We start from the raw sequence: 141537 nt of genomic DNA, 5'->3' as shown, positions 1-141537 counted from the left end.
TACTTTACAGCAATGAAAATGGAACTATTGCTGTAAGCAACAAATAGATGAATAGCATAAGTATAATGATGGACAGAGGAAGGCAGACATGTAAGAATACCCACCATGTGATTTCTCTTAAATTCAGGAACAGACAAAATTAATCTTCAGCATTAAAAGTTACGATAGTGCCTAATTTTAGAGACAAAAAAGGGAAGAGCAGAGGAATTCTGGATGATGGTATCATTTTTCCTCGTCTGCATAGTAGTTTACGTGGAGTGCTTAGTCTTTAAAAATGTATTCAGCTCTATATTTTGGTTTTATTCAATTTTCTGTTAAAATATTATATTTAAATATGTTACTTTTTCCTGATCTATGAACACGGCCATGTAGTCTGCAAGTAGTGGTCATTTTGATTATTTTCTGAGTCCTATTTTTGCTATCCCTGGGCCTTTAATTTACATTTTAGTTAGTTTTTAAGTTAGTGCATGTGGAATCTCCAACACAACGTTTCATTTAAGCGGCAATAGAAGGTGCAGCATCCTTGACTTGTTTTACATTTTAAGGAAAATACTTTTAATATTTCAGAGTACAAGTTTTGGGAAACTCCTATTCCTGGTTTGCTAAGAGTTGTTTAAAAAAGGAATGTTGAATTTCCACAGGTGCTTTTACTGCAGCTATTGAGATGATCGTATATATTTCCTGTCAAATTCTGTTCATAACTCACATCAGCCTCCCAAAGCATAAGGTATTGTTTTTGTTTGTTTGAAAAATTTTCTATCTACATTCACAAGAAAGGAGGGCCTGCCATTCAAGGATGTCTTGGTCAGACTCAGAAATCGAGATAATGCTGGCCTTACAAAATGAATTCATTAGTGTTCTTTCTATTTCTAATCTCAGACATCTCACGGTCATGTTCTTTCTTAAAAGTTTGGGGAAACTCACTGGCAGAGTTTTCTGGGTGCAGAACTAATACACATGCTAAATTTGTAATTTTGAATTCAGCGTCTTTGATTTCTGTGTAATCACCCAGCTTTTTAATGCCATTTTATGTTGCCTTTGTTAAGATTGCATTGCTGTAGAATTATTTGTCCTTTGCATCTAAGTTTTCAGTTGATGTGATGTTGTTCACAACATCCTCTCACCACTATTTTAATGTCTGTAGACTCTGTGTGGTGTCCTCTTTTATTCCTGGCATTGGTCATTGATGCTCTTTTCTTTTTGCCTAATCCACCTGGCCATGTGTTTATCACTCTCATTAATCTTTACAAAGAACAAATTTTAACTTGGTTGATCTTCTATATTGGGTGTTTATTTCTTGTTTTATTGATTTATGCGCATCATTACTTCTTCCTTTCTACAATCTTGGGTTACATTTACCCTTTTACTTATTTCTTGAGATGGAATGTCATTGAAAGAGACAGCTGTCTTTCATAAGAAGATATGAGTTTTTCAGTTGCTGCTTTCAGATTTTCCATAAAAATGTGGTTTTTATAATCTTAACTGACATGCCCAACTATCATTTTTTTGGTAATAAATATTTTACTTGAGGTTTCATCAATTTTGGAAAACTCTCACCTATTTTTTTTTTCAAACATCACTTCCAGCTCATTCCCTCACTCCTGCACTCAAGGACTCCACTCTTATATATGTGAAGCCTATTGCTATGTTCTCTATGTCTTTTCTACTTTTTCAGCATTTTAAAATTATTTTGTCTCTTCATGCTTATGTGTGGATATTTTCTTTTGATCTATATTCCAGTTTACTAATTCTCTCTACAGCTACATCTAATCTGTTGTTAAACTGATTCATTGAGTTCTTAATTACAGTTATTTCATTTTTTACATGTCTGATGGATTCTGTGGATCTGCTTCTCATGGCTATGATTTCTCCTTGTATTTTTGCCATTTTCCCATATGACTGGTTACTTTTGATGACATACCAAATGTTATTTCTTAAAATGTGTGGATAATTTTAGGCTCTGGATGATGTCTGAGGGAATTTGCTCATGCTTCTTTAGTTAGAAGCAAGGCAAGCAATCTCTGGCCACGCTAATTCAGTCAGAAATGGTAAGCTGTGAATCTGGGAGACAGTGTGAGACCTTGTGAAAGCTAGTCGACTTTCAGTTCACTGCTGCTTCTAGGACGTTGCTCTTCAAACGCTCTTCTCTTAGGTGCCAATTTAAACCTTTAAATGCCAGTTGCTTTTCAGCATCTCAGTAGCAACTTTAGCAGTTGCCAATTTTCTCAAAGGAAAAAGCCCCAACGCATTCTATTCTCACCTATCTTGGTGTCATCCACATTTCTATCTCAGTCTCCTCATCCTTGATATCCTAGTCACTGTCTGATTATTTTAAACAATGTAAAAATGTTTTTAAATATTTCATATTTCAGAGAGAGGATTTGTGTAAAGTGGTTTTCCTTTTCCATTGCCAGGATCAGAATTCCTGTTGTATCATTCTCCATTCTTTCTTTTTGAACTATCCGTGTCATTTTTTTTAGATATATCTCATGTATAAAGCATCAGAAAACATGTAGTTATTTGTTTGTTTGACCATTCTGGGAGCCAGTTCCTCTGAATAGGTTGATTTACTACCTTTATCTTTGTTGGGCTTTTTGATATTTTTAAACTTATAATTCAGGTATTTTCTCATATTTTGTGTTGACCATTTTGTTACCTCTTTTCTTACTAATTTATGTACAAATCATTGCGTTTTTTCTTCCATTTTTTTATTCTCAGTATTTGTATATTACACATTTATTTCTATTTCTCCAGAGCTATTCTCACATGTTTAATATACATGTTAATTGTATTCTTTGTATTGATGTCTGGAGTGAGTCAGAATCTCCATTCCTCAAGAAACTCAGAACATTAACATGATCATCCCCCTACACCAACACCCTCATATGAACATCCTTCAGCATCTTAGAACCAGCTTTTATTTAAAAATATAAACACTATGTTACCTTCTGTATCAAAGTCATGAGTCTTAAAATATATCGTACTTTCTTGGTTTTCACCATGATTTCTTTTATCTGTCTGTCTTCCTTGAAAACATTTACTTTTCTGGAATACACTATGTATGTACAGCTGTCTCACTGTTTCTTTGATAAAGGGGATGGGCCAGAATCTCGTCTTGTGACGTCTGTGCCACCCATCTGGGGATACACCTCTCTCTGCCTCCAGTTTCCACAAAGCATCACTCTTTAAACCTGTAGACAGGCACCTTCCTATATGCTACGAGAAAACTGGGGAGGAGCTGGCTGATCTAGACTGGTCCAAAAGTAGCTCCCGAGAACGTCACCTGGTGGATGCCCCGAGTCTCTTTCCGTGTCCTGCATCTGCTGGTACAGCCCATCCATGCCCAGCCCTTAGCAATATTCTGTATATATTTGGGGCTTTGTACTGTACTGCTTACTCCACAGATTGCTGTTTCCTTTCTGAAGAATTCTTCAAAATACCTTCTTGCTAATGACATTCTTTCCTGATTTTCCAAATTATGAATTTATTACATTCAGAAACTATCTTTTACATTATTTACTGGGATCTGATATAAGAAAGAGAGAAGAAAATGTGTGTATTCAGCCACCTCGGCACAATATAGCTTTAATTGGTATAATGACATAATCAATGACACTTATGTCAGCCAGCGTCCACCAAGAATTTTTTTTCTTTTTTTTGAGACGGAGTTTCGTTGTTTTTACCCAGGCTGGAGTGCAATCACGTGATCTCAGCTCAGCGCAACCTCCGCCTTCTGGGTTCAAGCAATTCTCCTGCCTCAGCCTCCCAAGTAGCTGGGATTACAGGCATGTGCCACCACGCCCAGCTAATTTTTGTATTTTTAGTAGAGACAGGGTTTCATCTTGTTGACCAGGATGGTCTTGATCTCTTGACCTCGTGATCCACCGGCCTCGGCCTCCCAAAGTGCTGGGATTATAGGCTTGAGCCACCGTACCCCGCCAAGAATTTTTATTTTTAAGATGATTTTTTATTACGTTTTAAATTAATCAAAGCTGTCCTTTGCTGTCTGGTCTCTATTCTAGCCCAGTTGGAAGTGAGTCAGTCATCACTTTGAACTGTTCGCTAATAATCCCAGAGCTTGTTTTTTGCAACCCAAAAGTAACATATTCCCACAGGGTTCTATCTTCAAACTAACTCTGCTGCTAACAGGCTTGAAACTCTTGCCTCATTAAAGAGTTTCTAATGAGCTAATCAATTGGATAGAGCTTGGCCAAAGAAAGGCCCTTGGAGAATCTGGATGCTGAGATGGAAAGAAGAGGGAAGTGAACTCTGGAGAGCTCAGCCTAGACAACATGAAGACCCTAATGAGCTGGGTCTGGGTGGCAGCCAGCTCAGGGAGCACGTGCAGTCAGACCGCAGATGGTAATGAGCCTGGGCTTTTGGCCCCAGCCTCCAGTGAGCTAGCTTGGCCAGCCGCATCTTCTAAGGGATTCGAGTTACCAAACCACCAACATCTGCAAAGGCAGGCCTCACCATCCATGGGCCCAGATGAGCAACCCATCCCCACACAAGGCTCCTCCTTTGTCTAGACCATCAAAACACTGGTGTCCATATGGCTCAATATCTCGTGGGACTAGAATCAGAGAACTGGAAATACTCAAAAGTCCACTGAGCGCAATCCCATCATAAAATGAAGCCCAGACCAACTAAAATTTTACAGGCTGTATGCATTTTACAAGCCACACACATTCCAGTGTCAATCATAAAGAGAAAAGGTGCAAAAAATGACAAAAGTCTGACAGAGAACAATGAGGAGGGATATTTTCCCACCAGATGTGAACATGTATTATGAGAGTAATGGCTTCTGGTGCTGTCGGCTGCCTTCAAAGTCAGCCGTCTCCTCTGTTTTCAGGCGATGAGCATCACCACCCTTCCACGACAGAGACCAGACATGCCGATGCTAGCGCTCGTCCCCCTTAGAGCTGGAAAGAAAGAAAGAAAAGAAAGAAGAAGGAAAGAGAAAGAGAGAGAAAGAAGGAAGGAAAGAAAGAAAAGAAAGAGTGAAAACAATAACACAAGTTTTAACATATGTAGGATAACTTCATTCATGTTAGAAATACTACATACCCATGTGAAAATCAGTGTATACAAATGCACAGGCAAAGAACCCGGTGACGTAAGTGTGTTTACATCACTTACATCTAACAAGGGTAGTGGGGAAGGAGAAGGAAGGTTGGAAAGTAAGAAGGGACGTCAGTGTCTCATTTCTTATTCTTTTTTTTTTTTTTTTTTTTTTTGAGAAGGAGTTTCGCTCTTGTTACCCAGACTGGAGTGCAATGGCGCGATCTCAGCTCACCGCAACTTCCGCCTCCTGGGTTCAGGCAATTCTCCTGCCTCAGCCTCCTTAGTAGCTGGGATTACAGGCACGCGCCACCATGCCCAGCTAATTTTTTGTACTTTTAGTAGAGACGGGGTTTCACCATGTTGACCAGGATGGTCTCGATCTCTTGACCTCATGATCCACCCGCCTCGGCCTCCCAAAGTGCGGGGATTACAGGCGTGAGCCACTGCGCCCGGCCCCATTTTTTATTCTTCTTTCCACATGACTGTGTCCCCAAGAAATAAGGCAGCTGAATCAATAAACTGTTATTGTTTTTAAAAATATGAACTACACAGAAGGCTATAGATAGTATGGCAATTTCCCACGAATACCCAAACCCATTTTTCATTTTTCCTTATCTGCCGTAAACACTTTGTTGCCTATCTCTGTGTCTATCTGTTACTTCCTCCTTCTTTCTCTGATGGCTTCACAGGTTTCCTCTATATGGGTGGACTGCAGTTTATGTGTTTTATTTAACCAATATCCTATTGAAAGGTTTTCTGACACAGGGCCTCACTCTGTCGCCCAGGCTGGAGTGCAGTGGTGTGATCTCAGCTCACTGCAACCTTCGCCTCCCAGGTTCAAGTGATTCTCCTGCCTCAGCCTCCCGAGTAGCTGGAATTATGGGTACACACCACCATGCCCGGCTAATTTTTGTATTTTTAGTAGACATGGGGTTTCACCATGTTGGCCAGGCTGGTCTCAAACTCCTGACCTCAGGTGACCTAAGTGCCTCAGTTCAGAAAGTGCTGGGATTCCCAGTGTGAGCCTGTGTGCCTGGCCCCTGCTGAAAGATTTATAGGCTGTTTCTTGTATTTCTGTTGTTTCCTAAGGCACTGCAGCAAGAGTCTGTCTGTAGAACAATGATTTTGGGGGGAGAGATTCGTAAAAATGGATGAAAAGTGTCAGAAGATGGTTCCTTTCACGTGGACTCATAAATTACCCTCCAACCACGAAACGCTAATTAACACTACAAAGTGCTGACTTGGCCTATCTCCCCACAACCCGTGATGATTAAATTTAATTAGCATGTTTGAATTTCAGCTGCTCTGACCGGCCTGAAGAAAAAAACGGTATTTCAATGTTGTTTTCAAAGCACATTCGCTTAATTTTAAGTGATGTCAAACATATTTTCCTACATGTATTGGTTGCTGATAATCCTTTTGAAGTTTTAATTCATATTCATTGTTTATATTGGACTATAGAAGCTGTTGGAAAGTTCACCTCTCATGAATTCATTTTTAAAAATTCCTAGAAATAGAAATTTGAGCAAATGAGACTTGACTTGGAATAAAACATCAATTTAAGGAAAATAAATGTTCAAGAAACACAGCAATGAATAATGAAACCAGAGGCAGGACGTCCAAATGGCAGCATGAGGGTTTCTATAAATCTGATTCTCCAGGCCAGGTGCAGTGGCTCATGCCTGTAATCCTAGCACTTTGGGAGGCTGAGGCGGGACGATCACTTGAGGTCAGGAGTCTGAGACCAGACTGTCCAACATGGCGAAACCCCTATGTTTACAAAACATACAAAAACTTATCTGGGCATGCTGACAAATGCCTGTAATCCCAGCTACTTGGGACGCTGAGGCAGGAGAATCACTTGAACCCGGGAGGTGGAGGTTGCAGAGAGCTGAGATTGCACCACTGCACTGCAGTCTGGGGGACACAGAGAGACTCAGTCTCAAAAAAAAAAAAAAGATCTTCCTTTAAAGTAACAAGCATACTGGCAAAATTATCAATTATCAAAGTCAACTTTTTTTCCACAAATTTGCCAAAGCGTATGACATTCTGAGGGGTGTTTACTCAAAACAAAATGACTGGAACTGGGTTAGAACCACAAGGGCTACGGGGTTTTAACCTGGTGCCTCTCACCTCATCTTTCCCACCACCAGGCTGTGGTCGCCTTGAAAACCAGCAGCCTTGCAGCCACCGAAAGGGGAAAGCATGTTCTGAAACTTCCCAAGACGCCCGAACCCTACAGCAGCGTCTCTATGATCTGCAGTTCCCCGAGAAAGCCATGTTCTTGTCATGGCTGCTGGATCTGACCCAGAGAGCGCAGTGGTACCCCAGGGCATTGCTGGAGAGTCAGCAAGTGTTTACCTTTGCAATGGCCTGATGCTGCAATGTCATTATTTCCGGGGCAAATAAGAACTCAGCTGAAATTTTAAAAGAAAGATAGGGGGTATAAGATATCCAGAGGCTTTGAAAAGCTTCTGTGTATTCCTGGGGACCCAGAAGTCTGCTTACAAGTCTGTCTGCACACATGCCCAGGAGAGACTGGAGGAGCCCAGTCACTCGCCTCTGGCTGACTCTGAGGCCCTGTGCAAGCAGAAAGTAAAGGCTAAGACGGATTTGAAGGCGTGACCCCCAAACACACACGGATATCCTTGGGACAGGGTGGAAGCCTTACTTGCTGATGGCATTTAGGAAAATCTAAATGAATGTTGACTGACAAATAAGTCAAGGTGAGTCAAGGGTGATGCTGAGAAAGCCAGGCTTTAAAATAAAAACCAGAATTTAAAAAATACCCAGAGGCTTTGGGGGCCACAAACTATAGAGAAAACAGACTCTACAGAATAATCTGAGGAAGGTCATGAAGCAAACAGCTACAAAACCACCTACAATAAACCAAGGCTTGGCTTATTCCAGAGTGGTCACATTATATTGTCTAAAATGTCGATGCATGAACGAAAAATAATGAGACACAAAGAAGCAGGATAGTACGTCTCACATAGAAAAATAAAGCAGTCAGTTAAAACTGTTATTAATGGGACCTTGCTAGTGTTTTGTCTAAAACTTATTAGACAAACACATGAATTCAGCCACTGCTAACATGTTCAAATAACTGAGGAAAATCATGTTTAAAGAGTCCAAGGAAAGCATGGCATTTGTGCCTTATCAAATAGAAAATACCAATACAGAGATAGAAATTACACATCATATTACTATAATATATATAATATATATTATATATAAAGATATATATGCATATGTATATCCCCAAACAGAAATTTTGGGGACAAAAAGTACAATAACTGAAACAAAAGAATTTACTAGAAGTGCTCAACTATAGAAAAAAGAACCAGCAGGCTCGAAGATAGGTCAATAGAGACTATTCAGATTAAGAAACAGAAAGACAAGAGAATAATTAGAAGTAATCAGAGCTTCAGAGACTTCTGGGACACCATCAAGTGTACCAACCCATACATACTAGGAGTCCCAGAAGGAGAGGAGTAAATTAAGCATAAAGAGAATTTCAAGAAATAATGGTGGAAAACATCCCAAAGTTGATGAAAAATGTTATTCTATAAATAGAAGAAGCTTAATGAATTTCACTTACAATGAATCCAATGGGATCCATTCCTAAACGTATCATAGTCAAACTTCCAAAAGCCCAAGATAATGAGAGAAATCAGCAAGGCAAAAACGACTCCTCACATACCTAATGATCAGATTCATGCCTAACATCATCAGAAATAATGAAGCCAGAAAGTAGTGGAGTAACATATTCAAACTGCTAAAAGCAAACTTATGTAACACTGGAATAATGTAAGAAACACTGGGGTAACATTAAAAATGGCGTCTGACTTTTCCTTTTACACAATGGAGGCTAGAAAACAATGAAACAACATTTTTAAGGTATTGAAAAGAAAACACTGTCAGTGTAGAATTCTATGTCCAGCAAAACTGTTTTTCAGAATGCATGCTAATTGAAGACATTATCGGGCACAGAGAAGCTCAGATTGTTTGGAACCTTCAGACCTGTGCTGAGAGAAATTCTAAAGGAAGATCTCCCAGCAAAAATAAAATGGAGCCCTGAATCTTCAATGAAGTATTAGAGGACATGAAAAGGTAAGAGTGAACATATGAGCAAAGACGAAGATAAAAGAATTTTTTTTAGAAAGCATAAGACAAAAAAAAAGCGAAAAGTTCAGGAGGGGAGTAAACGAAATTATAGAAATGTAACATTTCCCAACAGTTCATCTTATAGTATAATATTAATTGAAGATAGACTGTAATATGTTAAAGGTGCATACTTCAACTTCTAGAATAACCCCCGAAACTAAGTGTATTAATTTTCTATTGTTGCTATAACAAATTCTATTATCTTACAATTCTAGAGGTCATAAGTCCAAAATGGATCTTATGGAGCTAAAATCAGTGTGGAAAGAGCCGCACTTCATCTGAAGTCAATTCAGGAGAGTGTGCATTTTCCAGCATCGAGAGGCTGGCCACGCACCCTGGCTCTCAGCTGCACCACGGTGACTTGGATTTCCACCATTACATCTCCTTCTGTGACTCTCGCCTCCCTCTGCCATGTGTTAAGGACCTGTGATCACATTGAACCTACCAAAATCACACCGGGTAATCTTCCTAACTGAAGATCCTTGTCTTAATCACATCTGCAAAGTCTTCTTGCCATGTAGGCTAACGTTAGCAGATTCTGGAGATTAAAATGTGGACATCATTAGGGGTTTGTTATCCTGCCTACCACACGAACACAAGAAACGTAGCTAAAATATCAATACGGAAAATGAAGCAGAACATTTAAAAATGCATAACTTATCCAAAAGAGGACAGTAAAAAAAGAAACAGTGAACAAAGGAAATAGACAGACATTAAAATGGGAGACTCAAACATATCTTTTATTGTATTAAGTGTAAACTGGGTAAATACTCTAAATGGAAGGGTTAACTTTATTTTTAAAAAGGATTTTATAATTCTAAAATATGTAATTTTGCTCTAAAGAGACATGTTGTTTTGAAGCAGTGAAGCTGAGTGCTGCTGACTCGACCCAGTGCTGAATTCAGAGGCCTGTCTCATTTCTTCAGTGGTTTCCTGAGCTCTAATAGATACGAACAAGCATCTTTCCCCTCAAATATCCACTGCAAAGGCTGAAGAGTATTAAATTAGCATTTTCCCTTTCCCAGGAAGAATGGGGGATGCAGACCAAGCAAAGCAGAAGAGTTTTCCAAAAATGCTTGACTGTGAAGTTCTCAGCCCGACACAGGTTGAGCAGTCAAAATAATTTTCATCCTATGATTAGCCAACAAATTCAACAACTTATTATTTTTAAAATAGAGACAGTGCCTCCCTCCATGACCTAGGCTGCCGTGGCGCAATCATTGCTCACTGCCACCTTGACCTGCTGGGCTCAAGCCATCCTCTCGCATCAGCCTCCTGAGTCGCTGGGACTGCTGGAGTGTCACGACAGACCCGGTGAAAATTCAGTGCGTTGGTGGTGAAGTGGTGAGCATAGCTGCCTGCCAGTGAAAATTCAAAAACCTTGGTAAGAAGTCCAGATATTTTCAAAATTCACCTGATCAAAACTGAAACAAGCACAACAGAAAAACCTAAAAAGCCACATATCTATTGAATAAATGAAATTTGTAAACAAAACCTTCCGGCCAAGAAAATGCCAGGACCAGGTAGTTTCATTGAAATTGCTAACAAAAATTTAATGAGCAATAGCGCCAAGCTTACAGAAACTCTTTAGGAAAACAAACGAGGTGCTGTTTTCCAACTTATGGTCAAAGCTAGTGAAAACCCTGCTACAAAAATACGAAGAAGACACAGCAGGGGAAGGAGACTTCAGATCAAGCCTTCGTTAACAGAGGCAAAGACACTAGAGTCTCTGAAAATGTCAGCAGACAAATCCAGGAACACAAACAGAGCATCTCGTCATGACCAAGTAGCGTTTCTTCCATGAATTCACAATTGAATACCTGCAAAAGTAATCATTGTGATTACCATATCAACAGAATAGAAGAGAAACACCGTATGATCATCTCCAGAAATTCAGAAGAAAAAAGACCTTTGACAAAAATTCAACGTCCATTCAAAGTCATATTTCAGAAAGTAGGGACAGAAGAATTGAAGAAAACTGTCTCAAGCTGACATCGTGTAGGATGCTGAGAAACTGAGTGTTTTTCCTCTAAGACCGGGAATAAGGCAATGATATCTGCTTTTGTGCTCTCATCTAACATTGTGCTGAAGGTTTCAGCACATGCATAAGGCAAGGGAAAAAACACATAGAGATTGGACAAAAAAAAAAGAATTTAAATGTCACAATTCTCTACATATAAAATACTCAAGAATCTATAATTCAACTATTAAATCTAGTAAGTAAATTTGCCAAGGCCACAGGACATAATTGATTATACAAAAATGAACTGTTTTTCTGTAAAATAACAATGAACAAATAGAAAAAATAAAAAATTTTAAATGTATTTCTATTATTATCAATAAAATGATGAGGAATGCATCTAATAAAAGGCGTGGAAGATGCCTGCACTAAGAACTGCAAAACTTTGGTGGGAGAAATTAAAGAAGTTCTAAATAGAGAAATGTACGATGTCCACGTTATTTAAATGTGAATTCCCCGTCGTGACCGCAGAGGGAACCATCAAAATATAAGAATTAATAGAGTAATTGAATTATTAATAAGTAGATAAACAACTGTCAGTTGTATGAACAATAAGAGTAAGGACACATACTTTAAGATTTATGTAGAATTTTGCAAAAGTTGAGAAAGATAAAATGAAATTAAACTCTTTTAAAGTTCCAACATTATCTTAGTGGTTATAATCATTCTCAATAGATTGTAATAAGAGAATAATTAAGGCATGTAGTCTTTTGTAGGATAGCCAGAAAATAATAAAGAATATATAAAAACTTAATAAAGGAAAAACTGAAATACCAAAAAAAAAGTTAAGTCAATTGAAAATAGATAAAAGTAAAAGTGGGTGGATCACAAGGTCAAGAGATCGAGACCATCCTGGTCAACATGGTGAAACCCCGTCTCTACTCAAAATACAAAAAATTAGCTGGGCATGGTGGCGCGTGCCTGTAATCCCAGCTACTCAGGAGGCTGAGGCAGGAGAGTTGCCTGAACCCAGGAGGCGGAGGTTGCGGTGAGCCGAGATCGCACCATTGCACTCCAGCCTGGGTAACGACCGAAACTCCGTCTCAAAAAAAAAAAAAAAAGTTAAAAGTTTGTGTCATAAAGTTAACCAAAAGAAATCTCGTACAGCTATACCAATATCAGATGATTCTACCTTAAAGTGAGAAGCCATTCAATAAATGAACAGAAATGCTACCATGACAGAGGCAGGTTTGTAAGCTGTGCCACGTAGGCAACTTCTCTTACAACCCTGCATGAGCTCAGAATGTCTTGGCAGTAATGGAAACTCACCTCATGCGGTGTCCACCTGAACCTCTCAATGTCATCCTCATGGTTGATGGGAATAGGCAAGGGGGAATGGTGCAAGCATGAACTTTACGCTTTCTTCCATGTCACGAGTCGTGAACTCTGCTGTCTCTGATACAGGAGACTCGTGCTTTCTATCAACATCCATGAAAGTGTGGCAGACTTAATTGGTGGCCCATAATTAGGTAAAATCTCAAATTCTTCACAATTCCCGACATACATGGATGGCCAATAAACCCATGAAAACATGCTCAACATTGTTAGTTATTAGATAAATGGAAATTAAAACCGCAATAAAATACCTGGCACATTCACTTGAAGAGCTAAGAATGGCATTACTAAATCTAGGTTAGGATGCAAAGCAACTAAAACCCCATATATTGTTGGTTAGAATGTAAAATGGTACAACCCAGCCCATGAAAAATTGTTTGTAAGGTTCTATATAGCTCAAAATACAATATCTGGGTAACCCAGAAATTGCATACATTATTTATTTATCCAACAGAAATAAATCTCTGTATACACAGACCCATACACAAATATTCAAAACAGCTTTATTCATAATAGCTAAAATGTAGAAACAACTCAAACACCAATCAACAGGCAAGTAGATTAAAAGGTATGGTTTATCCATATGCTGGGGATACTATTCAACAATAAAAAAGGAAGAAATCGTGCACCCAACAATATGGATGAATCTCAAAAACATGTTGAGCAAACGAAGCCATGCTGTATGATTCCACTTACACACAGTTCGAGAAAAGGCAAACATAATCTATAGTGACCAAAAGCATACAATACTTCCCTGAGACAGTGGGTAGAGGTAATTTGCTGCAAATGGACATAAATGAATTTTTTGGGAATTACTGAATGTTCTATCTTGATTGTCATAGTATTACACAATTGTATACATTCAACAAAGTTCATAAAACTTTACACTAAAAATGGAGTATTTTAATACACTATAGCTCACAATGTTGTGTCAGAAAGAACATTCCAATAAGAAAAACCTGCAGCAATTCAATACTTGCTAAAATATTAAAAGTTATTCACCATACAAATACACACACACACACACACACCCCACATGCAAAAACATTCAAGTTAATGTATTCTTATTTCCCTTGTTTCGAGATAATTTGTTAAAGAGGCTGTCTTTCCCCATCAAACTACCTTAGTGCTTTTATCAAAAATCAATGTACCGTTTATATATGGTTAATTTCTGAATCACGGTATATTCCATTCCACTGGGCTACATACCTGTCATCACACCGATCTTACACTAAATTTACTGTAACTTTATAGTAGGTCTTGAAATCAGGCAGCAGATTTCCTCCAATGCTGGTTGTCTTTTTTTTTTTTTTTAATGGTTTGAACTCTTCAAGGTCCTTTCCTTTCTATACAAATCTAGAGTCAGATTTTCAATTTGTAAAGCCTGTTAGTACTTTTATTGTGAGTGCATTAATCTATAGATCCATTTGGGAAGAATTAATATCTTAATATTGAAATTTTTAATCCATGAACATGGTATATCTGTCTTTGTCATTTCCTTTCAGCAGTTTGTTTTAGGTTGTGGTGTTTCCCTTATGAATATTTTGCAGTACTCAGGCTGAGAATTGATAAAGCAGGAGGGTCTTCTGGTCCAACAAGTGGTGGGAGACCCAGAGTCATATGCACGTGTGTGGGTAAAATGGCTGAGAAGGAAGACCAATTTTCCTGGGACCGCTTGACACAGAAATCCGGTGCACTGTGGCTTCAACGCTGTTGGTAAAGTCCAGGTGGGGATTTACAGTTAGAGTAAACTGGACATACTGAATGAGAATCCATGGATTGCCAGAGCTCATAGAGGTTATTAATTGGAAACAATGTAGAACACCAGGTAGACAAAAAGAGATGAACACTTTAATGAACAATAGAAGCTAGAATGGTTATAAACACATTGTTCAATAGCTTTGTGTGGCCTGTGAAGATAAGTAGATGGATCATGGACACTGTCAGCAGATAATTCAAGCCTTCAATAAAGTGGTGCAACTAACAGCTTCAGCAGTTCTTAATATGGTTCTAATAATTCAAAAAAATACAGACAGCAAAGGGAGATCATACTCAGCGACTGTTCTCGCAGGTGCCTTGTTCTCAATCTCAGAAAACAGCCAACTGCATTATCCTTCATGTAGAAAGGGTCTCAGTTTACATTTACTGTACTGCTACGGGGTTTGAATTTACTAGCTTGCTGTCATAATTTAGTTAGAAGAGATTTCAAATTGATACAGGTCTTGAGTGTAATAAAACATAAAAAATGGATATCACAATAATGTCAGAAACTGAAAAGCAAGCTGGAGCTGACCTGAAGAGGCTGCTGATGCACGTGACTGACAGAGGCTGGTTGATAAATCCAGCAACAATAGAAGGGCCTGTCCACAGGGTGAAATTTTTAGGAATAACAATGGCAGAAACCACCCTTGACACTCCACGGGCAACTAAAAATTAATTGGTGTCATTGCCTACACCTGGAACTAAGGAAGAAACAGTGCGTGATTGGGGCATCTGGATTTTCAAGGTTGTGTATTCCACGGCTGGGAATATTGGCAGTTCCTATCCATGAGACTACCGGAAGGAGGCCATCTGAACAGTGACAAAAAGCAGTATCTCTATCGATGTTGTTGAGACCTAATGAGACACACTCAGATATAATTCCGGAATCATCTGCAACTCACACTGCATGCAGACTGGAGCTCCTGGCTGAAGCCTATGAGTGCCACCCAGTGGCAAACGTTGAGATTTTGAACCAGAGTATTTCCAGATGCACCAACAGGACACAGACTCTTTGAGAGATAATAACCAGCTTGCTATTGGGCATCCGGTGACACCGCGTCTGTGATTGAATGACAGGAAACAGTCATGAAACCTGATAACGCCCATAATGTCTTTGATGATGTCAGAGAACACTCTCATAAGGAGAGCAGTTCCCAGAAGAGTTCCAGAATAAAATGGAAACGGTAACACGGGAGCATGCTGCAAGGGGATGCCTGGTAAGTGTCCACTGTATGCACAGAACCGCAGCCTCTCTTCCTCCATGGCTGATCTCAGGAGCACCGGAGGGATGGCTACATCCCACTGCCACCCGGGAGGTGTCCTATGAGCAGCTCTGGCTTGACCAAGGATACGCTGCTTGGTTTAGGGACAGTGATCCCAAGGAGGATGGGTAGCATCCTGTTTGGGAGGCTGCCAAGCTATGACCACCTGATGAAACCACTGACTAAAGGTTAGAATAAATCAGCTCAGTGGGTGGAAGTAGATGCTTTGTCCTTGTGGGATTGGAAGAATCGAACAACAGTAAGAGCCCCTGTGCTCGGGTGTTTCCTGACTTATGGGCAGTGGCCAATGACCTGGCTATGTGGCCAGGCAGGTGGGCAATGGAAACTGGACTATTAAAGCATGGGGCAAGGCCCAGTGGAAATCGCTGTGGGAATTTCAGGGGGTGCATTAAAGGACATGCCAATGTCTGTCAGAAGAACCCCCTTCCAGCTTCAGAAAGTGATTGGAACCAGCAAATGGAAATCCTGGTGCAGGCACTCACTTGAGGTGGCCACCAGGGCCCATGGAATGAGTGGATGTGGGGGTTGCAGCTGTACCCGATATGTGCCCCCTGTAGCCTCTCAGGCACAAGGTGCCAACTGTCCTGTCTTCAGATAAGAGGGACAGAGACTACAGATGTCTATGAAGTGGACTCCCTGGGGAGAGCGCGCCATGCATAGCTGGGCAGTAGACTGTCACACCACTGCCGGTCACTCCAGGAGGTCACAGATGGGTGCTGCAGGAAGAGATGCTTGCTCCGGAGTGGGCATTGCACGGCCACAGATCGACGCAAACGCTCAAGATACTATAAAAGGACCTGAACGGAAGATGCTGCAGTTTGTCCATGGAGTTGCATTTCCTCAAGCCAGAGAACACGCTTCACAGCTCATAGTGTCCCATGATGAAACAGGTGTCACATTGAAAGGTGTATGAGTCAGGGTTCTCTAGAGGGACAGAACTAATGAAACCGTTAGATATATAGTTTATTAAGTATTAACTTACACGATCACAAGGCCCCACAACAGGCCATCTGCAGGCTGAGGAGTGAGGAGAGGCCGTCTGAGCCCCAAAACTGAAGAACTTGGAGTTCGATGTTCGAGGGCAGGAAGCATCCGGTACAGGAGGAAGATGTGGGCTGGGAGGCTGGGCCAGTCTCTGTTTTCACATTTTTCTGCCTGCTCATATTCTAGCCGTGCTGGCAGCTGGTTGGATGGTGCCCACACCGATTAAGGGTGGGTCTGCCTTTCCCAGACTCAAATGTTAATCTCCCCTGGCAACACCCTCACAGACACAGCCAGGATCAATACTTTGTATCCTTCCGTCCAATCAAGTTGACACTCAGTATTTACCATCTCAGATGGATAGATTGCTGCATATCGTCCTCAGAGCCGTGCTTTGGAAGAGAATTGAAACGAGCAGTTAAATAATTTGTTTAAACTGGTAATAAAGGCATGGAGGGCCAGCTTCATGACCTCATGAGTGTGTGCCTACATCAACATGGGGGCTGCAAACGATTCCTCCTTTGCAGGACACGTAGGCAAGGGGTCGGGGAGATACCGTACAACTGTACTGCTCCTCCCCACATCATGGCGTCTCTCCCGTTCCCTGTGCGGTGCGGTGGTCCTGGGACCAGAGCTGCAACTGCAGATGTTGGAGGCAGGGATGATGCCAAGTGGGAAACTGTAGCTACACTTTAAAACTTTATGGCAGAATTTATATGGGTCGATGGGGTGGATTGTGCCTTTACATGTCTGAAAATCTAGAGCTGACAGGAAAGGCAGCCATACTGCTGTGTGGTTTAGCTAGCCCACTGGTTGGGTGGCCGGTGCCCCTGCCCCCTGTGAATAGCTGGTGGCTGCGGGGAGGCACACACTGAACTAGACTTGCTGCAAGAAATGTGGACCCACATGGTGGCTGAAACTAACATCCCTTTCAAAGATGGACAAGTTTGTGTTAAAATCAATGACAAGGCCAGGCGTGGTGGCTCATGCTGATAATCCCAGCATTTTGGTGGCTGAGGTGGGTGGATCACTTGAGGTCAGGAGTTCGAGACCAACCTGGCCAACACACTGAAACCCCATCTCTACTAAAAATACAGAAATCAGCCGAGCATGGTGGTGTGTGCCTGTAATCCCAGATACTCGGGAGGCTGAGGCAGGAGAATTGTTTGAACCCAGGAGGCGGAGGTTTCCGTAAGCCAAGCACTGCAACCCGGATGGCAGATTGCACCATTGTGCTCCAGCCTGGGTGGCAGAGCAAGACTCTGTCTCCAGAAAAAAAAATCAATGACAAATGGGGAAAAGGAAAAACAACGCCTTGAGGATACAGGAGTCTATAAATGGGTTTTCTACAAGATGAGTCCGAGCAGCTTTTAGAACGGAGCATGGGAAAAACCTTTATGACTTTTCAGAAAGCAAATATTTCTTAAACAGAATATGACGAAGTGCTAACCTGAAGGAAAAGACTAACCAATGAGACCATCAGGAGAGAGGGTACCTCTCCATTAACCGAGGAATAACATCAGTACGACGGGGTCAGCTTAGGTCACGTGTCTACCCGAAACCATTAACTGCTTCCAGGACAATTCCATGAGCTGATTTTCTTCACCCTGGGTTTCCGTGAACCACGGCGAGCTTAAGGGCTAGATGGGCCGGTCCTCTGCCCCGGAGCTGGGGACGGGCCTCTTGTTTGGAACTCTATGGACGCCTCAGAAGAACCTGGCAGGAGGATAAGCAGGCAAGACAGTGAGAGAACAGACGTGTGATGCGCACAGTTGCGAAAGCATACCTGAGGACGCGAATGGAGAATCCCTACACATCCGCGAGAGGACTTCAGTGAGCCTGCTGGGGAAGCAAGAGCCCAGGAGAGCAACGACACCATTTTAAAATCAGCTCCATGTGAAAACTAGCCGGGGACACTTCCTGCCAGTCACGACCCGTGGTCCTGAGATGTTTACAGCGAGGGAGGCAGCTTGGTAATGCCTGCAAAAGCACACTCCTCCCACAACAGAAGGTCCAGATGTGCCGACGCCCATAACTCCGTAGGCTTTCTAGATAATTCTGGTTATGCTTTGATGGACTCACACACGAAAATGTCAAGGGCAGTTTCCTTTAAATCAGTGGAATAATGCATTTCGTCATGCTGTCAGCTCACCTGCACACAGACACAGCTTAGCTTGGTCTTTGCATAGATGAGACCCTTATATAGTAAATACTTAAAGCTGGGGTGCTCCCCATCTTTCTTGCTTTCCTTTTTTTATTTTGTGACAGAGTCTTGCTCTGTCGCCCGGGCTGGACTGCAGTGGCGTGATCTTGGCTCACTGCAACCTCTACCTCCCGGGTTCGAGCAATTCTGGCTCAGCTCCCCAGTAACTGGTACTACAGGTACACACCACCACACCCGCCTACTTTTTGTATTTTTAGTAGAGACAGGGTTTCACTATGTTGGTCAGGCAGGTCTTGAACTCCTAACTTCAGGTGATCCACCCGCCTCGGCCTCCCAAATTGCTGGGATTACAGGTGTGAGCCATCGTGCCTGGCCCCATTCTTGGTTTCTGAGGACACCCTGCTCTGTAACAGAGCAGCTTTCAATGAAGTCTCTTCTCACTGCACTCTGGGACTGTCCTCGAATTCCTTCCTTCTTAAGATCCAAGAACCCTCTCTTGGGCTCTGGATCAAGACCCTTCTATTTCCAGTAACAGACCCAACTAAAGGCAGGTGAAAGGCTTGAGCAGCCACATCAGGGGAGGAACCAACTGGCCAGGAAGCATGTGAACAGGTGCCAGCGTGATTAGCAACGAGGCAAACGCACACTGGAAACACGAGATGTCCAGATGGACAATGAAGATAAAACGTGAGCTCGCCCGTATCTGGGTCAACGCTCTGATTGCTGAACGCGACCCCAGCATACAGATGCCCACCAGTGCGCTTCTCCAGTGACCTGCTGAAGGGCAGCGAGGCCATTGCCAGCTTTGGGAGATTGTGGATGGGGCTGCTATAAACGTTGGTAAGCAGGTTTTTGGCTCGATAACTGTGAGAAGCTGTGAGACGGTTTTCCAGAGCAGCAGTAGCACCCCTGCAGCGTGCGAGGCCCCGGGCTCCCTGCCTCCCAGGTGTGGGTGACACGTGCTCTGCCCTCCCAGGCGGCACGTAGAGCTGTCCTTGTGTTTAATTTCAGCCACTCTGACGGGTGTGCAGGGGTGTCTCGTGGTGGTTTGTATCTGCATTTCCCCTGTGGCTAATGGTGATTCACATCTTCTCAAGGGCTCATCTGCCATTTTTAATCCTTTTTGATGAAGTGTCTGTTCCAGTCACCTGCCCATTTCTTTTATTCTTCTCTCTGTCTCTCTCTCTCTCTCTCTCTCTCTCTCTCTCTCTCTCTCTCTCTCTCTCTCTCTCTCTCTCCAAGGTCTTGCTCTGTCACTGGGGCTGGAGTGCACTGGCAGAGTCACAGCTCACTGCAGCCCCTACCTGCCCGCTCAAGTGATCCTCCCACCTAAGCCTCCAAGTAAGCTGGGACTACAGGTGCATGCCACCAAACCTTTTTTTTCTGTAGAGGTGGGGTCTTACTATGTTTCCAAGGCTTCTGATTCTTAGTCCAGCCCCATCTGCCCTGTCTGCTAGCCTTCCTGAGCGCAGAAAGACACTGGATGCTGGAGAATTTCTTCACAGGAATGGGGGCCCTCACCCTGCATTCTCCTGTCTTGGGCTGGTCTTCAGTGACTCTCCAGTGTGGCTTCCAGGCCTCCTAATCAGGGACGGGTCTCTGCGTGCTCCTGTTTCTTCTGCCACCAGAAAACTGTCTTTTGGAAATATTTGCAAGACAAGCCCGTTTGGGCTAAGACTGATACAATGTTCTTGTTCATGAGAAAAAAGGAGTTATTAGCTTATGTCAGAAACTCAAATTTCCCTGTCCCTGGAGAGCGCAGCTTTCCTGGACCCTGGACTAGAGTAGGGCCCCTCACTGTCCATGCTCCCCAGGCCAGGCCACTAAGTCTAGAAAATGCTTCTATCCCCAAGCAGAAGTCACACTCCTCTCTGACCCCAAAGAGAGGGTGGGGGCAGGGCTGTGCGGGTGGACTCTGAATAGACAGGGGAGGAAGGTTGGTCAAATGGCCTCAATGCCTGGACGGGGCACCAGGGAGGGTCAGCAGTAAAGGGGGCGAGTTTCTTACCATCCAGGGTTGGGGCCGCTCCTCAGCCAGGTGCCACCCCACACATGAGACTCCAGGCTAACAGGCAGTGTAGAGCAGTGACTTCTCCGTGGCATGATAGTTGGACCCTGGAGTCCCCACATCTGTGCACGACAGGGAAGGAAGACACAGCCCCTTCTTCCCTGGTGCCACCTGCAAACCAGCAGGCTCTCAGGACTGGCTGGGCTGCATCCAAGGCCGATGGGTCAGAGGTGCCAGTGGGCAGGACAGAGGGCAGCGCTGGGCTGTGCCAGGCTGAGGACAACCAGGGTGGGTTCCTTCTGCCAGCGAAGTGACTAGGTTGGTGGGGGCAGCCTTGGGATCTGATCCCTCAGGGACAGCGGTTGAGGTTGAGACCCTTGCCCCACTACTGGCCCGGGACGTGACTGCATAGCGTGGGACTCCCCTCCCAGGGCCCCGCCTTCCACCCCCGCATCCTCTCCCTCTGCAGTCTGAAATCCTCACCCAGAGGCACAGGCATGATTCCCATTCCCATATGTCCACGGGGAGAGGCCATCGCAGGTCTGCTCACTCCGCATCTGTGCCAAGCGTGGCGTACGGGTGACCCTGCTCTGCCCTCAGGCCCGCCCTGCCTGTCCATGGCACCCCACCTCTCCTTCTCTCCTGCTGCAGCCTGCTGACAGGATGCTGGCAGGCACGTTTCCGAAAGGCCATGTTCCCTGGGTCTCATGATAGTGACCGGCTCCCCGCTGGCTGCAGGGCCTGAGCAGGCAGGGCTGTGCTGGGGGCAGGCACGGGAGGCGGCAGCTGGGGCTGCTCCGCACACACACCTGGCATATGGATGGTATATTTCACATGGGAATTTGATCTTATTTACATTTATTTAACTCACTCGTTTTTAACATGCTTGGATTGCTTATGAAACTAAGACATTAGGCAGCGACCCATTTTCTCTCCCCCTTTCAGGACACGGAGGGCCCTGGACTCCGGGGAGGACTGCCCCTTGCCCGTGGCAGCTCCTCCTCTCTACTCTTGCTGCTTACTCTCTGCCTTCCTCTCTCCTGCTTTTGACCCTGTCATTCAAATTTCCTCTTATCCCATCTCTGATGAGGCTGAGAGTGACAGGGGGTTTTCCTCGCAATTGGGAGGTTTGAGGGCTGCGACGAAGGCAAACGGACTCTGAAGAGCCCTGAGCATCGCTTCCTGCACATGCACCCCTCCGGCCAAGCAGACCAAGGGTGCCAGGGAGGCGTCCGTTCAGAAGCAGGACAGTTCCTGTGACCCTGATCCAGCTCCTGACCAGTCCCCCCGCCTGACTCCCACAGGGAGCGATGTCCCTGGATCACCCACCGCAAGGCCCCAAACTCAAGCCTGTATCAGATCCCAGATCAACCCCAAACACCATCGCTGACTAGCATCTGGGGCGCTCCCCCCACCCCCTCACCTTGGGCCTGGGCCAGACTTTGCCGCCTTGGTGCTTTGGGGACAGGTGTGGCGAGGGATGGGCAGGGAGATGTAGGTTTCTAAGCCCTTCTGCCCCCGGGTCCTTGCTGCCGCGTCCCCTCCAGCCAGCAAGCTCAGCACTGCGGCTCAGACCTTGCACTGGGCATGTGTTCCAGGCACCATCCCTGGGGATGGATCTTCCCCAAAAACACATTCCGGAGGGCTCTTGTGTAGTGTGCCATGAACTCCACAGTTCACTGTGACATGTCCACTGCGACATGAACTCCACAGAACTGGGTTCAGAAAAGCTTTCAAATAAAATACCTACTTACACTCCAAGACACCAGAAATAGAAGGATGAAGGGTTTTGGGAAATGGTAAATTGCCAGAGTGCACCGGACGCTATCACTGTTTTCCTTCCCCCAGAGTCGGTGGCTCCTGCTGGCTCCGTGCCGCCTCCGAACTAATTCCGCCTGCTCCGGTAACGTTGAGTGTCTGTCCCCAGACCTCCCTCTGAGGTTACTAATGGCCTCCTACCGGCCAGTCAGGCCCCTCCTCTCAGAGGATCCCCAGTGTCCTGGCTTGGACCACGCGTCCCCAGACGTTGCCCGCCTCTCCCACCACCTTCGCCAGCACCTCTGCCTCTTCCTGCCTCCAGAGCGGAGGCTTCTCAACCTTCATTCCTGTCCTTAGTCTTCACACTTTCCTTGGTCCATGTCATCCCATCCCGGCTGTCAACACAGGTTGACTTGGTGTCCTTTTTGATCCTCAGGGACTCAGCCCAGAAGCCTGTTTACAGCTGCTCTTCCTGCCTCCTGCCCTGGCCTGCGCTCTGGCAGCCTCTTGCCCTGATGCCCTCTGGGCTCTGCACCAGTTCCCCCCACCTTGCCTCCTCCCTCCAGCCTGATCTCCATGCAGTAGTCAGAGTCAGCCATTTACAGGGTGGGTTGTGCCATGTCACTGCCGTCAGAGGGAAAGCCACGTCCTCACCACGGCCAGGAAGCTCTGCGTGGTGCCTCCCACTCTCGTCGACACTGTCTGCTGCCACTCTCCCTATCACCCTGCTGCAGCCAGCCTTGCCTCGGCCCCTCCACCCGCTTCTTGCACTCCCCAGCTCACAGCCTTTGTACCTTCTCTTCCCTCCACCTGGGTGTGTCCAACAGACAGCCACAGGCTAAGTAACATGTTCTTAAGACTCAGGCCGGGCGCGGTGGCTCACACCTGTAATCCCAGCACTTTGGGAGGCCGAGGCGGGTGGATCCCGAGCTCAAGAGATCGAGACCATCCTGGTCAACATAGTGAAACCCCGTCTCTACTAAAAATACAAAAATTAGCTGGGCATGGTGGCGCGTGCCTGTGATCCCAGCTACTCAGGAGGCTGAGGCGGGAGAATTGCCTGAACCCAGGAGGCGGAGGTTGCGGTGAGCCGAGATGGCGCCATTGTGCTCCAGCCTGGGTAACAAGAGCGAAACTCCGTCTCAAAAAAAAAAAGACTCAGTCCTGGTGTCACCTCCTCTCCTGCACGTCCCCCCATCCTCCCGGTTGCCCAGTCATACCCACCCGACCTCCTCTTCCCACCCGCTCACCACCTTTTCACTCTAAATAATTCCCTTCATATCGTGGGTATTATTTATTTTTCGACTTTTTTCCTGCCTTCACTAGAACTTGCGTTTCATGAGGGCAGGGGTTTGGGGCTGTTTTTTCTCCTGATCTGTCTCAATTGCCTGAAACAGTGACTGCCCTGGACAGAAGATTAAACAGTAACCCACCCACCCCCATGTTGACTTCTGGTCTTAGTCTCCCGTGGGTGTTCTGGGTGTCTGGGGTAGTCCTGGAGCTCTCGACAGGGTGTCCCATAGGCGCTGCAAACCCAGCATCCCCCAAACGAAGCCCCTCATCTTGCCCCTCACCTTCCTCTCTCTCCACAAATGCACTTTTTTCCTCTACTGGGAAACTCCCATGAAAGCAGAAGCCTGGGGGTGCCCTGAAATCCCCCATCTCTGGGACCATCTAACGATAGCGCTGGGAGCTCAGGTGAGCCTGTCAGGAGGAAGGGCTTGTCTGAGGCAAGGGAGCAGCGGGGACCAGGTCAGCACGGTGCTCTCATGGGGCTGGAGGGGCGCCTCCTGCAGCAGCCAGGGGTTCCAGGAGGGGCAGGAGCAAGAGAGGGAGCGAGGCCACAGAGGGGCTGACTCAGGAGCACAGGGCTTATGCGGAGAACATGTGATGGACATGGCTGGGATGGGCATCTGCGTGTCATTCCCTGACACATGGATGTTGGATTAGAGAGAGTTAGGAGAGACTGGAGGATCACCAGTGAGAGTGTGGTGACAATAATACAGCCTGGGGGGGTCGGAACCTGAACAAGGATAGGGTAGACAGCAGAGAGACAGCAGACCTGACTCTGGAGGCATCTAAGATGTGAGTCAGAGGAACTTAGCGCTTGCTCAGATGTGGAGGGAGGAGAGGGGAAGAGTCCACGCTGGAGCTCGGGGGGTGTCCGGGTGGAGTGGACGACCCCACCACTCCTGGCAAGGAAGAGCACAGTGGGCAGGGGCTCCACAGCCAGGGGAGGTCTCAGGTAATTGGCTGGACACAGGAGCTGGTTCTGCAGAGGGGTTGGGGGAGGCCTGGGGGTCATCAGCTGGAGGTGACCATAGGAACCATGGAGGTGGGTACGTTGCTCTCAGTGTGGACAGTGGGGACGGAAGTCTGGGGCCACAGCGCCAGGCACTAAAGGGAAGAGGAGCAGAACAAGAATTGAAATGTCAGCCCAGAAATGAGCAAAACAGCAAAACGTCGTTGGCATCTGGGGACAGCCAGTCCCTGAGGTACTGGGCAACAGCAGCTGCATGCCAGTGGGAGGAGGGAGTATGACTGCCAGTGAGCCTTTATGTATCGGAGGGGAGAGGAGCTCATCAGAGGCATTCCCGGGAATGTGCACCCCAAGAAGACAGGGGACACGGGGACCCAGAGGTATCTGGGCAGAGACACATCATTGCCTGCCTGGCGCTCTGCTCCGCAGCTGCAATCAGGTAACCAGTGGGGAGACCTCACGGGCAGGTGCTACCAGTGAGACGGGCCATGCTGGGAGCAGGGTCCACCTTGCTGTCCACAGGGTGCGTTGTGAGTGCAGGACCGTGAACAGTGTTGTCTCACATCTTCCAACTTTTCAAAAGAAGCCAGATGTCCATGCTTCTATGTGAAATGTTCTGATTTTCAAAAACAAAGGTCAAAGGGAAAGTTTTAGAGGATTGTCCTTCTGAAACGTGCAGGATAAATGATGACCCAATATGCCCAATATATAGGCGTGTCAGGAGTGGGCTCAGAAGCCACTGGAATTCTCGCTCTGCCCACCGTAAAATCTGTCTCCCTATTTATGTTTAAGAAGCAGTGGCTCATGCCTGTAATCCCAGCACTTTGGGAGGCCGAGGAGGGCGGATCACCTGAAGTCAGGAGTTCGAGACCAGCCTGACCAAATGGCAAAACCCCATCTCTACTCAAACAAATAAAAAAATTAGCCGGATGCCTGTAATCGCAGCTACTCGGGAAGCTGAGGTGGGAGAATCGCTTGAACCCGGCAGGTGGAGGTTGCAGTGAGCCGAGATTGTGCCACTGCACTCCAGCCTGGGGGACAGAGTGAGAACCCCGTCTGAAAAAAAAAAAAAAAAAAGATGTCACTAATAATCTTTAATTGTATTATTCTTTAACAATCAATGCTGAAAGGAAATCAATGAGAAGGCTATGCCTGTCGGGCCCCCAGGCTTCCAGCTGGGGCTCTTCCCTGTCGCACCCACAGAGCAGCAGCTTAGGAGAGGCTGGGGGACCTACAGGCATGGTGGGCTCTGTGCATCTGAAATGCATTTTCTGATGTGACTTATGAAGAACGGGCTCAGTTGTTTTTTAGCATGGGTTCGGTGAGCTATCTTGACACCAAGCATGACGCAATCCAGCCCTTCCTTGCCGGTGGCATCACAGAAACCGTCAGCTCTGACTCAGGGCTTGCCAATGCTGTTCCTTTCACTTCATGGTGGCGCTCATTATCTTCAATATTTATTTTATTACATTATTATTTTCATTTTTATTGTCGTTTTTCTACCCAACATAGAAACTCCTCTTCACTAATCTGCTTCTCTTTTCTTCTTCCTGAATGATTTTAGCTATTCTCTTCTGTTTATACTTCCAGATTATTTCAATAATTATTTCATCCTATTTTAAGAAGAGTATAATTTGGTGAGATTCCAAATAGAATTAAATTCCAAAACCGATTTGGAGATATCGACATCTTTACAATATACTTTTTAAAATCTAAGAATATTCTAATTAGTAATTGTTGGTATAGAGGTAGACTACATATTTAATATTCATTTTGAAATCCCTTAATTATAGTAGTGTACTAGATTTTTCATGTTAAAAGTCATGTCACCTGGAAATAACGATGATGTCGTCTTCCTTATCCTGTTTTTCGGTGGGCAGTGCAATGGCAAATTGTTACACAGCCGTGTTACCACAAAGAGCACGGCCTTCATCCTGGCCCTGGTGGAGCCGGCATGACCCTGCTATTCAGCTACAGGGATGCTGTAGGCTATTGGGGAGACTCGCATTACTCATCGTATTAAGACAAGTCACTTCTTTGGGGATGACAAATGCATGGAAGTTTGGGGAGAGTTTTAAATCGAAGCCTTTTCGGCATCAGCTGCACTTGAAATGTGAGCCTTTCAGCAGATTTGCTGACCTCGAAGTCTCCGCGTGGCTCCAATACTCTGCCAGTGCCGCACGAGCTCTTTCAACGTGCCGCTGGGTCCTAACTGCTGACATTTTATTTGAGTTTTGTAACTATAGTAAAAAAAAAAAATCACGGATACATAGTTTTCTTCCCTGCAATTTTCATCAGCTTTTGTATCAGGAATTTGTCATTTTGTGAAGTGAAGCTGGAGTTTCCCATGCTCTGCAAGGGTTGACCTCACATAGGAAAGAGCTACTCCCGGCAGAGCTAGAAGCTGGGTACATGCAAAGTATCTGGGTTTTCTCCAAAGCAATTTTAACACGATGATGCTGTGGAGCTTTCTGTTTTCACTTCACTCAGTTTTCCCAGCAAATAGACGTTTTTTTCTGACTTTAACATTCACTCTCACATACTGCTTTTAATGATCTTCTACGCTTTCAGTCTTTCTCGTCATCTGTAAACAAGCTGTAAGAGGACCACTGAACAGAACACGTTATTAGGGGCTTGGCAAACGTCGCCCACTCCTACCCTGCCATTTGGTGGATCTCTGGCTGCTGTTGACGCTTTCCAGTCTCCAAAATTGCTTTGCATGTTCATATTTTCCTGTTAGTCAAAACAGCTAGAGTTTCATCTGTTTTACTGTACTCAACTCTGAGCCTACTTCAGAACACGTTTCTGCTGCTATTGATCAATTCTATTATTTTTTCTCATTCATAAAAAATGATTTTTATGCTATTGTTTTTAGGGAAATGTGTTATCTGTGATTCCACTTTGGAGATGGAACATTTTTTGATGCTATTGCAGATGATTTCTCCATATTTTCTAAGCAAAGGTGTATATTTTCTCAGGCTCATGAGTTTATTATCCCTGAAATCAACATCTCAAAAATTATACTGTTCTAATACTTGGCATCCTTATTTGTTTTTACCTTTGAGACCTGTCAGGTAGTGAGAGGCCTGTATTACAGGTCTGCTGCTGCTACACGCTTTCTATCTATTTCTTCTTCTTCTTCTTTTCCTTTTTGAGACAGAGTCTTGCTCTGTCACCCAGGCTGGAGTGCAGTGGTGCCACCTCTGCCCACTGCAACCTCCCCCTCCCAGGTTCAAGTGATTCTCATGCCTTAGCCTCTGGAGTGCCTGCCGTGATGCCTGGCTAAGCTCTGTATTTTTAGTAGAGATGGGGTTTCACCATGTTGGCCCGGCTGGTCTCGAACTCCTGACCTCAAGTAATCTGCCTGCCTCAGCCTCCCAAAGTGCTGGGGTTACAGATGTGAGCCCCCACGCCTGGCCCCTGTCTATTTCTGTTTTTAAAGTCAGGTTTTTGCTGACTGTGTTGAGGATATATTATTCACCAAAAGGTTTATACATAAAACAGGGGGTCTGAAATTTTACTTGGTCAAATGTTAATTCTGCAATGATGCTTTGTTTTGTTTGACTCTACATCTGAACCTACCATTTCAACCTGAGCCGAGTCTTTTGTTGTGCATCTTGTAGATGGAATATTACCGCAATTACTTTTGCACCAACCTAGTATAGTGGATTCTTCTTCCACGACATGAAAGTCTTTTCCTTTTCCCAGGTGAGTTTATCCTATTTACATTTATTGTCACAGCTCACTTCTTTCCTACCCCAGTCATTGTTGTAGTTAGTTTTAGGTGCTTTCTTATGATTTCCTTTGTTTCTATATTTTGTGTTCTTTCAAGATTTATGGAATCTACATCCTTTAAAAACCATGATTTACTATTAAAATGTTTAAGAACTCATACTGCTCTAACTATAAACTCCAGGAATGAAACATTGCCTTTTGATTTTCTCACCTGAAAATGAGGCACAATACACTTTTTTTCTTATTGCTGTCTTATCCTCTCCCAAGCTTTTCCTCATGGAAAAACATTTAAATAATCAGTAATTGCTTGGAAAAAGAAGAGAAACTGGTTTAAATACAGTTACTGGGTTTAACTGTATTTAAAGCCAGTTTCTCTTTTTTTCCCCGAAACAATGACTATATTTCATCATCTATGATCTCATCACAGGGAGGGACATTTGCATGTTGTTTTGTCGCTATCTGGACATTTGCTGGGATCGAATATTTCGTGCTTAGATGTGTTTCTCTTCACCGCCAGTCTTTCTATGCTGTGACAGTCTTGGTTGGGGATTATTATTTTATCTCGGGTTAATGGCCGTGACATTTTGAGTTTCATATTGAGGAAGAGTTTAACACCCTCAGGCATGAGTCATTTCAGGTCTGGACATGACATTCAATTCTCATTCCCTCCAGCCTCTCCAGAGGTTTCTCTGCTGTTTTCTGGACTTTTATTTTTTTTTTAATGAAAACTAAGGTTAACCCAGCTGATCTTCTATTTGATAAAAAAAATACGTTCCGTTTTGGCTGGATGCCTTTAGTATTTTCTGAGTTTCATACCCTCTAGCTCTCTCTAGAGGTTTCTCCGCTGTTTTCTGAACTCTTAAGTGTTTGACGAAAAACTAAAGTGAACCCTACTGATTTCATTTTTATATATAAAAAATGTTTTATTCTGGCTGGATGCCTTTTAGGGTATTTTCCCTTGAAGTTCCAAAATGAGCCATGGTCTCCCAGGTACGCGGCGATGCTGAGATCCTGACTCTGTTTACCCTTGAAGTTCCAAAATGAGCCATGGTCTCCCAGGTACGCGGCGATGCTGAGATCCTGACTCTGTTTACCCTTGAAGTTCCAAAATGAGCCGTGGTCTCCCAGGTACGCGGCGATGCTGAGATCCTGACTCTGTTTACCCTTGAAGTTCCAAAATGAGCCGTGGTCTCCCAGGTACGCGGCGATGCTGAGATCCTGACTCTGTTTACCCTTGAAGTTCCAAAATGAGCCATGGTCTCCCAGGTATGTGGCGATGCTGAGATCCTGACTCTGTTTACAGCTGTCAAGCTCCCCTGCCAGCGGCCTCCGCCCTTCTTGAATTTTGCTGATCTGTAGTGACAAAAGGACTTCCAAATAGAGCTTCCGTCAGCCACACAGCCCACTCACACCCAGCCGTCAACCCACCTCCCTGCTGACCCAGAGGACGGTGAGATCCACGTTCCCACCATCCGTGTCCCCTGGGCCGCAGAGCTCTCTGGGCACTTTCCTCCCTCCCATGGGCAGGAATGTGGTGACATCCCCAAAGACTCTTGGCTCTGGGCTGCCTTTCTTCACCAGCTTTTTGTATCAAGAAGGTCACCTTCTAGTTTTATATTTTATATGTAATTTCTTTTTCTCTTTAACGATCTGGGATTTGAGGATGAAGAGGAGAGAAGAGGGAGCAGGTGGTTGTGGGGGTGAAACAAGCGCGTGCCCTCGCCCCGTCGGCCAGCTTTTGCTGTACCGTGTTATTTTGGGCAGACCCTTGTCACTCCTTAAGTTTCCCATCGCCGTTCATTCCCCTACGGCTTGTCGAGTTTCTACTGCGTGGTGGGAAGTGGTCCTGGTGCCTTGGTCAGTGGTGAGAGGGGCACAGCTCCCATCCTCAGAAGCATGCAGCCCAGGTGGTCGGCAGCAAGAGGTGCTTCACGGGCACCTTCCAAATAGAGAGCTTCCATCAGCCATCCAGCCCACTCGTAGCCAGCACCCATCCCTCTTCCCTCATGAGCACAGCACGGGCAACCAGGAGAGAGGGAGGAGATGCCGGTGAGTGTGGGGTGATGGGAGCCTAGAGGGTGGTCACGGCAGAAGCAGCCAGAGTGGGGGTGGGGCTGGGGGACATTCCAGGTGCAAGAAAGGATGTGAGCGAAGGGCCAGGGACTGCACTTTATGCAGTTCTATGACATGCACTACGGTGGTTTAAACTCGTTTTCTGTTTCATCAGCGTATTTAAAAGAAAGCTGTTTTATTAGATCTCACTAATGTAGCTCCCGTGCACCACATTGCTACCGTTATGGAGCCAGTGCTGCCCGCCAACACGAACCAGGTGTCGTAGCAACTCCCCACGCTTCCTACGCGCCTTTCTTTAAAGATCTTTTAAATTCCCTTTACTCATTTACATTCTTTTTTTTTTTTTTTTTTTGAGACGGAGTTTCGCTCTTGTTACCCAGGCTGGAGTGCAATGGAGGTTGGCTCACCGCAATCTCCGCCTCCTGGGTTCAGGCAATTCTCCTGCCTCAGCCTCCTGAGTAGCTGGGATTACAGGCACGCGCCACCATGCCCAGCTGATTTTTTGTATTTTGAGTAAAGACGGGGTCTCACCATGTTGACCAGGATGGTCTCGATCTCTTGACCTTGGGATCCACCCACCTCGGCCTCCCAAAGTGCTGGGATTACAGGCTTGAGCCACCGCGCCCGGCCCTCATTTACATTCTTAATCACTTATCTACTGATCTATGCTCTAATAGATGCCATCAGTATATCTACTTCACCTTTATTTTCTGTATTTCAATTTCTCGACTACTTGGGAAGAAAACGGCTGTCGATATGGTTCTGTAGTTTCGCCTCCATCCTCTGTTTTCATTATTCTGTGCAATATCATCAGGGAGACTTTTGTTATTTGAAAGGCACGTGGCATACTGCACAACACGCTTCATGCTCATTCAGTCATTTATCTATGTGTGTTTTTCCGTGTGGATTTGGAACTATGGTCTGGGGAAATGCTGACTTACTGAATTTTTAATCCAATGCATAACTTTTTCTTTTTAAAGGAGAATTTAATAATCTAAAAATAAGAAATGGATCACTATTTTGAGTAAATAATACATTCAAGTGAAACAAAATTTGGAAGATAGAAAAAGGGTTGCCACAAAAACATTTCCCTGCCATCTGTGTTTTAGTGACCTGCTCTCCCCCTTAGGGACAGTGAGTGCCCCCAGCACCTTGTGTCACCATCACAGGTCGTCTGCCCTATTCACGTACTTTTACTTGAATGAGCAGAGGCAAACTATCCGAGCTGTTTTGAACATTTAAAACTGTAGCTATGGACCTTGGAAACCGTTCCGTGTCTACAGATGGACCTGCCCCTTCTTTTCACTGACCTCAGTGTTCCTAACGCAGATGTGACATGACTTAACCCATCTCTTACTGATGAAAAATATAGGTTGCTTCCAAGTCTTTTGCTTAGTAACCTCAATGTTTGCTTTAGGCTCTGGAAAGCAGAGTGTGCCTCTATCCCCTTTTTCCCTCTGAGGGGTCTTCTCTGCCTTTTCTTCTGAATAATAATATTTATTTGTTTTCATTGCCTGTTGGCGTAGCATCACCGGGCAACCAACAACTGAATCTGTGCATCGTCACAGTTCCATGTTCTAGCCCTCCCCCACATGGGTTCACTGCTTCTGCTGAAATCGCACTGGGAGAGCAGTGGCCTTGGTGTTAGAAGCCTTGAGTCTGCACCCTGGCACTGCCCTGACCCTCGGTAGGTCCACGAACCTTTCTCTATGAGTCTCAGACTTTCCATCTCGACAGACAGGTGTAAGCCTTGTTTTTCCCAGGGCTGTAGTGAGGATTCACAGATGTACTTTGTGTTAGAATACACACTCACACTCAGGGGTGGGTGCATGGCTTCTCCCTCAGCGATAGGCCCCTCAAGAACATTCTAGACTTCCTCCTCTCTGCTGCCATCTGTTTTTACTCTTCCCGAACTGCACTGCAGTCTCTCCCTTGCTGACATTTCCCTCAGATCTAATAAGGATGTGACCACTTACCCTTCTTGTGGAAAGTGGTCCTCAAGATGGGGGACTCTGGCTGCCCCTGGATGTGCCTGAGTCTGGTGTCTGACTAACTTGGGCCTGGGCCCCACCCCCACCATGCTGTCACCTCCTCTTGTAAAATCAACTCTAAAAACAGGTGGCAAGTCAAATATCTACCAATTTAGAAAGAACATGTCAGACTCAATACACCCAGAAGCGGTCAGGGCTCCTCACCTGCAGGACAGCTGGACACCCTGTGGACCCTTCATTGTTACTAGGTCCCTTGGTGAAAAGTGGACACAGCTTTGGGATGGAGAAGGGAGATTTGCAGAGGCAGCCTTGGGGGCGCATTCCAGACACAGTGCGAGAGCCTCTGAGACCTAGAATCTACATCATCAATGTTGATCCTTCACAGATTGGGGGTGCTTTTGCTCCCCCACCCCGTGCTCCCAGGAGCCATGTGGTCTGTCTTTGCACCAAAACTCCCCATCCAGGCCCAGCTCTACCCTCTCTCCACCGCAGCCACCCTGCAGCCCTTCCCTCTTGCCCTTTGATGTTTGTAGGCTCCCAAACACAGAGGCATGATGGGGGAGAATGTCACCAAGGTCAGCACCTTCATCCTGGTGGGCTTCCCCACAGCCCCGGGGCTGCAGTACCTGCTGTTCCTCCTCTTCCTGCTCACCTACCTCTTTGTCCTGGTGGAGAACCTGGCCATCATCCTCACCGTCTGGAGCAGCGCCTCCCTCCACAGGCCCATGTACTACTTTCTGAGCTCCATGTCTTTCCTGGAGCTCTGGTACGTGTCTGACATCACTCCCAAGATGCTGGAGGGCTTCCTGCTCCGGCGGAAACGCATCTCTTTCGTTGGGTGCATGACGCAGCTCTACTTCTTCAGCTCCCTGGTGTGCACTGAGTGTGTGCTCCTGGCCTCCATGGCCTACGACCGCTATGTGGCCGTCTGCCACCCGCTGCGCTACCACGTCCTGCTGACCCCGGGGCTGTGCCTCCAGCTGGTGAGCTTCTCCTTTGTGAGTGGCTTCACTGTCTCAATGATCAAGGTCTATTTTATCTCCAGCGCCACATTCTGTGGCTCCAATGTCTTGAACCACTTCTTCTGTGACATCTCCCCCATCCTCAAGCTGGCCTGCATGGACTTCTCCACTGCAGAGCTGGTGGATTTCATCCTGGCCTTCATCATCCTGGTGTTTCCGCTCCTGGCCACCGTGCTGTCATATGGGCACATTACCCTGGCCGTCCTGAGTATCCCCTCGCCCACCGGCCGCTGGAGAGCCTTCTCCACCTGTGCTTCTCACCTTGCCGTGGTCACCATCTTCTACGTGGCCATGATTTTCATGTATGTCCGGCCCCAGGCCATTGATTCCCGGAGCTCCAACAAGCTCATCTCTGCTGTGTACACTGTCATCACGCCAATAATTAACCCTTTGATCTACTGCCTGAGGAACAAGGAATTTAAGGACGCCTTGAGAAAGGCCTTGGGTCAAACTTCACGGTAAGACAACTAAGTGTCCTAGAGTAAAATCTGTAGGGATGAAACAACATTGTATATGGCTCTTTAAATTAATTTTTTGTTTTTTTGAGATGGAGTTTCGCTCGTTACCCAGGCTGGAGTGCAATGGTGCGATCTCAGCTCACCGCCACCTCCGCCTCCTGGGTTCAGGCAATTCTCCTGCCTCAGCCTCCTGAGTACCTGGGATTACAGGCATGTGCCACCATGCCCAGCTAATTTTTTGGATTTTTAGTAGAGACGGGGTTTCACCATGTTGACCAGGATGGTCTCGATCTCTTGACCTCGTGATCCACCCACCTCGGCCTCCCAAAGTGCTGGGATTACAGGCTTGAGCCACCGCACCCAGCCCCTAAATTAATTTTTAACTGAAATTTAACAAACCTACAGAACTATGTGAAAGTTAACAAACCTACAGAACTGTGCACAAGTAATAAGACTTCACCTGCATGTGTTTTCACAAAAGGACCATACTCATGGAACCAGCTCCCAGATCATGAACTAGAAGCTGCCTTCATGCCCTCTCCCAGTCATTATCCCTGCTCCACGAGAACGACTATCCTGACTTCCAAAACCAGATGCTACCTTCGGTGTTTTTGGGGGGTTTATACATGTAATCATAAAGCAGGTACCCTGTTACTTCGACCTCTTTCAGTCACCGCGCTGCTTGATGAGTCCTTGATGTTTTTGCAGGTAACAATAATCCATGCGTTCTCATTGCTGTCCAATATTCACAATACATAATGCAAATACGTTTATACTGTATAATACATAATGCATAATACATTTAGACTGGGATAATTAATGCATATACTGTATTATGTACACACAATACATTATGCTGGAAGAAACCCTGTCCTGCCTCTCCCAGCAGGGGTGAGCCATTGTGCTCAACCACAATTTATGTACCTAAACATAGAAGAGGTAAGTAACAATATAATATTATAATCTTATGGGACCGGCATCTTATATGCTGTTCGGTTCATCATTGACCAAATGTTGTTATGTGGTACACAACTCGATCAGTTGAGAACGTGTGTTGGCTTATTTATGGATTCTCTGTTCCGTTAAACGGGTCTATGCATCTATCAACATCACACAGTCTTGATTAATATCATTATGTAGCAATTCTTAACACTGGCAGAGTGACTCCTCTCACTTCATTGTTTCAAAATTATTGTGGCTATTTCAGGGCCTTAACATTTTTATATAATTTTATAATAAGCCTGTCTATGTCTCCAAGAAAACCTTGCTGAGATTTTGCTAGAAATTCCGTTAAAACTAAAAATCAATTTGGGAAGAAGTGACTTTATTACTCTGTTGAGTCTTTCAATCCATGAACATAGTAAGCCTCTCCAATTATTAAGGTCTTCTTAATGCTTTTCATCGTGTTCTGCGCTTTTTAGTGTACAGATTCTGTACGGATTCAGCCCTTAGTATTATATTTTCTTTGAAGAAACTGTAGATGGCATTCCATCTTTCATTTCCAATTCCACCTGTTTGTCAGCACACAGGGTGCAGTTGATTTTCGTATGTCGACACTGTATCCTGCAAACCTGCTGCTCTCACTCATCAGGTCTAGGAATTTTTTGTAGATTCCTTCGGATTTTCCATGTGAACAGTCAGGTCAACTAAAAAGAGACAGTTTTCTTCCTTTCTGATCAGTATGAATTTTATTTTTTACTTTTTGCCTTACTGCATGAGTTATGACTAGAACTTTCAGTGCTCTGTTGAACAAGAGTGGGCAGAGCAGACATCCCTGCGCGGTTTCCTGCTTAGAAGGCGAGCGCTCAGCCCTTCAGGATTAAGTGCGATGATGCAGTTTCCATGTGCGTGCTTTCTCAAGTTGAAACAGCTCCCCTCTAGTCATTATTTGCGGAGAGCAGGTTTTGTTTCTATCATAAAGGAATATTTAATTTTGTCAAGCGATGCAGAAAACTGCATCAGGCATTCTGGCCATAGACTTTTCTTCTTTCTCTTGCTGATAGGGTGTATTATGTTGGTTGATTTTCAAATTCCAGATTAGTCTTGCATCTTTTGAATAAATCACATTGGGTTGTGGTGTATCACTCGTTTTATATAGTGCTGGATGCAATTTGCTAACTTGTTAACGATTTTTGTATCTAAGTTCGTGAGAAACATTGGTCAATAGGGTTTTAAAGTTATTTTCATACTGTCTTTGTATGGTTTTGGTATCATAAAACAAGTTGAAAAGCATTCACTCCTCTTCTGTTTTCTGGACAGGATTGTATAAAGTTGTTTAAACATTTGTTAAAATTCTCTAGTGAGATTGTCTGGAACTGGGACTCCTCTGGCGGGGGTGTGTGTGTTAAAATTACAGACTGAACTTTAATGGGCACGGGACTGTTCAGGTTATCAAGGAGTTAACAGATCAGGGATCACGCCTGCTGGTCTTTGTCTTGTTTTCTCTGCCTTTTTTCTTACCTTCCAATGGACAAAGTACATTTTTTGTTGGAATCCCATCTTGATTTGCTGATAATGTCTCAGGAAGGACCATTACATAGTTTCGTAGTGGCTGCTCTAGGTATCACAGCATGCAGATGCAACTTCTCACAACCCCGCGGTGGATGTTTTACTGCTTCAGGGGGAGTATTACAGATTTCTGTCATTTAGGTGATTTTACCCTCCCCATTTTCTATGTAGTGATTGTTACATTTCCTATATATACAGTGAGCACTACATTAACAATGCTACAATATTTGTTTTAACCACCAAATATAATTTTAAAAACTCAGTAGGTGAGGGATAATTTATTATATTCTGCCCTATTTTACCTATTCTGTTGTTCTGAAGGCCCTAGCCTTCTTGTGTTATTTTCTTTATATTTGAGAAGCTTCCTTCAGTCAAACTTTAAAGGAGGGAAGAGTCTGCTGGAGACAAAGTATCTTAGATTTTTCATCACCTGAGAATGCCTTCGTTTCCCTCATCCCCACTAACCACCAAAGAATGGTTTTGCTGAGTATAGGGTTTGCTGCCCAGGGGTGCTCATTGTCCCTCTTGATTGACAAGTCCTCCAACACCACCAGCTGAGCCAGGCACCATCAACCAGGAGCCCCGCCTCCCTGTATTTTGTCTCCTCAGTCCTGACGCCTTTAAATCCAGTTGCAGACGAGCACGTCCAGAGAGGAGAGGAGGCAGTGTGAGAAGTGCCCGACACAGGGAGCCAATTTCCAAAATGTAATGGTAGATAACAAATAATTCCATTTGGTGGAAATGTTTGAGAAAGTTCAGGACAGTGATGTCCGGCAATTATCTGATTGTATATTCTGTTTCCCATGGTGATCGTTCTCCTTTTCCCATGCCATCAGTAAAAATTGAAACACTAGAATCTTGCCTTAGAAAATAAGATAAAGTTGTGTCTTCACCTGGGGTAAAGCTGGGAAAGACAACTGGAGCATCGGAGGCCAGATGTGGCTAGGATGGATAATGATCGAGATGAGAAAATCTGAAGACGCCCTGCCATCCCCCATTCATTTCCCAGAATTCTCAGAAACACTGAAAAAGATGCTGGACTTCCTAGAGATAGAGATGTGGAGGGAGGCCTTGAGTCCTTCCATTTGAAAATAAGCTGTGACTCAGTGTGGCCGGAGGATTTAGGGCTATCTGGTTACACACTCCAGTTGTGTGTGTGTCCATACTCTCTTCGTGGCACATCTGTGATGCGTCGGGAGCTCTGCATGGGCCTGGAGCCCCGTGAAGGATGTGGGCGTGGTCCCTGCTCCCCTTAAACGGTGTCCAGAACAGTATTTCCTTCATGCGGACTCTTCGCATCAGAGTTAGCTGAAAGCTTGTTAAATACATTTCAGGGTCCCTCCACGATCTAAAATTCAGGCCCTCCTGCGTTGGGGACTGGGAATCCATATTTTTGACAAAAAGCAATTCTTCAATTATAGAAACATCCATAGAAACTTAGTTTATACCACGGCATTGCCACTGTTTTACAATCGCATGATCACTTCTGAAAAGTTGAGAACCAAAGTTTAAGAATATCTAAGGGGTTGAGAACAAAAAGCTCGAGGTACACGGATGGTAACAAGGCTTCCAAACAGCAGGCCGACTTGGAAGGAAACCTCACAGGCGAGGTTCCTCCGTGGGGCCCCGAGCCCAGGTCCCCGACGGGAGCAGGTGTAAGACACGGACCTGGAGCGCGCGCTTTTCTGTTTGTTTCTAACGTGTTCACAGCAGGTCCCCTGGATGAGACCATTTAGCCTTCAGCTCCAGCGGCCACCCAGGCCGTCCCTGCCAGGTCCCGGTGCCGGAGTGTAGCCCTGGGGCAGGGGTCCCAGCCCGTACCCCCCTCCTCGTCCCTCTCCCTCCCCGCTGGGACGTTCTGAGAGCTGGGGACGTTCTCTAGGAGGTGGCGTGACGTCCGCACCGCGCCTGGCGTGGACCTGGGACTGGGCGCAGAAGTCGCTCCACGCCCTGGGCGGCCTCAGCCCCCGCCATCGCAGCAAGTCAGAACCCGGGCGCAGCCGGGCAGGGGGCCTGTGGCCCCCCACCCCTGCGGCCCCCACCCCTGCGACCCCCACCCCTGCGGCCCCCTCCCCTGCGACCCCCCCTCCCCTGCGGCCCCCTCCCCTGCGACCCCCACCCCTGCAGCCCCCCCACCCCTGCGGCCCCCTCCCCTGCGACCCCCACCCCTGCAGCCCCCCCCACCCCTGCGGCCCCCTCCCCTGCGACCCCCACCCCTGCGGCCCCCCTCCCCTGCGGCCCCCACCCCTGCGGCCCCCCCTCCCCTGCGGCCCCCTCCCCTGCAGCCCCCCCCACCCCTGCGGCCCCCTCCCCTGCGACCCCCACCCCTGCGGCCCCCACCCCTGAGACCCCCTCCCCTGCGGCCCCCACCCCTGCGGCCCCCCCTCCCCTGCGACCCCCACCCCTGCGGCCCCCACCCCTGCGGCCCCCCTCCCCTGAGACCCCCACCCCTGCGGCCCCCCTCCCCTGCGACCCCCACCCCTGCGGCCCCCCTCCCCTGAGACCCCCACCCCTGCGGCCCCCCTCCCCTGAGACCCCCACCCCTGCGACCCCCACCCCTGCGACCCCCCTCCCCTGAGACCCCCACCCCTGCGACCCCCCTCCCCTGAGACCCCCACCCCTGCGGCCCCCCTCCCCTGAGACCCCCACCCCTGCGACCCCCCTCCCCTGAGAACCCCACCCCTGCGGCCCCCCTCCCCTGAGACCCCCACCCCTGCGGCCCCCCTCCCCTGAGACCCCCACCCCTGCGACCCCCCTCCCCTGAGACCCCCACCCCTGCGGCCCCCCCTCCCCTGCGGCCCCACCCCTGAGACCCCCCACCCCTGCGACCCCCACCCCTGCGGCCCACCTCCCCTGCGACCCTCACCCCTGCGGCCCCCCACCCCTGCGGCCCCCCCTCCCCTGCGACCCCCACCCCTGCGACCCCCCTCCCCTGCGACCCCCACCCCTGCCGCCCCCACCCCTGCGGCCCCCACCCCTCAGCCCTCAGCGCAGCCCGCAGGGAGGCGCGCCCGTGCTGTCCGCGGAAGCCCCCGAGGGTCTCGGCGCGGCCCCGCCCCCACGCGCCGCTGGAAAGTTCCTGACAGGCGCCGCGGGCACCCTGGCCGTGACGTCACAGCGGCGCGCCGGCCGCAGGAGAAGGCCCCGTCGCGACCGCGTCCCTGTGGGTCCTTGAGCCTGAGCTGACGGGGTAGCCATGGCCTTGCGGCTACTGAGACTGGCCCCGAAGTCGGCGTCCGCGCCGGTCCTGGCTGCGAGCGTCCAGCGCGTGGTGAGCGGGCGGCGGGGGCAGGGGCACTTCCGCATCTCCCTCGGCCTCTGGCGGCGGCTCCCGGGGTCGCTCTGGGGTGGGTTGGGGGAGCCCCTCCTGCCTCCGGAATTGTTTGGTCTTCGGTCCGGGACAGACCTCAGGGGGGCCGCGTGCTTCTTCAGGCCGTTTTATCTCAGCTTTAAGCCAAACGCTGGAGCGCGGAGGTGGTCGTCCCCGAGGCTGCGCTGATGCGGAGGCCGGAGTGCAGGTGGCCGGCCGGGGCGCGCGCTTGTCATTCGGTCCTTCACGGAGCCGCTCTGTGTCTAAAGGACGGGCCCTGCGGGGAGCTGGGGTGATGCCTATTGAGCAGAAGCGGAGTCCAGCGCTGTGTCCTGTCCCTCCTGCCGTTAGTCCTGCAGACTGCTCTGGTTTCCTAGCACCTCGCCCCCACCTGCCCCGGTCAGGCTGTTTCTTACGTTTGTAACACGATTGGATTGCCTTGTCGCATTCTGCCTCGCGTCCTGGGACACTTCTACCTAATGAGGTTTTAAAAATGTGCATACATTGAGCGCGTTCCTTGTGCCGTAAGGTTCTGTGGGTTTTGACAAGGGTATAAATGGCACGTCTCCACCTTTATAGGATCATACAGAGTAGCTTCACTGCCTTAAAAAAAAACCCCCTGTGCTTTACCTATTAAGCCCTTCTTTTTCCCAAACCCCTGACATCCGCAGATCTCTGGACCATTTCCATGGATTTGCCTTTTCTGGAATATCATATAATTAGAACAATAACACTATGTTGCCTTCTTAGACTCCTGGAATACTGAGAAATACCTATGCAAGAGTCACTTATGTCTTCGTGGCTTGATAACTCATTTCTTTTTAACCCCTGAATATTGGATTGTGCGGATGTACTTAATCCATTCAGCGACTGAAGGGCATCTTGGATGCCTCAGGTTTTTGGCCATTCTGAATGAAGCTGCTGTAATCATGTACGTGCAGATATCTTTGTGGAAATACTTTTTATATCAGTTGGGTAATACCTGGAAGCGTGATTACTGGACATGTAGTAAGACATTTTCTAAGAAGCTGCCAAGCCATCTTCCTGAGTGACCTTGCCATTGAACTCCCAGCAGCAGTGAATGCTCTCCTGTTGCTCTGCGTCCTCGCCGGCATGCGGGGCTGCCCGTTACTTTGAATGGCTGTCCATTCTAGTGGATGCGTAGCGGTATTTTGTTTTAACTCCATGACATGTTTTAAATCCCATGACAAACAGTGTTCGGCCCCTTACGCTTATTTGCTACCTGTGTTGTCTTCATTTGTGAGAGGTGTTCACATCTTTTGCGCATTTTAAAACTGGGTCGTTTGCTTTGCATTATGTTTGATAACTTGTTTCTTCCTTACTTTTCAGTTACAAGTAAATCAAGATCGAAAGAAAATCTTGGTATTATTCTATGTTCTCCTGTTTTATTTAAATTTCACAACAAAGTATTTTAATGCTTTTGTATTTTCTGAGTACTTAGTATTCCATACTACGGATGTGGCGTTGGACATTTAAGGGTTTCTGTTTGCATTTTCGGTGTTATATATCATTCTTCATTGAGCATTCTTACAGGGCAGTCTTTGCTCAGATCCGTGTACATACCCTTTGGGTTCGCTCCTGATGCTGCAGACCCAGTAGCCTCTAGGTTTAATTACCATTCGCAGTTCATCATGGTGCTCGCTGTCCTGTCCTCACACTTCGCATCGTTTTTAGATGTATTTCCCTCTCAATACGTGGAAAAGCACGTTCTCCTTGTTAATAGCCTTGTGTTTTTGTAGCAAGGTCGGCCACTTTTTCATGTGCTTTTTGGCCCTGTTTTATAATTTTAAAATAAGCCGTGCGTTTTTCTATGTTTTTCTTACTGTTCTGTACAATCTCTGTATACAGTAAGGCTATTATCCCATCATATGTGTTGAACTGTTTCAGTTTGCCTTACTTTTGGTTCTGTTTCTTTTCTTTTTTTGGAAGGATTGTTTTGGGTTTAGCGTGGAGAATGAATTGGGATGTTGGAGACAGGAGTTGAAGCAGGCTTTGCCTTGCAGGTGAGAGATGTGAGGATGTCTGCAGAGTCAGTGCGTGGCGTAGGGAGGTGATGCAGCGTCCACAGAGTTTGAAGAGTTAGGATTTTGTGTTTAATGCTGCGGTTGGAGGAAGGAGAAGAGTACCAAAGATGACGCTCAAATTTGCTGTCTTTTGCTTGTCAGGGAGTGTATATCGCACTCCCCCCATCCCTGTCTTTCTTGCTTCCTTCCTTCCGTCCGCTCATCCATCCATCCATCCATCCATCCAATTTTTATTGAACATAGTAAGCATATATCATAAAAATTTTAGACACTGTTCCAGGCCCTGAGGATTTAGCACTGAACAAACAGACACTATATCTGTTAGGCAATCAATAGGCAATAAAGATGTGGATGTTGGCATTTTTATCACCAAGAGGTTTCTTGGTATTTTTACCTGATAGTTGCTAATAGGAACTGGAGTGGTCACAGTGTGCTGCTGTGTGATTTTGTGTTTTGCAGGAAGGAATTCACACCAGTGCGCGGCACAAGCTGCGATATGGAATGTGGCACTACCTACTTGGGGAGAGAGCCACCAAAAGAATGACGGAACGCAGCATCGTGATAACTGTAGATGGCAATATATGTGCGGGAAAAGGCAGAATTGCAAAGGAAATAGCAGAGCAACTAGGTACGAATTTATGTTACACAGAATGATACTTATTTCTGAGCTAGATGGTTGCTTCTCTCACTGGTTTTTTCCAATATTGATTCATATTAAATTAATTTTAAATATTTAATAATTGGGCCTAAGGTGGGTATGTTACATTATTGTTTATTGAAGAAGCTGCTTTTTAAAACAAAACAAGAAAGAGCTATTTTTAATCTTTTATATTTGGAGAATTTAAAAAATCATGCTGGTTGTCAATTTGAGTTGGAATTTTATGTGGACAGTGTAAGCAGGACACTTCCACGTCAGCTGTCGTGTTTGAACTTTGTGACTGCCTCTGAAATAGAGCTGAGGCTGGTACTCACTCACAGGTGGGTGTACTCCTGAGTGAGCAGTGCCACGCAGCTGGTCACAAAGCCAAGGTTAGAGCCCCTTCCCGCCGCCTCCTGGTACAGATGTGTGTCCTTTATACCTTTTGGTAGCACCTGCGTGACAGCAGCTGCCCGCTAGGGGGGGCTCCTGTGGTTACAGGTGCTGTCCTTTCAGGAGGAGCCTGTTCCCGGTCACCGTACAGCTCTTTTGCCCACATGCATGCTCGATATGTTGTGTGTTCCCTTCAGACGTGATGAGACCCAGGTGTGGAGGTGACATCCTCCAGGTCTTTGGAGCCACCCCTGGTGGTGCTACTTAGATGGGCCGTGTGTTTGGCTGGTCTGTGCTGCTCCCTGCAGGGACGGAGCCTGCGCATTAGGCGACATCCCATTGTTCCTCTTTTCAGGCTTAAGGCACTTTCCCGAAGCGGGTATACACTATGCAGACCTCACCAGAGGAGATGGGAAGCCCCTGGACATAGCCTACGGTGGCAACTGCAGCTTGGAGAAATTCTACGATGATCCACGAAGCAGTGACGGCAACAGTTACCGCCTGCAGTCCTGGCTGTACTGCAATCGCCTCCTGCAGTACGCCGACGCCCTGGAGCACTTGCTGACCACAGGTGCGGCCCGCTGGCGGTCAGGCTGGCTCTGTACTTCAGTGCTGTTCTACAGTTCAGCGGTTAAAATTGCTGCTAAGTCGGGCTTTAAGGGTGTTTGGGGAGGTAAGGTCTGTCTTTCCAACAGGGTTGTAAATTTCCTGAGATCCTGTTACTTTTCTTCAGAATAAAATCAACTTCCTGCTGTTTCACTGTGGGAACTGGAGTGAGATTTATGGATTGTGTAGAATTCTCAAGGCACGGGTTTAAATTTCAGTACTTACATATTCATCTATGCATGAAATGTGTCAGAACAAAAGGGGAAAGAGAGCCTAGAAGTGTCCAGGAGGAAGCGGGATGACACTTAGGAAGGTAGTTCGTGTGCCACACAGACAGAGAGGTATGGGTGGCAACAGAGTAGCGTTGTCCTGGAGGGCCAGAGACAGGCTGGGATCACCATAGAGCCACAAGGTAGACGTCAGCCTGATACGATGACAGAGGAGGCGGAACACACAGCGTACCCTAGGCCCGTGCAGGACAGGAGGGTGCTTCCCTGGACGTTATCCAGGAGGGGAAGAAATGGACAAGGGCTTTGTATTAGGGAGCCTGGGATCAGAAAGTAGAGTTAGGAGGAGGAGGGAAGCTGGATGCAAGGGCAGGAACATGGACTTCTTGTGTGCAGAATGTGGTTAGGACCCAGCCAGGGGCCACTGTTCTCATCCCAGGAAACAGCAGTGCATGCTAGACATCCTGACAGTTGGACCGCAGATGCACTGCTGATTTTTGGCCAAAGCTACCATGGCTCGGTGGTCCTGAATTCACAGGTAGCAGCAAATGGTACGTCTGTGTGTGGAGAGAGGGAGATGGGTGCATTCTTGGGGCCTTCGTGTCTGTTTATATTGCAGTGCTGGCCACGCTGGTGGATCAGTGGTGACCCTGATGAGCTTCTTATGCCAGCTCAGCTGCCACGAGGGTTGGCTTCACGGGGTCTGAGCTGTGAGAACAAGAATGTGCTTTTCAGCAGGAGTGGCCGGCTGACGGGCTGCTTCATGGAGCTGTGCTCAGGAGCCCCTGCCTGTGCTCCTGCAGGTCTCCGTGGGCGCAGTGTGTGTCTGATATATGCATCTACACAGTTTCTGGGGTGGAATTCTTGTGTTGCTTTTTCAGCATTTTATTAGCGATTCTTTTTTTCCTACATGAGCGTAAGCCCTGGTCTTAGTTAGCGTTACTCCTGAGAAAACAGTGTGGTCTGCTGTCTCGCGTCTGAGGTTCTTTACCAGGAGCTAGTCCAGGAGCTGACATAGTAGCCGGGACTTCATACTGACATCTGGGCTCACTCCGTGTTCTTTTTGAAGCATTCTTCAAGGCTGTCTTCTGACTACTCATTTCTTAAAATCAAAAAGAAACATTTTACTTGTTAAATAAAAACTTGCTTCCTTTTGTGCTGTGTTAACCTGTTTCCCGTTTAGAAAAACAAAGTGCAGTTTGCTGCAGCACAGTATTCTTGGGGCACATTGGAACTGGGTCAGTGTGTTCATTAAATGTTTAGTGCGTGCCAGCTGTGCGCCAGACGCGTTCTAGGAGCTGAGGGTGCCGCAGGGAGAGAAGCTTGTGTTCAGTAGGGGTGACGCTTGTGTTCAGTAGGGGTGACGCTTGTGTTCGGTAGGGGTGAAGCTTGTGTTCAGTAGGGGTGACGCTTGTGTTCGGTAGGGGTGAAGCTTGTGTTCGGTAGGGGTGAAGCTTGTGTTCGGTAGGGGTGACGCTTGTGTTCGGTAGGGGTGACGCTTGTGTTCGGTAGGGGTGACGCTTGTGTTCGGTAGGGGTGACGCTTGTGTTCGGTAGGGGTGAAGCTTGTGTTCGGTAGGGGTGACGCTTGTGTTCGGTAGGGGTGACGCTTGTGTTCGGTAGGGGTGACGCTTGTGTTCGGTAGGGGTGAAGCTTGTGTTCGGTAGGGGTGACGCTTGTGTTCGGTAGGGGTGACGCTTGTGTTCGGTAGGGGTGACGCTTGTGTTCGGTAGGGGTGACGCTTGTGTTCGGTAGGGGTGACGCTTGTGTTCGGTACTGGTGAAGCTTGTGTTCGGTACGGGTGAAGCTTGTGTTCGGTAGGGGTGACGCTTGTGTTTGGTAGGGGTGAAGCTTGTGTTAGGTATGTGGTGAAGCTTGTGTTCGGCAGGGGTGAAGCTTGTGTTCGGCAGGGGTGAAGCTTGTGTTCGGTAGGGGTGATGCTTGTGTTTAGTATGTGGTGAAGCTTGTGTTCAGTAGGGGTGAAGCTTGTGTTCAGTAGGGGTGATGCTTGTGTTTAGTATGTGGTGAAGCTTGTGTTCGGCAGGGGTGAAGCTTGTGTTCGGTAGGGGTGAAGCTTGTGTTCGGTAGGGGTGATGCTTGTGTTTAGTATGTGGTGAAGCTTGTGTTCAGTAGGGGTGAAGCTTGTGTTCAGTAGGGGTGAAGCTTGTGTTCGGTAGGGGTGAAGCTTGTGTTCGGTAGGGGTGATGCTTGTGTTTAGTATGTGGTGAAGCTTGTGTTCGGTAGGGGTGAAGCTTGTGTTCAGTAGGGGTGATGCTTGTGTTTAGTATGTGGTGAAGCTTGTGTTCAGTAGGGGTGAAGCTTGTGTTCAGTAGGGGTGAAGCTTGTGTTCGGTAGGGGTGAAGCTTGTGTTCGGTAGGGGTGATGCTTGTGTTTAGTATGTGGTGAAGCTTGTGTTCGGTAGGGGTGAAGCTTGTGTTCGGTAGGGGTGTAGCTTGTGTTCAGTAGGGGTGAACCTTGTGTTCAGTCAGGGTGAAGCTTGTGTTCAGTAGGGGTGATGCTTGTGTTCAGTATGTGGTGAAGCTTGTGTTCAGTAGAGGTGAACCTTGTGTTCAGTCAGGGTGAAGCTTGTGTTCAGTAGGGGTGATGCTTGTGTTTAGTATGTGGTGAAGCTTGTGTTCAGTAGGGGTGAAGCTTGTGTTCAGCAGGGGTGAAGCTTGTGTTCAGTAGGGGTGATGCTTGTGTTCAGTATGTGGTGAAGCTTGTGTTCAGTAGAGGTGAACCTTGTGTTCAGTCAGGGTGAAGCTTGTGTTCAGTAGGGGTGATGCTTGTGTTTAGTATGTGGTGAAGCTTGTGTTCAGTAGGGGTGAAGCTTGTGTTCAGCAGGGGTGAAGCTTGTGTTCAGTAGGGGTGAACCTTGTGTTCAGTCAGGGTGAAGCTTGTGTTCAGTAGGGGTGATGCTTGTGTTCAGTATGTGGTGAAGCTTGTGTTCAGTAGGGGATGAAGACTCAATGTGGTCACAAGAGTATGTTGTCCCTCGTATGTGGCAGGTGCTCTGAGATTGAGGCCACGGGGAGAGGCTGGGTAGGATGATGAGGGACGCCTCTTCCTGGCAGAACTGACTACAGGGAGGCTGGCCGGGGACCTTGGGGACTAGTGCTATGTGCTGCGTGAGTGTTCTTCAGTAGCACAGCAAGTGAGGCTGAGAAGCAGCCGGGCATCAGGAGAGCTGGCTGGAGTGGGAGCGGCAGGAGGAGGATGGGGTGGGCATGGTAGGGGTGGAATACATTATTTAAAAACAAAGCACTGTTTGTATTAACGGGTTGCTTTGATTATAGCTGACTGAATGAAACAATGTTACGTTGCTCAAAACTGAAAAGATATTTTAGATTTTGAAAATGATTTTCCACTTGTGAATATGTATTTGTTCTTCTCGGTACATTTGGTGTGGAAATGAAATTGTGAATGACCATTATTTTCTTTTCTGCCGTGCAGTGATGAGTCTCCAGTGCATTGCTGTCTGATTTTCCATTTCTCTTCACCTGCTTTTAAACAGGACAAGGCGTTGTGTTGGAGCGCTCCATCTTCAGTGACTTTGTGTTCCTGGACGCCATGTACAACCAGGGGTACATCCGAAAGCAGTGTGAGTCGGGGCTGCGGACGGGCTTGTGGGTGTGTAATGTGGCTTTGCAAAGGCTGTGGCAGACTCACCTTGCGCTCACTGTGTTTATGAGTGTCTGGGAGGTAGGTGTATAGATGCCATTACTTCATGAGTCTCCACTGGAAAAAGGGACTTCCTGAGGTGTCTTCCACCCTTCCTCCCTCCTGTGATATCATGTCTCCCTGTGAGAGCAGATCGGAGCCCTGGACCTCAAACACGCATGGCTTAAACCGCAGCGCCGCAGTCTGCGCCCCACTCTCAGCTTGCCCTAGCGATCCCTCTGCTGTTCTTCCTGTACCTGTGCTGTGGTAGTAACCAACGCTCCACTTTTACGTCGTCACAGTCCTTCCCTCTGACACGTTGCTGTTTTTCAGGACAGTAGGTTTGTGTTCCTGTACTAGGGAAGGTCTGACAAGTGGCAGATGGAAAGGAACGAAGAACCCCGGGTTTGAAGCAGGCTGACCTTGAGGAGCCAGGGTGGGGTTGGGATGTGTGTCTAGGACTGTCCTGGGCGGTGTGTCGAATAGGCCTGGTGGACAGTCTTACTGATGGCATTTCATCTATAGACTGGGGTGGTTGGAGCCGGTGGGCAGCTGGAATCTGGGAGCTCAGAGTCAGTGCTCTTGGTTCCTGAAACGGGAGGCCGAAGCAAGCCAGGTGACGGTTCTGTGGAGGGATACTCCACCTGTGAGCTTGTGGCCCACAAGAGCAGTGCCAGCCCTTGCTTCTCATAGGGGCTGATCCTCCCTGGACATGCTGGGCAGCAGGTCAGGTCACCAGCCAGTGTTTCTGGAGTGCCTGCGGTGTGCCAGGCTCTCTTAGGTACTAGGGATATGAATGTGAAGGAACCTAAGACAGGGCTCCCGCAGGCCCAGGGTTGGGGGCTGTTAAACCAGTGGAGATGGTTAATTGCGAGAAAGTGTACTTAGCAGCTCCTGTGCATTGCCCCCGGGTTCTGTGGGGGCACACAGCAGAAATGTTGACCGGCTGGGAGATGGGAGGGGTGTGTCAGGGGCAGCTGTTTTGACGAATGGCCTTCTGGTGAGTCACCTGGAGCGCATTGGGAGTGAGGGAGGTGTGGAATGGTGGAGGAGCCTGCGTGTGTCCTGTGGGGAGGGCTCGTGCTGGGGGAGATGCTGCTGGATGAGGCCGCACAAGGAAAGGGCTGCAACTTGGCAAGGGTGCTTGTCTTTTGTCCTGAAAGTAGCAAGTGATCGCTGGAGGGTTTTTAGCACGGCAGGGACAGGGTTAGATGAGTTTAAAATGGTTTCAGGCCTCCAACTGAAGGATGCACCTGGTGAGGAGAGATGGAAAGGGAAGGAGCCTATCTGGGAGGAAGTCGGGGTGGGATAGGTGTGTCCAACAGGGAGGCTGCACAGTGGGAGTTGCTGCTCAGGAGGGGCACTGCACAGGCATTGGCGGGGGGTCCAGCCCTGACCGTGGGCATTCTTGTCTTCAGGTGTGGGGGGGGAGTCCAGACCTGACCGTGGGCATTCTTGTCTTCAGGTGTGGGGGGGGAGTCCAGACCTGACCGTGGGCATTCTTGTCTTCAGGTGTGGGGGGTCCAGACCTGACCGTGGGCATTCTTGTCTTCAGGCGTGGGGGGTCCAGACCTGACCGTGGGCATTCTTGTCTTCAGGTGTGGGGGGGGAGTCCAGACCTGACCGTGGGCATTCTTGTCTTCAGGCATGGGGGGTCCAGACCTGACCGTGGGCATTCTTGTCTTCAGGCTTGTGGGGGGTCCAGCCCTGACCGTGGGCATTCGTGTCTTCAGGTGTGGGGGGTCCAGAAATGGAACCCCCAGGGAGAAGTGACCACCACATTTCACCTTTTGGGGGCTGGTGACGTTAGCCAGAGTCATTTCAGTGCTGGGCTGAGGGAAGCAGATCATGTTGGCTAAAGGACAGGTGGCACAGAGCATGGCAGGAACCATCTGAGAAGTGGTGTGCCAACGGGAGTAAGGGTGAGGGTGAGACTTGGTGAAGGGAGGTTTCACCTCAGTCTGGGGAGAGACTGGCGTGCTAGCGGCCCAGCTGTCAGGAGGCAGACCCGAGGCCCGGCGTGCTCTGCCTGTACCTGGGTTTGTGTTTGTATGCTCAGGTGGACAGCACCCACTGCCAGCCTCGGTCCTTTGCTTTGTCACACCTCCTCCTGGTGGTCTTGTTCTTCTAGTCATGTTGTCCCTGACCCTGAGCCAAAGGCCCATCTCACCATTACCTCTAGAGTAAGGTTACTAGGAATACTCACTGGACCTTTTTTTAAAATTTAATTTTAATTTTTTAAACTTTTATTTATTCGTTTATTTATTTATTTTGAGACTGGATTATGAGACTGGCTAATATTTGTATTTTTGGTAGAGAAAGGATTTCACCAAAGCCGTCCAGGCTGGTCCTGAACTCCTGGGCTCCAACAATCTGTGCCCACCTCGGCCTCCCAAGGTGCTAAGATGACAGGCGTGAGCCACTGTTCCCAGCCCATTTCCTTTAAAGTGAAATAGTTGTCTCTCTGTGGACCCTAGTGTGGCCGCCTGCTTGTCACTTCTGGAAGGTTCCACCATGCGAAACGCTGCAGAGGGGATGGCTTCTCGACACGGCCTCTCATTTGCACTGGCGTGCACTCCCTGCTGGCTTCCAGGAGGTCGGGGGTGTGTGTGAGCACATGCAGGTGTAGAGTGCTCTGCGGAGCAGCAGGGTTCCCTCAGGCAGCCTGGGCCCCGTGGGTGCCATCTGCGTTGTGCATTCTGTGTAGTGGTCACTTCAGGAGAATTATTCCTCAGTCTTAGCTGCTTTCAATTTCGTGTTGTCACTAAATCTGACTCAGTACATACTTCTCTATAGCTGAGTATACTTACTGAACCTGGACAAATGTAGCTTGACGGTTTTTAGCTGAGTTACTTGAAAGCTAAAGTATTTTTCTCTAGAGAAGACCAGACTCTTTTATCTGTTATTACTATGGAGAAATATACATACTGCAGGCATATGGAATATATTTCAGTTCAAAGATCACTGAACTGTGACTTTCATCTTGTGTGCCCTGTACCTTGCCTCAGAAGCAAAACTCAATGCTTAGAACTGTGACCCTCCTGGGACAGACACAGTCACGTGCCATGTGCAGTCAGTGCTTAGAACGGTGACCGTGATATGATTTGTAGGTTGGTACGTGGCTCTGAGAATTGCATGTATCTTTGCCCTTTTATTCAAGGAGGAGCATGTTTTAGAAACCTGCATGGGGACTGTTAGGTGACAATGCCCCTTTCTCCTGTGTGTACCAGGTGTGGAGCACTACAACGAGGTGAAGAAGGTCACCATCTGCGAATACCTGCCTCCCCACCTGGTGATCTACCTGGATGTGCCAGTTCCAGAGATCCAGCGTCGGATTCAGAAGAAGGGAGATGTAATGCCGTTTTTCAGTCAAAGGCCGAGCCTCTCTATTTTTAACGTAGATCAGCGCTAAAAGTCCTGTTGTAATAGCATACTAATTCCTGCCAGTCCTCACTAGGAGGGGTGACACACACCCTGGTCCCACCTGACAGAGGGCGTCTGCAGGGGTTGGGGGGAGACCCCAGGGCTCGGCCTGGTGCCACCACTTGCAGATCTGCTGCCCACCAGTGCTCTGCAGCCCCTCTACTGTCCCTGAGTCCCCTCTGCTGTTCTTGGGAGGCTGGGGGCACCTCCTGGCAGAGCATCCTCCATCCCTTTGTCACGTACCTTTCTGTTCTCTGATGAGCTTTTTGTATCTTACCATTGTTTTACACATTGAAAGCGATTTCTAATAACCTTCATCAGAGCAGTAGAGCAGTGATCTCCACGTACATCCATTTACTCTTTGTGGTTTTCGTTAGATCTTAATTAGGTGGCCTCGAAGCAAGGCCTTTTGAAGTGACCCTGTGGCCGTGGGTAGCTCTGTTGGCATCCTGATGGGGGATCCCGAGATGAAACAAAGACCATCTTTGCTCTGTGGCTCGTTCTTGTTTAATACTGTGTTGTGTGTTTTCCTGGAGGAGACTGATGAAAATGCAGGGCTGCCTGCTTGTTCCTCACTCTAGTGCCCATCCTCTGTGCTGGAATTCTTGTAGGTGCTCGGTAAATACCGTTCTGAACGGTGGGTTCTTATAAGGGCAACAGTAAAGCTCTGTTTTTTTTTTTTTTTGAGACAGAGTTTTGCTCTTATTGCCCAGGCTAGAGTGCAATGGTGTGATCTCAGCTCACTGCAATGCTCACTTCCCAGGTTCAAGCCATTCTCCTGCCTCAGCCTCCCGAGTAGCTGGGATTACATGCATGATCCACCATGCCTGGCTGATATTGTATTTTTAGTAGAGACGAGTTTTCTACATGTTGGTCAGGCTGGTTGCAGCCTGGAACAGAGTCACACGATGTGTGTGGTCAGCGCTTAGAACGTGACCCACCTGGAACAGAGTCACACGCTGTGTGCGGTCAGCGCTTAGAACGTGACCCACCTGGAACAGAGTCACACGCTGTGTGTGGTCAGTACTTAGAACGTGACCCACCTGGAACAGAGTCACACGCTGTGTGCGGTCAGCGCTTAGAACGTGACCCACCTGGAACAGAGTCACACGCTGTGTGTGGTCAGTACTTAGAACGTGACCCACCTGGAACAGAGTCACACTGTGTGTGGTCAGTACTTAGAACGTGACCCACCTGGAACAGAGTCACATGCTGTGTGCGGTCAGTACTTAGAACGTGACCCACCTGGAACAGAGTCACGCGCTGTGTGCGGTCAGTACTTAGAACGTGACCCACCTGGAACAGAGTCACACGCTGTGTGCGGTCAGCGCTTAGAACGTGACCCACCTGGAACAGAGTCACACTGTGTGCGGTCAGTACTTAGAACGTGACCCACCTGGAACAGAGTCACACTGTGTGCGGTCAGTACTTAGAACGTGACCCACCTGGAACAGAGTCACACGCTGTGTGCGGTCAGCGCTTAGAACGTGACCCACCTGGAACAGAGTCACACGCTGTGTGCGGTCAGCGCTTAGAACGTGACCCACCTGGAACAGAGTCACACGCTGTGTGCGGTCAGCGCTTAGAACGTGACCCACCTGGAACAGAGTCACACGCTGTGTGCGGTCAGCGCTTAGAACGTGACCCACCTGGAACAGAGTCACACTGTGTGCGGTCAGTACTTAGAACGTGACCCACCTGGAACAGAGTCACACTGTGTGCGGTCAGTACTTAGAACGTGACCCACCTGGAACAGAGTCACACTGTGTGCGGTCAGTACTTAGAACGTGACCCACCTGGAACAGAGTCACACTGTGTGCGGTCAGCACTTAGAACGTGACCCACCTGGAACAGAGTCACACGCTGTGTGTGGTCAGCACTTAGAACGTGACCCACCTGGAACAGAGTCACACTGTGTGCGGTCAGTACTTAGAACGTGACCCACCTGGAACAGAGTCACACTGTGTGTGGTCAGCACTTAGAACGTGACCCACCTGGAACAGAGTCACACTGTGTGCGGTCAGTACTTAGAACGTGACCCACCTGGAACAGAGTCACACTGTGTGCGGTCAGCGCTTAGAACGTGACCCACCTGGAACAGAGTCACACTGTGTGTGGTCAGTACTTAGAACGTGACCCACCTGGAACAGAGTCACACTGTGTGTGGTCAGCACTTAGAACGTGACCCACCTGGAACAGAGTCACACTGTGTGTGGTCAGTACTTAGAACGTGACCCACCTGGAACAGAGTCACACTGTGTGTGGTCAGTACTTAGAACGTGACCCACCTGGAACAGAGTCACACGCTGTGTGTGGTCAGCACTTAGAACGTGACCCACCTGGAACAGAGTCACACTGTGTGTGGTCAGTACTTAGAACGTGACCCACCTGGAACAGAGTCACACTGTGTGTGGTCAGTACTTAGAACGTGACCCACCTGGAACAGAGTCACACTGTGTGTGGTCAGCACTTAGAACGTGACCCACCTGGAACAGAGTCACACTGTGTGCGGTCAGCACTTAGAACGTGACCCACCTGGAACAGAGTCACACTGTGTGTGGTCAGTACTTAGAACGTGACCCACCTGGAACAGAGTCACACTGTGTGTGGTCAGCACTTAGAACGTGACCCACCTGGAACAGAGTCACACTGTGTGTGGTCAGTACTTAGAACGTGACCCACCTGGAACAGAGTCACACTGTGTGTGGTCAGCACTTAGAACGTGACCCACCTGGAACACAGTCCTGACCTCAGGTGATCTACCTGCCTCAGCCTCCCGAGTAGCTGGGATTAGAGGAGTGAGCCACCGTGCTGGCCTTAGCTCTGGTTAATTTTTGCTGCTCCTGAAAGATCCGTGAGACTAACTTTCCTTCTCTCTTTTGCGGTAGCAGAAGCAGTGAGACGTCTGTATATGCCTTTCTCGGGCCACTCCGAACCGTTGACTACCTAAGCATTTGCTTTTAAGTATGTTTGTAGTTAGACTTCCGAGAACCTTCCATCAAGTGGCAAAAGGGAACTGCAAGTTAACAATGTTCATTTCTCAGTGGAGTAACTTTGGGCACATTTGCTTATTATGCTGACGTTGAGAAAAATCATATATTTAACATTCTTTAGTTAATTCTTTTGTTATCTGGGAAAACAGTATTTCAAAAATAATTCTGAGGTCTACGTAGAGCTTCAACTTTTTAATTTTTCTGAGCGAAGTCTTAACTAGCGTCACCAGCTAAAACTACCCAGTTTTGTAAGAGACACCGTGTTATCCAATGCGGGTCATTGTCCTGTTTTCATTTTCATTTCAATGCACTTCTGTCTCAGAAAACCATTTCTAGACTCTGAGAAAACAGTCAAAGTGATAATAACTAAACAGTTCATCGAGTCAGGTCGGGTTAGATTTCTGAGATGGTTGAGTTTCTTCCGTAATCAGTCAGCATTTAATCTCGTCTCAGTTGGAACATGGTTAATGATAGAGATTTAGAGTCATATCACCTCTTTTTAGACTTTGTTGATTTCGCTCGCTCACTCCTCTAAGACAGAGCGTTCCTATACGTACGGCACCTGTGCCAGGCACCTAGGAGGCTACGGAGGTGAACAGAGACAGTCTCTGCCCAGACGTCACGTCCTCGTTGGAAAGTTGCAGTCGTTCCCCTTTTGACAGAACGATGAAGTGCCACATTGCCTGTATCATCCTTTCCCTGTGTCCCATCTCATTGCTGGAATTAATCCGAGTGGAGTGCATATTCTCTGAATGATAGGGTTTTTCTGACTTTGAACAGCTTCAGTAACGTATAATTTATACTCTGTAAAATTCACCCATTTTAAGGGTATGACTGAATGATCTTTGATAATCCAGTTTTAGATTAGTTTCCTCATTTTGTAAGTTGAAACAGAGGCCTACTCGTTTCTTTATTCCTTCCTCTCTCCTGTGAACTTTTGCTGAGCATCCACTCTGTACTGGATGCTGGTGCTGGGAGCACACCAGTGGGCAGGGTGGATGAGGCCTCGCCAGGAGCTCGTGTGCTGGTGGGGACCTATAACAAACAAGGAGATAAATAAGAAATACATCAAATAGACCTAAATGACACAAAGAAAATAAAACAGGCTGGGAAGATAGGGTTAAACTGTAAGGAGTTTTAAATTTTAAAGCTTGCCACTCATAATCGGATTTTCCAGTTTCTGAAATTGGCATAGCACATTTGAGATGATGAGGGAGGCGAGAGCTGTACACAGCGGGAGAAGGGTTGCAGGGAGATGGGTGAGCTGTGGAGGTGGAGAGCAAGCTGGAGATGCAGGGAGAGTCGGGTGACAAGAGGGTGTGCTGTGACAGATGGCGGAGAGACAGGCCGCGGCCCCCAGTTTTTGGTGCTTTGATTGTTGCACTGAGGCATGAGGCGGACGGAAAGGCAGGCAGTGCTGCTCTATAACAGGCCTCTTTCTTGCCCTAAGTATGCATCGTAGAACGTGTGGAGAAACTCACGCTGCGGGAGCACTTGGGCAGGCTCAGGTGTTCCCTGTAGTAGAAGGAGAATGATTCTAACTGATTTTGGGGCCCCTTTCTGTCACCCCACTGTCCCTGCAGTGCTCGATGTGAGCTGTACGGAAATAGTGCTCAGTGATTGTCTTCGCATTTTATATACGCACGGGTCAAAGAAAATGGAAGTCTGAATGTCTCCCCGTTTAATTTCTCTGCTTTGGTTTAGCCACACGAAATGAAGATCACCTCTGCCTATCTGCAGGACATTGAGAATAGCTATAAGAAAATCTTCCTCCCTGAGATGAGGTGAGTCAAGCACGTGACTGATTTACGGGACGGAAACTTCTCTGCCTGTCGCGCCTGAGGCCCCAGCAGCCAGGGAGTTTTCCGCTGCGGTGGGTATTGTCTGACATGTTTAATCTGATGTGTATAAATGAGAAAAACAGGAGATATTTCAGTTTGATTTTGTGGGGTTTACTGGCGTATTTGTTTTGGTTTGCTGATCTTGTCAATATTTTTGCTCTTATTTCTGAAGTGTTTTGTTGCTAGAAGTAAACCCAAGCTCTATTCCATGGCAGGTTTTAGCGTGAGGCAAGTAACATTCATGTTTACCTGGAAGAATTCATCGGAAGTGTATTCATGGAGAAAGTTCATGAAGGATAGCAGGTTCTGTAGACATTCTTCACTGACGGTTAGGTGAAGGAAACAGCACCAGACGGGTTTCCTTTCTTTTCTCTCTTCCTTTCTTTTTTTTTTTTTTGAGACAGAGTTTCGCTCTTGTTACCCAGGCTGGAGTGCAATGGCCCAATCTCGGCTCACCGCAGTCTCCGCCTCCTGGGCTCAGGCAATTCTCCTGCCTCAGCCTCCTGAGTAGCTGGGATTACAGGCACGTGCCACCATGCCCAGCTAATTTTTTGTATTTTTAGTAGAGACGGGGTTTCACCATGTTGACCAGGATGGTCTCGATCTCTTGACCTCGTGATCCACCTGCCTCGGCCTCCCAAAGTGCTGGGATTACAGGCGTGTCTTCCTTTCTTTATTGGAAGCTCAAGGATGATATCCTATAGCTGTCATTCTGTGGTCCCTGGGTGTGTCCACATGTAAGGAATGTCTACCACACTCATTCAAGTCCAATTAAACTCAAGATTGAAATGCTTGAATTGAAGATCTTTATAGTATTTCTCATACTTTTTAAAAACCGAAGCGTCTTTTGATGCCTAAAAATCTCATGTTCTTCTTGTTTAAAATGTCAGAGGAACTGCTAGTTGTGAATAAAAACAAAGAAAAGTATAGTAATTTTGGAAATAAAGTTTAAATTTAAATTTATTTTAATTGAATACTGAATTTTTGATATGAACAATGGTAGACTGTAGGTAATTATAAACAGTAAAATTAAACCTGAGTAAGAGAAATGTTTTATTTAGCGATTTTTTTCTTTAGCGGAAGGATGAATGTTTTTGTCATCTCTGCTTGTTCGTGGTAAGCTTTTCTTTCTTAGGTAGTAGACGAGGGAGGCTGACCTCTGGCTGCCTTTGAACCTGTTTGTTTCCAAGGGAAGTATCTACAACCGTGTGAATAAACAGCACGAACAGAGACAGTCGACCCTAGAATTTCAGACTCAAAAATTATTCTTGGAGATCTTCTCACTTCAGAAGCGTCACTGAGAAAGAGTTTGCTCCTGACTTCTCAGGTGGTGCTTCTAGCTAGAACGTCAGCAGAATAATGCCTGATTTCAGCCTGCGCACGGGGGTCCGTTTCTGTTCTTTGCCGCCCTGGTAGATTCAGTAAGCCTCAAGCATTTATTTTTGACCACTTGGTCTTGCCGTTTTAGCGACAGATACAGTCTCTGTTCATTGTTAAACTGAATCTTACCTGACGGCTCAAGCCGTGTGGATTTCTGGGAGCTACCTGATAGAGGTGGGGTCATTTGTCACGTGCTGAAGAGTGAGTGCCAGGCGCACTCCATGCCGTCTGCAGCATTCTAAGAGTTGAGTTCTAGACCGAGATCGAACTGCAGCTTTGGGATATACTTGGATCTTAAACGTTTTCTCTTGGAAATTCACTGTGAAATGTGGCTGAAACTCTTTCATGTAAAATTTCAAGAAGCCTATAACAAGTTGTATTTTAAAATTGATGGGTCATAATGTTTTAGAATTCAGGAGTTCTTTTCCAACGGAAACAAGATTAGGTTTCCTGGGCCTGTGTATTTAAACCATCGTTTAGTTAAATACTAAATATTTTCAGAACAGTCTTAGAAGACAATACTGTTAGGTCATAGGTAATTAATAATCAGTAAAATCAAAACTAAGTAAGAGAACTGTTTGGTCTAGTTTGAATACTGGCGTTTGAAATAAAGCAGGTTGACCTGACAAGGTGATGAACTTGTGTGTGTCTCCTGTCTTCCCCTGAGCGGCTCCTCCCGTGTTAGCCCTTCTCTCTCATGCTGATAGATGGTGATGCTTCACTGTTTTTGAATGTGTTGCTATGAATGCATAAAGAGCACTGCAGCCTTTTCTAAAGTATTTGTATTGTGGGATTTTAAGAGGCACAGCGAGCTAACTCTCATAGGAGTCTGTACTTTCTGGCTTTGTCAGTATTTATGACCCAGATCCTAGGAGTACATGTCTTTATCCCCACCACCTTAATCATGAATGTGTTAGTGAGTGTGAGCATCACTTAGTTTCACAAACATTTGGCCATTCCTTTGTTCAGCAAATATTTATGTACTCGGCTCCAACAATGCCAGCTCCTAGTGTCAGTGTTTGCCGAGACACAGAGGTGCACAAGACAGGGTGGGGAAGGCCTTTCTGAGAAAGAATGTCTCATCTGACTGAGACTTCAGAGACGAGGAGTATGCAGCATTTTAAGAGTTGAATTCTGGACCAAGATCAAACTGCAGCTTTGTAACTGTCTGTTGTTTCAGATTGTTCTAAGGGGGTGAGGAGCTGGGATGGCTCTGAAGTAGGGGAGTAGCTTGCGGGTTCAGGAATACAGTTTGTGGCTCTCCTTGGCCTAGAGCCACCTGTAGGAATAGCTGCCATTAAGGTTACACGTGAACTACTGGCCCAGCCCTTTATGGGGCTTTCCTCCAGATCCCTGCACCCACCCTTGATACTTGCTTATTTCAGCCCTCCCTTCACAAGGCAGTAGGCATGGGAGGCAGCTGTGACCGACCGGACAGAAGCGGTTTTGTTTGTTGCTGAGGCTTTTAGCATGCTGAATCGAGGCACTCAGAAGACAGAAGATGGACTCTCCAGGTTGCTCTCAGCGGCTGGTTTGGGATCTGGAGCTCATTGACCCCCCACGTCCATACCCCACACAGCACCTTCCTCCCGATTTGAGCTAAGGTCCGTTCAGTTATGTGTGCTGAACGTACCTGTCACATCGTCCTGTTCTCTCATGCCCACTCTTGTGACAGATATGTCAAATAATTTGTGACCTTTCATATTGCTGTGTGAGAAAAATAATGTTTCCATGCCAGCCGTGTTCACTGGGGTGTTTACAACCTCTGTCTCCTGCACAGTTCAGTTGATACTCACTTATGTGACTTGCAGAGGGAAGTATTCTCCTTTGTCGCTTTGTGCCTTTCTCTTCTGAATAACAGTGGGTAGCTACAGACGGTTCAGGAAGCAGCAGAGCAAGTCCTGGAATTAGCATGACCTTCTCCTTGGCTGCCCTAATGGCAGATGCAGGAAGTTACTTTCCTCACTGGGGATTTAGCGTTCACTCTGCTTGCAGTCTGACCGTTCACGGTGATCTCTTGGTAGTAGGAAGCTGTGATCCAGTTGTTTGACTCTGTGGATTGTGTGTTATTGACTTGTGTGGAACATGTGTTACCGAGTGACTACGGAGCTTAAAGACGTTTTTATTTTTCCTACACTTTGGAAGTGATGTGAGTCAGTAATGGTGAGGCTTCATATAGTACAAGTACTTTACCTGTGCTTAGTAGTCGAGGTAACCAGTGGTCTGTTGAAGATGGTCGGAGAGATGGTGAAGTTCATTTGGCACCACCGTAGGGGTCAGATGCTGATTTCAGTCTGAGGACAAATAGCTTGTCAGTTCTCGGAGTGTTTATGTACGCTCTATGTTTACATCCTAATGTGTGGAGGGTACTCTGGAATGAAGATGCCCTCTGTGCCTCTGCTCAGTTAGGCCCTGGGCTCAGTCGTCCTTTCCTGCTGTGGGCACTGCAGTTGGTGGTGGACCTGATGTTGTCACTGACAAGCCAGCCACGAGTACATTTTGGCTTCTTTTAACATGTCCTCCTGAACCAGTTAAGCTCTAATGAGCCCTCACATGCCCAGCACAACACCCAGTGCAGAGAAGGTGAGGTTTTAATATACGAGCGGAAACTTCAGTGGTGTGTATTCGTTTGTACATTTAACCTCGGCCTGGAGAAGTCTGCACTGAGTTTGATCTTGTTTTTTCTTACAGTGAGAAATGTGAGATTTTACAGTATTCTGCAAGGGAGGCCCAGGATTCAGTGAAGGTAAGAAAGGGTTGGAGAGCTGACAGTCATTTCTACGTTCGATTCATGTATAAGGCCCAGGATTCAGTGAAGGTAAGAAAGGGTTGGAGAGCTGACAGTCATTTCTACGTTCGATTCATGTATAAGGCCCAGGATTCAGTGAAGGTAAGAAAGGTTGGAGAGCTGATGGTCATTTCTATGTTCGATTCATGTATAAGGCCCAGGATTCAGTGAAGGTAAGAAAGGGTTGGAGAGCTGACAGTCCTTCCTACGTTCGATTCATGTATAAGGTTCAGGATTCAGTGAAGGTAAGAAAGGGTTGGAGAGCTGACAGTCCTTCCTACGTTCGATTCGTGTATAAGGTTCAGGATTCAGTGAAGGTAAGAAAGGGTTGGAGAGCTGACAGTCCTTCCTACGTTCGATTCATGTATAAGGTTCCTGCCAATCAGATCATCAGTTAGATTCCCACTGATCCTAACAGACATCAGTATTTTGTCACCTAAAAGCACCAGACCCATCGTCACACTTCTCTGGCCACGAGGTTTTGATTTTCTTTTAAGTGATTCACTTTCCATGTTCCGAAAATTATAGCTGTCAAAGAATCTTGGGTCATCTGCTCCAACATTTTTATTAAGGAAATGGAAGACTGAAAGTTGGATTAGTTAATGGGAAGGATTTACATGTAAAGATAACAGTTTTCCCTAAATTACTATATTTTGTGAAAGCCTAGTAAATCTTGGTGTCATTTTCAGAGAACTTTATGAATAATAGACAAACATTAAAACATCTGAAGAAGAATAACGAAAGAACGTTCGCCCTCTCACATACAAAACGCCCTGTAGGATTATCCTAGGAGAGCATTATGGTGTTAATGCAGGAATTAATAAAGAGCTTGATGGAGCGAAGCAGGAGTCCAGAAGTATGTGTGCACCTGTGTGTGAGTGTCTTCCGTTTGGCAAAGTTAGTTCCTTAAAGGATAATCACAGAAATGAAGTAGAGGAAAGTTTTTTCTAATGGTACCGAGGCAATTGAGCATCCATTTGTTAAAAAATAAGTTTTGTATTTTATATATTAAGCGTAAATTACTAAAAACAAGGTATAAACATTCTAGAAGAAAACACGGGTTTTAGGGTCCGGTCTTCAGTGTGAGCGGTGCCGCGTAACAGAGCAGTTTGAGGAGTTGGCGGCTTGGGTGGAAGCCTCTCAGCACTGGAGGGTGAGAGGGAGGGTAACTGAGCTTTTCTGCACACACAGCAGCGTTCTTCTTGCAGATGGAAGCCCTGCATTCTCGCCTGGCCTCTCCTACCACCAGTTGTAAGAGTTCTTTTGAGACCTTGGTTTATTCTACGTGGACTGATTAAATTACATTTCATTTCTCCTTGTTCTCCTTGGCCTTCTGTTTCTGCTTTTAGAGTATTTTTATACTTTCCAGAGAATGTTTAGGTGGCATGTATCTGAGAAGAAGAGTGGTACATTTGTCTCCGACACTCTTGTTATTTGAGTTCATTTTTGAATCTGCTCAAATTCTCAAAACTGAAGAGCATTCCTGAGTTTGGCCTCTTTTGAGGAGAGAATGTGTATGGAAAGGTGGCTCCTCTGGAAGGTCAGACTGTAGACAGTCAGGCTTGGGGTTGGGCAGCTACTTCATTAGGTGTCTCTGGGAAATGGATTTATGTCTCATTCTTTGGTCATTTTGAGGGGCTAGGTTTTGCCTTTTAGGTTAAACTTGGGAAGAACGGAGTGGCCTGTCCTGAAGGCTGATTTTTCTCCTGTAGTCTCCATTGTCCTCCTGTCCTTTTCCCCAGTCCCCAGCCTCAGGGTGTGTCTGTACTACTTCCTGATCCCCGAGTGTTAGCTAGGCAACACACAACCCCCCATTTCATTACAGGTCGGCCAGCTTCTCTTCCATCGTGACTGTCATGGTGTGATTCTGCCTGCCAAATATTTGTAGCTTATTATGTATTAAAATGTTACTTCCTGGCCCAGCATGGTGGTTCACGCCTATAATCTCGGCACCTTGGGAGGCTGAGGTGGGAGGATCACCTGAGCCCAGGAGTTTGAGGACAGCCTGGGCAGCATGGCGAGACCCCATCTCCACTAAAAATACAAACATTAGCCAGGCATGGTGACATGTGCCTGTAGTCGCAGCTGCTCGGGAGGCTGAGGTGGGAGGATTGCTTGAGCCCTGGAGGTTGAGGCTGCAGTGTGCTGTGATTGCGCCACTGTTTTCCCTCCTGGATGATAGAGCCAGACTGTTTCAAAAAAAAGTTATTTCCTTTAAATGTCTAAAATGGGGTTCTATGTTTAAATTGGACTTTTTCCTGTCTTAGGTGATAGAGGACATTGAATACGTTAAGTTCGAGAAAGGGCCGTGGCTGAAGCAGGACGATCGCACTTTTCACCACCTGCGATTGCTGTGAGTACATCCAGGCGGGGCTGCTCGCGTGCGGGACGGGAAACGGAGGGCGTTTTGAAATAATCACGTTTCAGCTCACCTGTTAGCAGCACCGGCCAATACTCTGCCCTTCTTTCTTCTAAACAGCTCTTGAATCCTCTGGTCTGATCATTCATGTATTGAGGGCCGTTGTTTCACAGGTGTCTTGCTTCCACTGTGTGTGTCACCGTCCAGATTTAAGGGATATAGTGTCAGATGAAGTTCTTGATGTCATTGGAAATGTATTTTAGTCGGGGCGGGCAGAGTAAACAGACAGATGCAGCTGTCAGTCGCAAAGGCCAGAGAGAGAAGTAACCCTTTGTAACAGGGTGGTGAGTAGCCAGGGATGGCGGAGGGCCTCTCAGGACCAGGTCTGAGTGAGGCCAGGGCTGGACCCTGTGGGCTGTGGGGTGAGCAGGGGGCAGGGGCTCTAAGGCAGGAGCCTGGGGGAAAGGTGTGCACAGCAGCCAAGCCAGTGTGGCCGGAGTGCATGGGGTGAGGGGCGGCCGTGGTGGAAGTGGGCAGGACTAGGAGGGAGGCCGTGGCAGAAGGTGGGTAGGTCATGGCACCTTTGGTGGGATTTTTTCTGATGAGATGCTCTTTGGGGGTTTGAAGCAGAGAAGTGATACGATGTGACTTACATCCATTCAGCTATTGTGTGGATTCTTTGGTATCTATTGAATGAAAAACGAAAACTGTACAGATTCAGTAAGTTGAAAAAAAAAAAGCTGCCTTCATCTGCATCACTCTACTGAAACTGCTCCCGCCAAAAGATGCCCTTGCAGTTCCAGACACAGCAGACCCTTGTCTTCATGCTGCTCCCTGGCCCCGGAAGGAGCATTGCTGCCACTCTGCCCCACACCTTCTCCTGCTTCCATGCCCCCACCCTCCCTCCGAGGATACAGTGTCAGATGAAGGATTTAGCTGCCCTCTGGGGCCGGGCTCCCCTTTGCTGTTCCTTCCACCTGCTGCCGGGCTCTGGCAGGCACAGTGACCCCTGGCAGGCTGTCATCCGTTGAATTTGATTTCATGAGGACATATCTAGTCACACAGCTGTGGATAGCGTGGATACCACCGTGGGTTCCAGCCCAGACCTTTCCCCTGCACACCCAACAGACATCACCCAGGTGGCCTCTTGCGGTGTCTTTGTACACTGGCCTTCCCACCGGTGATGCCCAGCTGTGCCTCTTCTGTCCTGGCTGGTGCTCGCTGCCCCTCTGGGGGGATCTCATCCTGCTCGAGTTTCTCCTCCCCCACCTGCCCCTGCTGCTTCCCGTCACTGCAACTCCCAGTGCCTGGTATGGGCTTCACATCCAGTGTGCACTCAGGAGATGGGTCTGGAGTGAGGGACTTTGATTTCTTTTAGGGCTATAAATTCTACAAAATTCAGAGATGATTTCGTAGTGAAAAGTGCTGTTGTATCGTAATTCTGATTATTTATAAATCGAGATTCGAGTAATTTGAGGGTCTTCGACTTGTGAAAATGCGGGAAATATGAGGAGCTCTTTTGGGATCTGCTTTCTGCGTTAGATCTTGAGCCCTCGGCCTGAGCCTGCCCTGTGCTGCTTCCTGCCTCTGCCCAGGACACTGTGCACAGCCCGCACCCACACCTTGCCTCTCGAGGGCCAGGAGGCATAAGGATGGCCTGGGCACTCGACTTGCCCTCTCAGTGTTTGGAAGACAGTTAGGCAGTTGGTGCCTGCCGATGGCAGCTCTATTCTTGGTCCTGTGATGATGGCGTCCCTGGGCCATTGGTGCTTACTGTGTGGGCAGGACTGACACTTCTTTCTCAACCCGATGGGAAGTGAGGATACAGTAGTCTTGTAGGATGACCAGAAGGACAGCTGGCTCACTTCACATGTCACTAAAGGTTTACTGATCAAAATGTGAACAGAATGTGTAATAAGTTTACTGCTGGCCAGCTGGGGTTCATGCCTGTAACCCCAGCACTTTGAGAAGCTCAAATGGCTGGATTGCTGGAGCCCAGGAGTTTGAGACCAGCCTCGGCAATATAGTGAGACACCCCATCTCTACAAAAAGTGTAAAAATTATCTGGGTATGGTGGCGCATGCCTGTACTCCCAGCTACTTGGGAGGCTAAGGTAGGAGGCTCACTTGAACCCAGGATGTACTCCCAGCTACTTGGGAGGCTAAGGTAGGAGGCTCACTTGAACCCAGGAGGCTGAGGCTGCAGTGAGCTGTGCTCATGCCACTATACTCCAGCCTGGGCGACAGAGACCCTGTCTCTCAAAAGAAGTCTACTTCTTTTGGATGTTTTTAGTACAGCAATAATAAGCACAAAATAAATTTACATTAAAAAAAAATGAGTCATTCTACTTAGTGTGTTAATTCCTGCCACACTGTTAAAATCATATTTGCAGAGTCGGTTTTCCACTTAGTGGAATGGTTACGGAAGGGCGAGTGAGGCAGGCACAGTGTGGGGTCCTCACGTCAGACTGAGGAGACGGGAAGGGTCAGGTCAGCCCTTAGCTGGCTGTGTGACTTGGGGCAAGTCACTTTATCTTCCTGAGCCTTCATATGTAAGGTTATGGCAGTGAAGCAGAGTCCAGGCTACATGTATTGAAGGAAAAAACAAATGTAAATTTCATCTATTATATTCCACATATTCACTACTGTATAAAATGGTTTTATTCTAAAAGTAGCTCACTAAAGTGATTGGCTCTCTAGAAAGTCTTTTTACAGGAATCTAGCAAATCTTCCATTAGAAAGTGAAAAAAAAAAAACCCTCACTTTCCTTGTTTTTCTTTTTATTGTTTTGTTTTTGAGACGGAGTTTCACTCTTGTGGCCCAGGCTGGAGTGCGGTGGCGCAATCTCAGCTCGCTGCAACCTCTGCCTGCTGGGTTCAAGCCATTCTCCTGCCTCAGCCTCCCGCGTAGCTGGGACTACAGTCGCCTGCCACCATGCCTGGCTGATTTTTGGTATTTAGTAGAGATGGGATTTTGCCATGTTGACCAGGCTGATCTCAAACTCTTGACCTCTGGTGATCCACCCACCTTGGCCTCCCAAAGTGCTGGGATTACAGGCATGAGCCACCGTGCCGGCCTTCCTGGTCTTTCTGAGCTGTTACTAGGAGTATGTAAAGCAAAAGGCACTACTTTTGGACTCTGAATAAATATTCTGCATCCAGGGGACAGTGGCCAAAGGTTGCAGTGCCTACTCCAAATGGATGGCACGTTTCAACCTGAAGACTGAGTTTGCTGACTGGTGGGGTGACCGACCAGAAATGAAAGCAGTCCTCTGAGATGTCTGAATGTAGGAGTTTCTTCAGGTCATTACAGTCAGCTGACCATCCTGTGCAGCCATTTTTATGGCAAAGTCCGTTTGTGCTCTGCTGTGAAGCGTGGCAAGGGCCATCAAACGTTGGTTTATACCGAGTAATTTTAACTTTAGGACAGGGATGCGTAGGGGATGGAGACCAAGAGTAGAAAATGAATGTGTATTTCTAAGAAGAAAATGATGACGGTAATACCAGAGACTCATCATTTCATAACCAGGTCAGAGGGACCCTGAGAGGGACTCAGACAGTCACGTGTTGCTGTGCCCCAGGACAAGGGCCTAACGTCCCTGAGCCTCTGTCTCCTTGTTGTAAGGCAGGGAGAAAATAGAAGCCACCTCATAGGACTGTTGTGGGAATGATTTGAAAGGCTCAGAACAGTGTCTATCATAAGCACTAAAGCTTTCGGTACTGTGTTACGATACTGTTTATGGTATATTATTATAGTCTGTGGATTCATGGCATTCTTACATTTCTCTATTAATATTTTTGTTCTTTAATCCTAAGCTTTTTTTTTTTTTACGTTTACATAGTTTTTTCTGATTTCAGGAATAATTTACATTAAATTATCTTTAATTCACACATTATGGAAATCTGCAGTGACGCTGAACCTACCTCCTGAGGACACGCGTGATTTCAGATGCTGTCCATGTTTTTCTGTGCATGCGTAAAAACCCAGATTCCCAGTGTGCCGCGCCCCTTGGTGTGAGAGCTGACCTCTGAGTGACGTGCCCACCAGCCTTGCAGGGCAGAGCGCCGCGGGGCTTAGCACTGCTTTGTATTGTAGTTCTGCACTGTTAACGACAGGGATGCGTTCCAGAAAAGGTGTCGTTAGTGATGTCGTTGTGGTGAAAACATGATCGTGTGTCTTACAGGAGCGTAGGAGCTCTAAGCTGCACAGCCAGGCTGGACAGTGGGGCCTCTTGCTTCTGGGCCACAAACCTGCTCAGCCTGGCACAGGACTGAGTACTGTCCACAGTCGTAACACAGTGGTAAGGATGTGTGTATCTAAACACTTAAAAAAATGGTCCACCTGTCTAGGGCATGTACCATGAGTGGAGCTGGGGGGACTGGAAGTTGCTCTGGCTGAGGAGTGAGTGAGTGGGTGGGTGGGTGGATGAGAAGTGAGTGGGTGGGTGAGTGGGTAGATGAGTGAATGAGTGGTGAGTGGGTGAGTGGGTTGGTGAGTGGGTGGGTGGAGTGAGTGACTGGGTGGGCGAGTGAGTTGGTGCGTGAGGAGTGGGTGAGTGAGTAGGTTGGTGGGTGGGTGAGGAGTGAGTCGGTGAGTGGGTCAGGAATGAGTGGGTGGGTGAGTGGGTGAGTTGGTAGGTGTGAGTCAGTGGGTTAGTGAGTGGGTGAGTGAGTGGGTGGGTGAGTGGATGATTGGGTGGGTGAGGAGTGAATGGGTGGATGAGTAGGTGAGGAGTAAGTGGGTGGGTGGGTGAGGTGAGTGGGTGGGTGGTTGGATGGATGAGGAGTGTATGGGTGGGTGAGTGGGTGTCAGTGGGTGAGTGGGTGGGTGAGGACTGGGTGGGTGGGTGAGGAGTGAGCAAGTGGGTGAGTGAGTGGTTGGGTGGGTGTGTGTGAATGGGTAAGTGGGTGGGTGAAGAGTGAGTGCGTGGTTGGGTGGGTGAGGAGTGAGTGGGTGGGTGAGTGGGTGGGTGAGGAGTGGTGGATGGGTGAGTGGTGAGTGGGTGGGAGGGTGAATGAGGAGTGAGTGGGTGGGTGAGGAATGAGTGGGTGGGTGGCTGAGTCAGTGGGTGAGTGGATGAGGAGTGAGCGGGTTGGTGAGTTAGTGGATGAGTGGGTGAGTGGGTGCATGCGTGGGTGGGTGAGTGGGTATGTGGGTACGTAAGTGAATGAGTGGGTCAGTGGGTGGGTGAGGTGTGAGTGGGTGGGTGGGTGAGTGAAACTGGGTGAGTGGGTAGGTGAGGAGTGGGTGGTTGGGTGAGTGAGGAGTGAGTGGGTGGGTGGGTGGCTGAGTGGTGAGTGGGTGGATGAAGAGTGGGTGAGTGGGTGGATGAGGAGTGAGTGGGTGGGTGAGTGGGTGGGTGAGGAGTGAGTGGGTGGGTGAGTGGGTGGGTGAGGAGTGAGTGGGTGGATGAGTGGGTGGGTGAGGAGTGAGTGAGTGGTTGGGTGAGTGGGTGGGTGAGGAGTGAGTGGGTGGGTGAGGAGTGAGTGAGTGGGTGGGTGAGTGGGTGGGTGAGGAGTGAGTGGGTGGGTGAGGAGTGAGCAGGTGGGTGGGTGAGGAGTGAGTGAGTGGGTGGGTGAGTGGGTGGGTGAGGAGTGAGTGGGTGAGGAGTGAGTGAGTGAGTGGGTGGGTGAGTGGGTGAGTGGAGGGTGAACGTGAAGGTCTAGGACATTACTGTACCCTACAGTTGACTCGAAACATTGTACAATTAGGCTACACGACACTTGAATAAAAAGTTTTCTTCAGTAAGAAATTAACCTTAGCTTACTAAAACTTTATATCCTATAGGAGGCTGAGGCAGGAGAATTGCCTGAACCCAGGAGGCGGAGGTTGCGGTAGCCGAGATCGAGCCATTGCACTCCAGCCTGGGTAACAAGAGTGAAACTCTGTCTCAAAAAAAAAAAAAAAAAAAAAAAAACTTTTTTACTATATAAACTTACATTTTTTTTATATCCTTATTCTAGAAGTATTTTCTGATTTTTGAAATTATGTATTTTTACTTTTTAAACTTCTTTTGTTGTTGTTAATTAAGATACAAACACAGTGGCCTCGGCCTGCACGGGTTCAGGAGCTTCCACTTCCACATCTGTGTCACTGGAGGGCCTGACGTGCATGGAGCTGTCACCTCCTGTGACAGTGATGCCTTCCGGATGCCTCCTGAAGGCCCTGCCTGAGGCTGTTTTGCAGTTAACTTTTTAAAATAAGTAAGATGTGTACTCTAAAATTCACAGTAAAATCCCCAAGCCGGTAACATGGCCATTGATGGTAACGTCAAGTCTTCTGTACTGTACGTAGTCGTGTGTGCTGACTCATGACTGGCCGCGCAGGCGAGTGTTTATGCCGCATCACCACAAACGCGGGAGTGGTGCGTGGAGCTACGGTGCTGTGGCAGCTGCCGCGATGGGAGGTTTTCAGCTCCATTAGAATCCCGTAGGACCACGTGTGTGTGTGACCTGTCGTTGACTGCAACGCCACGCTGTGCAGGGCTAAACCAGGGAACCTGCCACAGCATGCAAGCCACTTGGATTTCATCGGAAAGCCACCAGAAGGCGCTGTTGAGCACTCCCGATCGGCATAACTGAATCTGCCACATTTCCGTTTTCCCAAAGTTCAGTTTTAGCTGCAGCTGTCAGGTTCCTGGTAGGAAATAGATGGTACATTTGACCAGAGAGCAGTAGAGAGTTTAGAAAAGGAGCCATTTATGAAGAGCAGGGCAGGGTTGAGGGAATCAACAGGGTGGTGAGACACCCAGGCCATCCACAGTGGGAAACTGGCAGTTGAGGTGGGGGCGCTGGGTTTTGAAGTCCAGAGCTGCGGCTGCGGAAGAGGCCATCCAGCATCAGATGGAGCGCGAGGGGGCTGCTGGGCCTTGGATGGCTCCTCCTCCCAACGGCACATTGGAGCCCCTCGGATGCAAGGGGCCAGCCTCTGGGCACAGAGCACTTTGGAGGAAGGGCAGAGAGGAGACTAAGGGCCAGGTGGAAAGCAGCCCACCTGTCCGCACAGGGAATGCAGAGGATGGTCAGCGTCCCTACGTGGGACGGGGCAACCACCGTGTCCCTGTGCAGTGTTCATAGTCTTGAGTCGGTCCCACAGATGTTTTTCATATAAAGTAAGGGGCGAAGAAACGGGCCGCCACAGAGTTCCCGAAGCCCTCGCTTCTGTGGCGAATCAGGAGACTGAGTTCACTTTTGCAGCTCCCTTTCCTCCCATACCTGTCCCACAGCCTCTCCCCACTGCTGGCGTCTCAGTGCAGCTGAGTCTGTGTGCTCTGGTGTTGATCACCAGGGTTCACCATTTGAGAAGTTGATTACTGCTTCTCAACTTGGAGGTTTGTCTTGTAAACTCCACTTTGTGATGGATGAATAAAGTACATTTACACACTGAGTCCAGTGAATGAGTGGGCTGGGGAGGTTGTCAGCTGCTCTCAGGGCGATTGCAGCTATTGACTCTTCACTGGCCGTTCTTTGCATTTATTCAGTATAGACTTACGGACAGGTTTAAAGTCAACATGTTAGTGGATAATTGACATGGTTGAGAGTGGTTTTATCAATGATAAGAGGTTTGATTTTGGGACTTAGAACAAACACTATTAACCTCCTCTTGAGAGAGTTATCTGGCACAAAGTTTACATGAGTAAACCAACAGAGTGGAGATAAAGGAGTGTGGGGTAAACAGACTTAGCTGGGGGCTTCTGTTATCCTTCATCTTCACCTTAGGTCTTAATGCTCGAAGAAGAACTGGCTGCCTTCAGCCAAAACTGCTGAAACTAATGCAAACCTCTCAGCCTTCCAAGGAGGTTTGTTGCCATAACCTGTAACTCTCTCTTAATATTTTTGCTGCTATCTTGAGTGAATCCCTACAGCGTGCAATGGATTGAGCCTTGGGGGCTGCCCTCTGTGGCAGCTGCCTGTCTCCTCTGTTCCGAGTAAGATGGATTGTAGTGAATGAGGATGGATATACAGATCAGTACAGAAGAAGACATGCTAGACTCTGGAGAGATCCATGCACAGGCTTCACAAGCTTTCTTCCTCCTGTGAGGGATGCAGGGACACTCAGTAACATACGGGCAGTATTTCTGCCTGGAGTGCCCGTAATTTTTATAGGGGCTGGTTGCTTGGGAATCCTCTGCTTCACACCTACTCAGGTTCCAGACTCCCAGAAAGCAGGCAGGTGTTCTCTCTAACTCCTGTCGTAGCCTGGTGGGGCTGAGTTTTCTGCCCAGCCTCATCAGCATAGGACACTTCTTAGAAACTGAGTTTCCAGAAGCCAACCAAGGGCCAGCCTTGCAAGGAGGCCCTGGCAGAGACAGCAGCCTAGACTGGCTCTGCGTTGTGTGAGGGAACCATGCTTCTGGCAGGAAAACTTCAGGCAGTGGAGGCAAATCCAAACCCAGGAAATGTGGTTTTCCACCTTGGGCAGAGCCTGGGATTTTAACAAGACCTACGTTTTGTAAGAGAGGGGCGAGAGAACTGAGCACAGACTAATCCCATGAGAATAGTGAAGTGAAGGGGTGAGGGGTGAGGGGACTGAAATGACTGACGGCAAGACAAAGTGGGAGGCCAAAGGCATACCCTCTTGGAAGAGAAAGTCGGGAACAAAGGCACAGAATCACCTGCGCTTCTGCCACCACAGTGCCAGGATTCAGTTTAATGCAGGTTTTCCCGGTCTTTAACTCTGTGTGTGCGTGTATCTCTAAATACATCTTCTGTGTATTTTTATATCCTACTTTCAATACATTGAGCATGTTCCTGTTTTGTGAAACATTTGAAAATTTAATTTCTTAATGGCTCCCCGTATCTGCTGCACTTCCCATTGATTAAGATGCAAATCGGCTCAGCAAACTGGCTCCTGGGCCAGATCCAGCCTGCAGCCCCTAAGAGTAATCTTTACGTTTTTAAAGGATTGGAAGGAGAAAAGAAAGAGAATGTGATGGAAGCTGTCTGCAGCTCTCAAAGCCTGATATTTACTATCTGGCCGTTTACAGAAAAAGTGTTGACCTCTCAAACACACAATAAAGAGTTTACCATTTCTTTAAAATAGACCTTTGGGTTATTTTACTTTCTGCATATTGGTAACACAGTAAAGAGCATGTTGTATCCCTTTTTGTTCAATTTCAGGTTACTTAAGGCATAAAGTGGGTTTTTGAAAATTTTTCTCCAGAATATGCACACCAGTACTCATACTGATACCTGGTCCTCTGAATTTCCCTCATTAATTAAAGAAAAAGCCAAAACTTGTAATTCTGACACCAAAGCAAGTGATTGGTTTACTCTGCATTTAGCAAATGCTGAACGTCAATGGATATTTTTATCAGCTATTTATTTGCTCTCTCTGAATTTTCCCTTCATGTTTACTAACTTTTTCAAAGAGCCAGGTTTTCGTTTTGCTGATGTGTCCAGTTCTCTGTGTTGCTGATGTCCGCCCTGGTGTTTCTTATGTTCTCTGTGTTGCTGATGTTGATGTCCGCCCTGGCGTTCCTTATGTTCTCTGTGTTGCTGATGTCTGCCCTGGTGTTTCTTATGTTCTCTGTGTTGCTGATGTCTGCCCTGGCGTTCCTTATGTTCTCTGTGTTGCTGATGTCCGCCCTGGTGTTTCTTATGTTCTCTGTGTTGCTGATGTCCGCCCTGGTGTTTCTTATGTTCTCTGTGTTGCTGATGTCTGCCCTGGTGTTTCTTATGTTCTCTGTGTTGCTGATGTCCGCCCTGGCGTTTATTATGTTTTTCCTGCTTGCTTTAGGCTTTAGTTGCTCTTCTTTTTCTATAGATTCCTAAACTTAGTAATTTTATATCTTTTTTCTTCTCTAACCTAGTCAGTCCTTTATATCCCTGGTTTCCACATCCTTGGATTCAACCAACCTTGGATCAAAAATAATTGGGAAAAAGAAATCCAGTAAAGATATTACAGCAATCAAAAATAATAAAAATTTAAAAATACAGTGTAACAATTATTTACATAGCATTTACATTGTAGTACATATTATAAATACCTAATACGTTATATTAGGTATTATAAATAATCTAGAGATGTTTTAAAGCAGGGGTGCCCAGTCTTTTGGCTTCCCTGGGCCACATTGGAAGAAGAAGAATGGTCTTGGACCACACATAAAATACACTAACACAATAGCTTATGAGTTTAGGGAAAAGAAAGCAGAAAAATCTCATAATGTTTTAAGAGAGTTTATATATTTATGTTGGGCTGCATTCAAAGCTGCCCTGGGCTGTACGTGGCCACGGGTTGGAAAAGCTTGGTGTAAAGTGTATGGGGTGTGCATAGTTCATATGCAAATACTATGTCATTGTATGTAGGGGACTTGAGCAGTCTCAGATTTTGGTATTAGTGGGGGTCTTGGAAGGAAGTGCTGGAGAACAGAAGAATGATATCAGGTTCCCTCTGGCACTGCCCCGTCACACAAATTTGGATACATTGTATTTTTATTTTCATTCAAAATGTTTCAGATATTATTTCCAGACTTTTTCTTTGACCCACATGTTTTTTAGAAGTGTGTTGTTTAATCTCCAGGTAATTAGGGATTTTCTAGGTATCTTTCTGTGGTTGATTTCTAGTTTCATTCTCCTGTGGTCTCAGAATACACTGTATATGATTTCTCTCCTTTTATGTTTATTAAGGTTTTTTATGGCCAACGTTTTCTATCTCATGTGATGTTCCAGTTGAGCTGGAGAAGGATGTCGATTCTGCTGCTGCTGGAGTGTTGTAGAACTGTCACGTCGAGCTGACTGGCTCACATCGTCGGTATCCTTACTGTTTTCTCTCTGCTGGATCTGTCGGTTACTGAAAGAGCTGGCTTTAAATTCTCAACAGTACTGGACTTGTCTGTTTCTCCCTTGAGTTCTGTTAGTTTTTACCTCATGTCTTTTGAGGTACTGTTGTTAGGTCCATAGTTCATTATCTTAGGTTATTATCTTCATGAAGAATTGGCCCCTCATCATTGCCCCCCTTTTTCCCTGATATTTTTCCTTGTCTGAAGTCAGCTCTATCTGAATTTGGCCTCCCGAGTCCCAGCTTTCAGTTCGTGTAGGTATGGTGTATCTTTCTTCCTCTTCTAACCGGAGTCTTTAGTTTTCTTGTAGGCAGTAAGTAGTGGTTGGGGTCTTGTGTTTTTCATCTACTCTGAGAGTCTCTGTCTTTTAATTGCTGTATTTGGACCATTCACGTTAGAAGTGAGTGTTGAGATATCCAAGTTCCTTGTTGCCGTTGCTTTTCCCGGTTCTCCGTTTGCTGCATTTGTTGTCTCTCCCCGCCTCTTTTTTGCCTTCTCTGGATTTCACCGAGCATTTTATATGATCCTCGTCTGTCTTTTCTCTTAACCCGATTGTACTGTAAAACGTGTGTTCCGTGGCTGCTGTAGTTTCCGATACACGTTTAAAAGCCGTCTGGGTTCACTTTGTGGTGGCACTGCTGCTCCATGGGGTGCGGGTCCCAGCAGCACAGTCTTCTCGGTTCCTCCTGCTGTCACTGTGACATGGCTGCCGTTCCTTCCACTTTTCTTTTTTGTTTCTTTGAGACAGAGTCTCGTTCTGTTGCTGATTGCCCAGGCTGCAGTGGCCCAACCTTGGCTCACTGCCACCTCTGCCTCCCGAGTCCCAGTAATTCTCATGTCTCAGCCTCCCAGGTAGCCGATATTACAGGTATGTGCCACCAGGGCCAGCTAAGTGTAGTTTCAGTAAGGACGGGGTTTCGCCATGTTGCCCAGGCTGGTCACAAACTCCTAGCCTCAAGTGATCTGCCTGCCCCAGCCTCCCAAAGTGCTGGGGTTTCAGGCGAGAGCCACTGCACCCGGCCTCTTCCACTTTTTATAAACTGTAAAAGCACTCAATTCATGGTTACTATTATTCAGGAAAGGCCATTGATTTCCAGTTTTTTTCAGCTTTTTCGTATTGGAAGGATGGACTTTACAGCTTTCAGCGAAGGAGTTCCCTCTTTGTTTTTTAAAACTCTAGATGTCTAAGTATGTGTGTTGTTGTAAATTCACCTCAGTGCTATAATCTGTTTTTCAAAACTTTGCTTTGAAAAACCTCCATCATCTCTTTTAAGTGCTCTATTGCAGTGGTCCCCAACCTTTTTGGCATCAGGGACTGGTTTCGTGGAGGACAGTTTTTCCACAGACTCTATGTGGCCGAGGTGGTAGGGATGGTTTCGGGATGATTCAAGTGCATTACATTTATTGGGTTCTTTATTTCTCTTTTTATTACATTGTTATATATAATGGAATGCAACTCACCATGATATAAAATCAGTGGGAGGCCTGAGCTTGGTTTCCTGCAACTAGATGGTCCCATCTGGGGGTGTTGGGAGTCAGCGACAGATCATTAGGCATTAGATTCTCATCAGGGGCTCGCAGCCTAGATCCCTGGCATGCGCAGTTCACAGTAGGGTTTGTGCTCCAGTGAGAGTCTCATGCCGCGCTGGTCTGACAGCAGGTGGAGCTGACGCAGTAATTCCAGGGAGGGGAATCGGCTGTAAATACTGAATTTGCTAGCTAGCTTGCTCACCCACTGCTCACCTCCTGCTCTGTGGCTGGATTCCTAACAGGCTGCAGAGGTTTGTGGCCAGAGGTTGGGGGTGGGACCCTGCTGTGTTGTATTCTGCTATTACATCTGAAATCAGATCCCATAGTTAACAGTAGTTGTCAACACAGCATCTGGAAGGTATTTTGGAAATAGTTGTCTGTTCCATCACACTCCTGTGGGGCGGGGCTCACTCTTCTTACAGGGAGGAGACCACGCCACAGAGCTCAGGCTTGCTAAGATCACGTGACAGTGTGCAGGGCCTCTGACCTCTCAGGCTGCAGGAGCGGGAGCTGCTGCTCTGTGCACCCTCTGTGTGGTCCTGTGCCCTTGGCTATCTTGCCTTCCCTCTTGCCATCTGTTCAGGCTTGAATCCTGGTAGAACCTTCGACTCCTCCGTCAACCACAGTCCTTGTGTGAACCCTCCTTTTCCCTGCTGAGCACCTTACCCTCCCCTGAGTCACGCCCTGCAGGTCCGTGTGCTGCCCTCAGTGATTTCCCGCCCTTGTCCCTAACACTTCTGCTCCTCTCAGGTGTAATCCCTGGTTCTCAGTCTCTGTTCCTACTTCTCTTTATTTCTTCATCCCACTCCCATCAGGTTTAGTTTTTTCAAAAGTCACAGTGACCCTATTTTCGCTTTACTTGAATATTTCAGAGGCTTATCTTTGTTTAGTCATAGATGCGAATTTCCTGTCACAGAATTAACTCAGAATCCCAGTCTGCCCTGATTCTGCCTCTTGCACCAGGAGGATACCAGGCAATCACCCAGGCCCTTCTTCTACCACCACCTGCCCAGAAATCACCCAGAAATCCTAGCAGTCTCTAAAATGTGGCTGTAATCACCTTTTTTTCTCCCCAGCACCTTCCTGTAACTTGTAAGCTGTTATTTACATGACTGTATGTGGTATCCTTTGTTAGTATCAGCTACTGCTGGGCATTATAGGATACATAACAGAGTTACCGAGACAAAGGATTGGGTCTGACTTGACCTTCCCGTGGTAATAGTGTCATTTTCTAAACAGTGTGAAGTGTGTGTTGATCGGACTCTGCACCGTTCATGTAGTTATTTATGATGTGGTTTTCAGAGCATGGAGAAGGATCCTGTAATTCCTCCACAGTTTATCAATTACAGCGTTCAGTTGTTTTAACTTAGCTCAGCATGAATGGTTTTGTGCTGTTCTCTCCTGATACTTTGCCTTTCTTCCTCCCACAAAGATGTTTCGTAAGTTTACAGTATCAGTTGTGTTTATTTTCGTTTGAGAACCGTTAACAGTTGAGGGACTCAAGCGGTGATTATGACCGATTTTGTAACATAATTATTGTACACATGCCATTTACCAGTGACATTCATTGTACCCAGAATCTGACCACATTGCTGGTTGAGAACATTTCTGCGCCCTCTCAGTTATGTGTTGCCAGCGTCTAATGATGTGTGTGTGTGTAGCCGTGCCTGTGCTGAGGCCCAGTGGTGTTTTTCAGTCTTCTTCATACCCACATCCCTAACTGACTGGCGCCTGCCTGGGTGGGTTTCAGTCGCATTAGGAACTCCGGTGACACGTCAGGCCTCTAGTGGTACAGGGTTCCTCTCTGGCCAACCCTGCTTCTCCAGAGCCCAGACCTTCACACCCACCCTGTTTTCTTAATTGCAAACATTTTTATATGACTTCTGGAGTCTTTCTAACATGAAATTCCAATGCCACAGAAACTGTAGCATGTGACTTTGGTATCAGAAGTACAGTGTGTCAGACAGAACTTTGCAATTCCGGGGAAATTGCAAAATAGGGTTTGAAAATGTTATAGGACAAAGTATTCACATTCTGTTAATTGGGGCACAGCTTGAGTCATAAAACAACCTACAGTTTTATTCTTTTTCTGTCTTCTTGCTTTACTCTGTTTTAAAATATGTGGCACCGCACCTCGTACCGTAACCAGACTTAGTATCGTCTATCTTCCTGTTTAGACAATGACTTATGATATTAAAATGGTATGTTATCTTCAGTCAGTTTTGAATTCCTCGTCATTAAACTGAGGGCTTTGTGGAGAGAATATTCTCTTCCACTGCCTTTTGCTCCCTGAGTCGGAATGATCCTTGTGTCTTTCTTGCTTGAATAGGAGTTTACTAGAGCTACACCATAGGCTCTTCCTGGCAGTCATCACGTGAGCTCATAAATTGAAAGGTAGTTTGGTTAGGTATAAATAAGTTGTAGAATTATTGTAATGGATTCTGTTTTCCATCTTCAAAAATAGTTTGAAGTGTACTTGTTAAAAGACTTTCCCAGGCTACAGTGTAACGTCGCCAAATTAGGCATAGATGGCGCTGTTGCTCCCTAATCTGCACTTGCTCCAGGCCACCGATTCCTTTCACATTTTCTAGCATTTTCTTAGGTTTTTCAAACTGTAAAGAAAACCATGTCACCTCCCTACATTGATGTTTGTTAACATTTAAAATATAAACTTCATTTTTATTTGGAATTTCTTATTGTGAGATCACCTCAAAAATTACCCTTTTATAATAGGGTAATTCTATTTGTGTTCACAGTAGGAAGATGCATCCTTGTACTTTATTGACACGTGCATGGAGTGTTTCAGTAGAACGCATAAGGAAAGCTAGCGGCACCCTCCTCTGGAGAGGGACACTGTAGTCTTGCAACCGACGCAGTCTTACAAATCCAGCAACTTTGTGCCCTTCACAAACGTTCTGTTCTGCTTGCTTACATTTTCAAAACTATTCTAATATCTTTTGCCAAGTAAAACCAACTTAATATTAAGACTAAGACAGTGATCTTATCTGTAAGTGTGTACGTTACAGCCATTTGCCCACCCAGTGGAAATGCACATAGCTACACCTAGGAAAGGTAACGATCACTGTTACCCTGGCAGCAGTGTCCTAGAGGGGCATTTGTGTTATTGGACAACTGTGTACAAGCCCCGTGGGTTTTTCTGGGGCGCTCCTGACACCTCGCCTACTGTCCACTCATCTTCAGCTGGCCGCAGGTGCGCAGCTCTGTGGCCGTCTGTGGACGCATGATTCATGGATCCCGTGGGCCTTGGGTTCTGGTCAGGTGGTTCTGTTTGTGGGAGAGCCGGCATAGTTCTATGGGGAGCAGGCCTTGGGTTTGCTTAGCGGCCCTGGACTGTCTCACAAAGTCTGGCCGAGAGCCAGGTACATTCACAGAATTTCCATTTGAGCCATTACAAATGAGAAACATCTCCTGCTTTTATAACTCAGTAATGGAAATGTGTCTGCTTAAAATAATTGTTTTCTTTGTTTTGAGCCCTTAAGAAAAGAGACTTTATTTTACTATTTTTTTCCCAAAAGCTCAAAAAGTGCTTTTCATCTTTAAGTATAGTGGTTATATTCAGACTAAATTTAATTTAAAATAAGCAAATTGTAACAAAGTATAAATATTTTAACATTCAGCAGAATGAAATGGTAAAGCAAGGAGACTATCCCGTGATTTGTATATTTATCGATGCCAAGAAAAGTGGAGAATTAGACCTTTTACAAACTGTGGTACAGCAGACCGTCCTATGTGGGCCTTAGCATGCAAAACAGAGCAGTAAGACCCTAGCTGCAACCCTAGAGGGACTCAGCCCCCCATCTTCCTTCCCTCAAGGGGGACTCAGCCCCTCACCTTCCTTCCCTCAAGGGGGACTCAGCCCCTCACCTTCCTTCCCTCAAGGGGGACTCAGCCCCTCACCTTCCTTCCCTCAAGGGGGACTCAGCCCCTCACCTTCCTTCCCTCAAGGGGGACTTCAGCCCCTCATCTTCCTTCCCTCAAGGGGGACTTCAGCCCCTCACCTTCCTTCCCTCAAGGGGGACTTCAGCCCCTCACCTTCCTTCCCTCAAGGGGGACTTCAGCCCCTCACCTTCCTTCCCTCAAGGGGGACTTCAGCCCCTCACCTTCCTTCCCTCAAGGGGGACTTCAGCCCCTCACCTTCCTTCCCTCAAGGGGGACTTCAGCCCCTCACCTTCCTTCCCTCAAGGGGGACTTCAGCCCCTCATCTTCCTTCCCTCAAGGGGGACTTCAGCCCCTCACCTTCCTTCCCTCAAGGGGGACTCAGCCCCTCACTTTCCTTCCCTCAAGGGGGACTTCAGCCCCTCACCTTCCTTCCCCTCAGATTCATTCCTCTGGAACATTTTTCATGGGGACATGCTGTGTGTAGCACTGTCATATAACCATTCGTTTATAGCTTTTTATTCCTGCTATTCCTGTGTTTCAAGCACATTCTGACTCCTTTTTCTGTTTCCAAAACGGTGTCCATTCCCAGAAGGTCGTCATTTGTAGGTGCTGAGGGTTTTACCAGATGCTACCTCAGGTTCTGAGAGTCGTTTTAAAAAGCAGCTCCAGATCAGCCACGTGGTCTTTGGGATGGAAGCTTCGCTCTGAGATTACTGCTTGGCAATGAACAGCATTTATTGGAATGTATAGATTTTTTATATGGATGTTAAAAATGTCAGACTTAAGCTTCTTTTACTGTATTTTGATGGTTTGGTGTGACCCACATTTGTCTTATTTTTTAGGGTTCAGGATAAGCCACAGGTGCTGCTTTACACAGCCATTCCCATCCTTATCCCAGAAATCACCGTCGGAGCTCATCAGAGTGACCGCGTCCTGCACGAGTTCAGAGAGGTGAGACCGTGGGATGGAGACGGCTGGCGGTGGGTTGGTCTGCAGCACTGGGGACAGCGCACTCACTCACCCAGAAAGGGGTTTTTGTTGTTGCTGTGTTTTGTTTGTTTTAGTGAAGGAGCCTCTTTTTCATTAAAATAATTCTCTCTTTTCCCTGTATTTCTATATGGAAAGCTGACGAAGTCCTTAGATGACAGGCCCAGAGCAGAGATGCTCTTCTGGGCTGTTCTTCATTAGGCACGTGCTCTTGATAGGAGAACAGTCTGTTCATCAGCTGTTCTGTCCGTTTCTGTAACTAATGAGGGTTCCATTTCTGCAGAAGGCCCTTAGGCCATGTGGGAGGGAGTAGGGAGGATGGACAGCGAGGGTGGAAGTTAGTAGGGGCAGCTGTTTCGTTGATCTTCTTATCCAATTCCCACACCTTCTTAGCGAGTTACTTGTTCTGGCAAGATTCCGCTAGGTTCCAGACGTGTGGAACTTGCCGGGAGCCAGCAGGTGGGTTGCAGGCTGCACTGCGAATCCAGTCAGTGGACTGGGAAGAGCGCAATCCGTATCTGTGGCAGCAGCGGCCGTGGTTTCTTATGAGTAAATGTGAAATACTTGTGTTAAATCTGAACTTCACACTATGCCTTCAACGTGTGGATGAGTTGAAATGTAAACATTTTTGTATTACTGTAATTGTCCGAGTTGACACATGCAGATTGCCTGAAGCACCCATTGAGTCTGAGTAGATCCCTTTGCTTGCTTTCTTACTTGAGGTAGCTGGCATTTTCTTTTAAGTAAATTATTTGGATTGTTTTGAAAGTGGTTTTATTCAGTGTGAGGATTTGGGGAAAACACATAAAACCATGAAGATGTCGCTCACAGGCACATGTGTTTAATATCTGTGCACACCTTTCTGTCCTCGTATACATGTGTGAGTTTGGGTGCCGTTTCCCCCTCTCTGGGTGGGGCCGTGCACACCTCTGTACATGTGTGAGTGTCCGTGTGTACGTGTGTACTCTGTACGTGTGTGAGTGCGGTCTGTTTCCCCCTCTCTGGGTGGGGCCGTGCACGCCCCTGTACGTGTGTGAGTGCGGGTCTGTTTTCCTCTCTCTGGGTGGGGCTGTGCACGCCTCTGTACGTGTGTGAGTGCGGGTGCTGTGTCCCCCTCTCTGGGTGGGGCTGTGCACGCCCCTGTACGTGTGTGAGTGCGGGTCTGTTTTCCTCTCTCTGGGTGGGGCTGTGCACGCCTCTGTACTTGTGTGTGAGTGTACGTGTGTACTCTGTACATGTGTGAGTGCGGGTGCCGTGTCCCCCTCTCTGGGTGGGGCTGTGCACGCCCCTGTACGTGTGTGAGTGCGGGTCTGTTTTCCTCTCTCTGGGTGGGGCTGTGCACACCTCTGTACTTGTGTGTGAGCGTACGTGTGTACTCTGTACGTGTGTGAGTGCGGGTCTGTTTTCCTCTCTCTGGGTGGGGCCTTGCACGCCCCTGTACGTGTGTGAGTACGGGTCTGTTTTCCTCTCTCTGGGTGGGGCCGTGCACACCTCTGTACTTGTGTGTGAGCGTCCGTGTGTACGTGTGTACTCTGTACGTGTGTGTACGTGTGTACTCTGTACGTGAGTGCGGGTGTTTTCCCCTCTCAGGGTGGGGCTGTGCACGCCTCTGTACTTGTGTGTGAGTGTACATGTGTATGTGTGTACTCTGTACATGTGAGTGTGGGTCCATGTCCCCCTGTCTGGGGGGGCCGTGCACGCCTCTGTACGTGTATGTACGTGTGTACTCTGTACATGTGAGTGCGGGTCTGTTTCCCTTCTCTGGGTGGGGCCGTGCACGCCTCTGTATTTGTGTGTGAGTGTCCGTGTGTACGTGTGTACTCTGTACGTGTGTGAGTGTGGGTCTGTTTCTCCTCTCTGGGTGGGGCCGTGCACGCCTCTGTATGTGTATGTTTATGTGTGTACTCTGTACATGTGTGAGTGCGGGTCTGTTTCCTCTCTCTGGGGGGGGCCGTGCACGCCTCTGTACGTGTGTGTGTGTTCCTGTGTACGTGTATACTCTGTACGTGTGTGAGTGTGGGTCTGTTTTCCCCTCGGGGGGGCGTGTACGCCTCTGTACGTGTGTGTGAGTGTACGTGTGTACTCTGTACGTGTGTGAGTGCGGGTCTGTTTCCCCCTCTCTGGGTGGGGCTGTGCATGCCTCTGTACTTGTGTGTGAGTGTATGTGTGTACATGTGTACTCTGTACGTGTGTGTGTGGGTCCGTGTCCCCCTCTCTGGGGGGGGCCGTGCATGCGTCTGTACATGTGAGTGTACGTGTGTACTCTGTACGTGTGTGAGTGCGGGTCTGTTTCCTCTCTCTGGGGGGGGCCGTGCACGCCTCTGTACGTGTGTGTGTACTCTGTACCTTTGTGAGTGTCCGTGTGTACTCTGTAGGTGTGTGAGTGTATGTGTGTACGTGTGTACTCTACGTGAGTGTACTTGTGTACATGTATACTCTGTACGTGTGTGAGTGTGGGTCTGTTGTCCCCTCTTTGGGTGGAGCCATGCACGCCTCTGTACGTGTATGAGTGTCCATGTGTACTCTGTACATATGTGAGTGTACGTGTGTATGTGTGTACTCTGTGTGAGTGTATGTGTGTACTCTGTACGTGTGTGTGAGTGTCCGTGTGTACGTGTGTACTCGGTACATGTGTGAGTGTGGGTCCGTGTCCCCTCTCTGGGTGGGGCCGTGCACGCCTCTGTATGAGTGTGAGTGCGGGTGCCGTGTCCCCTCTCTGGGTGGGGCCGTGCACGCCTCTGTACGTGTGTGAGTGCGGGTGCCGTGTCCCCTCTCTGGGTGGGGCCGTGCACGCCTCTGTACGAGTGTGAGTGCGGGTGCCGTGTCCCCTCTCTGGGTGGGGCCGTGCACGCCTCTGTACGTGTGTGAGTGTGGGTCCGTGTCCCCTCTCTAGGTGGGGCCGTGCACGCCTCTGTACGAGTGTGAGTGCGGGTGCCGTGTCCCCTCTCTGGGTGGGGCCGTGCACGCCTCTGTACGTGTGTGAGTGCGGGTGCCGTGTCCCCTCTCTGGGTGGGGCCGTGCACTCCTCTGTACGTGTGTGAGTGCGGGTGCCGTGTCCCCTCTCTGGGTGGGGCCGTGCACGCCTCTGTACGTGTGTGAGTGTGGGTCCGTGTCCCCTCTCTGGGTGGGGCCGTGCACGCCTCTGTACGTGTGTGAGTGCGGGTGCCGTGTCCCCTCTCTGGGTGGGGCCGTGCACGCCTCTGTACGTGTGTGAGTGCGGGTGCCGTGTCCCCTCTCTGGGTGGGGCCGTGCACGCCTCTGTACGTGTGTGAGTGTGGGTCCGTGTCCCCTCTCTGGGTGGGGCCGTGCACGCCTCTGTACGTGTGTGAGTGCGGGTGCCGTGTCCCCTCTCTGGGTGGGGCCGTGCACGCCTCTGTACGTGTGTGAGTGTGGGTCCGTGTCCCCTCTCTGGGTGGGGCCGTGCACGCCTCTGTACGTGTGTGAGTGCGGGTGCCGTGTCCCCTCTCTGGGTGGGGCCGTGCACGCCTCTGTACGTGTGTGAGTGTGGGTGCCGTGTCCCCTCTCTGGGTGGGGCCGTGCACGCCTCTGTACGTGTGTGAGTGCGGGTGCCGTGTCCCCTCTCTGGGTGGGGCCGTGCACGCCTCTGTACGAGTGTGAGTGCGGGTGCCGTGTCCCCTCTCTGGGTGGGGCCGTGCACGCCTCTGTACGTGTGTGAGTGTGGGTCCGTGTCCCCTCTCTAGGTGGGGCCGTGCACGCCTCTGTATGAGTGTGAGTGCGGGTGCCGTGTCCCCTCTCTGGGTGGGGCCGTGCACGCCTCTGTATGAGTGTGAGTGCGGGTGCCGTGTCCCCTCTCTGGGTGGGGCCCTGTGTCTTTGCTGCTTCCCTGGGCTGGTCGCTGAAGCTGGTGCCTCACTGGCTGCTCTTGTGTAGACCAGGACACACTTGGGGTTGGTTCCCCCTCTCTGCTTTTGTGCACGGGCGGGTCCTGTTCAGTCTGTTTCACAGGTGGCTTCCTTTTTTCCTGTTGACATCCAGGCTACCATTGTTCCCGCCCGAACTTGTGCAGCGGCTTCCTCTCTGGCCTCCCTGGGTTCCGCCTCTGCCCTCAGTCCTCTTCCAGGAAGGCAGAAGCAGCCATACTCAGTGCAGGACCCGCTCTCAGTCCTGTGCCTGAAGGCCGTCTTTCCTGTGGGGGGCGTGTTCAGAGTCTGCCACTGCCGCTCTTACTAGATTTAGGCCTCCTTTCCAGTCTGTCCGATTTTGCTTCATTCTGTTTTGGCGCTGTGTCAGTAGATGCATACACGTTTAGAATTGCATTGCTAGTAGGGTCACGCTTTTCATTATGATATTTTCCTCTTTACCTTTAGTGGTGGTTCTTACTTTAAAGTTTATTCAGTATTTTTCTTTTCTTTTTTTTATGAGACAGAGTCTCACCTTGTTACCCATGCTGGAGTACAGTAGTGTGATCTTGGCTCTCTGCAGCCTCCACCTCCCAGGTTGGAGTGATTCTCCTGCCTCAGCCTCCTAAGTAGCTGGGATTATAGCCACACACACCACCACACCCAGCTCATTTTTTGTATCCTTAGTAGAGACGGGGTTTCACCATGTTGACCAGGCTGGTCTCCAACTCCTGGTCTTGTGATCTGCCCACCTCGGCCTCCCAAGCTGCTGGGATTACAGGCGTGAGCCCCCGCGCATGGCCTATTCAATATTTATGTAGCGTTTGAAACTTTCTTTTGGTTAGTATATACATGATGTAGCTTTTTCTGTGTCCTTTAATTTCAACTCTTCTGTGTCTTTATATTCAGGGTGGATACCTTATAATTAGCAGTTTTTTAAAAAAAATTTTGTTAGTCTAAACATCTGGAATTCTTTTCTGTTCACGTTGAATGCAATTACTGATGTATTTGTGAATGGCCTATCTTGCTATTTAATATTTTTCCTACCTATGTTTTCTATGTTTCTGGTTTTTTTTCTTTCTTGCCTTTTTTCCTTTGGATTAAGTTTTTTCTTTTCTTTATTCCATTCACCCCACCTATTTGCCTACTAGTTATCCTTATAATAGTAGCTTTTTGTGACGAAGCTAATAATTAAAATATTTATTTTTGGTTTAACGATGTTGAAGATCAGTTAGTTTTCCAGTTCCAGAGCAGAGTTCCCCATTTTCGTGTGCAGCCTTATCTCAGTCTTAGTTCCCCCGGGATGCTGGCCCCCCAGGCGTTCGCAGCTGTTCGGAGCTGAGCTCGGCAGCTCTGCCCGTGCATTTGCCCCGTGGCTGCCCACCCCTCCTGGGCACCGCGCTGTCATGTAGCGTCCTTGGCCTTCTGCATGAAGAATTTTTGCTAATAATAAATTCTCACACTTATTTTTTTTTTTTTTTTGAGACAGAGTTTCGCTGTTGTTTCCCAGACTGGAGTGCAATGGCACGATCTTGACACTTATTCTTTAAAATGGGCTTAATTTGATCATTTTTACTATATATATATATTTGGTTTGGAATGTTCCAAACCAAAAAAAAAAAGAAAAAGAAAAGGGAAAATAACTTTTCCTGAACCATTTAAGGTAAGTCATTAACATGATGCTCTGTTACCTTCCAGCACTTGAATGTAACGGGCTGCAGAGTGTGGTTGCTACATCAGTACCCTTTGGGGGGCTGCTGGGAATGCAGGTTCTTGGGTTTCAGTCCAGGTCTACTGACTTAGACACTCAGGGGAGGGGCCCAGACACGTGTGTGAGTGAGTGCTCCTGGCAGTGCACAGTGCCCGTTTGAGAATCATGGCTGGGATGTGTAATTCTCACAAACAAGGACGTGCTCCACGTCCCCTACAGCTGTCAGAGTCAGCAGGGGGACTGCCCTCCAGTCCACAGGCCCGTTCCTGGGCAGTCATTGATCCCAGCCATGTTCTTCGAGCAAGAATATCCAATCCAGGGTGATGGCTTGCATCAGATTGTTTCGTCTCACGTCTCTGTGAATCTGGGTCAGTTCCTCAGGCTTTTCTTGGCGTTTCAGACCTTGACGTTTTTGCAGATTACAGAATGGTTACCTTGCCGAATATCCCTCAGTTTGGTTTTGTCGGATTTCCCCCCATGGTTAGATTCAGGCTGTGTGGCTTTTCCCAGAACTCACTGATTATATCCAGTAGCATGCGGTTCCCATTTGTCCCGTCACTGCTTACGTTACCTTTTATTACTTGTTAAGGTGGTATCTTCACTATAAAGTTACCTTTTACTCTTAATAGTCAATATTTTGAGGGAAACTACTTGAAAGTATGTCAGTTTCACCTTCCTCATCAAACTTCACTCTGTAGTTTTAACATCTTTTGATTTTCTTGGCTAAATTATTACTATGATGTTGCCAGATTATAATTTTTGGTGTCTGTCATCCTTTCTGTATGACCAGTTAGTACCCTACTAGAAGCAAATACTTTCCCTGATTTATTTATTCATTGGTTTCTGTTTATCACTACGGACTCCCAGATTCTGGTTCATTTATATACCTGTATTTTTGTTTCTGTGTTTCTAAGTGTTGAAACCATGAGTACACACCAGTGTCTCCAGTTCCAGTGCCACACAACAAGGTTCATTTAGTGCTCTGCTTGTCCATATCCTTCTCAGATGACGAGACCTGCCCCCGTGATGTCAGCGTCTTTACCTGCTGGAATCCCCGAGGGCATAGCTGGTCTCCCCGTCTTTGCTACCATAGCCTTGCTAATCCCTGCCGCCCAGGAAGGTGTAGACGTGATCCAGGCCTGCAGAGCAGCCTTCCATTTGAACTTGGAGGGAAAGAAGGCTGTCTTCCTTCCTGCAGGTGGTTTTTGCTGGGTTAGAATTTTAAATTGTCAATATTTTCTTTTAGTGCTTCCAAACTTCACTATTTTATACTTCTGGCTTTTGTGTTTCTAATGAGACTTCCTCTTTTGAAGATATCTCTTGTTTCTCTGGCAGGTTTCTTAGACATTTTTCTGCCTTGGTTTTGTGCATTTACACTATCTCGGATGTGTATTGTGTAAGCAGGTGTGCATGTGCATCTGTACTCACTTGGTCAGGGGTTCATAACACTCTTTGAGCCTTTGGCTGATGTTCACTGTCTGTGTCACTTTTTCCTTTTTTTTTTTTTTTTAAGACCAAGTCTCACTCTGTCACCCAGGCTGGAGTCCAGTGGCACGATCTCGGCTCATTGCAACCTCCGCCTCCCGGGTTCAAATAATTCTTCTGCCTCAGACTCCTCAGTAGCTGAGATTACAGTCACGCGCCACCACGCATAGCTAATTTTCTTGTATTTTTAGTAGAGACGGGGTTTCACTCTGTTGGCCAGGCTGGTCTCAACTCCTGACCTCAGGTGATCAGGCCACCTCAGCCTCCCACAGTGTCTGTATCACTCTTGCCGCATTTTCTCTCTGTTCTCCTTGTGGTTCTCCTCAGTGATCTCTTGGACCTTTTCACCACATGCTGTGTTTTATGTGGTTTTGTCTGCTTTTCAGTTTGTAAGCATTGAAGAGAATCTAAGAGAATCTATGGTATTGGGCTTGTGGTGTGAATTAAATGTTTAGAAATGTTAAGATTTCTAATCATATTTAAATGACTGGAGAAATCTGATTTTTAAATTTCTAAACATTTAAAAAAACAAACTTGAATTTTTAGGACAGTTTTAGGTTTACAGAAAAATTGTGAAGGTAATAGTGAGCTCTCATACCTCACACCCAGTTTCCATTTTATTAACATCTTTTGTTAGTATGGTACACTTGTTATAATTAATGAATTAATAATAATAATACTGGGTTTTGGGGTTTTTTTTTTTTTGAAACTGAGTCTCACTCTGTCACCCAGGCTGGAGTGCAGTGGCATGATCATGGCTCACTGCAACCTCCCCTTCTCGGTTTAAGCGATTCTCATGCCTCAGCCTCCTCAGTAGCTGGGATTATAGGTGCCCACCACCATGCCCTGCTAATTTTTATATTTTCAGTAGAGATGGGTTTACACCATGATGGCCCAGCTGGTCTCAAACTCCTGACCTCAAGTGATCTGCCCACCCTGGCCTCCTCAAGTGCTGGGATTACAGGCATGAGCCACCACAGTCAGCCCTTGTTACCTAAAACCCACACTTTGAATTATTCAGATTACCTTAGTTTTTCCCGAATGTCCTCTTTCTGTTCCAGTACCCCATCTGGATTATCGTATGACCTTGGGTCCTCTTGTCTCCTTAGGCACCTCTTGGCTGTAACATTTCTCCGACTTTGTTTTTAATAAGGAGTGCTAGTGAGGTATTTTGTAGACTCTCCCTCAATTGAGAGTTGCCTGTTATTTATCTAGTGATTAGACTGGGCCGTGTGTTTTGGGGAGGAATGCACAGAGGTGAAGCATCAGGGGCACTCGCTGTGAGCGCGACCTGGTGCTGTGGCCCTGACCGTGGCCTCCTGGCTGAGGTCGTGCTGGCTGGGTCTCCACTGGAAAGCTGCCCTTCCTCTTTCCAGAAGGTCCCCACGCATACCACAGGCTCTGTGTTACTCTGTTGAGTAAGAATTGTCCGACTATTTAGAGGATTTAGTTTAAGGAGATTCAGTTGCTTGATATTAAAAAAGGATCAGTTGGACTTAAATAGTAAAAAGAATTCACCGAATTCCTTTAGCTCATTAGAGACATAAGCAGCAGTTCTCACTGCATTTCCTTCTGGAAACAGCATTGTGGGGATACCTGGAGGTGAGTGCACAAAGCCTGCAGCCGTTTCAGATCTGGGACGGTCCGTGTCTGTGGCTTCTCACAAAGGCCCTCGGCGTGGCCTGCAGAGCCTCTTCCTAGATTGGCTTCTGTGGGCACTGGGGAAAGACCCCTTCCTCCTGGTAGTCCCCTCCCTTCTGAGCCTGTGCTCGGGGGGCCTCTCCGGGAGCTTCATTCTGGCCTGAGTGACTTTGGTAGCGCTCTTAGCAGACAGGGAAGTGAGTACCGGTGTCGTGTGTGAACCTCTGTGACTGTGTGTCCTTGCACACGGCCTGAGAGAGTGCAGGCCTTCCCCAGGAGCAGGAGGAGATGGAGCATTTTTCTTTCTGACAGAAGGCCCCACCCTGGCAAGAGTGGCTTCCTTTTATCTGGCCATCCAAGGGACAGCTTGTGCAGCAGCAGTTTCTGTCAGGTGCTGAGGGGAGGAAACAGCAGTTCTAAGAGCACACTACAAAGGAAAACCTGACTAAAACTCTTTCCCCCACTGTTCTGCTTTCGAAAGCAAATGCTAGCGGTGCGATAGGAAGGCAGGCTCTCGTGAAAACGTCGCTTCTCTTTCATCGTTTGTGTTGAAGGCTGCCTTCTCATTCCTGTCTAGTTCAGCTGGAGATGACAGGCAGAACTTGGAAACGTGGAGGACGTGGAGAAAGAGAGAGGGCCGGGAGACGGCAGTGTGTGCCGGGTGGAGGTGCGTCTGATCTCGTCAGAGCAGGCGGAGAGCGGGCCGGAACCCAAGGGGCCGTCGGTCCTGACACCTCACCTTGCCCTCGCAGAGGCCACCGGGCAAGGACAGTTGAAGTGGTTTTTAGTTGGGTCACAGGGTTCTGAGGTTCTGTAAGTATTACCGTGAAGTTTGAATTGCTAAAAAATTAAATGCTGTTTTCTATGATTACATGCTGGAGGAAGAAATAGGAAGTAGAGTCAAGACAAGAATCCAGCTTTTCAGAAAAGAGTTCAGTTTGTTTTATGAAAATTGCAAAAGACAGGTAAGTAAAGGAAAGAAAAGTCAGCCTTTGTCAGAGGCGAGGTGAACAGAAATGTCTCTTCCTAACCTTGCAGCTGGGGAGCCCCTACCCACAGCGGGCTGCACAGGGAGCGTGCTGTGTGGAGTGAGAGAGCGGGTCCTGAGATGCTTCCCACTGGTCTTTGGAGGTGAGAAGACCTTCTTATAGGTCATCAGGTACACGTGACAGGTCACTGCTTTGCTACAGGGGAGCACACAGCATTTGAGGGCATTCCACCAAGGATGTGTGAATTTTGAGCAGAAGGGATTTGGCGGCCAGTTATTTCTGGAGCAGGTGGAGGTCGTGGGTGCGTGCTCCTGGCAGCGGGTCTTAGAAGCCTGTTACCCTGCTAGGCACTTTCTTGCTTTCTAGGAGGCTTTTTTTCATGTGGAAAATATGTTTTAGCCAAATTCTGCCACCATAGTCCCAATTAATGTTATAAAGATAATAAAATTACTAAAACTGTGCCTTCCAGTTTCCTGAGAAGCTACTTGCACGGTGCTGCTGTACGCAGGTGGTCTGCGTGTTGTAGCACGCCCGTGACGTGGCGTTCGTGTTTGATCGTGGATATTGTCCTTGTTGGTACTTGGAGGTTAGGAGTTAGTAGGTGGTACTTCGGATTCTTGGAAAAGGAGTCAGGCTTTGACCTTTATTCTTTAGATTAAGGATCATAGTCTTTGTTTTTCTTCCAGGATTTTCCTGATTTCTCTGACTTCGGTGTTTTGCAGTTTTGCAAAATGGGTCTAGATTTGAACCTCTTTTTCTTTGTGCCAGTGCAGTTTTGTCTTGTTGCTAGGACCTTATTCCTTGCTTGTGATTCCCTCTTGCTTCTCCTTCTGTCGGCATTTTAAACATAGTTACCTTATGCTCTGTCTCTGGAGTGCTGCTCTGGCCGCTGTCTGACCGTGGCCATTGCTCCTTCATCTTTTCACCTGTGCTGGCTTCTTTCCTTCACTGTGTTGGAGACTATGGCATTTGGTGAGAGTGTATCCCTCCTGAGTCACGCTGTCAGATGAAGTACAGGATGCCAAGGTAAGCTTGAATTGAGAGCAGCTACTGTTTTAGTATAAGTATGTCCCGAGGTTTTAACTGGGTATCCTGTGTGATTTTCCAGCCCTGGCAGCCCTGTTACGTATGTCCCAAGGTTTTTAATTGGGTATCCTGTGTGATTTCCCAGCCCTGGCAGCCCTGTTAAGTATGTCCCAAGGTTTTTAATTGGGTATCCTGTGTGATTTCCCAGCCCTGGCAGCCCTGTTCCTGAAATGGCTGCTTGCTGCTGCCAGGACTCAGATTCCTGAGGAGCAGGAATTGATGGCACGTTTGTTGCCGGTGGTATCCCAGGCCCTGGAGGTAATGTGAATTTGAACTTGAACCTGTATGGGGACAGGCTCTGGTTACGAATTCTCAGTGGAGAGTTGTCCGCCGCTGGGTGCCAGCCGGAGTCTCCTTGCCGGCAGGAGGTTTCTTCCCTCACTGAGGGGGTGGCCTCTCAGGAGTCACCTCACAGGGACACTGGGGCGTGTCTTCTGGCTCTCAGCAGCTCTTGGGTGTCCCCAGGGCACTGCGGCTTCAGCTCACCACTCTGGCTTTTCAACTCGCTCTTCATTCTTGGTCCCTTGTGACTTCTTGCAGAGCTCAGCAATGCATGTGAAGCATTTTAGAGGTTTTATATCAAGAGGCTTTTCAGCATGTTAGGGCTGCTGTTTTGCTAGAAATGGAAGGCTCCCCTATTTTTCTTTATAAATGGAAAGCCTGTTTTGGTGCTGGTTCTTTCTGTAGCCATTCTACAGAGGCCCTGTCTGAATGAGAAATTCTGCATCCTGTATGCTCAATAGGTATTTACCCAGTGACCAATCCTCCAGGTTGCAGAATTGATTAAATTCCCAACCCTGAAGGCACAGAAGGGAAACCTGGCTGATCAAAGAATTCTTGCCTTTCAATTTAATCCGAGTTCTACCCCAGAGATGGAGTGCGGCATCTTGGGAGCACTAAGGTGGTAGGAATGACAGTTACCCAACACCCTGCTGCCAGGCCTGACGTTCAGACACTGTTGTGAGCTTCGGGCCACATCAGAGAGAGAAGACATGCCCTGCTCTCACGGAGCTCACTTCCTAGTGGGCAGGGAGAGCAGATGGTAAACAAACAGGTAACAGGGTGCCTGGGTCTTGGAGAAAGCACAGCTGAGGGGGCTGTCATGTGGAGAGAGGTCTCAGCACCTGGCGCAGGGGATTGAGGGATGTGGGGGCATAGGGAAGCAGGTGCCCCATGGAAGGCAGGAGCAGGTGGACACATTCTGGAGCTAGAGAAGAGCCTGTCATGGTGAGGTGTGATGCGGGTGGGGTTGAGCTTGAACAGGGAGTGAGCTGAAAAGGCAGCAGGCCCAGGTCAGCTGGGCTCCGCAACTGCCACCAGACCTCAGTTCAGCTGTACTCTTGGTGAGGTGGAGGCAGTGGTGTGCTGGAGAGTGACATCGTCTGGGTTTCAGGTTTAAAGGGCTGCTCTGCTTGCCATGTCGAATATCAACTCAGCGCAAAGGCAGAGGGCAGCAGCTGGCCAGGGAGGGCCCTGGCAGTACGGGTGAGGGTGCTGGTGCCGTGGGTGGCCTGAGAGCAGGCACCGTCTCTCCTGTTTTTTATTGTTGACCCTCCCTGCACAGCCAAACTGCTTTTGGCTTCTCAGGTTTTCAAAACTAAGCAGACTATTGCTGAAGGATTCCAGCAGAGGGAGTCAGGGAAGAGGTACAGGGTGGGGAGTGGGCTGCTGAGGGCCTGGTGGTGGCCTTTCCTCACTGCGGTGGAGGCCCTGGCCTCTGCTGTGTTGCCTCTCCTGCAGACTTGCGTGTATGACTGGAAGAGCGGGCGGAGCGAGTTCAAACAGCACTGGGGTCTTGCAGTAAAGCGCGTTAGAGACAGGTAGTGGCAGCTGGGTGGGGCGGGCTTCTAAGATAGGAATTTGCCGTTTGTAACAAATGGGCTTTGGTATAAAGGCTTTAATTTGGAAACCTCAGGCATACTTCCTCATGGATCTTTTCCTGACCCTTAGGTTTAATGTACTTTACTGATGCGTGGTTGAGCCCAGGAAGGGTGACTCAGGAAGAGCACTTCCCAGGGAGGGGCGTGGCGCTGGGAAGTCCGCCCAGCCTGTGTCTAGGCACATTTCTGAAATCTGTTTGGAGGGTTTGCAGCTTGTACATTGAAACAAAGCCATTATTCTAACTGTCATATGAAAAGAGTTCTGTCTTTTAAGATACTTTTTATGAGAGCTCAAATTCTTTTATAAGCAGAAATTCCTTTTTTAGGTTTCTAAAAAGCATACAAACGGTGGGAAGACAGAATTCTTCCCCAAATCAAGGTGGCTCGCCCACACCTATTTCAGTAGACCTTATTTTAGCGAATAACCTTTATCAAATGGTTCCAAAGCATTTCAGCCTAGTTTTAATAGAACAGCAGCTCTTCCTTTTCAGACTCAGTTTTCATAACATTTAATTAAATTCTGCAATTGCAAAGACAAGTACAACTGACATCACTGCTGGGAAGCAGACCACTGACTCACCCACTTTGTGCGAGGGACAGGAGTGCCTGTGGGCCAGTGGACAGGTCCTGCCACTTGGCATGCTGTGTAGCTTGGCCTGTGAGTGGTCCGGTGGGGTTGGTCAGGGGAGCTTTCAGCTCAAGGGAGGAGGAGCTGGTGAAGAGGACCAAGCTCGCCAGAGTGCCAGGAGGCAGGCCAGACTGTGTGGGCCCTGGGTGCCAGCAGAGGAACCCGTAGAGGGGCCTCAGCATCTGTCAAGACTGCAGGAAGGTCAGGGGTGGTGAGGCTGGCCACGCCCAGGATGCTGCAGTGATGACCAGACCATAGGTGAACCTTGAGAGGAGTGTCAGGAGCCTGGTGGGAATTGGAGATTCCATCTTCTGTCGCTTGTGGTTTTGTCTTATTTTTAAGGGCTAAGGCATTCTCTGTGTTTATGGGGAAGAAGAGTAAGTGCCTGTGGAAAGAGAGAAAAGACGCAAGAGAGGAAGGGGTCCGCTGATGGAACAGGGATCCCAGAGGCAGGGGCCTCTCAGCCCAGCAGAGATCCCAGTTCACCAAGCAGGCATGCCCAGGCCGGGTCACTGCTTGCTTCATAGGACCAACCTAGTCTGCTGAGGGAAGGCTGGAGGAACGGGCCAGGGCTCCTTTCTCCCATGGGGAGGGACTCTGATGGACTGGCCATGTGCAGCATGGAGGCACAGAACCTGCATCCCGGGTGCTGCAAGGGTGGCTGAGAACGCCAGCTGACCTGTCCTGGGTCGTTGACGGGACCCAGTGACCATGTTGGCCGTTGTCACTGGAGCATCTCATTCCTTGATTCAAATCCACTGGTGCTCTTCACATCACAGGGCCAGTTCCAGACGGTGGATGATTCAGTTACGTTCCCATAGTGTGAAAGCAGCAGTGTGTGTGCCCGGCATTGTCAGTATACGTGCTTGGACATCCTGCATGTCACAGCCGATGAGTCTCTCTGGAACAGCTTTCTCTTGGCGATGTCTGGACTGGCCTTTAGGGGACATGGTCTCGCAGCTGTGGAGCATGCGCTGGGTCCAATCTCCACAAGTGGTTCCTGTCCCTGCGAGTCCTCTCACCTGGCTGCCTTTTCCCCTGCGAGTCCTGTCACCTGGCTGCCTTTTCTAGGCGTCTGGGAAGCCTGGTCTTTCCTATCAGCTGCACCCTTGAATGAGGACTCCAGAAACAGAAGCAGCATCAGGAGCGAGTTAGAGCTCCTAGCACGCCTCACTCAGGGACAGAGGCAGGACACGGGCAGAAGCAGTGGCAGCTCGTGGCGCTCTGGTTCCCGGGTTCCTCCGCCCACCCAGCTGTGTCTGACGATGGAGGGGTGACTTTGATCTGAGCGAGGACACAGCAGTTGGGGTCCAGTGGCCTTCATTACTGCTAGGAAGAAGCTCCAGCTGCCTCTTCTAGACTTTCCGCTTCTCTTATGTGTCTTTCCTTATCCCTGAACCTGCTTCCAGTCTGAGTTTAGGGACATCTGCTTGGAGGACTGGATGGAGTCAGAGGCCCCAGACCCGAGTCTAGGAACGGTCCAGCCCACTCACTTTTCTTCCTGGGGGTATGTAATTTTTGCTTCACTTGACTTGGTGCAGTTATAAGAGGCTCGCAGCTGCTGTTTGGGATGCAGTCATCTCAGTCAGTTGTGCCCCAGAAGTTGCCAGTGCCCTGGGAGCTGCTGTGACTGAGGGAATCGCGTCTTTTTACTGGAACTGATTCCTAGAGCCACTCTGAGCTCTCACCGCCTCTGCCACAGCTCTTGTTTCTGGCTCCGCGTGGGGGAGTCTTCTCATGTTCTACGTGGCGCCTGCCGGTCACTCTATGGTGGATTCAAGGCTGTTCAGCCGGTGGGAGCTCCGCCTTCCCTGTGCATTCTTCTGACCCCCATTTCACTGCACTCAGTGCCAGACACTGCCCCAGGATGGAGACACCACAGTTTCCATACCCTGGAGACTCGGCAGACCCATGCACAGAGAAAGCGATGGGGTCCCAGAGGCCATGGGACCCTTGAGAGTGTAGGCATGTGCAGGGGTCTGCTGTGTCTGGGGGTCTCAAGACTCACACCTCATAGGCTGGGTATGAGTTTGCCAAGTAGAAAGAGTCTTGTAGGGGAGTTGAGGGAGAAGGAGGGTGGCTGTGAAGGCCGCAGGCTGTAGGGCGTGGCCAGTAGGGGCACTGCTGGTGGCCTAGGGGCAAGCATGATGTCAAGGGAGACAGAGCAGGTGGGGAGGGCGACGAGTGGGGCGAGATTGCGCAGGGTCTCGGGTGGACTGTGAGGCTTTCTCTCCGTCCTAAGCGTGTGCGGTTGGGGTTAGGGCCGTGCTGCTGCCTGCAGGACCCCTGGGGTGAACACCAGGCACAGACTAAGACTTCAGGGCTTTTATTAGGCGGTTCTTGCGTTGCTATAAAGAAATATCTGAGACTGGATAATTTATATAAAAACGTCTTATTGGCTCACAGTTCTGCAGGCTGTGCAGGAAGCATAGCAGCGCCTGCTTCTGAGGAGGCCTCAGGACACTTGCAGTCATGGCAGACGGTGAAGGGGAAGCAGGTGCATCCTACCATGGCAGGCAAGAGAATGGGGCTGTGGAGCGTCACATATTTTCAAATGACCAGATCCTTGGCACTGGAGTGTCACATATTTTTAAATGACCAGGTCTTGTGTGAACTCAGAGTAAGAGCTCACTCATCACCAAGGAGATGGGCCAAGCCATTCATGAGGGATCCGCCCCCGTGATCTAGACACTACCCACCAGGCCCCACACTGGGGATTGCATCTCAGCATGAGATTGGGAGGGCACATTAAAACTTTTCTTTGACGAATAAGCTGGTGACACCGGGGCACAGGCCAGTAAAGAAAGACCTTTTCACAGAGTGGATTTTAGATTTTTGTATGAATAGAAGAGTTTATGATTTTTTGTTTGTTGGTCCTGTGACCTTGAAGTTTTTGACCAGTCCTGTCACTTGTCTGGCTAGTGTCCTGGAGGCTCTCAGATGCCTGTCTACACTCATAGGTGGCACCCAGCGCTAGGGCACTGGTGCCTCAGGAATCCAAGTTTTCATCTGAAACAGCATTTTCATCGGGCGCGGTGGCTCACGCTTGTAATCCCAGCACTTTGGGAGGCTGAGGTGGGTGGATCACTTGAGGTCAGGAGTTGGAAGTCAGCCTGGCCAACATGGAGAAATGCTTTCTCTATTAAAAATACAAAAATTAGCCGGGCATGGTGCTGAGCGCCTGTAATCCCACCTGCTTGGGAGGCTGAGGCATGAGAATGGCTTGAACCCGGGAGGCAGAGGTTGCAATGTGCTGGGATCGCCACACACTCCAGCCTGGGCAATAGAGTGAGACTCCATCTCCGAAAAACTAAACTAAAAATAAATAAATAAGTAAGTAAGTAAAGCAGCATTTCCAGAGGGGCCCGTGTACCTGGAATCGGAGCGGTATTTATGGACGTGTTTTTCATTGGCCGCCCTCCTCCATTCTGTGCTTGGAACTGACCCTGTGTACGTACTGAATGTGTGCAGGTCAGGTTTTACACACTGTATTTCTGCACAGCCCTTCCTTGGGTTAGACAAACTGGTTTGGTTTCTACTTTACCAATTCCGTCTCTTCAGTTGAAGGAGGCCAGATGCTGTTAAGAGACTGTGCTCCCTCCACGAAGCTGATCGTGTCCAAGGCAGTTGCCAGGACAACAGAATCTTCTCTTTTCTCTCTGCTATTTTTATTTCTTTTACTATCTCAAGTTGTTTTCACTTTCAGTATTGAGTTCTCCCTTATCACCTTTTAAAAGAGTGTTTTTAATAACTTGAGTATGTTGATACTCTATGTTCTTGCCTTTATGAAATTTACCTCAGGAAGGACAAACTTGGAATAAACAGAAAAGCGGTAGAGTCAGGTGACCCACACAGGCCAGCCGTGATTGCCGTAAATTCCTCATGACCTTCAGACCTTATTTAGGGCTCAGCTTGCTATCAGCTGTGTTAAAACACAAATGTGCAGTTTGAAAGTAAGTGCCGTACTGCCCCGGCATCCCCCCGCTTTGTGCCCTGCCGCGTGCACCGTGGAGACGCACACTGAAACGGCATTCATCCCTGCCCAGTTATTTACATCTCCGTGTGTGGAAAATTGTCAGCATGTATCACTTGAAGATGATGATGAGCATGGAAGGTGCTCTTTGCCGGGTCCCTTGGTTTGTGGTATCTGCCTATCTGCTGATGGGAAGTGATAAGACAGTGTGTTACTCGCAGTCTGGAAAACCAAGTGCCCGGCTTTACTGTATGTTGACATATTATCTTGTTGGCTTTAGGATTTTTAGAAAGCAAGCCATTTTCAGGTTCGAAACAGGAGCTTTTCCATGATTCACAGCTAATAGGAGTTAAGGACGAGTGAGAAATTTGAACTGTTGATATTTATTTATTGCAGCAAACATGACGACTACGTATGTATTTGCAGTGAGCTGTAGCTCGTGTCTTACAGGCAGAACACACGTTTTCTAAATCAAAAGATGGTTTTTGAAAAATGATTGATAAAAGATTTTTTGAAAATTGCTGCCAATTTTGTTATAGTTGATTTGTGTTCTGCAGTAAGGGAAATTAAGGGAAACTGTATATCAGAGAAGTGTCTTAATATCTGTAATGCTCATCTTTAATGAAAAACTTCTAAGCAGAATTCATTAGCATTTATATGTAATGATGGAAAACAGGAGTTGGAAACTGGAATTTCCAAATCACTCCAGAACTGTGCAGTAGTTTGAAGCTCCTTAGTGTATCTGGAGAGAGGGGAGCTAGTCATGCCCAGCATAACCCATCTTCTACGCCAGCAGAGCGAAGCCCACTCAGTAGACAGTCCCGCACTCAATCCTTCGTTTAATTTACATATTTACAGTAATTCAGTAAAGGATTTGTTGCTGGAGTATACACGTGTTTATTTATAAGTATGTATAATTATCAGTATATATTTACAAAAATACGTATGCATGTAGACACACACACACACACGCACACACACGCACGTCCTTCATGGAAACTCTTAACTGGGAAACTGAGCATCCTTGAATGTTCCTGAGGTGACCACTGGGATATAAACCTCCCCAAGAGCAGCGCTTTGAGTTAACATACAAAAAGGTCTGCAGAAAGATTGGAGTCACCTTTATCAGGGTAGAGTGGATCGTGGTCAGTAACCTCATAGGCACCCAAGAAATCTCATAGGTGAGAACTTGAGCAACATACCTTTACTATATGCTGATTGACAGATAAATGAAAAATTGGGGGGAATGAGGAGAATTCAGTGAAACCTAATATAAGTAGTATATGATTGAAAAAGAGCTTCTTGTGTTATTTTTAACAGAGAGCACACTAAAAGTCACAATTTAATTTGACTAATATTTACATGGGTAGTGGGAAAAAGATCCTGGACTTCTAATTAAAAGGTCTGGGCTCCACTTTCAGCCTGCCGCCAGCTAGCCGCGTGACCTTGGGCAAGTCAAGTCTCTGAACACCCTGTCTCTCTTGAAAGGTAGACAGTGCCTACCTTCACCTCATGCTGTCAGGGTCATACTAGTCACAGGGCATGTACTTAGAGGCTGCCCACTAATATTAGTAAGTGTGTCCGTGATTGCACTGGATAGCACTTTTTGATAAGTGCCAAGTCAGAGGAGGAAAGGAGCTCTGAGAAGGAAGGGGCATTATTTCATGGCAGGATTCTAGGAGGCAGAGGTGGCTCAGTACAGCATTTGAAGAAGAGTGAGTGGCATCGTAGGTATTCAATAGAGAAAGCCATGGCCTTGGCCAGGAATAGCCAGTTAGCTGCTGCCCTCAGGGAAGATCCGCCTGGAGACCTTTGCCATGTACCTGGGTGGGGAGAGGCTTGTTCAGGAAGTTTCTTTGGCTTTCTCCTGAATGACGTTTCCTGAGGATATATCCACTATCAAGTTCATCACACTCACCAAATAAGTTGTTTTCCGACCTCCTCTTTACAAAGCAGCATTTGATAATTTTTTTATGTAGTATTTCTTTCATTACTCCAGTTTTCTGATAAGTAACTGCAAAGAGCAGTAGGTTGGGCTGTTAAGTGTTAGAGGCTATCTTTGCAAAAACTGAATGACACAGAGAAGTTTGTCCATAAAAAGGAATGATTCAGTGACATCTGTTGGGTGGGAACTTCCTTAGAGGGAGGTGAGGTGCCCTCTGTGGCTGAGTTATCTGCTCCGTCTTATCTTACATTTCAACCATGTGTAATCGCAGGTGAGATTCACATTTGCATTTTTCCTGGCGTCTTTTAGAGTGGTTATACTGTAATTCTGTTTTACTTCCTTGGTGGACATACGAGCTACCCCTCTTTATTTCATTTCTGATGATTGCTGCAGGGTTTCACCATGGGCATCTCTAACTTCTCACAGTCAACCCACACATCGTCAGCATTTAACCACCGCACACACAATGCAGGTGTCTGCCCTGAGGCCGCAGCTGCTCCTGCCCTCTGTGTTCATTGTGCTCTTATTCTCATACGCTTTCACAGAAATCACAGCGGACTGTTGTGATCTTGGCTTTAAACAGTAAGTCACTTTTACAGAAACTGACACAGAATTTTTTAGGCTTTTATCCCTCCCTCTGGCATTTCTGATGTGCTTCATTCCTTTGTGTGGCTTTGGGCTTCCTCCTGGCGCCACCTTTCTCCTGTGCAAGTAACTTCCTTCCGCAGTTGTTATAGAACAGGTTTGGGAGCAATGAATTCTATTAGCTGTTGCTTTTCTGAAAATATATTTTTCAACGGCATGTTGTTGGGTATTTTCATTTGATATAGAATTCTAGGTTGACAGTTTTTTCCCCTTCACATAAAACATATTCCATTGCCTCTTGGCTTGCATAGTTTCTGATGAGAAGACTGCAGTTCTTCCTAGCTTTGGTTCTTGTGCCTGCTCTACCTTCAAGCCCACTTATCTTTTCTTCTGTGGGCGTATGGTATGCTGTTAATTGCATTGTGTTGGTTTAGGTCTTCCAAGAAGCAGAAGCCAAGAGATTAGATGTCGAAGAGGTCTATTGGAAGAAAACACCTCTGGAGGATCAGGGAGAGGACGCCTGAGACGGCAGGAGAGGCTCTGCTCTTCCTTGCTGGTCTGTGACAGAGACAGGAAGAAAGCAGAAAGATTTGGCCAGGCCAGTAAGTGTCAGAGAGCCAAAGATGCCAGTCAGGGAGTCCCACGTCCACAGGAACAGCTGGCACCAGAAGCTCTTCTGCGTTCCATCGCTGATTGGGCGTGTTCTGTAAGGTGCGTGGCCGTGGCATGAGCAGGCAGCAGATCCTGAGGGCCAGCCCATGCAGGGCCGGGAGTAGCACGTTTTCCTCCCTGCAGCAGAAGCTCTGCAGGGCACGTTTTCACGGCCACCACACTTCTCCACTTGAATTGTTTCAGGACTCCCAGTTTTAGCTTTAGAAATTCTGTTTGGTGCTTTTTGTTTTCCAGTTCTCTCCTTGTTATGTTTCTCATTTAGCTCTTTGAGCGTACTGAACCCTTGGTAACAGCTGCTGTAATGCCTTTGTTTCCTAACTCATCGTCTCTGTCAGCTCTGAGCTGGCTTCATATTCTCCCCTTGTTACGCGTTACAGTTTCCTCTCTCATGTGCCTCGAGGCGTCTCACTGCTTGCCGGGCATTGCAGATTTTACATTTCGAGTGACAGCGCTTGCTCTGTTCCTGTGAGCTGTGTTAGAACTTTCTTCTGACAGCAGTTAAGGTACTTGCAAGTCAGAGTAAACTTTTTGAGGCTTGATGTTTCAGCTTTCTCATGAGCTTAGAATGGCCTTTCTTTAGAAGGGCTCAGCCCAGTACTGAGGCCTGGCCATGGGGTCCCTGTTGAATGCTGCGTGTGTGCAGCGAGAGGCCCCTTTGCTCTGACCAGTGGGATCTTGCTGACTCAGCCCTACGTGAGCTCTGGGAGTCATCTGCTTGCAACTCCCTGGAAATTGTTCTTTTCCTGATGTCGACTTTGTCCAACCTCATGCAGTTTTACCCCCTGCACACACCGATTGGTACTCAGCCAGAGACCACGTGGGTCCCCTGTACAGATTTCCGGAGCTCTTTTTCTGCCTAGGCCCCACCCCTTTAGTGCTTTACCCCCTAAAATCTAGTCACTGTGTCCTGCCCAGAGTCAGATGCAACCACCAGGCTCCATTTCTTGAGTTTCGAAATGTGTCTGGCTGAGAGGTTACTGCTGCCTGGCAGGAGGCTCTGGGCCGTTCCTTGGCCTGGTGCCTCTCACATGGTCAGGCCCTAGCAGTCTAACTGATCGCCCTGGAGCTGTGTGGTTCACGTTAACTGAAGTCCACAGGGCATGTGGGGAGGCATTTTTCCATGTCAGGCTTCTTTAAGACCGCAGGGCTGAGGTCCATGCTCGCTGCTCCGCGGAGGCCAAGCTCTGTACATCTTGTGCGTTTGCTCCCTCCTCCTTCCTCCCAAAAGTCTGCCTCTTCCCTACCAATCCTCACTCTGTCCACACCCGAGCCTCTGTCCATGTTGGTCATGTGGGATTTCTCCATCCTTTTCGCCCTCCATCTCACCTCTAGTCTTCGACTTTGGGCCTCTCCCACATTCCAGCTTGTTTCCAGGTTTTATGGAGCCAAGGAAGAGCAGGAGCCAGCTGCTTTCAGAGAGATGCCTTTGTTCATGTGTCTCAAAGCAGTTAGGACACCGTGTTTCACGAGTAGAAGGACCTTCCTCCAGAAGAGTGAGTAACTACGTGTACAGGCGTGGATGTATATATGTATGTATTTTTTCCTTGACTGATTTCCATCCGAACAGCTGGCATTTGAAGCACTGACGTAGGGCATCTCTGAGCTGTGCACCCGACAGAAGCCCCCGTGTGCGGCCTCGGCCTTATGGCCCAGAGCCCAGGTTGGCTGTAATATTTACAAGCGGGCACCTTTTTCTAACATAACTCATCCAGTCCTTAACTGAATCGCACAGACTCGGTGGCGTGGCTTTGGGTAAAAGAACAACATGCTTCCGTTGCCTCTGGGATCCCACCTGCAGCCGGAGCGTCCCTCTGTTCCCGCTGTTGCCTGGCAGGGGACCTGGCACCTGTGGGCACTTAGGAAGTAACTGTGGGCTAAGTGAACTCAAAGCGCGTCATAGACTCAGCTTTACTGTCCTGTCATTACTTTCCTTTCTTAGGCCAGTGATCGGCAGAGGTTTCCTTTAAAGAGCTAGAGAGTAAAGGGCCCCAGCTCTGCAGGCCACACAGCCTCCCTCACAGCCGCTCAGCTCTGCGCTGTGCGGAAGCACCAGCAGCCGGTGTGTAAACACATGGGCCAGGCTGTGCCAGTGAAGCCCCGTTTACAGAAGCAGTCGGCGGCCAGATTTGATCTGTGGCTGTGGTTTGCTGACCCGTGCACGAGGCAATAAAAAGCCAAGAGCCTGGCATAAATTCATGACAGGAAACCAAGGCCCTGAATCCGCCCCCGAAGTGTAAGCACCAGCGTAATCATCTGGACCAGCGTCTCAGCATTACCAAATTACACCCATTCTGATGGCTGCGTCAGCCTCTATTGCTCTGTTTATTGTTTTTCCATAAGCAAGCAGTTCCATTTCTAGAAATTTATCTTAAGCACGTAAATATAGAAGGGGGCACACGGTGTTACTTATGATGGGAAGACTGGGAATGGACACAGCCGTAGGCTGGAAGAGGTGGAGCCTGACGTGCAGTGTGGCCCAGGGTTTAGGAGCAGAGGAGACATGACTCCAGTTCTATCTCTGTGAACATACTGACCGTGTGCCACTCTCAGTAAGGAGTTACTTAATGTCTCTCTCTTAGTCGGAAAAAAGGAAAGAAAAAGGAAATCCTTGCACACGCTGTAAAATTCAAAAGATAGATCAGAGTATACAAATGAGAGGAATGCTCCTTCTTTGTTCCCCCGCCGCCCAGGGCCCCTCCCTCAGGCAGCCCGGTTCAGGTTTCCTTGTATGTAGCATTCAGGTTGGTGCTGGAGAGGGTAGCAGTACCCACCTGGCTGTGTGTGCCCTTCATCCTCTTACTGTGAGTCAGGAAAATCATCACGTTAGTTTACATTAAGTGTGGACTTCTGACACACAGATTTGCACACAGATACCTGGCAAAATCGGGAGTGGGTTTGGTGAGAATATCTGATCCTGTTTCTTTTTCCATGTTTCCTGTATGTGAGTCAGGATGCACGGGTGGGAACGAGTCCCGTTCTGAGGTTTTCCAGGACAAGAAAGTGCAGATCCACATCCCCAAACAGGCTGGGCGCAGTGTGTACACACACACACACCCCTGTCCCATGTGTCATTTTGTATTTGCTAATGCAAATGTGCACACCCTCTTCAGCCTGGCATGGAAGCCTCCCCACCCCCATCCTCTGAGTCTGGGATCCATCGGTGGGGAGCTGTCATTTCCAGCCCAGCCCCCATCACCAGCAGCTCTCAGGGAAAGGAACTCAGTTTCTACACTGGGTCAGCCCAGGTTGCCGGGGTGACTGGGCAGGGAACCTCCCTGTGCGCTGTCTGAAATCCCTTCCTGGCTCCAAGTCTCGCCCTGGAACTCTCTGGATGGGCCACCAGGGACTGATGCATGCCAGGGTCGTGGGTGGAGTAGCTGCTGGGACCTGGAAGAGGACTGGGTATGTTTGGCTTTGCAATTTACTGAGGTTTGTCCCCTTTCGTTAGTAAACTTGCTTTTGATTTCTAATGGAAAATGGAATGCAGGGAAAGAGCCTCCTGAAAGTGTCAAACTGATCAGAGCACTGAATGTAGGGAGTCCAAAGTGCCTTGAATTCAGAGCTCCAGTGAGGGAGTCACGTTTGCCTCATATAGGAGAGGGGTTGCAGAGAGGCGCCTCGGAGGGCTTTGAGCCTTTTCCTGTTAGGCGCGCTTTCTCCTTTTCTTTTTGAGGATTTTTGGTTTGCTCACCCAGTATACACTCAGCAGAAGCCCCGACTTCTGACAGGAGGAACATGATTTTCTTTTCATTTTGAAGTGGGTGTGTGGCCCACACCTGAGTATTTCAGCACATGCCCTTTCCATGTCAGCCTTCGTACGCACAGCCATGCACACAGGTGCCACGCACCCAGGTACCGTGAGCGAGCAGATCCAGGAAAGCTTGGCTCGGGAGGAAGGTCTGGCGAGGCCTGGTGTGGCTGCCGCAGTGAGGCCGCACTGAGAGAGAATGGGCTTTGCTGCTTTCCTCCGAGGCATTAGCGTGTGCTTTTTCTCCTGTGATGAGGGAGCGCTGGGCTTTGGGGGTCGAAGGCTTATTTTAAATGAGCAGATACGGACATGAAGTGTAATGGAAACTAAGGGGATGCTTTTGCGTGTTCCTGGTATGAGATGCTTCCGATGAGCCCTCCCCACTGCGTGGGTCTCTGTTGGCCTAAAACACTGAAAAGAGATCCCCCAGATCTGAGAGGCCCTCCTGGGTATCAAAGGCCAGTTACCTGCTGCCCGAGAAGTCCAGAGACACATTTCATGAGAGTGAATAGCCACTGGCTGCACTTAGCGGGTTTGGTCTGCTAGCTTATATTCTCTGCTCTGCTCTGATTTAAAATTCAATTTGCAAAGATGAAAACGGAGCCAGACTGTCCCAAACCCAGCCCTTCTTCTGTAAATACTGTGTGGCTGGTCCTGTGTTTGAGTAAAACAGGAAATGACAACTTCAGTTGAAAAACCCTGGGAGAGCTGAGCCGGCGTCTTCAGAGAGGGGCCCACGGCCGCATGTGGGCAGCAGTGTGGCTCAACGGGAAAACTTGGAGGGAATCTTTTGTTCAGGTCTAAACCTTCTGTTCTTCGGACGTCATTCTGCAGTTGGTCCTTCAGGTGAAAAATGAATTTCTGGCAGGAACCACCTCTGAGTTACGGAACCGACTCCAGTGCTCCTGTGTGCCGGCCGCTCAGCTGAGTTGAGTGCGGTTCTGTAGCTGCGTCCTGGCCACACTGTGCCTCAGGGGCCTGGCCGCTTTCATCAGCAGCTCTCGGGCCTGCTCCTCCCTCCGTGATTTTGTTCCTGGAGGTGATCCACCCTCTCCTGCATCCTTGGCCTATTCCCTGCACAGCCTTCTTCTTCCTGTTGTACAGACATGCCCTGGTATCTCCCATCATAAAAAGCAGACACCCTGCAGGAGTTGCCAGCTGCCACTTACTAGCGGCTTACAACAGCACGCATGCGTCCTCCTCAAGTTCTGGAGGCAGAGGTTCTACAATCAGGGTGCGGGCAGAGCTGGCTCTTTTGGGGGCTCATGGGGAGATCCAGGGCCTTTACCTTTCCAGCTTCTAGAGGCCACCCCGGTTCCTCAGCGCCTGGCCCATGTCACTGTGGCCATTGCCCCCCTTGTCCCATCTCCTCCTCTGGTCTCTGAGGACTCTAGTGATAGCCTGCGGTCGTGTGGATGTCCCAGATGATCTCTCAGTCCCTTGCTGTAGGGCCCCTTTTGCCAGGTGAGACCATGTGTTCACATGTTCCAGGGGCTGGGCATCTTGAGATAGAGATCTCCACCTCTTCTTTATGTGGAGACCCCACCTGCTAGCCCCCTGCACATGCACAGGCCTGCAGGCACAGACGCACGTTCCCTTACCTGGCCTGTGAAAGCAGCCCAGGCTCTGTGTCCCTTTCCTCAGCTGCAGACTGCTTCTCCCACTAGTGTGGTCCCCTCCCACAGCTCCTCATGTCCTGGTGCAGAGCCAGTGTTTACCCGGTCACTGGTACACAATGCCCTGTGTGTCATGCGTGGTCATGCCCAGCTCCTCCTGTGGCCTGCGCACCTCACTCCTCAGTCCCTCTGTAGCCTTGGTCATGTGGTGCTGCTCTTCAGCCTCTACTTCTCCATCACCCTGGATGCTTGGTTCACATGGCACTGCCTCCCTCAGTTACTGGGTGGTGGCTGCACAGCCCCTTTTTTTTTTTTTTTTTGAGATGGAGTTTCGCTGTTGTTAACCAAACTGGAGTGCAATGGCACGATGTTGGCTCACCGCACCTCTGCCTTCTGGGTTCAATCAATTCTCCTGCCTCAGCCTCCCAAGTAGCTGGGACTACAGGCGTGCACCACCATGCCCAGCTAATTTTTGTATTTTTAGTAGAGACGGGGTTTCACCTTGTTGACCAGGAGGGTCTCTATCTCTTGACCTCGTGATCCACCCGCTTCGGCCTCCCAAAGTGCTGGGATTATAGGCGTGAGCTACCGTGCCCGGCCAGCCCTGTCATCTAAGCCACAGACCCAGTTTTCCAACTGCCCACAGGCCATTTCTATGGGGCAGTCTGCCGTGTGGCCCACACCCTGCATCCATTCCACAAGCAGACCCAACACTTGCCTTCCCTGGGGACTGCCAGCTCTTCCTCTCTATCACCCAGGCCTTCCTGACCCCGTCATGCCCTTTGAGGCCAGCCCAGATGCTCATCACAGCTCCCCAGTCCAGAAACAGCACCTGCAGCCCGTCTGACAGACGTCACACCTTATGCCAAAAGTCTTGTCAGAACCGCGAAGCTCCTGCAGTCTTCCTGCCACCTGTAGTCACCTATAGTCACCTGTAGTTCGAGCAGCAGTGTTGGGAGATCCCCCTGATCCTAGAGGGGTCTCTCTTGACACCTCCCTGGACTCTGCCAGACCAGCTGCCCGCGCTTCCTGCGGGGATCCCACAATATCAGACCCCCTGGGCTGTCTCAGTGTCACTGTCTGAATGACCTGTGCTTTCATCCTAATTTCTTTTCAGATTTTAAACTCCTGAAGGAGCTGGGCTTTTCTTTTTTCTTCTTTGTCCCAGAATTCTCCTGGTACCTAAACAAAACCGCCTGTCTCCACACTGTATCCTGGGCCACCGCACCCCCCGCCTTTCGATGAGCATTTGATGTAGTTAGCATGTCTGTCCCCTCCAAATCTCATGTAGAAATGGGATCCCCGGGTGGAGGTGGGGCCTGGCAGGAGCTATCTGGGTCACGGGAGTGGATCCCTCCTGAATGGCTTAGTGCCCTCCTCGAGGTGGTGTGTTCTAGAGTTCACGTGAGACCTGCTCATAAAGTCTGTGGCAGCACCCACCCCACCCGCCTCGAGCTCTTGCTTCCACTCCCGCCGTGCGGAGCGCCTGCCCCCGCTTTGCCTTCCGCTGTGATGAGAAGCTTCCCGAGGCCTCCCCAGAAGCAGGTGCTGGCGCCTGCAGAACCGAGCGCCGATCAGACCTGTTTTCTCTCTGCATCACCCAGCCGCAGGTGTCTCTATAGCAGCGCGAGAACGGACTAACACTGCTCCAGCCGTTCCACTTCCCGGGCCACTCACAGCTGCCCACCCAGGAGAGGAGAGGCCTCCGGGGAGGATGGAGGCTCCTGGGCCTTGGAGATCATCGGGTTCTGCCTGTCCTGTGTCTGAAACGGCTGGTCTTGGGGCGACCTCCCTACTGTTCCTTAGGATGTGTTGTGTGTGCATCTGTCACTGCGTGACTGCTGTGGCACAGGCCAGGCCAGGCACATTTCAGTGACTTGTGGTCCAGGCGGCCATGGCGCTGTGGCTGGCTGTGAGTAGCACAAAGGAAAAGCTGATTCTTTTAGAAGTGATTTTAGTACCTGCTCTTAAAGGGCAGAATGGGAAGGTGTGTGTATACACATATTGGCTGTGTGTGTGCATGTGTGTGTGTTTATACACATACTGGCTGTGTGTGTGTGTACACATGCTGGCTGTGTGCCCATGCTGATTTGAAATATGAAAAACTCATCGTTTTCCCACCTGCTGCCGCCGGGCGGCACACACCATGCTGGGCGCTTTCCTCGCAGCCCCGCGCCGAGGCGGCCCTGTGGAAGCAGCACTCCTCCCTCTGCCCCAGCCACCCCACGCCGGCCGCCGCCCTCACAAACAGGTGTGTTTTTGCTGGCAGGGGCTCTTGTTGCCCCCCAGGTCCCCGTGTGCCCTGGGAGGTTGGCCTCTGTGGACCACCACCCGGGCCCCTGACCTCCCAGATGGTGGGAGAAGCGGGGCTGTTGCACCCCTCCTGCGGCTCCCTCACTGCCAAGCCCAGGCTCTTGGGCAGCGCCCCCTCTTCTGGCCCCGGTGGTCATCTCCTCCTGTTGCTCCTGGAGCCTTTCAGTGGCTCCTGCTAGGGTCAGTCCTGCAGTGCTTTCCCCTCTGCCAGTTTTCCTGAACCCTGCCCATGTCTACTCAAAAGGCGTGGGTTAAACTCACTTTCCTACTCCGCCAAGGGCTCCTTCCAGCCAGTGGCCCGGCCACTGCAGGCCCTCTTCAGAGAGGATTTCACCCAGGGGTGTTTCAGATGGTGAACCGTGGTTCCTGGGCCCCGGCCCCAGCCCCACCCCTGTGTCTGCATGGCTGCTTCCCTCAGGACCTCACCTGAGTGCCACGCATTGCTCTGTCCCCCTCCAGTGGCGCTTGTCACCCTCCTGACATTAATGAGAACACTCAGGTGGTTGTTTTCCATTTGCAGCTACCAGCCCCAGGACAGGGGCTCCTGGCAGGCAGGGCTAGGTCATGGGTTGTGTAACTCTGCGGCATCCTTGCACTTACAGCGGAGACCTGCCGCAGATCACGTGCTCACCAGCATGTTGAGTGAACTCATGCATCGCAGGCATCTGCTGGGTAAACTGAACTGTGGGCTGGGAAAACAGTCATCCACTTTAAACAGAGTGCTCCAATGCCTTTTCCCCACAGCTGCCGGGCCGCAAGTACAGCCCCGGGTACAACGCCGACGTGGGAGACAAGTGGATCTGGCTGAAGTGAACGGCGCCTCCGCTCCAGCTGCATGGGCCAGACTCTCCTGGACGCCACATAGCGTGAAGATTGGGGGAGGGTAACCGCGCAGAAGTGGCACAGTGGAGGAAGTGGCCCCACAGAAGCAGTCCGTCCTGTAGTGTAGGTAACGGCTTCAGGAAGCAGCTTCCCGCCCGATGTCGGGAACCCCGTAGCTTTGTTTTAGAATGACCCGTCGTGCTCACTGGAAAACAGTGGTCCACCGTGCAAGGCCGGCTCTCGGCGGCCCCTGTGGTTCCAGTGCGTCCGCTCTGTGTCATTCAGGCTGTGTACATTGCTTTTCTTCAGACTTCCAGAAATAAAGTGTTTCCATGGGACTTTCCCCATCGTGCATCTGTGTGGGCACGGGCACTCAAAGCTGCCCACACGGCCCTACCTATTCAGCTCGCTGTGCTCTGGTTTCATTGACACTTACACTGTGTTGAAGGTTTTTCTAAAGGCTTACTGTATTTGATTTAGTTATGCGCTACGTTAAAGAAAAGAAAGTGAAGAAGAAATAGCAAAAAGACAAAGAAAATTACCGTAGGTTTACAGAACAGTGCTTTTAAAAGAGACGTTAAAAAGGTTCACACAGTGGCCGACCTTGGCGAGTCTCATAACTCCTTCCTCTGAAGGGAAATTTGTACTTAGAATGTTGGTGGCATAAAATGCAAAAGCAAAATAATGTTCTCTGTTACCCAGAAGATCAAGTTGCCAGTCAAAAATGAGACACGAGAAAGAAAATCACTTTTCTTTATTCACTTCTGTTGAAGCCTAGAAAACCAAAACAAGCTGGGTATGGCTCAGCATCATCCTTTAGGACTGAAGCTGTCAGCTGTGAGTCCTGCTGAACTGAGCTTTCCACTGTGAAGCTCTGCTGTGTCCAACGTGGTAGCTCCTAGCCACATGTGGCTATTTAAATTTAAATGAGCTAAAATGTAATACAGTTTAAAATTCTGTTCGTTAGTTGCACTGGTCATACTTCAAGTGTTCCGTGGCCGCCGTGGGTGGGCATTAGTTTCAGTGATGGTACAGAGGAGGGCACTCCTCACTGCAGAAGCTCTGGCGGAGAATATGCCCATTCCTTCCCTCTTCCGGTCTGCCCGCCTTGTTTCCTTCCCTCCCTCCCTCCCTCCCTTTCTCCCTTCCTCTCCCCTCCTTCCCTTTCTCCCTCCCTCTCCCCTCCTTCCCTCTCTCCCTCCCTCCTTCCCTCCTTCTTCCCTTCCTTCTGTCTGTCCTTGTTTTCCTCCCTTCCCTTCCTCCCTGCCTCCTTCCTTGTTTAAGAATTGAAAATAAAGTTTCCCAGGCGTTTTTGAATTGGGGTCCAGATTTAAGTGGCTGCAGTTTTGCATTTCACCAAGAAACCAACAGCTTTAATCATTAAATGAAAGCTCAGCTGGGCATTGGGCCAGTCATGGAATGTCTTTTGCTCTAAGCACCTCACAGACCCATTAAGGAGGGGAAGAAAGCAAAAGAAAAACATCTTTAATTATCTTAGCTGTTCCTAATGTCTTTGGCTGCAGAGAGCTGTTTCCCTCAGCCTTGGCAGTTGCACTGGTAGCGTCCTCGGCAGTGAGGGCAGGTCTGCCCTGTGGTCAGGATTGCTTCTGCAGAGGGCAGAGCTCTACAGCTGTGCAGGGCTCAGTGTGGCCTGGTGTGGACTCGGGGGCTCCGATCGTCCCTGTGTTTGTGTCTGACCCTGTATGGCTGCATTCCCTTGATGGAGTGGGAATTGTGTCATTTGTAGTGCTGAGGACGTTCATCTGTTTCATTTTTCTGGTGTTTTCAATGATACCCATGTTCAGCAGAGAAGGACAAAGGATTGTCCATCTTCTCTCCAAATTGAAAGCCTCAGGAAGAGGCAAGTAGCTGCCCCGATTTCCATATTCCAGAGCAGTACACGCGTCCGCCTCACAGAAGCTCTTATACCTAAAACAACAACAAGAAACAAGGATCCAAATAAATCACATACTTTGAAGATTCCATGTTAGACTCCTCAGCGCTGTGGAGATGAGGAAGGAACCGTGTTAGACCCCTCAGCGCTGTGGAGATGAGGAAGGGTCCACGTTAGACTCCTCACGCTGCGGAGATGAGGAAGGGTCCACGTTAGACTCCTCACGCTGCGGAGATGAGGAAGGGTCCACGTTAGACTCCTCACGCTGCGGAGATGAGGAAGGGTCCACGTTAGACTCCTCACGCTGCGGGGATGAGGAAGGGTCCACGTTAGACTCCTCACGCTGCGGGGATGAGGAAGGGTCCACGTTAGACTCCTCACGCTGCGGGGATGAGGAAGGGTCCACGTTAGACTCCTCACGCTGCGGGGATGAGGAAGGGTCCACGTTAGACTCCTCACGCTGCGGGGATGAGGAAGGGTCCACGTTAGACTCCTCACGCTGCGGGGATGAGGAAGGGTCCACGTTAGACTCCTCACGCTGCGGGGATGAGGAAGGGTCCACGTTAGACTCCTCACGCTGCGGGGATGAGGAAGGGTCCACGTTAGACTCCTCACGCTGCGGGGATGAGGAAGGGTCCACGTTAGACTCCTCACGCTGCGGGGATGAGGAAGGGTCCACGTTAGACTCCTCACGCTGCGGGGATGAGGAAGGGTCCACGTTAGACTCCTCACGCTGCGGGGATGAGGAAGGGTCCACGTTAGACTCCTCACGCTGCGGGGATGAGGAAGGGTCCACGTTAGACTCCTCACGCTGCGGGGATGAGGAAGGGTCCACGTTAGACTCCTCACGCTGCGGGGATGAGGAAGGGTCCACGTTAGACTCCTCACGCTGCGGGGATGAGGAAGGGTCCACGTTAGACTCCTCACGCTGCGGAGATGAGGAAGGGTCCACGTTAGACTCCTCACGCTGCGGGGATGAGGAAGGGTCCACGTTAGACTCCTCACGCTGCGGGGATGAGGAAGGGTCCACGTTAGACTCCTCACGCTGCGGAGATGAGGAAGGGTCCACGTTAGACTCCTCACGCTGCGGAGATGAGGAAGGGTCCATGTTAGACTCCTCACGCTGCGGAGATGAGGAAGGATCCAGGTTGCAGCAGTATGTTCTGTGTCTGATTTCATTCGCACAGGCATGTGTTTTCAGACATGAGAATTTGGTATTGAAGAGAAAGTCCTTGTTTTTTCCTAACTTATCTTTCTGTTCCATCAACTGTTATAACTAAATAGTTAAGGGCATTGAGCTTCTTAGGGGAAATTACAGGCAGGTACTTAGGACCCCTTCAGCAAAGCGGGGTGGCCTGAATGGGGAGCAGCTGCGGCTCCCCAGCCCCACGCTGCCAGGCAGAAGTGGAGCCACCACTTTCTGCTCAGGTGTTCCAGCAAGAACAGCAGGGAAAGAGGCAGCCACCTCCAGGCCACTGGTAGACCTGGGGCCCTTCCCGGGGCCCTTCCGTTACGCTGCTCCCGTGGAATTCATGTCGGTTTCTCTAGTCCTGGGGCCCTTCCCTTACACTGCTCCCATGGAATTCATGTCGGTTTCTCTAGACCCGGGCCCTTCCCTTACGCTGCTCCCATGGAATTCATGTCGGTTTCTCTAGACCGCGGTCCTTCCCTTACACTGCTCCCGTGGAATTCATGTCGGTTTCTCTAGACCGGGGTCCTTCCCTTACACTGCTCCCATGGAATTCATGTCGGTTTCTCTAGACCGGGGTCCTTCCCTTACACTGCTCCCATGGAATTCATGTCGGTTTCTCTAGACCCGGGCCCTTCAGTTATGCTGCTCCCATGGAATTCATGTGGGTTTCTCTAGCCCCGGGCCCTTCAGTTATGCTGCTCCCATGGAATTCATGTCGGTTTCTCTAGACCGCGGTCCTTCCCTTACACTGCTCCCGTGGAATTCATGTCGGTTTCTCTAGACCGGGGTCCTTCCCTTACACTGCTCCCATGGAATTTATGTCGGTTTCTCTAGTCTTGGGGCCCTTCAGTTTGCTGCTCCCATGGAATTCATGTCGGTTTCTCTAGACCCGGGCCCTTCAGTTATGCTGCTCCCATGGAATTCATGTCGGTTTCTCTAGACCGGGGTCCTTCCCTTACACTGCTCCCATGGAATTTATGTCGGTTTCTCTAGTCTTGGGGCCCTTCAGTTTGCTGCTCCCATGGAATTCATGTGGGTTTCTCTAGACCCGGGCCCTTCAGTTATGCTGCTCCCATGGAATTCATGTCGGTTTCTCTAGACCGGGGTCCTTCCCTTACACTGCTCCCATGGAATTCATGTCGGTTTCTCTAGACCCGGGCCCTTCAGTTATGCTGCTCCCATGGAATTCATGTCGGTTTCTCTAGACCGGGGTCCTTCCCTTACACTGCTCCCATGGAATTCATGTCGGTTTCTCTAGACCGGGGTCCTTCCCTTACGCTGCTCACATGGAATTCATGTCGGTTTCTCTAGACCCGGGCCCTTCAGTTATGCTGCTCCCATGGAATTCATGTCGGTTTCTCTAGCCCCGGGCCCTTCAGTTAGCTGCTCCCATGGAATTCATGTCGGTTTCTCTAGTCCTGGGGCCCTTCAGTTAGCTGCTCCCATGGAATTCATGTCGGTTTCTCTAGCCCCGGGCCCTTCAGTTACGCTGCTCCCATGGAATTCATGTCGGTTTCTCTAGTCCTGGGGCCCTTCAGTTAGCTGCTCCCATGGAATTCATGTGGGTTTCTCTAGCCCCGGGCCCTTCAGTTATGCTGCTCCCATGGAATTCATGTCGGTTTCTCTAGCCCCGGGCCCTTCAGTTAGCTGCTCCCATGGAATTCATGTCGGTTTCTCTAGTCTTGGGGCCCTTCAGTTAGCTGCTCCCATGGAATTCATGTGGGTTTCTCTAGCCCCGGGCCCTTCAGTTATGCTGCTCCCATGAAATTCATGTCGGTTTCTCTAGACCGGGGTCCTTCCCTTACACTGCTCACATGGAATTCATGTCGGTTTCTCTAGACCGGGGTCCTTCCCTTACGCTGCTCCCATGGAATCCATGTCGGTTTCTCTAGACCGGGGTCCTTCCCTTACGCTGCTCACATGGAATCCATGTCGGTTTCTCTAGACCGGGGTCCTTCCCTTACGCTGCTCACATGGAATTCATGTCGGTTTCTCTAGACCCGGGCCCTTCAGTTAGCTGCTCCCATGGAATTCATGTCGGTTTCTCTAGCCCCGGGCCCTTCAGTTAGCTGCTCCCATGGAATTCATGTCGGTTTCTCTAGTCCTGGGGCCCTTCAGTTACGCTGCTCCCATGGAATTCATGTCGGTTTCTCTAGACCCGGGTCCTTCAGTTATGCTGCTCCCATGGAATTCATGTCGGTTTCTCTAGCCCCAGGCCCTTCAGTTATGCTGCTCCCATGGAATTCATGTCGGTTTCTCTAGTCCCGGGCCCTTCAGTTACGCTGCTCCCGTGGAATTCATGTCGGTTTCTCTAGTCCTGGGTCCTTCCCTTACGCTGCTCCCATGGAATTCATGTCGGTTTCTCTAGTCCTGGGTCCTTCCCTTACGCTGCTCCCATGGAATTCATGTCGGTTTCTCTAGCCCCGGGTCCTTCCCTTACGCTGCTCCCATGGAATTCATGTCGGTTTCTCTAGCCCCGGGTCCTTCAGTTACGCTGCTCCCATGGAATTCATGTCGGTTTCTCTAGACCCGGGTCCTTCAGTTATGCTGCTCCCATGGAATTCATGTCGGTTTCTCTAGCCCCGGGTCCTTCCCTTACGCTGCTCCCATGGAATTCATGTCGGTTTCTCTAGCCCCGGGTCCTTCAGTTAGCTGCTCCCGTGGAATTCATGTCGGTTTCTCTACTACAGCAGAAGTGAAAGAGCTTGTCTGGCTTGACATTTGTCCCATTTTTTTTGGCCAGTAGTTGGCTTTGAATCTCTCTGTGTCCTGCTTAATTATAGCTTTCTGGATTGGCTGTTCTTAGCAATGAGGGTGTCAACGCAAAGCAACCAGGCAGCTACCTTCTGGGAAGAAACCGTCTGTGCTCACACTGGATGCAAATCTGCAAGATTTCGGGGTCTGGCAAAGTAGTGGTGGAGGGAAAGCTGTGAGGACTGTCATACGTCGGGGCTCGTAGAAGAAAAGCTTCTGTAGGCAGCAGCCACTGGCTGGCCAGAATTCCATGAGTGGAAGCAGGTGCCCCAGTGAGCTGGGGCTTTATATCTGGATGCAAATAGAAGCCGGAAACACGAGGCTTTGCTTTAGGAAAATCATGATCCAGAAAGCAGAAGGTGATCCTCAGTAGTTACCTTGCTTCGCTAGGATTTTCTAATAGTCTCAAATTGTACAAAGCCAAGTACCTTTTAACAGCAACACAACTGTGACTTGAAACGCACGCTTTCCGCGGGGAAAGGAGCCCTTCTCAGGAGCGTCCAGCCTTTCTGTCCGCCCCCATTGGAATGCTGGGCTCTGTTAGGTTGCATGTTGGCAATCCCCATCTGAATTCCAGGAGGCTGGGCGCTCCAGTTATGAACTTGTCCCAGAAAGAGTGGTACTATTCTCAGAGCGGTAAATGTCCTACCAAAATGTCTGTTCCTGACTCACCCCGGCTGCAGGTGCTTGAAGGTTCTTCCAGTAGGAGGCCAAATGAAACAATCACATTTTATCTTTAAGCTTGTGAATAAGTTTGCTCATTTGCTTGTACTGTAGACATACAGTTTTAAAATTCTTAATTTAAAATTTAGTTTAATAGTAAATTTTTCACAAGTGAACACTTTTTATTTTTAAATTAAAATTCTGAAGTCCCCTCGTTGGATCCAGTTGCCGGTTGCATTTTTGGGAAGCGCTCATTTTAGTGCTACACAGTTCCATTGAATAAACATTTTTTTAATGAGACTATGACTGGTGATTACATTAGAAACCCCAACTTTTAATTTTTAAAAGGCCATTTCCTGTGGCACGTTCCCTGTGGTGGTGGTGGTGGTGGTGTTTCTTACAGCGAATGTTGATGGGGCCTCCTGCATCCCAGGCAGCATCTCAGCGCAGGACCTGTGGCAGCGGCTCAGGGGTGGGGCCCGGCGGAAGCCTTGACGCGGGCCGTGCGTGTGTGGAAGCTGACAGCTGTGGGCCGGCAAGCCCACAGTGGAGTAGGGGTGTCAGGTGTCAGGAGGGTCTGGTCTGAACTGCCCGGCACCCAGCAGAGCCCACTCTGGGTGTTAGAGAGCTGAGGAGAGTGCAGAGGGCCTGGGAGGCGAAGGAAGGAGTGAGGTGGCCAGGCAGGGTCAGGGAGAGGGGGACCTGCAGTGACTGCCGATGTGACAGTGGCAAGCTCTGTGTCTGCAGAGCTGGGCCGAGCTGGCTGGGGCAGGGTTCACGGCATGGGGAGGAGGAAAGAACGAGCAGATGGGTAGAGACCCTGATCCCATCAGAACCCAAGTTTTCTGTTGCGCAGCTCTGCTGTGATGCCACTCCTCCCACCAGAACAAGAGCGTGTTTGTCTCCACACTTCCCCCTGCCTGTCACTGAGCCTTGTTCTGTTCAGGAAGCACGGACAGAAAGGTGGCTGTGTCTTGCAGCAGGCTGGAAAGTGCCCTTTCCTGGGACAAGGTGAGCTTGGTGCCGAGTGCGCGAGCCTCCGACTCCAGGAGCGATGCCCGGCCTCCAGCCATAGCAGGCTTTTCCTTCTCAGTATTGCAGCGAGCACACAGCCCTGTTGTCCAAATCTGAGAACCGGAAAGACACAGTGAGTGGAGCTGGTAGGACCCCATGTGCTCAGGCCCCACGCTCAAGGTCCCGTGCCTTGGATCTACCCCCTGTTGCAGCCGGAGGAGCAAGCAGCTGCTGTGCCGGTCATGACTTCATCCTGTGTGTGGTGACGGCCACTGACGTCTTCTCATTCTAGAGAAGTTAGTATCGTGAGTCAGACTTTTTCACTGGCTTCTGTGCGTCTGGCGTGTGATGGTGGGATGACTGGCCCCACCTCCGAATGCAGGTGTTGGAGCCCTGGAGACTCGGCACCTCTAGCTCCTGACAGACGGTTTGCATCAGTGGGTGGGGTCCAGACAAGTCTTTCTATTGGGAGCCAGGGATGGGTGTACCAGGAATGGCCTGGTGTGCGTTTCCACTGAGAAACTCCCAGCCGCTGGCTGGAACCTGGCTCTTTTCTCTGGCTTTTGCCTCCTTTCCTGTCCTTTTCCCTCCTTTCCTGTCCTTTTCCCGGCCAGCTGGCCCCTGTTGTCTCCCTTGCCTCACTGGCTGCAGAGCTGTCCTCTGGGGTACTTGACACAGAGCCTGCGCCGACTCCCACTCTGGGTTCTGCTGCCCTGCCCTGCTTTGGTGTCTCAGGTTGAAGTCGAGGTTGCATCTGATGAGAGCCATGCCCATAGGTGAGGCAGCATCAGGATCCCGAGCCAGAGTCTATCATCCCCTGCCCCTGCCCCAGCTTTCCCTCCTGCCCTGGTCTGTCTCCCTCTGAGTCCTTGTGGCCAAGTCAGCCAACAGCAGCCCATACATGGAGGCCCCTTCTGGATGGGCATCTGGCAAGGTGTGGGTCTGAATTCAGCCTTTAGCCTCACGGGCCTCCCCGTGTCCCGGGTTCTCCAAGAGCTGCCTTAGGAAGATGGGAAGGGGTCTGGAGCATGGAGCAGCTGGACTTTCTGCGGCAGCTCCCGAAAGTCCCTCGTGGACCGGGACCCTGATGAGGACCAGCTCACAGCTCAGGACAACACGGAGCCCAGCGCCGGCCGTAGGACAGCTTGTCATGGTCCTTCTCTAGGAACCTCTCTGCCACACTGAGAGCGGAAATGCCTGCATTGGCCGTGCCACCTTGCACAGCCGACCCTTCCTGGTCTCTCCACCCACCCTGGCCCCTTGGTGTTTTGTGGCTGGAGTAGCAGACCTCGCTCTCCCCACCCCCAGCAGTTTGAGGTGGCTCAGGCACTCAACTTGGGGAAGTTTTCACATGTTTTCTATCTATAGTATTTGTATACTTCACATGAAGCCTTATTAGTGAATAAATATAATAAATTCATTTCTATCGAAATAAAATTTGAGAAGAACATGATATGTGCAAGCCAAAGCCCAAATTAAAATGAATCCCTTCTGCGAAGGGGAAAAATCAGTCTTGTTGAGAGAAAGAATCCCAGCTGCCTGGAAACCCCCGTGGCAAAAAGCAGGCGAGAGGAACCACTCGTGTGAGCAAACGTCGCTGTCCAGGGCGGCGGCGAGTCGGGTGGCTGCGCCCCACTTCCAGTGTGTGTCAGCAGCGTTAGCAATCCGTCGTCACCCGCCAGCAGTGCCACCCAGTAGGGGGAGCATAGATGGGTTTGGTCTGGCGCTATCCAGCTGTTCATTAGCAGTGATGAAAAACGACCTAATAAGTTAATGGTATTTGTAGCTGGTCAGAAATGATTTGAAAGACCTCAGACTGTTGAGTTAACATAAAACAGTTCCCCGTCTCTTGCATCTAACAAAGTAATAAAATTGTGCATATTCGTGTGATGGGTAAAGATGCATCCTCTGCTGTTTGAAGGAAAGTCAGAGGCTCAGCAGTGTGTTACTTTCCCTCCCTAAGGCGAGCTTGTCCCTGAGTATCCTTGGCTCGGAAAGCTGGTTGCCAGGGAGCTTCACCGGCGTCTCAGGGGGTTTCCCCAGAGGAGCTGGTGAAGGGTCACATGGGGACACAGGAGAGTGGCATCTCTGGGAGCCACTCCGCCTGGCCCGGTGGGCGGAGCCCACTCACAGCCCCAAGGCAGTCACTGCCCAGCCGTCAGAACCGGCTTTCACAGCCCTGGGGTGGTCACTCAGTCCAGCCTGGGGGTGGACCCACTCTCAGTGCCCCAAGGTGGTCACTGAGCCCGGCCCGGCCCAGCCCAGCAGGTGGACCCACTCCCCGCTCTCGCAGTCCTGAGATGGCGGGGGCGTCCTCTGCCTCGCCCCTCCTGGAGAGACGCCAGTGTGTGGGCTTGGAGGTGGAGTCCATTTGAAGTTTGCAGTTCCTGAAGAGCCTTGCCATGTTTGCCGTGCTGTCTCCCCGTGGCCACAGCCTTGAAGCGTCCAGCCTCTGCCTGGCTGCCCGTGGTTGGGGCAAGCTGCTACTCAAGTTTGCGGTGCCTACTGCGTTTTCCAACCTCAGTGGGCACAGGAGGAGGTGGAAGGGGGTGGAACTGAGGCGGGGGCTTAAGAGCAAACCGCGAGTGTCCAGAGCTGTAGGAGGTTCCGAGAAGGTGCCAAGCCTCCTCTGCAGGCTGAGAAATGGGCCTTGGTGGGCTGAGAAGCCCTCCTGCTTCTGACTGCCTCATGCACCGCCACGCTCAGCTCACCCTTGGGCACCCTCCCTGGGGCTGAGCCCTGATCAGCGCGGAGCTGTTTCCTACGGCTGTGGTCAGCAGCTGCCGTGCGCTTCGTGGCTGACGTGCCACTGATCTATTCTCCCAAAGTCCGGAGGTCAGGAGGCCGCAAAGCCAGGTGTCAGCAGCACTGCTCCCTCTGGCAGGCTCTGCAAGAAAACGGTTTCCTGGCCTTCCAGCTTCCAGGGGCCACCTGCGTATGTGGTCTTGTGGTGACCCCTCCTCAGTCACCCTACCCTCTGCCTCCGTGGTCACCGCTCCTCTCTGCTGGCCCACTGCCTCCCTCTTACAAGGACCCCTTGGGCCATTCAAGCCAGGAAACCCCCATGAAGATCTTCAACCCCATTTGCTGAGCCCCTTTGCCACCTGAGGTCCCCCATCCCAGGAGCTGGGGATCAGGACAAGGTCGTCCTTGGGTCCCTGTTCTGTCTACCACAGTCCCCACCCCGGGCCAACAGGAAGGGGCTGGTGGCCACAGGCCCTGCTCTGGGTGGCCCTTCAGCCTCTCCTCACCTCCCAGGCGGCTGGCAGAGACGGGTGTTCTGCCTCGGAGAAGGCGTGGAGCAGTGGGGCTGGTGTCTGCAGCTGTGCCCTGTGTTCTCTGGCAGCTGTGGGCAGCCCTGCCTTGCCAGCTTGCTCAGCAGAGTGCGTGTCTGCTGTGGGCTGGCTGTACCCTCTGGGGCTGTGGCCCAGGCCCGTCCCTGCCTCCATGCCATGCGCTCCACGGAGAGAGGTGGACACAGGCTGTCCCATGTGTGGTGACGGGTGGTCTCCATAGCTGCACCTGGCACAGGGTTGCCCATCCAGGGGAGGGAGGCCTCTTGAGGAAGAGAGGGGAGGCTGCTTTGTCCATCATGGAAGTTCAGAAAAGCAGAAGAAGCCCTGCAGGGGTACCTGGAAGCCGTTGGTGTACACAGGCTCCTCCCACCTATAGGTCTCATGATAGGGCCTGCGGGGTCGGGGGCGCCCTCCGCCTGCCGGGGAGAGCCGCAAGCCTCGCAGCTGGGGCCCTGCGGGCCAGTGGGGCTGGGTTTGCTGTGGGCCACACAGCGCTGGCCTCCAGAACCCTTCACCTTGCACAGCCAACAGCGCCGTCTGCCCGGGAGGCCTGCTCCCTTCTCCTGGGCCCTGGACTCTGCCTTCACAGCCCTCTGTGCCAGCCCCCTCACTGTGCCCCCTCCTCACTGCCCGGCTCCATGGCTGCCACCCAGCCCTTCGTGCAGCCTTTCCTGTCCCTGGGCCTGCAGGCCTGCCCCGCCATCCCCTATCCCAGGACGCGGCCTGGCTCTCCGCCCTCTGTGAGCACGTGGCGCATGTGTGGCAGTTCATCCCTCGGGCTCACAGGGCGGCTCCTGTGCAGCCCTGGAGTGGATGTGGGGCTGCAGGCAGCTGCCTTTAGCCCCACTATCCACACCGCAGGACCTATGCCACAGTGCTGATCGAGGAAAAGGGGCCACGGGATGTGTCCCATGTCAGGTCTGGAGAGAGACAGGGCCAGGCAGAGTCTGGGCAGGCATCAGCAGGACCCCACATGTCCCTGGGTCCCACTATCCTTCCTGCTGCCCAGGGGGTGGCCAGGCCGGAGGTCTCTATGCGCCGTCAGGCCCAGGCCTGGGTGAACCCCTCTGGCCTGTTTTCCCCTGTTAAATGACACAAATGCTTTCTAATCATTTCTTCAAATTTAGGAATTTTTGGAAGGAAAAGGAAGAGAACTTTAGAGTTATATGCATTTTCTTTTACTTGCTGTTAGAATCTTCTAGACCCTGTTTGTTAAAGGGGCCCAACCTTCCATGCCCGATGTGACCACGCCTGCCGTCCCTCCATCGTGGCTGCTTCTGACTCAGCACCTCGGTGTTTGCCACATCCTGCACTGGGTGCTGAGGGGACCCAGGGAGGCTGTGGCGAGAGGAGGACCTGGCCAGGAATCCATGGGACAGGGCTGCCCAGCACGGGCCGCACTGTGGAGCCGGGGGTGCTGAAGGGGCGTGGGTGGCACAGGAGCATGTGGCTCTCCCAAGGCCCCTCCCGCACACCCATGGGTACCCTAGGCCCCATCTGTCACCCTCGATCCGGGTTCTTCTCAATAGTAGCCTCTCCCTCTGATGTCTTGTGGTCAGATGTTTGCAGAAAAGGGCCACAGCCGCAGCGAAAATCCAGACTCAGAGATGTGACTGAAAGGAGAAGAGCCAGCATTGTTTTAGGACTTTTCGCTTCAAAAGCCAGTAATCCTCTGAAGCAGGGCCCTTCTGCACTCCTGCAAGCTCAGGAACTACCTGACAAAGGAACCAGGGGCTGAAGCAGAAGGTACTGGAAGCCCTGGCCAGCAGGTGGCCAGTGGGACGCCGACTCGAAGCCTCTTTGAAGCAGCCGTGGGAGCAGTGGGAACAGCGCCCCGTGATTGTTGGACAGGGTCACACAACCAGACAGGCACCTACCTGAACCACCGCGTCGAGCTGTGTGGTATTTCTGTGGCACTGGATGAAGCTGCAGGCTCCCAGGGTGGGCCGGACAGAGAGATGCGTGGCTACCACTCACCTGCATGTGGTGGCAGCATGGCATGTACCAGCCCTGCCCGTGTGGGTCGTCTACACTGAGGGCACCAGGTTCAAACACGGTGGGAAAGTAAGTGTTCACATCTACACTTCAGATGACTAAAGACAGAGTCTTTGCATAGCAGGGAGGAACACCCAGATTTTCAAAGGTCATGCCGGAAGGAGGCAGCTTGGTGGACTGGAGCTGTCTGAAAGAGAAGGTGGTGGCTGGGAGCCCTGAGCCTCCCGCTTGGGCCACGGCATGCCCACAGCAGGCCTCTTGCCCGCTATGGACTCGGGGGCAGGAAACTGAGTGGGGGCACATGTCCGTCTGGTAGGAGAAGCTGCATCCTCTCAGCTTCTTTAGGACAGGGCCAGCCTGTGCTGCTGAGGGATGACCAGGGCCACACAGCACGGGGCGGAGGAGCTACGAGGACTGGAAACTTTTCTAGATCTCTGCCACCACTTCGTGAGCCCACTCTAAGGGGTGCCCCCTCCCTAGACCCTCACAGCAAGCCTGGCTGCAGGTGGGGACAGCCTGATTTTTCTCCCATCAGGTACGTAAGGTCTGAGGGTGGGACTTCCCCAGTCTCTCAGCTGGAATGTGGTGGGTCCAGGCTCAGCCTCACTCAGGGCTCTCCTGAGAATGGGGTCGACAGGAGGTACAGATGTGGAGACAGTTGTGATCAGGAATTGGCTCGTGTGATTCTGGAGGCCCAGAAGCCACAAGGTTTGCTGTCTGCAAGCTGGAGAGCCAGGAGAGCCAGCGGTCCAAGTTCCAGCCCGAGGGAAGACCCGGGTCCCGCCTCAGGAGGCGGCCTCGGGCGCAGAGGCTCACACCTGTGATCCCAGTGCTTTGGGAGGCTGAGGTGGGAGGATCCCTTGAGGCTGAGTTGGAGACCAGCCTGGGCAACATGGGTGAGGCCTTGTCTCTTCAAAAAGTGAAAAAAATGGGTGGTGGCACACGCCTGTTGTCCCAGTTACCTGGGAGGCTGAGGTGGGAGGATTGTTTGAGCCCAGGAGTTGGCACTCTAGCCTGGGCCACAGAGCAAGACCTCGTCTCCAAAAAACACCAAAAAACAGGCAGAGTGGGAATTCCTCCTTCCGCCACCTTTCTGTTCTTTCTGACCCCCAGCGGATTGGAGGATGCCTGCCCACGCTGGGGAGGGCCATCTTCCTTTCCGAATCTACCAGGTCCCATGCTGGTCTGAGCCCCCACAGGCACCCCCAAAATCATGTTTGACCAAATACCTGGGCAGCTGCAGTCCAGGAGGGTTTGATGTCTAAAGCTGACCTTCCGGCTTCTAACTCGCTCACCCCCCACACCGTGACTCTCACTCCTCAGACACAGGTGCGGGCGCTTTCCTGCCCCAAGCTTCTTTCTGCACCAGTGCTGGAAGAATCCGCCCGATCAGCAGTGGTTTGCTCTGATTTTACCTTAGTCCTGATGCTATGGTGGCCATGATGAGCTTCATACATCCATCCCAAAGGAGAACATCTGGGTGTTGCATTCATGGAACTTGAGCAGTGAGAAGGCCTGCCCGAGGCAGGAGGCCCTGCACAACAGCAGAAAGGGTTGGGGGCTCCGGGGGAGGAAGGGGCGCCCCGCAGTGCCTGGGCCCTGCATGTGAAGTGAAGAGTTCTGCTCTGGCTTCCTGCTTGCTTCGTCTTCATATCAACCGTTCCCTGTGAAATAAATGCAGAGGCCTCCCCTGGCTCCTGCCTAGGCCGCGATGGCTCGAGGCTCAACCAAGGTCCCTGAGGAGGGAGGGCCACCTCGGCTGGCTCTAGTTTTTTCTGTCCCAGACCTACTGGAGGCCTGGATTTGTGGAACATGAAGGGACATACTGCATTGCATCGTCAGGCTGGCATCTGAGCCGCCTTTGCAAGCCCTGGTTTGTCCTTGTATTTGGAACGCTGGAGGCTCAAGCCAGGACCCGGGTTCCAATGTGCATGCGCACTCTCAAGGCGGCTGGGGACTTTGGCCCCGGCAGCTGCGCTCTGGCTGGCCTGCTGCTTTTTACATTTGGTTTTCCAGTGACTCCACATACAGCTGCGAAATGGACAGCGGGTTGTAGACCCTGAACAGGGCAAGTTAGTGCAGTGTTGGGAAAGCCTGCCACTTTCCCATCGCCACTCGTGGCGTGGAGGCCGTGGAGATGACTCGGTTATTTTCTGTCTCCTGGGGCTTAGGACCCAGCTGCAGAGCCAGCCTTGAGTGAGACCGCAGGAAGCCCCTGAACGGAGCCTTGGGGGCAGAGGGAGAAGAGCAGCCCAGTGGCCATTGGCCTGAGCACAGCCTGACTCTCTCTGGAGGGTGTGTCTGAGGCTGGGAAGAGGGACGTGTGGGCAGGGCCCAGGAGCTGCCCGCTCTTTAAGTGTTAGTGGAAAGGAGCTGCTATTTCCCCATGAGAACCGTGAACCACCCTGAACCTTGCTGCAGTTAACTGAACGTTTGGACTTTTGCTCAGACAGCTGTAGTGACGACAGAGCTTGTTCCCCCTCCCTACCTCCCTTACCTGCCCCTCACCGCCCAAGGATGTAAATTGGCTAACTTGGCCTTGGAAGGACCTCTTGAAGGTCAGGGCCACCTGTGCACCCGTGACCTCCACATTCACCCGGTGCCCACGCTCAAGATGGGCCCGTGCTTGGTTTCATGTTCAGCTGTGGCTGTCCTGAAAGTCTCGACGGGTTTTGGACAAGAGCCTTCCATTTTCATCTTGCACTGGGCCTGCAGGTTATGTTGCTCTGGTGGGCACACTGAGGCATGCCTGGTACTTCCTGGAGCCCTCGCCCCTCTTGCCACCTGGCAACAGGAGCTGGGCTGGCCTGTGACATAGTCCTTCTCCACTGAATGGAGCAGGGCAGCAGGAAGGCTGGTGTGTGGCGGGCAGGAGCCCCACGGGACCCTGGGCCTGGAGGCCTGAGTCTTGGCAGGGAGGGCAGGGCTTGCGGAGGGGCGGAGGCACCCTGGTTGTGTCTGGTAGCAGCGGCCTCCTGGTCTTTGTGCAGCTTCTCCCTCGGGCATTTGGCAGTGGCTGCAGGAAGCCCAGTGGGTTGTGGTGAAGGTGGGCACAGGACCGTGGCCGAGCCGAGTTCCTCTCTGGGCCGTGGCCGAGCCGAGTTCCTCTCTGCGCCGTGGCCGAGCCGATTTCCTCTCTGGGTCATGGCTGAGCCGAGTTCCTCTCTGAACTGTGGCCCAGCCGATTTACTCTCTGGGCCGTGGCCGAGCCGAGTTCCTCTCTGCGCCGTGGCCGAGCCGATTTCCTCTCTGGGTCATGGCTGAGCCGAGTTCCTCTCTGAGCTGTGGCCCAGCCGATTTACTCTCTGGGCCGTGGCCGAGCCGAGTTCCTCTCTGCGCCGTGGCCGAGCCGATTTCCTCTCTGGGTCGTGGCCGAGCCGAGTTCTTCTCTGGGCCGTGGCCGAGCCGAGTTCCTCTCTGGGCCGTGGGAGCTTCGTCCCTGGGGCTGTGGGAGTTTGTGGGATGCAGGCCTTGGGCCCCTGCATTGGTACAGGGCTGTCCTGGTATGAGTTCTTGGATGCTGCTGTCAGATGATGCCCAGGGCCTTGGCTCAAGCATGGTCCGTCAGGTGTCAGCAGGCCAGACCGACCCCGACAGCCTGGCCTGGGTCACCAGGGACCGTGAGGAAGGGGCCGCACTGCAGCCTGGAGTCCAGTTTCTTACTCAGGATCCCACCCCACTGGCCACGCCCACTACCTGCTGAGCACTGGGCTGTGGGACTGAGGAGTCCCACGGGAGGCATAGCACCCACCTGCCGTGGCCTGGGCTTCCCTCTCCTGGGCACTGCCCTGGCACTTCATACAGGGCTCCCTGGCACCTTCCGACAACCCTGGAGGCATGGCCCTCATCCTCATTTCACCAAAGGCAGCCTGAGGTTCGGAGAAGTTACGCAGGGCGTCAGAGACACGTGGTGGGCAATTCCATCACAGGGCCACCTGGTCTCCTCCCTGCCTGCAGAACCTCACTCTGACTTTCCCCAAAATTTGACCAAAGGCAGCAAGTGCATTTAGCAGACCTGGGCACCTGTGCATGCAGGTGTGCCTGACAAAACCTCGGCCCCGCCTCCTCAGGGTCCCGCACCAGTGTCAGCCGCTGTTGAATTCTAAGCTTTTATATGGACAGCAAAGGGGTTCCCTGGGATGAGCGGAAGCTGGGCTGGAGAGGCGCAGCCGTCAGCATTGACCTTGATCCCTGGACGATGTGGGGTGTTGGTGATTGCAGAGAAATCCTTGGGCTTGAGGCTCACTCCACAGCCCTGAGCACTGTGCCTGCAGGGAGGGCCCTCGGAGGCATCACTGAGGGGTTTGCAGGCCCAGCACCCCTCACAGAGCAGGCTGGTTAATGAGCTAATTCCACAGTGGGTGGAAAGGGACTGCGTCTTCCCTTAGTAACACCCTCCCCTTCGGAAGCCCTCCTGTTTCGTCTCCACACCCATCTCCCCAGCTGCTGGAGCTGTGGGTATGGAGTGCAGGGCTCGCTCTTGACCACCTAGGATTTCAGTGGCCTGAGTGTCCAGGTGCCAGCCTGGGAGGGTGACGGACCCCCCCAGCTGGGGCTGAGGAGGAGCAGCTGGGAGAAGTCACTGGAGCAGGTCCTGAGCACACCCAGCTGCCAAGGTGTGGCCCCTCTCTCTGGAAACCTGCAAGGGCCATGTCCGCCCTGGTAGCCTGGGCTCCCTGTTGAGAGCAGGACCCTGGGCCCTCTGCTTCTGCTCTGTGTGGGGTGCGGCTCTGTGCTGCTTTCTGTCTGCAAGCAATCCTATTGTCAGCACAGTCTGCGCTCTGATCCCCCTGCTCCAGGCGTCGGGTTGGATGCAGGGCGCTTCCGGCTTGCGGTCCTGCAGCCCTGGGCCCTGCAGTGTGGGGCCGGCCTGCAGGGGGTCTGGAGTCCCCTCTGCACATTCGGCCATGATGCTGGTTGAGCTGCAGCACTTCTGTGTCTTCCCGCTGGGCGCATTCTGGGTGGCAGCCCCGGAGATGCCTCAGCTCTGACATGCTCTGGCTTTTGCAGCTCAAGGCCAACCCGTCCATTTCATGAGAAAACTGTTCATGAAGGACCAGTGGGTGGCCAGGTCCTTCCTGGAGGGAGCCTGAGTCCCCAGGAGGTCCTCTCAGCCTGGCCATACCAAGTAGACCGCAGCCCTGACCGGCCCGGTGGGGTGCTGGGAGCCTCGAGGTGCAGCCTGCACTCCGGTGAGGTGCGTCCACTCATCCCCCATGGGGCATCCCGGCATCTGCGTAGAGCCAGAGCGGTGCTCAGAGGTGAGCATCTTGGTCTTGGTGGTGAGGAGGGTCTGGTTTCCAGCCTGCATGCAGCAGCAGCGTGACCATGGGCAGGTTGCCCATCTGTGAGCACGTGTCTTCCACGCTGCACGGCAGGAGGAATGGCGCTGCTCTTGCTGTGGTTGCCCAGCGTCTGCAGAGCGGCTGGTTCAGTGCCCGCCACTGACCTAGGGAGTGGCTCATCATCTCCCCAGTCAGGCCCTCCTGCTGGAGGGGTGCGCATGAGCCAGGGTTTCTGTAGAGAATAGAGAGGCAAGGCAGCTTGTGGGGGAGGCTGCAACCGAGACCCTGGAATTCCATCTCGAGGGGCACCTTGCAGTAAAGCAGCAGCCTCCGCATGCTCCTGGGAAGTCACCCGCGGCCGTGTCTGCAGATGAGCTCTGGGTGGGGGCAGCCTGGGAGGGCCAGTGTGCCCCTGCCTATGATGGTCCTGCCGCCTCTGCCTTCTCTTGCTGACGGCAGTGGGTTGGCTGAGCAAGTTCCCTCTAGAGTTACTACCGCCCCAAGGCTCTGGGGACGGGGACAGGTGGCTCTGGGCATGGACAGAGCTTGGCCGCTTGAACTGGACACCCTGGCTACTGAGCGAGCAGAGGCCCTGGGCTGCGAGGGGCCCTCGAGCCACACCCTCCAGGCCACCAGAGGCTTCCATGTGGCACGTGGATGTTTGGGTTTGTTTCCCTCGGAGACCTCGGGTTTTGTCAGTTGCCAGTCGTTTTTCTTTGCGGCCAGTTCCATGAAGAAAACTGCTTCCAAACAGGTGTGGAGGAAACTGTTCCTCCTGGCTTGTCCAGACCCAGCCTGAATTCACACAGAAAGGAAAGCATTTCCCTATGAGCTCTTGTTGGGGGAGGGAGGAGCCAGGCACCCAGCCTGAGGTCAGAGCCTGGGGTCAGAGCCTGGGGTCAGAGCCTGAGGTCAGAGCCTGGGGTCAGAGCCTGGGGTCAGAGCCTGGGGTCAGAGCCAGAGGTCAGAGCCAGAGGTCAGAGCCTGGGGTCAGAGCCTGGGGTCAGAGCCAGAGGTCAGAGCCTGGGGTCAGAGCCAGAGGTCAGAGCCTGAGGTCAGAGCCTGGGGTCAGAGCCTGAGGTCAGAGCCTGAGGTCAGAGCCTGGGGTCAGAGCCTGAGGTCAGAGCCTGAGGTCAGAGCCTGGGGTCAGAGCCAGAGGTCAGAGCCAGAGGTCAGAGCCTGGGGTCAGAGCCTGAGGTCAGAGCCTAGAGTCAGAGCCTGAGGTCAGAGCCTAGAGTCAGAGCCTGAGGTCAGAGCCTAGAGTCAGAGCCTGAGGTCAGAGCCTGGGGTCAGAGCCTGAGGTCAGAGCCTAGGGTCAGAGCCTGAGGTCAGAGCCTAGAGTCAGAGCCTGAGGTCAGAGCCTGGGGTCAGAGCCTGAGGTCAGAGCCTAGAGTCAGAGCCTGAGGTCAGAGCCTAGAGTCAGAGCCTGAGGTCAGAGCCTGGGGTCAGAGCCTGAGGTCAGAGCCTAGGGTCAGAGCCTGAGGTCAGAGCCTAGAGTCAGAGCCTGAGGTCAGAGCCTGGGGTCAGAGCCTGAGGTCAGAGCCTGGGGTCAGAGCCTGAGGTCAGAGCCAGAGGTCAGAGCCTGAGGTCAGAGCCTGAGGTCAGAGCCTAGAGTCAGAGCCTGAGGTCAGAGCCTGGGGTCAGAGCCTGAGGTCAGAGCCTGGGGTCAGAGCCTGAGGTCAGAGCCTGGGGTCAGAGCCTGAGGTCAGAGCCAGAGGTCAGAGCCTGAGGCCAGAGCCAGAGGTCAGAGCCAGAGGTCAGAGCCTGAGGTCAGAGCCTAGAGTCAGAGCCTGAGGTCAGAGCCTGAGGTCAGAGCCTGGGGTCAGAGCCTGAGGCCAGAGCCAGAGGTCAGAGCCTGAGGCCAGAGCCAGAGGTCAGAGCCTGAGGTCAGAGCCTGAGGTCAGAGCCAGAGGTCAGAGCCTGGGGTCAGAGCCTAGAGTCAGAGCCTGAGGTCAGAGCCTGAGGTCAGAGCCTGGGGTCAGAGCCTGAGGCCAGAGCCAGAGGTCAGAGCCTGAGGCCAGAGCCTGAGGTCAGAGCCTGAGGTCAGATCCTGGGGTCAGAGCCTGAGGTCAGAGCCTGGGGTCAGAGCCTGAGGTCAGAGCCAGAGGTCAGAGCCAGAGGTCAGAGCCTGGGGTCAGAGCCAGAGGTCAGAGCCTGGGGTCAGAGCCTGAGGTCAGAGCCTGAGGTCAGAGTCCGGGTCAGAGCCTGAGGTCAGAGCCTGGGGTGAGAGCCTGAGGTCAGAGCCAGAGGTCAGAGCCAGAGGTCAGAGCCTAGAGTCAGAGCCTGAGGTCAGAGCCAGAGGTCAGAGCCTGAGGTCAGAGCCAGAGGTCAGAGCCTGGGGTCAGAGCCTGAGGTCAGAGCCTGGGGTCAGAGCCTGAGGTCACAGCCCGGGTCAGAGCCAGAGGTCAGAGCCAGAGGTCAGAGCCTGGGGTCATAGCCTGGGTTCAGAGCCAGAGGTCAGAGTCTGGGGTCAGAGCCTGAGGTCACAGCCCGGGTCAGAGCCAGAGGTCAGAGCCAGAGGTCAGAGCCTGGGGTCATAGCCTGGGTTCAGAGCTAGAGGTCAGAGGCTGAGGTCAGAGCCAGAGGTCAGAGCCTGAGGCCAGAGCCAGAGGTCAGAGCCTGAGGTCAGAGCCAGAGGTCAGAGTCTGGGGTCAGAGCCTGAGGTCAGAGCCTGAGGTCAGAGCCAGAGGTCAGAGCCTGAGTTCAGAGCCAGAGGTCAGAGCCTGGGGTCAGAGCCTGAGGTCAGAGCCTGAGGTCAGAGCCAGAGGTCAGAGCCTGAGGTCAGAGCCTGAGGTCAGAGTCTGAGGTCAGCCTGGGGTCAGAGCCTGAGGTCAGAGCCTGAGGTGAGCCTTGGGATTTCAGCTTGTGGCGCTGTTCCTGGGGCCACACTCAGCATAGGGGATGCCAAGCTGGAGCAGAGGCCAGGCTCAGACAGCCGCTCTGCCCTGTGGGACCTTGGCAAGGCTGGTGCCTATGTGAAATGATGGAGAGGTCTAGGCTGGCTCCTTTCCGGCACAGCCTCAGGGTCTCTGGCAGGAGGACAGCAATGCCAGGAGAGGATGTACTTCCTCTGAGGCTGTGGTGGGCAGGGGCGGGGTGGCTCATTGTGCGGGCATTGGTGCCCTGTACCTGGGGGAGGATGAATGACAGGACTAGCCAGGTGTCCACAGGCCCTCAGGACACAGGGGAGGCCCAGGGTACATGGGAAGGAAGGAGCAGAGCACCTGTCTGGGGACATCTGGGACAGGTGCTGTCCCCGGCAGCCTCAGCTTCCCCCCAATAAACGTGATAGATGCTACCCCATGGCCTTCGCTTCTTCACTGACCAGGGACAGTGACTCACCCCAGACCCTTCACCTGCAAGGAGTCTTGGGCTGCAGGTCCAGCTCTGCAGAGAGGCCACATGTGATGTCCAGGTCCCACACTCATCTGCTCATCTCAGTCACTGCGTTTACTGAATACTGGGGTACGCCAGTGCTGTGCCAGGAGGGGCGGCCGCTGCTGAGTGAGACCTGCTCCCCAAATCAGACACATTCTTATGAGAGTACAATTTGTCCCTACTCATGGACATTCAAAAAAATGTCAAAGGCAGTAAAATTAAGCAGAGTCACAGAGTGCCTTGCCCCCAGTCCCTGACAGAATAGAAAGGGAAAACTAGAAAAATAATCCCAGAAGAAAACAAACAGAACCATACACTTTAAAAATTGTAGCCAAAAGCCAGGTGCCGTGGCTCACGCCAGCAAGCTGAGCACTTTGGGAGGCTGAGGCGGGAGGATCACTTGAGCCCAGGAAATGGAGGCTGCAGTGAGCTGTGATTGCGTCACTGCACTCCAGCCTGTGTGGCAGAGTGAGACCCCATCTCAAAGAAAAACAATTAGTAGCCAGGAAAAGAAGCAGAGGATTTTAGAGTAGAGCAGAGGGCAGATCCGTGCGGCTCCGAGCTGCCACCATGTCCTCGTCCCCCTGGTGCACCAGCAGAGCCACGGGCCATCTCCTCGACGCTCGGATTGGGAGACGGGAGTCTTGCAATGACTCTGGCAGACGTGGGAAGTTAACTTGAGGTGAGTCTCTCTGGGAGAAGTGAAGGCTCCAGGGATGTGTTGACCTGTGGCGTGGCCTGAGACCAGGAGTGGACGCACCACTCTCCCTGTAATGAGGTGAAGCCCGCCTGGGTCCGGGCCATTTCACAGGGTTCCAGAAGCAGGGGCAGGGCCTCAGCATCTGAACACACCTTCTCCCACCGGCACCCTAACCCTAGGAAGGCGGCCTGAACGCAGCCTGTGCATCTGAACACACCTTCTCCCACCGGCACCCTAACCCTAGGAAGGCGGCCTGAACGCAGCCTGTGCTTCCTGAGACAAGCGGGGGAAGAGAAGCTTTTGCCAGGTTTTGTGTGGAAAGACTTAAAATCCCTCCAGGGCTGTGTTAAAACTGAAGACCCGGTCAGAGCTGCTCAGGCTTGAGCAGGATGGGGAGGCGGGGAAGGGGAGGCTGGGTGACAGGCAAACGTCCTGCAGAGAAACCCGTGACTCAGCGCAGGAGAAGGGGACGCCGTGTACCCAAGACAAACAGGCGGAGGGCAGAAGACACGGCTCGTGAGCAGAAAAAAATCTCCTGTGCTTTGCCCAAGAGAATAGTTTAATGAGAATATGAATTCAGTAAAATACATGTCAAAAATGTGTAAGACTAAGAAATGAAAATAAGATGTCAGACCTCCATCTGAAACAGTGTCCAAACCAGTACGTTTCAAACAGCAAAGCTGAAATCGCCACTGCAAATACGGTCGTTCTCCAAGTGCGCGTCCCGGACCAGCGGCCCCAGCCCCCAGCTGGGAACTCGTGAGACATGCAGGTGTCCAGGCGGCACCCAGGCCGGCTGGTGCAGGCGCCCTGTGGGGCGGACCCAGCAGCATCTCTGTTTAGCAAGATGATTCTGGCACACACTGGCGTGAACACCACTTCCCTGGAGGGAGGGCCGGAGGGAGGGCCGAAGGGAGCCACAGTGAGTCAAGGTGAATGGTGCCGAGATGTAAGCTGTGTTTAGGAACCGAATTTACATGAAGATGGACACGGGCACTCGGCCGAAGTGACTCCGGGTGCCATCGTGTGTGCACATGGCGTGATCTTTCAATATGCAGAATGGATTTTTTTTCCTCATTCAGCAGATGTTGAAATCTAAGATACATACTGTTTTGGTGCAGAAAATTCGCCAGTTTTGCTGTCATTCGCTTATGTTGGAAACTGATGTTAAATAAATGTAATTTAAAATATCATCCATCGAGCCCATTCCAGGAAAGCATACCTGCCTTTCTGTTTGCAGACAGGTGTACAAATATCAGGACAGTGTTCACTGACACAGTTTTTCTGAAGAGAGACATTTGGATTTTTTTTCCTTTCTTCTTTGAACTTTTTTTTTTTTTTGAGATAGTCTCACTCTGTCGCCCAGGCTGGAGTGAAGTGGTGCAATCTTGGCTCACTGCAGCCTCTGCCTCGGAGTTCAAGCAGACAGACCCCAAGACCCTCTTTTCCACTCAGTAAGACACATGACAGCACCTTAGGGGTGAAATGCGGGCAACCGGGTCCTGACTATTCACGGGTCTGAGGATCCTCCCCACGCCTGGACGCTCGGTCACCAGCTTGCATCTACGTAAGCCTTTTGAAAGCCGGTCATTCAGGGGCCTTGTGAGGGGCATCGTCCCGGGAGCGGTATTTCCTGTGGCTCATCCTCTCTGGCTGCGCTGCATGTGTGTTGTTCAGTGCATGCCCTTGTGTGCTGACGCTGGCTAGATGGTACATTCACCATGCCGTCTTCTCCATGCTGTTTGGGTGAAACTTCCTCACTCCTGCCAGGATCTGCACCCCTCCCCAGCCTCATTTCCCAGCCGTCCCATTTGACTGATCCACCGGCCTCACATGCTGGAATCTGGGCGAACCCTGGCTGTAGCCATCTTCCAGGGCATCCCGAAGCCCCACACACGGTAGCTTCTCCACTGATCACACAGCCTCTGACAAACCAGGAAGCAACTGACCTATGCACAAGTTGGAGACGAAAGGCGTAAAACACATGTGCATCAGTGGCCGCCTCGGTGCAGGCGAAGTCTGTCCCTGCAGTGCCTGTGCAGGGCACAGAGCAGTGGAGGGTTGGGGCCCAGCCTGGACAGCCAGTATCTAACCGACAGAGCCCTGCCACAGCTGCGCCACGGTGTGGATGGCCCAGCCTCGACAGCCAGTATCTAACCAACAGAGCCCTGCCACAGCTGCGCCACGGTGTGGATGGCCCAGCCTCGACAGCCAGTATCTAACCGACAGAGCCCTGCCACAGCTGCGCCACGGTGTGGATGGCCCAGCCTGGACAGCCAGTATCTAACCGACAGAGCCCTGCCGCAGCTGCGCCACGGTGTGGATGGCCCAGCCTGGACAGCCAGTATCTAACCGACAGAGCCCTGCCACAGCTGCGCCACGGTGTGGATGGCCCAGCCTCGACAGCCAGTATCTAACCGACAGAGCCCTGCCACAGCTGCGCCACGGTGTGGATGGCCCAGCCTGGACAGCCAGTATCTAACCGACAGAGCCCTGCCACAGCTGCGCCACGGTGTGGATGGCCCAGCCGGCTCTCCAGGCTCTACCTGCCTCTTAACCGGTTTGTTTCACATGACGTTGCTGTGAGCTGCATGCAGTCATCAGCCCCATTCGCAGGTGGGGACACTGAGGTCCTGATGGTGAAGGAGCTGTCCCAGAAGAGAAGTGGGGCTGCTGGGAGTGGGGTGCTGGGGTTGCAGCCGAGTGCTGGGCTCCTTTCTCTTATCCCCTAGGCTGTCACGGCATCAGGGATCCAGGGAAAAGGCCACTGACCAAACAGAGCCACAGAGGCACAGCAGTGAGTGTCCGTGGCTCCGTGGCCCCAGCCAGTGAGAGCGTGGCACACCTGGGTGCCATGAGCAGCCGTGATCAGCGGTGAGGTATGTTACAAATAATTTGTTACGATAAAAGTTGGGCTTCCACCAGAATGGCTGTAATAAAAGGCAGATGGTAACCAGCGTGGGCGAGGCTGTGGAGGAACTGGGGCTCTTGTGTTTGCAGTGGGGTGCAAAATGGCCCCGCTGTGTTGGAAAACAGTTCAGTGTTCCTCAAAAGTAAATGAGTAGAATCAGTATCAACTCAAGAACACGGAAAGCACGTGTCCCCACAGCGTCTTGTACGTGGAGTAGAATCAGTGTCAACTCAAGAACACGGAAAGCACGTGTCCCCACAGCGTCTTGTACGTGGAGTAGAATCAGTGTCAACTCAAGAACACGGAAAGCACGTGTCCCCACAGGGTCTTGTACGTGGAGTAGAATCAGTGTCAACTCAAGAACACGGAAAGCACGTGTCCCCACAGGGTCTTGTACGTGGAGTAGAATCAGTGTCAACTCAAGAACACGGAAAGCACGTGTCCCCACAGCGTCTTGTACGTGGAGTAGAATCAGTGTCAACTCAAGAACACAGAAAGCACGTGTCCCCACAGGGTCTTGTACGTGGAGTAGAATCAGTGTCAACTCAAGAACACGGAAAGCACGTGTCCCCACAGGGTCTTGTACGTGGAGTAGAATCAGTGTCAACTCAAGAACACGGAAAGCACGGGTCCCCACAGGGTCTTGTACGTGGAGTAGAATCAGTGTCAACTCAAGAACACGGAAAGCACGTGTCCCCATAGGGTCTTGTACATGGATGTTCAGAGCTTATTATTCACAGTAGCCAAAAGGTGGGAGCAGCCCACAGCCCACCCATGAAACTGGATGAGCAGAGCGCGGTGCGTGCACACAGCGGCCTCACTAGGCTGTAACATGAATGAAGCTGGGGTCCAGGCCACCGTGTGCATGAGCTTGACAGCAGCCACAAAAGCACATGGTGTGTGATGCTAGTTATTTGAAATGTCCAGAACTGGAAAATTTAGGAAGACAGAAAGATTAGTGGTTGCCAGGGGATGGGAGGAAGGGGGCTGGGGAGTGAGTGCCCATGGGCATGGGGCATGCTTTTCGGATGATGGAAATGTCCTAAAATCGTACCACGGTGATGGTTGCACGATTCTGTAAAATTCCTAAAACATCGTTGAGTTGCGCACTTGAAATTGGTGTATTTTATGGTATGGAAGCTATGGCTCGGTGGAGTTGCTTTAAAAAACGGAGTGGCAGAGCAGAACGCACAGGCTCTTGTTTGCAGGTCCTTGACGTGTTCGCAATCACAGCTGAGCAGTGAGCGTGACAGCCCCCAGCCCTCCCCTCTGCTCCTGATTGGTCAAGAGGGGGCTTGTGATCATGGACACACGAGGGGAGGGCAGCTGGGGCTTCCAGAAAAGATTGTATCACTTGGATTTATTTCTTTAAGACTTATTTATTTTTATTTTTTGAGATAGGGTCTCGCTCTGTTGCCCAGGCTGGAGTGCAGTGGTGCCATCCCGGCTCACTGCAACCTCCGCCTCCCGGGTTCAAGTGATTCTCCTGCCTCAGCCTCCCATGTAGCTGGGACTGCAGGCATGCACCACCACACCTGGCTAATCGTTGTATTTTTGGTGGAGACAGAGTTTCGCCATGTTGGCCAGACTGGTCTCGAACTCCTGACCTCAGGTGATCCACCTGCCTTGGCCTCCCAAAGTGTCGGGATTCCAGGCATGAGTCACCACAACCTGGCCCAAACTTACTTTTTTAAGAGCAGTTTTAGGTTCACAGCAAACCTGAGCGTGAGGTAGAGATTTTCTGCATGCCGCCTGCCCCAACACATGCATTCTTCGTTCCCCAAGTCCCCCACCAGAGGGTCTGTGTGTCCTGGTGGGGAAGCCTGCACTGGCCAGTCGCCATCCCCCAGCCCGCAGTTTACTTTAGGGCCCCTTGGTGTTGTGCCCTCTATGGGTTTGGGCAAACGCACAGTGCCACGTGTCCACCACTTCAGTGTCACCCGGAGCAGCCCTGCCCTAACGTCCCCTGTGCTCTGCCTGCTCATTTCCCTGCCCCCACTTACCTTTAAGGAGACTCCAGGAGTGATGCCCATTCTCTGGCTGGGGACACCCAGCCGCCCTGAGGAAAGCCAGTGGAGACCCTAGCGGATCCTGGGGCTGGGAGCTGCTCGTGTGAGCCAGCGTGCGGAGGGCGTCTGCTGCTCACACCTGCGCGTGGCCTGACCCACAGTCGCTGTGCACTCCCTCCCTGCACCCTCATGAGTACTCCTGAACAGGGGAAGTTCTGGGGCTGGAGCCACAGCTGCCATTGTAATAAATGCAGGATGCCACACCCGGTTCAGGCTGCCCAGCCTGGGGGGAGCAGGGAGTAACAAGGTCCATGTTGAGAAGCATCTTTCAGTTACTGTAACACCGGGCGTTTCTGAAAACACTTCCCCCTCATATTAGTCCGTTTTCACACTGATGATAAGGACATACCCAAGACTGCGTAGTTTATAAAGAAAAAGAGGTTTAATGGACTCACAGCTCCACATGGCTGGGGAGGCCTCAATCATGGCAGAAGGTGAGAGGCACGTCCTACGTGGCGGCAGGAGTGAGTGAGAGCCAGGCGAAGAGTTTCCCCTCATAAAACCACCAGATCTCGTGAGATTATTCACCACCATGAGAACAGCACGGGGGAATCATCTCCCCCCGTCCCTCCCACAACACGTAGGAATCATGGGAGCTACAATTCCGGATGAGATTTGGGTGGGGACACAGCCAAACCTTATCACCCCTATCAGTTATGTCAGTGGAAGCAAGATGGGCAGGGGGTCCCCGTCCTCGTCCTCGACTCTGTGGGAAAATGTGACGCCCCCTGAGCTGAGTGATGGAGACGAATGCAGAGGTGGGGGGTGCAGGCCGCTGCCTGAGTTCCAAGTTGTGACCCCAACACGGCCCTGTTGGCCAGCGGGCCCAGGGAATCCAGTCAGCCGTGAACGGCAATTTTCCCATCCAGTGGCACCGGTCACTGTCCACGTTACAGAAGTGGCTTTTCACTGGCTGAGCTAAAATCCATTCACCAAGCGTGTTTGAGTGACCTTTGGGTTGGCACTGACTTCACACTTAACACCCACGGGGCCGCGCGGGCGGGGACTGGGGGAGACGAGGGCCTTCCAGCACTTGCCAGGTCCTGAAAACAAGCAACTTTCAGTTCTGAAAACAGGTGGGGGGCCGGCTGCAGAGGGAGGCACCCCTGTCAGTTTTGCACCCTGGGAGCCAGCCCTGAGGGAGGGCCAGCAAGGACGTGGCAGGTGCTATTTCGGACCAGAGGCAAGAGAGAGGGACTCTCCCAGGAAGAGCAGGCAGCGTCCACACAGGGGAGGCCTCCATTCCAGGGGCCGAGGTGGGGCGGCTGTGGGAAGACTGAGAGGGGAGGGCCAGGCTGGTGGGCACGCGGCGGCCACTCCAGCTGCGCTCCGAGGCCCGGGGGTAGCTTGCACTAAAACCCGGCTGTGAGCGAGAGGGAGTGGGGTTGTCTTGAGTTGCAGGCCCATGTGTGGAGGACGAATGTGGGTGGAGGCGGCTGGTCCCTGTGGTGGCTGCAGAGAGCCAGAGAAAGGGAGGAAGGGATTCCCTGTGGTGGCTGCAGAGAGCCAGAGAAAGGGAGGAAGGGATTCCCTGTGGTGGCTGCAGAGAGCCAGAGAAAGGGAGGAAGGGATTCCCTGTGGTGGCTGCAGAGAGCCAGAGAAAGGGAGGAAGGGATTCCCTGTGGTGGCTGCAGAGCGCCAGAGAAAGGGAGGAAGGGATTCCCTGTGGTGGCTGCAGAGCGCCAGAGAAAGGGAGGAAGGGATTCCCGCTGCTGGCGCTGGGACCTGTTGAGGACGGACAATGGCAGTGGATGGGAGGAGGGAGGCCCGGCGCCCTCTGCCGCCCTCGGATGACAGCGCGTAGTAACCACAGGCAGCTTCAGAGAGCTCCGAGGAGGATGTGGAATGTTCCCAGGACCAAACAGGGATTAATGTTTAAGGCGGTGGGTAAGCGCGTCACCCTGATCCGACCACCATACATTGTATGTGTCCAGGCGTCACGACTGTGCACAATTCATCAGTTAAAAACCGAAACGAAAAGCTGATGAGCAAAGAGGTCAGTCATGAAGGACCACCTACGGTTACAATTCCTTTCCTGCGAAATGTGCAAAGTGGGAGGTCTGGTTCCTGGTTGTCAGGCTGGGGGTGGGTGGGGAGGTGGGAAGTGGAGTGGGAACTAGGAGAAGGTTAAGACCCACCCACCCAGGCCCCCCACCCCTCCACATGGCAGTGACCCTGCCGAGAAGTGGCCTGTGTTGTCGCATGAGGGAGGCAGAGTTCATGGGACATTGTGGAGACGGATCGGGGCAGGAGATGGTGCCTATTAGTTCACTTAAAATAAATCTGGCCGGGCATGGTGGCTCACGCCTGTAGTCCCAGCACTTTGGGAGGCCAAGGCAGGAGGATTGCATGAGGCCAGGAGCTCAAGACCAGCCCAGGCAACATGGTGAAAACCCACCTGTACAAAAAATAGTAAGTTATCCAGGCCTGGCGGTGTGCACCTGTAGTCCCAGCACTTTGGGAGGCCAAGGCAGGAGGATTGCATTAGCCCAGATGTTCAAGGCTGCAGTGAGCTATGCTTGTGCCCCTCCCCTCCAGCCTGGGGGAACAGAGTGAGACCCCATCTCTTACCCCATATCATTCCTTAGATCCTTGGAGTGCTCGATGCCCGTCGGAGCGTGTTCATGCACAGGGTTTCGCACGACACTCCCTGCTGCACCAGGAGGAGGCTGCAGGGGCTTCCTGTGAAGGTTGCTGTGCATTAAGATGGAGGCTCAAGGCCCACAGCGCTGGCGGCAGGACTGCAGGACCAGCCGGCTCAAGCTCACTCCCACAGGCCGGGCTGCAGCCTGTAGACATACTATCCGTGTGGCTCTGGGACATCCCCCGGAGACAGCAAGACGGAGCTCCTGGAGGGCGGATCCAGACGGAGGCCGGCACTTGGGGCATCTCTGAGCAGCCTAAGAAGGACCCGAAGCACATGGAGTGGAGGGACATGGCCTGGGTGGGCTGAGTTCCTCATCAGCTACCAGCCTTGAGAAGTGCAGGGACTCCCAGCATCCAAACTGCTTGCCTCCCTGGGGTCCCTCCACAGCCCCCTATCCCTTGCCCTGACGTGTCCTGCTACTGCCTGGGATCTGCCCCTGTGCTGGGAGGAGCTGAGATGCCCCTGCCACGGGAGACAGACCACAGCTACAGCGGAAGGAGCCGAGATGCCCCTGCCGCAGGAGACAGACCACAGCTACAGCGGAAGGAGCCGAGATGCCCCTGCCACAGGAGACAGACCACAGCTACAGCAGGAGGAGCCGAGATGCCCCTGCCACAGGAGACAGACCACAGCTACAGCGGAAGGAGCCGAGATGCCCCTGCCACAGGAGACAGACCACAGCTACAGCGGAAGGAGCCGAGATGCCCCTGCCACAGGAGACAGACCACAGCTACAGCAGGAGGAGCCGAGATGCCCCTGCCACAGGAGACAGACCACAGCTACAGCGGAAGGAGCCGAGATGCCCCTGCCACGGGAGACAGACCACAGCTACAGCAGGAGGAGCCGAGATGCCCCTGCCACAGGAGACAGACCACAGCTACAGCGGAAGGAGCCGAGATGCCCCTGCCACAGGAGACAGACCACAGCTACAGCGGAAGGAGCCGAGATGCCCCTGCCACAGGAGACAGACCACAGCTACAGCGGAAGGAGCCGAGATGCCCCTGCCACGGGAGACAGACCACAGCTACACCGGGAGGAGCTGAGATACCCCCACCCAGGCCTTGCCACGGGAGACAGACCACAGCTACACTGGCCACCGCTGCTTGTCACAGCCTGCCTTCCCCACCCAGGGCCACTCCCAGCATGTACGGTAGAGCCTCACTCAGACTGTAGGCTCTTAAAAATGATTTGTAAATAAATGGATGAAAAGCCTATTAAATACTTTGACCAGAGAGTTTCACTTTTGGTAACTCATCCCAGAGGAAGACCGAATTTACAAAAGGGCTCACAGCTTCATTTCCTAAAATGTCAAGAAATGTGTAAGCAATCTTCCTGCCTGGGACATCCCGGGAGATGATTTGTATTCAAGGCTGAGGGGGTAAATTTGCAGGGGGGTGAAGGCCATGGCAACGTTCAGGGCGGGCAGGGGAGCAGGGGCGGCCGAGGGAGGAGGGCAGCTTGCCGGGGCAGTGAGGGCTGCTGTGCTTTCCGGGCTTGTGAGACGCACCAGCCTCCAACAAGAAGGAAATGACCGTGAATTAAATGCCGTTGATGGCTTACTTGTTTGCCTTCCTTGCAAGAGCTCTGTTTGACTCATTTTTTTCCTTTCTATGGAGGCTCAGGCGTGAGGCCTGAGACCTCGACAGAAACAGCCTCATTAGACACCACCCCCAGCTTCTCCCCATTCTCGACCACCGTCCACAACTCAGTCATCCACGTCTGTGTCTCTCCCCTCAAGCCCGTCCTCTGCAACCCGTGGTGGCTGATGCACCACTGGTCCCTGACTCCAGGGCAGTGGCCGGGCCAGGGCTTGGTGCCCAGGCACGTACATCACTGCGTCCGGGCAGCATCCCGCCTCCTGGCTGCATCCCTGCTTTGGAGATGCTGGGTGGTGATCTTGTTACCATCTCACTGGCTGAATGCAGCGTTTTCTTCATGTTTGAAGAGCAGTGGAAAGCACAGGAGGGGTTCAAGCTGCCTTGGTTCTTGTCTTCAGCTCACCAGACGCCTGTGGGGAGCACTGGACAGAGACAGGAGTGGGTGCAGGAGGAAGAGCTGGAGGCTCCTGACATCGGGAGTGGGATCCAGGTGGCGTTTCAGAGCCAAGGCTGGGAGAACTCGCTGATGTGAGGGTTGGGTAAAGGAGTGACCACACCAGCTCCAGCTCTGAGGCTGGGCCTGGGTTTCTGGGAATAGGGCTGCACCTCCTGGGAAGGGATGTGTCAAGGAGCGCAGAAGGGTCTGACATCCATGCACAGAGGCACCTGGGACGGGACATCCAGTGGTCGGCTGGGTGCATCTGGAGTAGGTGAGGCAGGGCTTGGAGGCCACTTGGGAATCACAGATGAGCGTGTCCCCCAGGCCCCTGGATGGGTCACCTGTGGGGAGGGCATAGCTGGAAACCAGACGTCACTGTCACAGCTCCAGGGTGGGAGACGGGGGCCACGTGAAACCCGGCCACCCTTGGTCACTGGGCCTGGCTTCCCCTCTGGGAGGCCAGAGTGGGAGGCCCCAGGCAACACCTGGATCCTGGCAGAGGTCACCCTGTCACTTGCCTCTGAGCCTGTGGAGAGGAGCTTCAGGAGCTGCGGGGACGGACAGGTGGCCAGGGGGCAGGACTGGCGGAGCCCGGGGTCCCGGGTGAGTGAGTCCCTCTGGTGGGGGCCAGTGGAGGGTGTTCAGCGGCTCCGCTCGAGGCGGGCTGGGCCGAGGGTTCCGCGTGCGTGCGGGGATGTCCCGCAGGAGGGGACTGACTTCACGGAATCATCATCACGAAAGAAGCGACTTTCAGATCGGAAGCGGTTTCCTTTTTCCTCTTTGTGTTCCTGTTTCCCGCGCTGTTTTCCATCTTGTCTTTCACCTTCTTTTCTTTAGTCGTGATTCGTGAACTTCATGGGCTCCGTTATTTCTCGGAAAACACAAAGGCAGTTGGAGCATAGGTTTCCTTCTGCTCGTGGAGTAATTACGCCTTCAAAGCAGCTTTCGTACCCGCCTTTTTTCCTGTTACATTTGTGTCCTTCTCTTGTTGTGAAAAACAATCCCAGAATCTTTGTGCAGACCTTCCACCCTGGCTCATGCTGCGTTAGTTAGGGGGTCAGCTGTTTCCCCACTGGGCTGGGAGGCCCGGCTTGACTTCAGTCCCTGTGTACCTGGATACTGGTGTTTTGTGTCTTTGTTTGTTTTAACTTTTGATGACTATAGGTGCACAGGAAATTGCAAATGCAGCATGCAGAGGACCCCGTGCCCTTGCCCAGCCCCCAGTGGCCACTTTGTTGGGGTACCAGGGACCTGACCTGACAGTGGTGGGCCCACCAGCCTTGCTGAGGTTTTGCCAGCTTTC

General features: G+C 50.3%; 2 protein-coding genes and 1 long non-coding RNA gene across 4 annotated transcripts; all 3 read left to right on the top strand.

Moving 5' to 3' along the window:
- The first annotated feature begins 32209 nt into the window (after positions 1-32209).
- On the top strand, positions 32210-36312 carry LOC118154721 (olfactory receptor 6B2). The gene is made up of 3 exons (XM_035306246.3): positions 32210-32296; positions 33134-34080; positions 34562-36312. The coding sequence occupies exons 2-3, from the start codon at positions 33152-33154 to the stop codon at positions 34593-34595; spliced, it is 963 nt and encodes a 320-aa protein (XP_035162137.1). The 5' UTR covers positions 32210-32296; positions 33134-33151; the 3' UTR covers positions 34596-36312.
- A 3439-nt stretch (positions 36313-39751) lies between these two features.
- On the top strand, positions 39752-139416 carry NDUFA10 (NADH:ubiquinone oxidoreductase subunit A10). 2 transcript variants are annotated; one of them, XM_078329198.1, is made up of 10 exons: positions 39752-39859; positions 42403-42571; positions 43329-43544; positions 47320-47406; positions 50696-50817; positions 55586-55665; positions 59794-59848; positions 62158-62243; positions 79301-79409; positions 138139-139416. In XM_078329198.1, the coding sequence occupies exons 1-10, from the start codon at positions 39785-39787 to the stop codon at positions 138253-138255; spliced, it is 1116 nt and encodes a 371-aa protein (XP_078185324.1). In that variant the 5' UTR covers positions 39752-39784; the 3' UTR covers positions 138256-139416. The 2 variants fall into 2 exon arrangements, with proteins under 2 accessions (XP_078185324.1, XP_078185325.1); XM_078329199.1 differs by lacking the exon at positions 138139-139416 and adding an exon at positions 108322-108737.
- On the top strand, positions 115838-117353 carry LOC144576844 (uncharacterized). Its single transcript, XR_013519439.1, has 2 exons — positions 115838-115913; positions 115996-117353. It is a non-coding gene; the product is annotated as an uncharacterized LOC144576844 (long non-coding RNA).
- Positions 139417-141537: the final 2121 nt, after the last annotated feature.

Source organism: Callithrix jacchus, chromosome 6 (genome assembly GCF_049354715.1).
Source record: "Callithrix jacchus isolate 240 chromosome 6, calJac240_pri, whole genome shotgun sequence".
NCBI lineage: Eukaryota > Metazoa > Chordata > Mammalia > Primates > Cebidae > Callithrix > Callithrix jacchus.
The sequence above is the reverse complement of the archived record's forward strand: the minus strand, read 5'-3'. Positions and strand labels throughout refer to the sequence as shown.

Coding starts and splice junctions, on each gene's coding strand:
- LOC118154721 (XM_035306246.3), top strand. CDS start 33,152: ATGATGGGGGAGAATGTCACCAAGGTCAGCACCTTCATCCTGGTGGGC. Junction 34,081..34,561: donor GCCTTGGGTCAAACTTCACG/GTAAGACAACTA, acceptor TTTTCACAAAAG/GACCATACTCATGGAACCAG.
- NDUFA10 (XM_078329198.1), top strand. CDS start 39,785: ATGGCCTTGCGGCTACTGAGACTGGCCCCGAAGTCGGCGTCCGCGCCG. Junction 50,818..55,585: donor GGATTCAGAAGAAGGGAGAT/GTAATGCCGTTT, acceptor GCTTTGGTTTAG/CCACACGAAATGAAGATCAC. Junction 62,244..79,300: donor TTTCACCACCTGCGATTGCT/GTGAGTACATCC, acceptor CTTATTTTTTAG/GGTTCAGGATAAGCCACAGG.